Raw genomic sequence first — 112,636 nt, forward strand, 5'->3', positions numbered from 1 at the left:
CCTGGAACCCCCTTATTCACCCATCATATAATTATGATATATTTCATATAAAGCATGCCATGTAAGATATCAAATGAAAAGTCATGATCTGCTGAAACCCATTGTTCTGTCAATATATATATATATATATCATTAGTGTGTAGGAAGTTATGAGATTTTGTTGTATGGTTGTTACTGAAATATGTTGTAGTTTGAGAGTCTCCACTGCTAGTTCTCCAGTGACAACAAAGAAAGTAACCCACTCCCAGGAGGGTGTTAAATGATCATTAATCAGCAGGGGAATTGTAATCAAGGGATTTACAATGCTGTAAAAGAGTTGTGCAAGCATCACACAATGGAGGTTGCTCAACCCTGTGACTCAGCAGAACACACCTCCAGCGGAGGGCAACAAAAATGATTAGGGGCTGGAGCACATGACTTATGAGGAGAGGCTGAGGGAACTGGGATTGTTTAGTCTGCAGAAGAGAAGAATGAGGGGGGATTTGATAGCTGCTTTCAACTACCTGAAAGGGGGTTCCAAAGAGGATGGATCTAGACTGTTCTCAGTGGTAGCAGATGACAGAACAAGGAGTAATGGTCTCCAGTTGCAGTATGGGAGGTTTAGGTTGGCTATTAGGAAAAAAAATTTCACTAGGAGGGTGGTGAAGCACTGGAATGGGTTGCCTAGGGAGGTGGTGGAATCTCCTTCCTTAGAAGTTTTTAAGGTCAGGCTTGACAAAGCCCTGGCTGGGATGATTTAGTTGGGGATTGGTCCTTCTTTGAGCAGAGGGTTGGATTAGATGACATCCTGAGGTCCCTACCAACCCTAATATTCTATGATTCTATGTCTGGGCTAGTGTTTTCCAGGCACATGGACTGAGGATATAAAATAAGGGACAGCGGCATCAGGTTTTTACCTTTGTCCTCCCCCGCTACACTAGAAGGAGCAAGAACACTGGAAAACAGAGACTTGAACTGAGGAGACTGGTCCCAGGCTTAAAGGGGAAGCCCGTGTATTAGGAACTGTAACTACCTGAAACATCCAGTGGGGTGAGAAAAACTGCTTGGCCCAAATACTGCCTAGACTAATAAAGTTTAAGACTTAGACTGCACACTTACCTTTTTATTTTCTTTGGTAACTATCTCTGACCTTTTATGCCTACCACTTATAACCACTTAAAATCTATCTTTCTGTAGTTAATAAATCTGTTATATATTTAACCTAAAACAGTATGTTTTGGTTGAAGTGCTTGGGAAATCTCTGCTCAGTTTACAAAGACTAGCATGTGTCCTCTCCACATAGAGGGAGGGGCAGACTGGGTAATGAACTCACACTGGCTAGGCTTCTGGGGTACAGGGCTGGAGAGATTTACTGGTACCTTTCTCCATGTGATTCATGAGTGGCTCAGGGAGCATTCATGCAATTTAGCTGGGTGTGGGGCTCCACATGAGTGATAACAGCACCTGGAGGGGTTTGCTGTTTGTCACTAGCAAAAGACTGAAAGAAACAGCCCAGGGTGGAGAGTTAAGAGGGCAGAGCAGTACCCCAGTTCCAGGTTGTACCCCAGGGATCCCGTCACATCCCCTTGGCAGTCTCCCCCATCCTGGCTCCTCACCGTTCGTATTCCAGTCAAGCAGTCTCCTCCTTCTCCTCCCCACTGCCTGGGCACCAGCAGCAGAAGCAGTGAGAGCACAAGAGAGAGAATCTGCCTGCACACAGATCCTGTGCCCAGTGCCACAGCAGGGAAAATCCTGCTCAGCCCCCACAACCTTCAGAAGGAGCATCCTCAGTTTAGACAGAATCTTCAGAGAATTTAGCTGCCAAACTAGAAAGTTTCTTCCGAGCATGTGCAAATTGAGATTTTCAGAAGCTCATACCTTGACCACATTTCATCAGATTTTCATGGGGACAGCAGAAGGTCATCCCTAACATCAGAGCAATCTCCCTACCAAAGGTCATCTTCCCGTTCCAGTGTTTGGGGCATGCATAGATCTTCTCAATTAAAAGGATATAAGAATTTTTTTAACATGGGCAACAAGAATGTATTTTTCCCTAGCCTCATTCTGAGAAATGCCTAAATTGTTTTTGCAGAAGTTTTCTAGAAGTCAGCTGGAAACATACACCTAGCATGCCAAATTTAAGCCCCGATGGGTAAAGTTTGACAATATCAGAAGCAATTGAAAACAGGGTTTTATAATGGAAGTTGTTGGACATCCTTAACTATAAGTGTTGCTATAGGCACAATCTATAATGGCCCAATGCTGCAAGATATCGAGCACCTTCATAAGGTGCTGACCACCATGAGATTCAGCTGAAGTTAATGGGAATCAAGGCTGTTTATCACTTGAGAGGAGGAACTCAAGCAACAAGGCCGAAACATTTTAAAAATATATATTTTACAAATTCTTCGTGGAATACTTTATCTGCCCCGCTCAACCCTGTTTTTTTCCCCAAAGAAATTATCTTTCCTGATGTGTTTTCACATATAGGAGAGATACTCAGCCGGTGTAAATCACTAAAGCTCTGCTGATGTCAGTAGAGCTGGACTAATATGTCTGTTGCCCTTAGACCTCCCTTGAACAGTGCATTTAGAAATGTGGATTGTACAAGAAATACTATTGTTCTCATTTAGGAATATACACATGATCTCAACATGCAGGAAGCTACATATAATCCTTGTGTATCTAGAGGGAAATAGATCTCTTCATCTTATATTTGCATTTTACCTTTAAAAATATACCTAATTAATTGTACACTTGCCAAGCTTTTTCTGTACATGTACATTGAATGAGAAACAAACAATAAAATGTAGAAGATAGATGGTAGAATAGGCAATATTTATGTACAGAAAGGTTCAATTAATAGAAATGCATATCTCCAGATAGCCATTGTTGTTCTACTATCAGACTGTATTTGTATTTATTTAAGATGACCTAGAGGAGGAGGAGGAGGAGGATCCTGTGGTTAAAGCACAGTACTAGAAGCCTGGAGACCAGCATGCTATCCCTGGCTGAAGCTAGAGACTTCCTGTATGACCATGGGCAAGTCCCCTTCAGGGGAAATTTCAAAGTGCCTCCGTTGGAAGCTCTGCATTGTGTTTGCCAGCAAGTTGTGGGTACTCAGAAAGGGAATTGTCAAAGCAGATTGTGATGTGTTCTTACCAAATATGCTCTCAGAACTTAGTGTCCAAGATGTCTAGACACTCAGGTGCCAGCTGGAGACCGGATCACATTCAAAACCTCACTGCTATATGCTGCTATCCTGAAATCACTGCTGTTTTCCCCGTTTCTAAGGTCCTTTCTACACTAGAAAAGAATACCCATTAAGTCCGAGAAAAGGTTCTGATCAAAGAATGGGTGAAAGGTACTATTTATGGTATTTGATCATTAGAAACATAGATAGCTGGGTTTGCGATGACTGGTAGAACTGCATGGTGACTTACCTGCTTCGTGCAAAGGTTGCAGGTCTCTCAAGACATCTAGATAGACTTATGTGTGGTGCTTGGGAGCATCTGGTGGTTGTGGTACATGTATGTACCAGTGACATAGGGAAGGATAGGAGAGAGGTTCTGGAGGCAAAATGTAGGCTGCTAGGTAAGAGATTGAAGTCCAGGACCTCCATGGTAGCATTTTCTGAAATGCTTCCAGTTCCATGTGCAGGGCCAGTTAGACAGGCAGAACTGCAGCGTCTCAATGCATGGATGAGACAATGATGTAGGGAGGAGGGGGTTAGATTTAGTAGGAACTGGGGAAATTTTTGAGAAAGGGGGAGCCTATACAGCAGGGGTGGCCAACCTGTGGCTCTGGAGCCACATGTGGCTTTTCAGAAGTTAATATGCGGCTCCTTGTATTGGCACCAACTCTGGGGCTGGAGCTACAGGCACCAACTTTCCAATGTGCCGTGGGGTGCTCACTGCTCAACCCCTGGACCTGCCACAGGCCTTGCCCCCACTCCACCCCTTCCCCTCCCCTCTATGAGTTTGCCATGCCCTCAATTCCCCCCCCCCCCCCAAGTCTCCTGCACACCACGAAACAGCTGATCGGGAGGGAGAAGGAGGCGCTGACAGGGGGCTGCTGACATATAACTGTGGCTCTTTGGCAATGTACATTGATAAATTCTGGCCCCTTCTCAGGCTCAGGTTGGCCACCCCTGCTATACAGGAAGGATGGGCTCCACCTAAACTAAAATGGAACCAGATTGCTGGCACTTAAAATAAAAAGGGTCATAGAGCAGTTTTTAAACTAAGGGCTGGGGGAAAGCTGATAGGTTCGGAGGAGCACGGTGGTTTGGACAGAGGCATCCCTTAGGGGAGGATTTATTAATGGAGATTCTCTATGTCCTAGTAAAGAGGAGAGAATGGAAGATGATAAAATACAGGTAGGATCTGATGAGAAACAGTCAAATGAAAAATAATCCCATTCAATTACATCATGTAATGGCAGAATGCTAAAAAGTGACACATTTTTAAAGTGCTTGTATACAAATGCTAGAAGTCTAAATAATAAAATGGGTGAACTAGAGTGCCTCGTATTAAATGAGGATATTGAGGATATTGATATAATAGGCATCACAGAAACTAGGTGGAATCAATGGATAATCAATGGGATACAGTAATGCCAGGGTACAAAATATATCGGAAGGACAGAACAGGTCGTGCTGGTGGGGGAGTGGCACTATATGTGAAAGAAAGCTTAGAATCAAATGAAGTAAAAGTCTTAAATGAACCAAACTGTACCATAGAATCTCTATGGATAGTAATTCCATGATCTATAATAAGTATATAGCAGTAGGGATATATTACCGATCACCTAACCAGGATGGTTATAGTGACTGTGAAATGCTCAGGGAGACTAGAGAGGCTATAAAAATAAAAAACTCAATAATAATGGGGGATTTCAACTCTCCCCATATTGACTGGGTACATATCACCTCAAGACGGGATGCAGAAATAAAGTTTCTTGACACCTTAAATAACTGCTTCTTTGAGCAGCTAGTCCTGGAACCCACAAGAGGAGAGGCAATTCTTGATTTAGTCCTAAGTGTGGCACAGGATCTGGTCCAAGAGGTGAATAGAGCTGGACCGCTTGGTAATAGTGACCAAAATGTAATTAAATTTAACATCCCTGTGGCGGGGAAAATACCAGAGCAGCCCAAAACAGTAGCATTTAATTTCAGAAAGGGGGATTACACAAAAATGAGGAAGTTAGTTAAACAGAAATTGAAAGGTACGGTGCCAAAAGTGAAATCCCTGCAAGCTGCATGGAAACTTTTTAAAGATACCATAATAGAAGCTCAACTTAAATGTATACCCCAAATTTAAAAAAAATAGTTAGAGAACCAAAAAAGTGCCACTGTGCTAAACAACAAAATAAAAGAAGCAGTGAGAGGCAAAAAGGCATCCTTTAAAAAAGTGGATATTAAATCATATTGAGGAAAATAGAAAGGAGCATAAACTCTGGCAAATGAAGTGTAAAAATATAATTAGGAAGGCCAAAAAAAAAATTTGAAGAACAGTTGGCCAAAGACTCAAAAAGTAACAGCAAAATTTTTTTTAAGTATATCAGAAGCAGGAAACCTGCTCAATAACCACTGGGGCCACTGGACAATTGAGATGCTAAAGGAGCACTCAAGAATGATAAGGCCATTGCAGAGAAACTAAATTAATTCTTTGCATTGGTCTTCGCAGCTGAGGATGTGAGGGAAATTCCCAAACCTGAGCCATTCTTTTTAGGTGACAATCTGAGCAACTGTCATAGATTGAGGTTCGGTTTTGGAACAAATTGATAAACTAAACAGTAATAAGTCACCAGGACCAGATGGAATTCACCCAAGAGTACTGAAGGAACTCATATGTGAAATTGCAGAACTACTAACTGTAGTTTGTAACTTATCATTTAAATCAACTTCTGTACCAAATGACTGGAGGATAGCTAATGTGAGGCCAATTTTTAAAAAGGGCTCCAGAGGTGATCCTGGTAATTACAAGCCAGGAAGCCTGACTTCAGTACCGGGCAAACTGACTGAAACTATAGTAAAGAACAAAATTGTCAGACACATAAATAAACATTATTTGTTGGGGAAGAGTCAATATGGCACCTTGGAGACTAACAAATGTATTTGAGCATAAGCTTTCACAAATAAATTTGTTAGTCTTTAAGGTGCCACAAGTACTCCTGTTCTTTTTCAGATACAGACTAACACGGCTGCTACTCTGAAACCTGCCAACATGATATTTGTAAAGGGAAATCATGCCTCACCAATCTACTAGAATTATTTGAGGGGGTCAACAAGCATGTGGACAAGGGGATACAGTGTACTTTGATTTTCAGAAAGCCTTTGACAAAGTCCCTCACCAAAGGTTCTTAAGCAAAGTAAGCTATCCTGGGATAAGAGGGAAGGTCCTTTCATGGATTGGTAACTGGATAAAAGATAGGAAACAAAGGGTAGGAATAAATGGTCAGTTTTCAGAATGGAAAGCGGTAAATAGTGGTGTCCCCCGGGGGTCTGTACTGGGACCAGTCCTATTCAATATATTCATAAAGGATCTGGAAAAAGGGGTAAACAGTGAGGTGACAATTTGCAAATGATACAAAACTGCTCAAGATAATTAAGTCCCAGGCAGACTTTGAAGAGTTACAAAAGGATCTCACCAAATGAAATGAATAGGCAGGTTTAAAACAAACAAAAGGAAGTATTTTTTCACACAATGTACAGTCAACCTCTGGAACTCCTTGCAAGAGGATGTTGTGAAGGCCAAGACTATAGCAGGGTTCTTAAAGAACTAGATAAGTTAATGGAGGTTAGGTCCATCAATGGCTATTAGCCAGGGTGGGCAGGGAGGGTGTCCCTAACCTCTGTATGCTAGAAGCTGGGAATGTGTGACAGGGGATGGATCACTTGATGATTACCTGTTCTGTTCATTCCCTCTGGGGCACCTGGCATTGGCCACTGTTGGAAGACAGGATACCGGGCTACATGGACCTTTGGTCTGACCCAGTATGGCCATTCTTATATTCTTATATGCTTATTTGGATATCTTCATTTCCCCAAATTGATTTTGCTGTGCAAGAAACTGGTTAACTTCCCTTCCAGGAAATAAGAAAACAGAACCCAGCTGCAATTCTGTCAAGATCAGATGCTTATTTTAGTTATAAATAAAAAAGAGGTAGGTGGGACATTTGAAAAAAGGAATTATTTACTAAGGAAAGCTGCTAGGTTAATACTTTCCTAGCTTAATCATGCAGTTTTTACATATGTTTTTTTTCACCATCATATTAAATTTAATGGAGTATTTCTTAAAAGAGGATTCTGTCATACCATTTAGCAATAAGGCCATTATTTAGTTTTGTAATAAGGCAACAAATTGCTCAATGTGATTGGCTAAGAGACGTCTCAAGCCTTTCATATCATATTTTAAGTGAGAGCTCAGATCTACTTCAACCTATAAACATTTGGGTCATATTTTCAAAAACAGCCTCTACAGTGGCACCTGCTGTTTTATGCCTGCAATTTTAAGTGCAATCACTTACAAACACAAATAATAAAATGCAGACACCTGAATACCTGAATTGATCAGACTGTCAAGCATCTAGGTTCTATTACTTCTCCTGGAAGTCCACTATGGAATTTAGCATTGCTATTAATCACATGTGGAAGGTGCTCAGATACTACAGTAATGGGTGACAGTATAAAACAGATCAGTAGATTATTTTTTACATTCATAAAATTGTGAGGGAAATTCATTAGACTTGGATGAACACTTGTGAAAATTTGTCCATAAGCTGTAGAGCTTCATTTTTTTTAAAATTAAATCAGTATAATTAAGAAATTAAAAAAGAAAAAACCTAAGTTGAATAAACTGAGTGACAGAAAGATGAGTGGGCCCAATCCTCAGCTGATGTAAATTAGCATAGCTCCTTTGACTTCAAGTCCAATGACCTGGGCGTTACAATCTCGCCCACAAATTTTAATATCTTCAGTGAAAAAAAGTGTTCCACAACATCCTCAGATGTAAAATGAAACCACAAAAGAGTAGCAAAATAAAACCAGTTCAGCAATATAAAAATCCATAAAAACGGCCATTTTTAAAAAGAGTCCACTCTTCAAATGGCCAGGCTAAACTACACACAATGTTAACCTGGCCTTTCTCCTGAGATTCTCAAACACAAGACCTCCAAACTGAGCATGGAGGAAATTGCAACCCTAATTGTTTTGAATAATCTCACCATATACATAGTTAATTTAATAATATGGCTGTTTTTATATTTTTATGTGCCTACCACTTTATTCTCACTTTATTATGCCCCAGTTTCACCTGGTCAAACACTAGTTCCTAAACACAAAATGGAGTGAATTGTAGCTTTCTTTCTTTCTTTCTTCACAACCCCTTTATAAATCAATCCCATAACATGGGAATCTATTAAATTAACAAATAATAGCTCTGAAGTATCTGCATAGTTCCTGATGTATTCAGTGTTTGAGGTTTGAAATTTGATCTCAAAGTGAGAAGTTTGAATATACATATTGGATGTCAAATACATTTATTTGCAACTGAATACGAGCATTAGACATCAAATGCATGCATTCAGCTGAATCATCCAGACTAGTTTTGATGATATGAAGAGACTCAGTGAAATTAAATCTTTATAAATACATCAGAGCATAGGCGCCGACTCCGTGGGTGCTCCGGGGCTGGAGCACCCACAGGGAAAAATTAGCGGGTGCTCTGCACCCACAGGCAGCCAAGCTCCCTCCACCCCCTCCTCTTCCTGCTTCCTAACAGCTGTTTGGCAGCGTTTTGGACTTTCCAGGAGGGGGAGAGGAGTGGGGACGCAGCACGCTCAGGGGAGGAGGAGGAGGAGAAGAGACGGAGCAAGGGCGGGGACTTGGGGGCTGGGGGTGGAATGGGGGCAGGGACTTTGGGGAAGGGGTGGAATGGGAGCAGGATGAGGGTGGTGCAGGGGCGAAAGAGGCAGTGGAGGGGCGGGCCTGGGGCAGGGAGGGGTCGAGCACCCACCGGGAAAAGGGGAAGTTGGCGCCGATGCATCAGAGGGGGTGGGGGAGAGGACTTCTTTAAATTAAGGGCCAATGCTGGCATATGAACAAATTGATATAAAATGGCCATCAATAAGTTTAGGCTTGAAGTTAGATGAAGGTTTCTAACTATCAGGGGAGCGAAGTTCTGAAACAGCCTTCCAAGGGGAGTAGTGGAGGCAAAAAACCTCACTTGTTTCAAGACTGAGCTTGATAAAGTTTATGGAATGAATGGTATGATGAGGTTGCCTACAGTGGCATATGGCCCATCCATGACCGCTATTAGCAAATATGTCTGACAGCCAGAGATGGGGCACTAGAGGGCCCTGAGTTACTACAGAAAATTCTTTCCCAGGTCTCTGGCTGGTGGATCTTACTCAGGGTCTAACTGATCACCATGTTTGGAGGAAGGAATTTCCCCATAGGTCAGGCTGGCAGAGACCCTGGGGATTTTCACCATTATCTGCAGTATGGGACGCAGGTCACTTGCTGGTTTGAACTAGGGTAAATGGTGGAGTTTCTTTAACTTCAAGTCTTTAAATCAAGATTTCAGGACTTTAGTAACTCAGCCAGAATCATAGAGTATCGGGGTTGGACGGGACCTCAGGAGGTCATCTAGTCCAACCCCCTGCTCAAAGCAGGACCAATCCCCAGGCAGATTTTTGCTCCAGATCCCTAAATGGCCCCCTCAAAAATTGAATTCACAATCCTGAGTTTAGCAGGCTAATGCTCAAACCACTGAGCTATCCCTCCCTCCAAAGTTGAGGGCATACTCTAGGAGTGGTGGATGATGTTCTGTGGCCTGTGATATGCAGGAGGTCAGACTAGATGATCCCTTCTGGCCTTAAAATCTATGAAATATTCATGCTTTCTGTCCAACTATTTGATCAGCTGTATAGTTAGCAGATTATTTGAAACCATGTCCTATAAGAGAAAGCTGGTGCATCATCCTCCAATTGTACCATCTAGAACTGGGCAAATACTGACTGAACCAATTTTTTTAAAAATAAAATTGTTTTGGGTTGATTCAAAATGGAATTTTTTTTAGGTTTCTCAGCAAAACAAACATTTAGTTTCACTTTGGGATTTTTAGCCCCTTTTTAAAAGTCTTTTACAAAATTGGCAATTTTCAAAACAAAAACTTATTTTGGAATGAAAAGTCAAAATGCTTCATTCCAGAAATGCCAAAATGAAATGGTTAGACTTTTACATCGACTACTACATATTAAATTTCACTGAGAAGCACTAATTTATAAAACAATGTCCCATACCTGGGTGTTGCTTGATGTCAGTAACTCTGCATAAAATGATTTAGCTACCAGTACAACGTGCATTCTGAAAGTTTATCATTAAGCAGAAAGATTAAATAAAAAAGCCACATTTTCTGCTAGCATTAACACTGCTAAATCCACCAAGTTCAGGATTGGAAGCACAGAACTGCAGGTGCCTCAAATTATCTCATTGGTTTTGGTGCGAGTCAGCGCAGTAGCTTACCCATTGAGAGAAAATTTGCTTGTACAATTGAGATATCAAACTTCAGCTCATTCATCACAGTATAATATCAACAAAGTGATAATTTACAACAAAGGACATTTCCAGCAGGGAGGAAATGATGGCTGCAGGCAAAGTAAACACATTTTCCTAATGAAATCTGCATGTAACATTTAGGGCAGGGGTTCTCAAACTGGGGGTCAGGATCTCTCAGGAGGTCACGAGGTTATTACATGGGGGGTCATGAGCTGTCAGCCTCCACTCCAAACCCACCTTTGCCTCTGGTATTTATAATGGTGTTAAATATATAAAAAAGTGTTTTTAATGTAACGGGGAGGGGTCACACTCAGAGGCTTGCTGTGTGAAATGGGTCATCAGTACAAAATTTGAGAACTACTGATTTAGGGTAATAGGAACAAAAACTGCAATATCTTTGCCTTTCAGTAACATTGCAACACACTCTTAAACTTGCTGAGGCATAAGGGTGTATTTTTCAGAAAAACACAAGGAGTCTTATTTTTAAAATGCAAATGGTAGGCAGAAGTAATCATTTTATATATTCTGGGAATCTGAGTGGATTTTGTTGTATAAATATGGAAACTTTTATTTAAGTAAATGACATTTTAAATGAACAGAAATGTCACCTTTTCAGTAACTGACATACTTTTAGCATTTTATAAACTTGACCTGTTATTTAAATTTTTAGAAGCTGATGTATCTATAGTTTTCCATTGTAATGTACTCTACCTGTATAATACAAAACATGTATTAACTTCATATAAATGCACATATCATCCTTCTATAGAGTATTGTCATTGATTTTCCTCTCTGATAAACATTTTTATATACATTTGATATATGTAAGATGCTATGCAGAATAAACCAAATTGTTAAACAGGATTTTCAAAACAGAAGGCCGTTTTCTCAGACATAATGGGTGAAATCTGCAATAGCAACCACTAAATTTAAATGCACAAAATTATGGGTTCAAATTTATGGCCTTATCCAAAGATCACTGAAATCAATGTGAGTCTAACCATCAACTTCATTGGGTTCTGGATTAATTTCTTAAGGCAAAATCTTCCCAGCATTAATGCACGTGACTAACTTTGATTGCATAAGTACTAGTCCTGTGTATAATTACTCACATACTAGGTGTTGGCGGGGCTGGACTCTTAGAAGCTGGTCTTAGGCCACTTTGAAAATTTGGCTCAATAGGATTTTGTAAAAAAATTTCATTTGGATTACATTCAACCACCCAAAGACAGATGATCTTTATCTTAGTCCAGTAACAAGCAATGAAGTGGCATCACAGACAAAGTATGGTTTAAATGTCAAAATTTATTTTAAAAAGTCAGTAGTGTCTAATTTTGGTACATATCACAAACTAATCCTGAAAGAGAAGAGACCGCAGCTGAAGAATAGGCTGTAACCCAGGGATTCTCAAACTGAGGGTCACTACCCCTCAGGGGGTCCCGAGGTTATTACATGGGGGGGTTGCGAGCTGTGAGCCTCCACTTCAAACCGTGCTTTGCCTCCAGCATTTATAATGGTGTTAAATATATAAAAAACTGTTTTTAATTTATAAGGAGGGTCACACTCAGAGGCTTGTGTGTGAAAGGGGTCACCAGTACAAAAGTTTGAGAACCACTGCTGTAACCAAACAGTGCAGTCATGATGTAAACTGTACCCGGGAGCTCTTTCTCTTGCTTGGCAAGTTTGAGAACTGTAAATTTGGAGTACTAAATTCAGAGCTGTTTCCACTGGCAGCATTGCGGAAACTAAACAAAGCCAGAGAATGTAAAAGCACTTCTCTAGCTTTACATGTTTCTATAGTCTGTTCTTGGGAGATCTGAAGGTTTATCTGTTTTAGATTATTCATGATCAAACTGGAAGTCAGGAGGTTTGTTACAGAACCACACCTGGTCAGGTTCTCTTCAAAAAACTGTTTATAGAGCTCTTCCACCTTTGTATCCATGTAGTTATTCAGCACAGAATTCGAAAGAGGCTGCTTGTGGAGTGTCATACTCCTTTCTCCACCTTCATCACCATTCAAGGACTTTGTAGCTGTTTTTTCAAGAGGCTCATTTTGAGGGGAATGACCCAATAGAATATCTCCTGACAGTAAAACTGGGCCATCAACAAGTTCATCACTTATGTGGTCCATAATGCAACCTGAATCCCGCATATAGCCTCCTACATGGTCTCCTCCAATATGTAAGTCAGGATAGTTTTGATAAATACTGTGGCACGACCAGGATCTATACAAATCCACCTGGTTTTCATGATTTTGTTCTCTTCCTGGTATATGTAAAGCTGCAGATATTGTCCCTTTAACATGTGCATTATATTCTTTTGCAGGTAGCTCTTCTTTAGATTTCCATAGAAGCTCTTTATTATCTTCAATTTTGCTACCTTTTGCAATGATCTCATTCTGCTTCTCAGATTCTGAAGCAAAATCATTAATTGCTGGTGTATCTATAAGGTGATCTTTCCAGGTTTCCCGTTCATCTTTTCTGTGTATGTGACATTTGTGGGGTTTAACTATGTCCTGTTTTCTTTCTTTGTATATGATTCCAGTTAGGATGCCTTCTGCCAACATGTTGATCAGTGCTAGAGACTCACTAACCAGCAGCGTTCACGTTATTCCTGCAAATACAAAGAAGCCATGTAAGGCAATGCAAAATAAGCATAACAGTAAGGGCTATTTTATCCTTAATTGATAAAAAGATTTAAAAAAAATGTATGCTTCACGTAGACTGCAATGTGTGGGGCATTTTTTATTTTAACAAACAGTAACTTAATTGCTTTTTCACCAGTTTCATTTTTATAGCCAGATAAAGTCATCATATCAATAAAAATCATCCTGAAAAAGGAAAGAGTTAGGCCAATAATTTGATCCTTCATTTTCCATATCAGCTGAGTCTTGGACCTTTCTTCTGAATTGTGGCAATTGTGCTACATTATGCACATGACTTGTTCTCAGAAAGATTTAATCAATGAAGTCTTTTTCATTTGGTGACTGTGCCAGATCCTCAGCTGGTGCAAAATCGACATGGTGCTACTGAAAGAAACAGCGCAACAACTGATTTCACCAGCTGAAGTTCTGACTGATGATAATCCTCTACACACTTATTTTTTTAGTAAACTAAGGGGCTAATCATGCAAAGTGTTGAGCTCTCCTGTGAAATCCTGAGTAGCCGCAATTTCCACTGCCTTCAGTGTGAGCTGAGGATGTTCATCACTTCCCAAGAATGCTCAGCCCCTTGCAGGACCGAGCCCTAATTGCAGCAACATCTTGCTTATTTACATAAAAATGTTGGGTATATTGCCGAACTATTAGCCAAAATTTAAGCAGATACTGTAATGAGCTCTTGTATTGCTAAGAGTCCATAATTTTACTAAATTCATTAATTAGTACATTATGAAATAGTATCGTGAATAATTAAAAACCAAACTACACATCAATAGTTAGCTACTACATTTTGTGATTCCTTGGCTTTGCCTTTTAATTGTATTTGCTTACACAGGGCTTGATCCTGCACCCTTTGGAGTCAGTGGTAAAACTCCAATTGACTTAGACGGAGCAAGCCTTTAGGACTCAATCCATCTCCGATTGAAATAAATAAGAGTCTTTCCATTGACTTGAGTGGGAGTTGGCTCTGACTCACAGTCACTGAGGACCACATTGTGGCTGACCCTAATGTGGGAGAATGAAGCAGAACACCACCAGAAGTCTCCTCTTCACTTTGAATGCCTTTGCAATGATGTCCCAGCACAGGGGGACTGCTCCCTTTGTGCATCTCTGGAGCACTCAGGATATGTCTACACAGCCTCACAGCCCAGAATTGACAGACTTGGGCAAGCAGGGCTCACATCAGCACTTTAAAAACATTTAAATCCATTTAAATAAGGGGATAGTTGTTTAATATAAAGTGACACCTCTGTAGAGCAGGTGTGATATCAGAACCAACCCTTAAAATAACTCTTTCCAAAGGAGAATTGATTTTAAGTACTCCACATATTAATAAGCACACTCTAATTCAAATGTCATAAGAATGACACCAGTGTTCAGAAAAAGCTCAATACACAGATCCTCCAGCAGTTAAAATAATGTAACCATTTTTACTTTATTTTTAATACCTCTCACACAAGCAAAGATGCAGGATAAAAAATTTAAAAGTGCCTAAGTGCCATTTTCAAAAGAGACGCAGGCACTTATAAGCCTAAATCTCATTGAAAGTCAATGGGACTTAGGCAACTAGATGCCTGACTCACTTCTGAAAATGGGAGTTAAGCCCAGATGTGCAAAGGTATTTAGGTGCCTAACTCTTATTGAAATCAATCGGAGTTATGTGCCTAAATAGTTTTGAGGAGCTGAGCCTTAGTTACTTGTGAAAAGTTTGCCTCTAATGCTTGGTTCAAAGTGTTAGAGCAAGATGTCAAAAATATGGGACCCTTAGCAAGCATACTTTAAAAATAAATACATAAAGTTATTTTAAGCAAAATAAGTGGGACTCTAAATTCTGTAACAAAAGATAAGCTGAGACAAACTAAAGAAAACCAGACTTACCCTTTCAGAATCAGTATAAGATGCGGATAGTCACATAACCTAACATTCCACGACTACAACTGCAGCAACCTTAGAATAAATTCTCTTTATTCACTTCAGACAGTGTGAGCAATAACTGGAGCACACACAATTTTGTTCCTCTTTTTGTACAATTTTTAAAACAGAAGTGCCGTCACCAGTGGAAAACTGTGTGGTCTGTAAACAAGCAGTGACACCAAATCCAAAAGAGGATGTAAAAAATGAGTCTGGATGGGACTGATTCTGGGGTAATGTTCACAACTAGCATGACTGTTTTTTAATTTTGCAATATGTCAACTAAAAATAACTAAGATTACTAAAAGATTAGTGTGTCTAATAGATTTCCGTTCAATACCTTTGGCCATGCTCGTAGTACATTTCAAAATGCAAGGACCCAATCAAGCTTTCTATTGCTCATTTCCATCTACAAACAACTGAATTTAGTTATTAAATTAGATGTCTCTCTGATTTGCAGAGGCAAGTGTTTGTAGGTACAAGTTTCTTCATTTGCATAAACAGAACATGCATACGTGAGGATAAAAGTATAAAGATTGTTTTTTTTAAATGTAATGCTCAGAACAGAGACAGTAGATCATGCTGCTATGTCCCTCGTAGCCAGAGCGCATACAGCTGGCAGTTTGCAGTGTCGTAGTCCTATCAATTGTAATCTGGGCACCACTGACTACCTCAGTGTGACATGATCTGGGATCATCGCAATAATCAAACAACCCATGGTTACGGCTTCTCCAGACCCTAAAGGCCAACCATGGATGACTGGAAGCCAAGGCACTGTGGATAACATGCCATCTTTAGAAAAAAATCAGTGATAAGCTTTCAAAACTCATGATTGGTTTGCTTAGGTTTTCTTTGCAAGGAAAAAAGTTAGAAACTTATTTTGTTTTTAAATTAAAACTAACTCTTACCTTCTCATTTCTCTTTCCTCCAAGTCGGGGTGTGTGTGTGTAATTGTGAGCTTCATGGGCTAGCAACGACAGCTCAAATTAAAGGCTGAATTTCAAAACTAGCCTCCAAATTTTCAGACCAATTCTGTACTCCGATGAATTACCATGACATAGTATAGCATTTAGACATCTAAATATCTGATCTGTACTACAACCATATAGTTAAATGTTTAAATACTATCATTTCTGTGGGATGCCTTGCAGATTGGGTTGAAGGCTGTTTAAAAATGTGTCTTTGTCTATCAGACTTCAAGAGCCACACACCAACAAACTTACACCAATTTACACTAGCTGAGGATTCTGGTCCCAAAGAAATATCTCACAAAGGATAAGATTATTCATCCTTTTTTCTTTCACTATTGCTGATGTTTCTCTGAGGTGCACCCTTCCCTTTTTACTCATTACTTTGTACCACTTGGTAGAAGCTTTTTGTCACAGGATGTGTCCCTTTAAGAGGGAACAGGACCAATCCCCTGGGACTAGGTAGCTGCTTCTCAGTGTGGTGCTGATCCAACCCATTTGAGTACACCTGGACTAACTCAATTGGAGCTATTAGTCTCAGCTGGGAAAGGACTGAGGGTACGTCTACACTACAGGATTATTCCGAATTTACATAAACTGGTTTAGTAAAACAGATTGTATAAAATCGATGCGCGCCACACTACACACAAAACAATCGTGTGCGTCCCACGGTCCGAGGGAGGCTAGCCGGATTTTCTGCTTTGTGGGTGGCTGCTGGGTAGTAGTCCCATCCCCCCGCAGCCTCCCCCATTTCCGGGTTGATCCCAGTGCCTGATGGGGTGCCTGATGGGGCAAAATGGTGGTCGTTCTGGGTACCTCCTCACCCTCCTCTCCCTCCTCGACAAAGCCAACCGCTTTTTGCTTTTTTTTTTGTGCAGTGCAACAGCACAGCAAGCATGGCACAGCTCAATACCACCCTGCTGGATGTTTTAAATGTTTTAAACATCACGCGCTCACTCGCCTCGCCTGATATTGAACCCCTGAAAGGAGGGAACCGAGGCTAGAGGAGGCCAGCAGAGCGATAACATAACAGTGATGAGACGTGAGACACAGAACTCTCTCAAACCAAACGGCGCTTTGGGATCCTGATGGTAATGGGGGCGATTTCTATCCATTGAATGATTTTTTTTGGGTGCCAAACAAGCACTGACGCATGGTGTGTGTTGTGTGGCAGGTGTGGTGTGTGGCTGGTGGAAGGCTCGCATGTATGGGCACTTTCATGGAACTTTGTGACTTGCTTGCCCCTGCCTGCTGCACCCCCTGCCAATGCAAAGATGAGCAGCCCTCACAGAGCCAGCCAGTGGCGCAGTGTGGAAGCAGCCCTTGCCCAAGAGCGCTTGCGTGAGTCGAATCAATCAATTGGGTTGGATCTATCAATGTGGGGGGCTGCTGTGCTGCAATGCAAAAAAAGCAATCACTAAGCTGCTGCTACGTAAATTGTGACTCTGGGAAAACGTGCAGGCCATAGTGGATGGCTTTGCTGCACTTGGGGGATGCTGGGGTGGGGGATAGATGGAACCCATATCCTATCTTTATCGCACCACCACCATCCCACACCCAGCGGTACGGCACCAGGGGCTTTTTCAATGGTGTGCTGCACTGGATGATCACAAGGACGCTTCACCACAATCCACCACGATGCAGGGAGGAGGGTCTGGCACGCCACAGAGACTGGACTAAGTGTTTAACGGCTGCAGAAAGCAAGGATTCCTATAACCAGACCAGAAAATAAGGGGATGGGATGGAAAATGCCTGTCCTTCTCTGGGGACCAGCCCTACCCCTTGGATGCCATGGCTCATGACGCCATACACAGCAGCCTGGACGTGTGGTCAGGATCAATTCAATACAGGGCTGAAGTGCAGCAGAATGGTGGTGGTGCATTTTGTTAAAAAAAGCGCTGGCACACGCTGATTACTGACTCAAGACCTCACCAGCCAAACCAATGTCCCCTCTGTTGTGCTTGCTGCTGTAATCTCCACTCTGTGAGTAGGAGGCCTTTGAGATGGCGGGGTGGAGGCTGAGGCAAATCACCGGGGATTACGCGCGCAGCCAGATTACGCGGATTCAGAAGGAAGGGAGAACGGCACCAGGCAGCGACAAAAGAAAAGACATCAAGCGCTCAATGTGAGCAGATCACGCGTGTTTGTGTTTGTGTGTTGTTGTGTTTGATTGACTCATTCCCCTTGATTGACTCTCCATCCCTTCCAGCTCTCCCCTTATTATTTAACAGCTTACTTATGCAAAAAAAAAAAAAAATAAAAATTCATTATAAAATTAAATTCATTAAAAAATTGAGAGAGGAGGAGGGGTGGAGTGGGGGAGAAGAGAGGGAAGGAAAGAGAATTTAGGCAAAAAAAAAATTTGGAGGGGGCGACAGCCTTCTGGTTGGGAGGTGGTGGGAGGTGCCTGGCGCGGGCCCGGGGCCAGGGTGACACGGATGGGTGAGGAGGATTGAGGTGGTTACACAGTGAGAGGGTGGGTGCTGTGGATCAGGCTGCACTCCCTGAAGCTCACACCAGGTGCTCCTGCTCCCGTGTCTGAAGCTCCACCCAGAGCCAGCACCACCCAGCCCAGACAGTCATCGCGCCACCGCTGATCCGCTCTCGTCCCCCCTCTCCTTCTCTGTCCTCCTCCCTCCTGTCCTCAGTCCTCCTGTTCCTGTCCTCATTCCTCCTCACCTTCCCACACTCAGATGTTCTCTTTCATTCATCACGTCATCTCCATCCATCATATCTTTTCCTCCCTTCCTCTCTATTTCTTTTCTTCTTCTCATCGATCTTTCTCAATCCTTTTGGATTGAGGATGATGGTCTGATGCTGCATGAGGGAGAAAGAGAGATTATTAGAAAGATAATTTTTACATTTATTAGATAAATTTATATCAAGGGACAAACTATATCACTATTCACAGCTATATTCACTACAAGGCACTGATTTTCTTTTTATCTAGTGGAGTTAGCTTTCTAGTGAGTCATCTCAAGCACAGGTCACAGTACAGATTCAAGTTACATGATTGCAGTGTGCATGCCCAAGTATCAGACTGTCTTTATAGCTCCTGTAGTGTAGCCCTCTTCCTAACTACTGTACGCATCCCTAATAAACAACAACCTTCCACCCTAGCTCCTCACTGCGTGGCCAATAGCTGGGGAAGATCGCCTCGTCACAAAAAGAAAAAAGATCACAAAGATTTCACAAAATCCGGCACAAAATTATCCTCCAAGGTTTTTCGCTTGCAGTCCAGCCACCCATTTTTTAAATAATTTTCCTCTTACTAATTTGAATGATTTTTCACCTATTATCATTAAACTGATTTTTTAACCTGAGGATAACACAATAAGATACTTTGCTGAGGCTTCTGCAACATGATAAGACAACTTGATTGCTATGCCAATGCCGCAATGATACCATCTGCACTAGTGCCATTGCCACTGTGACCTAACTACCAGATACCTGATTACAGCGTACAAGCATGAAAAGGAAAAGTGTCCTACCATGGTTCTGCCTACAAGGTTGCCTTGCCCAGAAAAGGTACCATGACCTCGATATTTCTTCATCGGATTAAGAAACTGAGGACTTTCTCATCCCCCATTCATGCAAACACACCTTCAATCTAAGCAAAAGTACTCCTAAACGCATGCATCCCTTTATAAACACAATCATCAAAATCTTGCCACAAAAGCTTACTTCCTAACATAGTTGCAATTGAGGGCACTGAGCTCCCTGCTCTCAGCGTCATTGTCTGGGATGCTTCTGGTGGGGGAGCAGAGGGAGCTGCTGGGGTCAAAGATCCCTGGTGCTTGGCTCACTGCTGGCCTCCTCTCTGGCTGGGTGTGTCTCTCTGCTGCATAATCCTCAGACATGGGCATCACTCCTTCATGCATAATCCTGCCAGGTGCAGCATACAGGCAGACCCCTCAAACAGCCCCCAGCCATGGGTCAGAAGCCAAAGGTTTCTCCTGCCTTCCCTGTCCTTCATGTTTAACTAGCTCTGCAGTGCTTCTGTTTCCCACCCTTTTTCTCTTTGCTTCTCTTTGCCTGTTTTTCTTTTCACTACTTTTCTTTTTCTTGCTTTGCTTGCCTTGCTGTGAACTTTTTTCACTCCCTCTTTTGGACTTTAGCTTTTTTTTCAAATCATTTTCATAGATGCCTTTTGCATTCTTAGTTTACTGCACTGAGACCCATGGCTCAGGATCTCTCTTCACAGTCCTCGTGGTCACCTGTGCTGATGTGCTGGGATGGCTGGTTTCATTCTCTTGCTGCTGCTCTGTGCTGCGTTATGTCAATCGATTGTGCGGGGCCACGCCCCTGTGCTGATGAGCTGCGCTGGCTGGCAGAAATAATGCAGGGAAAACTCTCTGTGGCTTTGGCTGTCGACCTGGCCAGTGCACTGTCCAGTCAGAATGCTGTCCCACTAACCCACTGGTGCCCGGAGGTGCCACACCGATCATTATGTGGCCCGACAGAAATCCCAACCAATTAGAATAAGCATTAGTATGTGCCTACTCCTCGTTTACCGTCAAATAAAAAGTTTAACTAAATCGGTTTAAATCGAAGAGCCGTGCAAGGGATAAGAACACATTATATAAAGAGGAAGCTGCAACAAGAGAGGGTCTGTTTACAGGACCCATCTGGGGTTAAAAAGGCAGAGCTGACAGGAGCAGAGGCTCAGGCAGAGGGAGCTGCAGCTGAAAAGGGTTGCCAGAATCTCCTGGAGGAGACAAAAATTCAGGCAGGGTGGTTTATAATTGTTTGGGACTAGGGTTTAACCTCAGGATGGTAAGGACTGGGTAAGCCCTTCATTAGTCAGGGGACACTGGGAAGGGGGAGAATCTGGTGGTCTAGCACCAAGAATGAGAGTGGCATGAGGCTTAGGAAGAATCTGGACAGATGGTGATGAGAAGTCATGTGAGATTGATTTAAACTGAACCTGTAGGACTTTACGTTAAGACGTGCAGTGGGGACAGACTGGAATCTTCTAAGCCAATAACAGAGCCCCAATAAGGTATTCCCATTGAAAGAGGGTTTTTTTGGAGTGATTTGAGAGACCTTCAAGGGTGAATATTTGTTGCATGGGGGCAGCAGGAGGCATTGACCCCTTACATTGTTTCTTTGTTATTTTAATAATTGTACCTTCTTTAAGACAAATAAAAATTCTATGATAATAGAAGGCCTAAGCTGTGCATGTGGATTTATAATGAAGAGCAGTAAAGCTGAGAACTTTCAGAAGTTTGCCTGCACTTGCTGATGGCAAGAGCATATTGCTTCAAGGATGGATTTTCAGAGGTGCTGAGATCTTGCAGTTCCTAGTGACTTCAGTTCAAGCAGAGGTTATTCAGCATTACTGAAGGTCAGTCCCTCATGACTCTGTTCATATGCAAAGGATGAAAAGGTATCAGGCAGATCAAATGGATAATCAAATAATCATAATGGCTTGCATATTAAGTGGGTTAAAATATAATAACTAGAAGATTATATGCAGAATTAATGTTTAAAAAAAATCTGTGTTTTTTCTTTACATTCTAAAGCCTATAGTGACGTTCCAAGATCCTAATTATTAAACTCTCACCCCATCTCCTAAAGAATAAAATTAAGGACACAGTTAAATATATATGGATATTTGTCTGATCCCTTGACAGATCCACTATCACTAAAGATACATTGCATATGTTTTCTCTTTTTCACATAAGGACTTGGTGAACTAATTTCTTAAAATACAGGGTTCTTCTAAGGATATAAGGGCCTAAATAGGTTAGATGCTTTTGAAAATCCCACTAGGCACTTATCTGCATCTTCAAGCGCCTAAATAGCTTTGACAATCTTTTCCCAAGTCCCTACAATGTACTCAGACTACAAATTATTTTGGTTAAGAAAGTTTCTTTTTGCTCTGCATGTGCACAGGGCCTAGCAAAATGGAGTCTTGCTTCATGACTGGGGCGCCAATGTGCTACCATAATACAATTAATATATTCTAATAGTAAGAATGTCAATTTCTGAAACTCTTACCCAATGAATAGTCCGATTGGGACTATTTGTTGAGTTTAGTACTAAAATTGAATGCAAGTAAAGTTATCAGACTCTGGCCCACAGTAAAAACTCCCAGATACCTCTGAGATATCTGCCCCTCAGGATTATGTTGTAATATATTATACATAGACAAGGCAATCAGTATTGTTTTCTACCATTTTATATTGCTTGTGCAGTTAATTTTTTCAGTAAATAAAATGAAAATATAAAATCAGGGGATTAATTTACAATTCTCCATTAGGTTTGATTCAGCAGGGGCAGAGATTGTTATTTGCTGTATGAAACTGAATAGCCAAGTGTTAAATTGATAACTTCAAATTTTCTTGGAAATGCCATTCCTATTGTGGAAAATAGAAGGCTTCTTCTTCCTGCAGCATCTCCATTTGTAACTGGATTATTGGACATATGAAGCTAATTTATCATTTCAGACAAGTGCCCTATCATTGAATGGACTGTGTAGTATGTTGTGTATCTTAAAGTACACAAAAGATTCATTTGGCATAATCAGGATAGCAAACTCTCCAAAACTAAAATTTAATAAACTCATGGGTGCCTCAGTTCCTCACATTTTTTTCCATTGACATACATTACAGGGAGTCTCCAGATATAGAAAAATGAGACAGCAAATTGGGAAATGTCTATCCTTCACTATCTTAGCTACTTCCCTTTTCTTTAAATTAAAAAAAGTGCTGTTTTACAAGAACACAGTGGTACTTTCTTTAGTTGCAGAACTAAGATTATATTGTGAGATCTGTTTAATCAGGTGTAACGCTGACAGACACCGGTTGTCGGCAGATGGGATTGAACCAGGGACCTCTGGAGTTTAGTGCATGAGCCTCTACCGCATGAACTAAAAACCAACTGGCTGTTAGCAAACTCATGTTACTAAACTAAACTAACTCTTTCTCGCTCTCTCTCTCTCTCATTTGTTGGTGCCACTAGATGCGACAGAACACCATACCCAGAAGGTGTGTGGGTTACACAGGTCAGTGCAAAAAAAACTAACAAAAGATAATCCTTCCAATGAGATAGTACAGAACAAAATATAAAGTGCCACTAGTCCCAAGTCATAGAACAAACAAGAGCTCATGAACTGCAGAAGTCAAATGTAGTTTTGGTTTTCAAATCAGTCAGTGACCAGCTGATATGACTGACAAGTCATGTGGATTTCCAAGTGAGAAAGCAGTTTGTTAACATTGTACAATTCTCTCAAGCACTAGTTAATAGATACACAGGCACTGAAAGAGTTTTTGGTTGGTTCCCTTGTCAAGTTTCCTTCTCTTTGGCAGATAAGAATTTAATTGTCTTGCAAGTTCTAGAATACCAGAGTACTACCGATATGCTGATGGAGGGAAAATGTACAAATGAAACACACAAATGACATGGGTCATTGTGAATGTGATGCCCTCTTTTTACATTTCAGTAACAACCACCAATTTATTGATTCCTCAGTAGTAAAGTACTACCAACAATGTATCCTATGAATTAAAATAAACTAGAAGCAAGCTCCTAAACTCTTCTAGGAAAGGACCATGTCTTTTTGTGTATTTGATAAGGAAACTAGCACACTTTGAGGTGATACAAAATAATAATGCCCTTGTATGTAAACATTTATTTGAATGAAATTAGAGATAGCTAAACCAAACACATTCCAGCTCTCCTCTAGTGCAAAGTGAAGTTGGTTATGTGAGAAACTGGCCTATGCTGTGGATTTTTAACACAGATGGGATTATGCATTACAAATATTAAAATCCAAATTAATCCAGGCTCCAAAAATCAGAGCATGTAAACTATACGGCAACTACAATATCTCATAGGCCCTTATCATGAAAAAGTGCTTTGGGAGGAAATGATCTTCAAAACAGCACAGCTAAGGTAAAGAATTCTCCAACATATGTTCCAGAATCCCGGCATCCTTGTATCTGTCCACTACCAGCTACTGCTGGATATAGGGGGAGAAAAAGACACAGTCCAGTTTTGGCTATGTGAATCTGTACTTACATGACCCAAGTAATCAACTATGTTCCTTTGTCAGTGACTTGTCCATTTCCTCTTTCTAAATTCCTCTGAGGAGTTTCACTACCTGTCATGTGCACTGCTTGCATGTGGATTTGAAGGCGTTCTGTGTTGATCCTCCACCGCTTTGCCCCCAACTAGCAGAAATGCATACTTTCTGCTGTATTATTTATTCTCTTATACACCCATACTGTGTTCTGAGTGAATATAAGAAACAGATTTAATACAGAGCTGAGTCCAACTGAGCTCATAAAAATAATCTAATATTTAAAGGTTATTTGAAATAACTATTTCCTCCACTACATCATCGTGAGTGAAATTCTCTTTCTACACAACAGATTTAGTGCTGATAATAATTAACCATTTCTCCATCTTCATTAACATGCCTCAACCCTGACCTGGAGGAATCAACTTTGAGAGCAGATGGGGTAGTTCAAATTCCATACAACTCACTCCAGGGCTCCGCTACTGAGACTACTAAATTAGTGTCAATTGCACTACTGTTGTTTACAAATTAGAGCCATGCAATTCAGGGATAACACACAGACAACCAGATTAAGTAAAATAATAATTTGGAGGATAACAACAATTAAACTTTCTATTAAAGTGTGCCAAGGAGTCAGCAGCATGAAGAGGGAGGAAGAAGATCTTTCCACCGGAATGTGTCAGCCTCCCCAAAGACCCAATATTTAAACTAACAAAATGTAGTAAAGGAGACACATTTACTGAGGTGAATGCAGATTACAAGTGGAAGTGTAAACAGTGATAAAGTCACATAAATGTGTTAGTGTAGTTCTTTGAATTACAAGTTTAAAATGTTAAGCAGAATTTATAAGGAAAGAGATATCTGAAGATCTCTGACTATAGAAACTCAGGTAAGAAAAATGCAAACACAGAATGAAGGCTTCCGTCTGGTCCCATGCCAAGATGATGAACAGGTAAAAACAGGCATATTTTATGACCTTCCTCTGTTGAGACTCATTCTCCCATATCTGTCTTCACCCATTGTTTATTGTCATCTCCTGCAGTATTATGACTTTTTCAGATTGTAAGCTACTTGAGGCAGAGCCCTCTCATTATTATTTATTTGTAAAGTGCCATGCACACCTATGGTGTTGCCTTAAAAATAAATTATAATTAGTAGCAGCTCAGGGTGAGATTTAACATAATCTTTTCCAAAAATCAAAACATATCCCATATTTCAGCTAAGACTATATCTTTTATACACACACAAATATGAAATAGAAATTGATTACACTGATTGATTTTTCAAACTTAGCTGGTGCAGGTCTATCTGTCTCTTTAACCCACTCCAGCAACACTGCATTTTTTGCAACCCTAATCTTTTTCAACTCCTCAAATACATCTCAGTTCCTGAAGCAACTGCCTGCTCACCTGACCTATGTGTTCCAATTTCTCAGTGAGGCCTTTTCTGTTTACCTGTTTATTGTGAAAATATGTTATTAACAAACACACACATTTCTATAAAAATCACTAAGGGCCCGATCCTTTCCCTCACTGAAACAGGATTGAGCCCTAAATCATACCAGGCTTGTGGCTTGACATGCCCCTGCATGAAAGGCAGAAAGGTGCAAGAAGCCTTTCTTTTGTCAGGCTGGAACAATCAGAATCCTTGTGTTTATTATGGGCCCCCGAAAGGGAGTTCCCTCTGCATAGTCTTGGGTCCAGAGAGTGCTAGGGGGTAGGGTGGTGTCTCTCTCACACACCCCAGCTGCAATATCTTCTTGGTGCTGCTCATGCCTGTGGCTTCAGTTTCTTTGGCCCTTGGGCAGGCTCCGCACTGGAATTTCTTTATTTATTTCTCAAGCCCACCGGACTATGGGGAGGAGGCTACCATATGGGACATAGTGCCCCAATGTAGTGATATGTCAACACCCCAGTGCTCTTCACAGTGCTGGCCACATGCAGAACAGGAGCTTGTCCTACAGCCTGTTGAAGGACTGTGCTTTGGTGAAACTTCTACGCTCCTGGAGGCATCACGCCTAGCTGAGGCACAACTGTTCCAGGATTTCCACTGGAGGCTATATGCCTCTGCATTACCCTCCAATATGGAGCTGTGTTTTAAAAGAACAACTGAGTCCATTACTTCTACAAGGATAGCAATATGACTACTACAAACAACTATCACTTTCATAAAATAAATCTATGCAGATGCCCCCTTCTGCTCCAGTACTGTAAACATAACTACGCTTTCCTCATGAGATTTTTAGTTGTGCTACAGTCATGTCTCTCTTGCGCCAGCTACTGACTGTATTGTTTCAACTCCTACAATTGTTCATTACCTTTGGGGCCTTGTTGCATTTTTCATAGACAAAAATGACAAATTTCTTTAGTGCTTACTCTTATACTTCTTCAAAACCCACTTGTCTCTTCCCTTTTTATAAGCTGTAGCAAATCAGAAAGATATAGCAGGCACAAATTAATTTGTATTTCAACAGTAGTACCATTTTGAATTATAATAGCTCCCTTCCATTTGCATCTCAAAGCACATTACCAAATTAAGTTTCACAATACTCCTTGTGAGGCAGGCATTCTTACTCCATTTCACAGATGGGGGGAAAGTCACACAAATTGCCCAAAGTCAGAGATGAAGCAATTACAGCAACTGGCATTACATCAGCAGATATTTTGCTCTGAAGTCCACAGTGCGCAGCTGGGAAAGGAACCCAGATCTCTTTAGCACCTAACCTCTTTTGCTGGTGTGACATTCCCATGTCTTAAAAAACAAAAACAAAAACAAAACAAAAAACAAAGACACACAAATAGGGCCTCACAAATCATCAGGCTGGTTTTGCTGGGACACTAGGAGTTTGTGGGATGTCACAGATCTTCAGGCTCAATGGTGTATCTGTGAGACATGGGCTGCTGAAATCAGGGGCTGCTGAAATCTGAGCCCCACTCTGGCTTAGTAGCCCTGTGAATTGTAGGGTCACATCTGGGGCTGCCCTCTGCTTGCTTGGGAATGTGGACATGAGCAGTGGGGGGCTGAAGGGTTCAGCTCCTCCCTGGGGCCCTGGTGTGCACAGCAGGACTGGGGGGGGGCACACACCTGCTGGTGGGGCCCACAAATGCCAAGGCTAGAAATGGGGGCAGCCCTTTCCTTCCTTGAAGCTCGCAATTCTCAGGGGCGGGAGCCCAACAGCCATGGCGGCGTGGCTGGGTCGGGCAGGAAAGGCAGCTGCTGGGAGCCCAGAAGACACCGGGCAGGGCTGGAGGCCGCTTGCTCAGAGGTGGGCCCTCCCCAAACCAGGGCGCTGCAAGCGGAGGTGCGTTGCTGCCCGCTTTGCCCTTGCGGGCGGGCGGGCGGTAATAGCTGCTCCTCCCCCCTTCGGCCCAACCAGGCCTGGCAAAGCAGAGATCTCTCTTCTACGCGCGCCCGCCCGCCCAGAATTCCACCGCGATCCTACCCCCAGCCCGCAGACTTGAGCAGTAGGCCTGGAGATGGGGGCGGGGCTGACTTTCACTGACAGCCAGGCTTGGCCAATCAGAAGCAAGAAACGAGCCTGGCCCGTCCGAGCCGGTAGCCGTTCGTTGCCTTAGCAACGGCGTCTGGCGTCTGGCCTGTGAGTGAGGAGGGGCCGGGCGGGGAGGGAGCGGCTTGGCCCGCTCACCATGGGCACCATTAGGGTCTATTACACCAGCGTCACCGGATCCAGGCAGGTGAGCGGGGCAAGCTCCCCCTCCCCATCTTTCTCCAGCGCCACCCGCTCGGGGCTGCACCCCCCAGCACCCTGGGGCTCAGCGCCACCCTCATGGGTCTTCAGCGCCCTTCCCCAACACCCTGGGGCCCAGCGCCACCCCCTCGGGGCTGCGCCCCCCCCCCAGCAACACCCTGGGGTGCAGCCCCTCCCCCACAGGACTGCCCCCCCCAGTACCACGAGGGATCTGAGTTCCACCCACATGGGGCTACACCTCCACCACCAAGAAAGGTCCCAGTTCCACACACGAGGCCGCACCTCCACCCATCTACAGCACCAAGAGGTACTTTGCCACCCACCCACCAGCACCAAGAAGGGCCTCCTTCCACCTTCAGAGTCACTGCTAGCCTCAAGCATGGCTCCAGCACCCACATAGGGCAGCTCCACCCTAACCTCCCACCCCACTTGAACATGTCTTTCCCCCACCCCCACATGGTGAGCAGTGAAATAGGGTCCTCCCACCTACAAAGGCTGCACCCCCACCACCCACCTACCATGAAGAGATGGGATCTCTGACATCCATCAGGTTCCTAAATGATTCTTGAAACCTGAAAATATTCAACTAATTTTGTTAAAAATATTTGGATACAAATCTTTCGCAGGCTGAGAGCATGCGTGCCAAGGTCCAGTCTGAATAAAACAACTTAAAAGGGAAAAATCTGAGCAATATATACTGCACATGAGCTTTCCTAACTTATTTTTGTTTAGCTATTTAGGTAGAATATTTTAGTGTGAGGGGGTTATTTAAAAAAATAAATAAAACAATTAGGGCTGTTAACAGGAATAATAGACCGTTTTTAAAATTTGTCTTTTTCATCTAGGTGAAGCAGAAACAGGCAGAAGTTACTCGAATTTTGGACATTAACAAAACAAAGTACGAGTTAATAGATGTATCCATCAGTGAACATCTGCTTCAAGAGATGAGGGCGAAGGCTGGTAATCCTAATGCAGTACCTCCTCAGATATTCAATGGTGATGACTACTGTGGAGTAAGAAAAAAAATGTAGATTTTGTTTTTAAACAATAAGGTATTCAATAAGTATGTTTGTGGAGAATGTTGCATGCCTTGAATGAATTTTGCATGCTAACTCACTTCAGCTATCAGATCAATACAATAACAGTATTTTAAAAAGACAAACTTTTATGACCATCCATTTTAGGGATTGAATACTGCCTCCTCCAGCGAGCACAGTGAAGGGCAGCACAGATACTACCGAGAACACCTTGTTCACAAGGAGTTCTGCAGGAGTTGCTAGCCATGTCATTTTTCAGCAAACCAAATCCCTTAAGCCATAGTGCATGCCTGAGAATATTAATTGGGCTTCTTTCTGGCACCAGTTACATCACATACAAGGTTGCTTGTGCTAGCTTTGGGTCTGGTCTACAGTTGGATTAGGCACCAGTGTGGCTGCACTGATGCAAAACACTAGTGTAGATGATTTCTGCAAATACATTTTACCAAGTTATAAACAGGGTAAGTTTCCGCAGTGCAAATCTCACTAGAGGTTCGTATCAGTGAATCTATATCAATGACTAAATTCCAGTGTAGACAAGGCCTTCGTGGCTCTCTGCATGCTTTTTCCTTCTTGTACAATCAGAAACAAGATTAAGCCATAGAAGCTGAATTCTACCCTTATTTAGGTGGGTGAAACTCCAACTCTGTTCATCAGGAGTTACACAACTGTAACAGAGGAAAGACTTGGCCTGAAGTATTTAGCGATACAGCTATATGAAAGATGCTATACAAAACAAATTGTAGTATGTTTTTTCTGTGGCAGGCTTTTAACATGGACATGGCATGTTAATTGTTAACTGTTAATTGTCAGAACCAAAGTTCCATTCCCTTCAAGTTATCTTGTAATTTGTTGGGAATAAGGAGATGGCTAGTATTTTCTGACCATGGATTTGGCATTAGGTATTTGTGTGTGCATTAGATGCAGATGGTCACACTTTTTAAAATCTTTATGTCACAGTTATGAATTGGAGTATGTTAGAATGTTGTTTGTGCAAGACAAAAACAATGTTGCCAGAGGGTAGTGTGTGCAGGTGTTGCTGTTGGGGAAGTGCACATATATATCAGGTTTTATGACAACAGAATTGGGATTTAATGCCATTAGCACATAGGTTTGCATTTCTTTTAGGACTTTGAGATGTTATATGAAGCAACTGAAAATGAAGAAGTTTGGAAGTTTCTGAAGATGGCATCAATAGACAAGCCTGCAAGAGAGGAAATTGCTGTCTAATGGGTGTATCCAGATCTGAACTCCAACAATGCTTCAAGAACCAAATCTACTAAATATATTTATTTATTGTTTTGTTCATTATTCAGGGTAAATAAATCTTATGTATTTTTGTGTTTTAATATTAAAGTATAGCAGATTCAGGTCGTCTTTGATAGACTACACATTGTACCATTCAAAAGCAGTTTTTCAACCCAACTAGAAGATAGATGTCCTCAAGGCTTCTAAACCTCTTTTGTTCTGAAAGCCAACTTACGTTTTCCATGTTTCTCAGAGGTCTTTTATTAAACAAAGTAGTTCATACATATCTTCTTTAGACCTCTGGCATGAGGCGAGCTTTTTCTCTAATACATCATACCTAGAAAGATTATATTGTTAGATTCATTGAGCAGTTTTATTTATGTGGGACATTCAATAAAAGGCAACGAGTATAGTAATTATTAATCATTGTTGGTTTAACTGTAATTCTTTTCTATTGATAGTGGAAGAAAGATGATATGAGGTAGTACTATGGGACAATACTGCATCCTACTGTTACGACACATAGAATTACTTTCATATTCTATATATTCCCTTTCTTGGAAAACATTAGTCTCACTAGCTGAAGCTGTTCCACTGTGGATAGATGATGAGTGATTGGAGCAGGTGGACTGGAACTGGGGTCTCCTACCTCCCATTTATGTGCCCTAATCACTAGACCACAAAGTCATTCTCTCCTCCTACACTTGCTGTCTGGTCCAGTGACTATTTAAGCATATATCCACAGTGGAACAGTCATTGGACCACAGAGAGAGAGAGAGAATGACTCTGTAGTCCAGTGAGTTTAAGTGCCTGCTGGGTTTGTCAGGAGTTTCATGGATCACAGCAGAACCAAACCTGTGACTTTCTCAAATTTGAAAGGGGTATGGGCATGAGACCACAATGCAGAGCCAGCTGTAGTGGAACTAAGTTTAAGAGGCATGGTGTTGAATCCTTACAAAGAGCCTTTCCATTAAGTGTTTTAGTTAAAGAGGTGTTAAACGGGCTTTAAATAAAAATCACTTCCCCTCTCAATTAATCAGATTTAATTTCCTTGGTATTTATGTCAAACCATAGTTGTCCATTCATCCACAGAGTGTCAGGGTACTAATGCTGAAACAAACAAAAATAAACTTCTCTCTCTCTCTCTATATATATATATATTTATCTTAAGCCAAAAAAGGGTGAAACCTACTTTTCCCTCTCTTTGCAGGTCTCCCTTAAATTAGGGAACGGCATGATGAATTATAAGGAAAAGCTAGCATAAGCAAATCATGCCAAACCAACCTAATTTCCTTCTTTGTCAGAGGTATTATCCCACTGGATGGGGGTGGGGGGAAAGCTTTTGACGCAATCCCACATGACATTCTCAAACAAACTAGGGAAATGTGGTCTAGATTAAATTACTATAAGGTAGGTGCACAGCTGGTTGAAAGACCATATTCAAAGAGTAGTTATCAGTGGTTTGCTGTCAAACTAGGAGGACCTATCTACTGTGACCCCATGTGGGTCAGTCCTAGGTCCAGTACAGTTCAATATTTTCATTCATGTCTTGGATAGTAAAGTGGAAAGTATACTTATAAAATTTGTGGATGACACCAAGCAGGGAGAGGTTGCAAGCACTTTGGATGCGAGAACTAATCCAAAATGTCCTTGACAAATTGGAAAATTGATCTGAAATCAAGAAGATGGAAATCAATAAAGACAAGTGAAGCACTGTGCACTTAGGAAGGAAAAATCAAATGCATAACTACAAAACTGAGAATAATTGACTAGGTGATAGTACTGCTGAAAAGAATCTGGGAGCTATAGTGGATCACCCATTGAGTCAATATGATGCAGTTGCAGAAAAGGCTAACATGAGGTGTATCCACAAAAACAACAGGGAGTTCAGTGGCACCTTAAAGACTAACATTTATTTGGGCATAAGCTTTCGTGGGTAAAAAACCCACTTCCTCAGATGCATGGAGTGAAAATTACAGAAGCAGGCAGCATTATATTGTATAATAATAGTGTGGATACAGGCTGCTTCCACTGGAGTGCTACTAGTCCTGCAATGCTTTCCCACAAATGACAAGTTCTCCCACATTTCACTGGGAAAGCATTCATAGACCAGCTCAGTTTACTGAAAGATTCTGGGATATTCCCCCAGAAGTCTTAGTGCCACCCCGAGGGACTGCAGTACCAGTGTGGACACAGCAGCTCAACTGTTATTTTGCAGTGACCACTTTCACTCAAAGTAGACTAACTTGAGAGAAGTAACTTGAGAATAGATAACTCAACTTACCTCTGCAGTGAAACAATAGCCACAAAATTTATAACCCTTAATAAATTGCTAGCGAGGACTCCTCTACATCCAAGTTAAACATGGATTAAATTAGCAGTACATACAGCAGAGGCATTCCAGTTCCCAATATATTTCCAAATAACTTGAGTAATGAGTACATGACACTGAAATGCTTCAACAATATACAGGATAAGAATATGGAAAAAAAAATGAACAAAACTGTGTATAGTAAAAATTTATTATTACAGTGCACACCACTGTAACATGAAACAGCAAGTTAAGTAAACATTAAATGCAGACATGCAGTTTTTATTGCAGATTTTTGGAATTCATTTTTTATTGAAGAGCTTTGCATTTCTGAGTAACAATATTCTTTTCTTTTAAGACTAAATTTTTAAAACAGTAAACAAAACATGAAATGAATCTGTGTTATACAAGTGAAACATATAAAGCAAAAGCAAATGGGATTCCTTGTGATGAGAGACCACAAAAGCCACTGTTCCTAAATGACATTATGGACCACTTATTAAAATACCAAATAATGTCAAGTGAGAGTGGAAGATGCAACAGAACTAAGACACTATTCAAAGACAAGACAGTAACTGTGATAACTGCTCTCAGTTCTGCTTTATTCTGTTTTAGAAACAAGAAAAAAGTTCATCCTACAAATAGGTAAGTAAATATGCCCTTTCCTCATTCAGAAACATTCTTTAAAAACCTAAACACACACATACAAATAATAGTTCAACTGAAAACACATGAATATAGTTTGGAATTCTGGTGACAATGTACAGTACAATTTATGGTTGGGAATTCAGTTTAGTGCTTCTATAGCATCTAGTAGAAAGATTGCTAGCTGGTTTAATCACTAAACACGCAAAGCACATAGACCCTCTGAGAGCTATCATTTGGCTACTGAATCAACCAGCCAGATCAGATATTAGAACTGCAGTGAGTTAGGACTCAATCCTGGAAATCCTCACTCCTATTGGCACTCTTTTATTAGTCAGGGTTACTCACATAAGTAAGGATTGCAGGACCAGGCCCTTAATATGTTGTTTCCTAATCTGCTGATGGAGGATTATTTTACCAGGGAACTTCATTCTGAAGCTGCATCTATATAGCCTGATCTTGTCAGATTCAAACTCAAAACTGCCATTGAACTCAACATGACTTTCACATGTATGAAGACAGCAGGACTGGGCCCCAAGACAAATAATTTTTTTATCTTACAGAGCTGATATAAATACAGAACCTCTAAATAAAGGTGAATGTTAGATTTCTGTCCCACCTACTTAGTATCACTGCAGCAATCGCCACATTACAAAAATGAACTGTGTTTTAGTTTAATGTAATATCAAACATGTGACCCACTGTCCTTCCTGCAACCAGTATGAACATGTCCCACTCTATTATAGACAGGTTCAACCAAGTTCAATATCCACTGTGGCAAAGCAGGCTAGGTTGTCTAACAAGCTTTACTACAAAAGGTGCTGAAGCTGGTTGACCTATCCAGCACACTCTAGATCAGTGGTGCTCAACCTTTCCAGGCTACTGTCCCCCTTTCAGGAGTCTGATTTGTCTTGCGTACCCCCCAAGTTTCATCTCACTTAAAAACTACTTGCTTACAAAATCAGACATTAAAATACAAAAGTGTAACAGCACACTATTACTGAAACATTGCTGACTCTCTCATTTTTACCATATAATTAATAAATCAATTGGCATATAAATATGGTGCTTATATTTCAATATACAGGGCAGTATAAACAAGTCATTGTATGAAATTTTAGTTTGTACTGACTTTGCTAGTGCTTTTTATATAGCCTGTTGTAAAACTTGGCAAATATCTAGATGAGCTGATGTACCCCCTGGAAAATCTGTGTGCCTCGGGGGGTACATGTACCCCTAGTTGAGAACCATTGATCTAGATCAATTAGGTTCAACATTAGTTTGGGGAGGGAGTGTAGATGTGGGGTAGGAACTGTATTTGACACACATTTTCTAACACAGATCATTTAAGTGGTGTGGATACATCGATGAGACTAATAATCTTAATTCCAGCAACAGGGCATGAAACTATTGATATGAATTAATAGTAATGGGGGGGGCGGGGAGGGGAATGTACTCACATTAATTTTGTGGCTGCTACAGATACTGAAATTTTAAAGCAACTCTTTTGGTTGAATATCCTCAGATTTGCTTTGCAAGCTAAACGAAGAGGATCCTTTCCAACACTGAAAATACCAAGCCAAAAACGCCCAACAAAAATCAAACTAATATGAGAAAAAACATTCTAAAACAATTTTATTGGAATGATACATCAATAATTAGTAAGAAAGAAAGTCTGATGCCTCGTCACCTTACCTTCTATATAGGAAAAAAAAGGGGCAGGAAGAAATGTACAAGTTCGTCTTAAGATGCAACATCCATAACTGACATAAAAACATAGTAATGTGAACCACAGAACCAATGTGTTGAGACCACCACACAGGTATATTCTCACCTCGGTCACTCCTAAACACATGCATGAAATCTACATTAATACTAATGAGAGTTCTACACGCAGGCCAAAACAAGAACAGACCACTTAGATATTTTTCAGTTTGTGTTCATGCTTTGTGCCCCAGACACCAGAAGAAATAAGCCAGTTCTTGTCCTCACACTGCTTCCTCAGGAATGCAGATGCAATTTACGTGTTACCACCTGGCAAAGAAGAGGGACTGGAAGGGGGAACTGACATTGCTTTCTTAAAACTTGGCAACTTTCTCAAAGATCAGAAATAGAGATGACCTTGTTTCAGAATGTTTTGTGTCACTGAGCTGACAAAATTCGGCAATAATTTTCAGTTATAGCTTCTTCAAATAATGGATGCAATTCGCAAAACGTAATGCCACATTTTGTTTACACAGGAAACACAGCAAATCATCAGGAGTATAGCAACCTGTGTGTCAAATTCCATTTTCTTCACAAAACTCCTTTCGATATTCTTATTCATTTCCTCAAACTCGTCTACTGATAGAAGAGATACTTTCTTATATATAAAGACTAAATCATGCTGAATCATGAAAGGCAGATACTTGATTTAAAACAACAAAAATAAAACCCCCAACAATAGTCTCCTCCCCTCCCCAGCAATTAATAGTAAGCCTTCAAGAGAGAAAGCACAAAATATGCTATGGGTTCCATCCTGAAGATTAGGCAACATTTAACTGTCCTACTTTCATATACACAGGGACAAGGGTCAGGCATCTGCAAGCAGAAACTACAAAATATCTATTCCCAGGCTCAAAATTAGAAAAACATGGACTAAATGCTAATGTAACTAGCCAGGTTCCAAACAGCATTACAGGCCGAGTCCTGCTCATGCTGAAATCTATGGGAATTTTGCCATTGACTTGTGTGGGAGCCAGACTGCTCTCACAACTGTGCAAGGAAAAACATTTCTCTGCTACTTATTTAGGTGTTGAAAACTACACTTCTTGCACCTGGGGAAATGCAGAGCCCAAAAGAAATATGTTGGCAATAGGAAAATATTTAATTATTCTGTTGTAGAGTATAATTAAGTCTTTACTTCTATCCTGTCACTAATTTTGGATCTTAGAATTATAAATGTCTCAGGAAGCATTTTAAAGCACTGCATAACTTTTATTGCATCAATATAAGTAACTGCATGGCCATGATATGCTACAGTTTGCAAGCGGCATAAAACCTTTATAAGTCTTTTGCTGATCTATACCACGTGATTCTATGTTGTTATAAAGCAGATGAAAATAAAATTTGTGTGCTGTGCTTGTAGAATGCCCCTGCAACTACAGTAAAGGCTACATATATCATTGTTTTATGGTGTCGATGCATTCTGGAAGGAAGAGTGGTTTATACTGTGCAAGATATTTAAAAATCACACATGTACATTTTAAAACTACTCCTTACCACTTCAGGTGCACCTATAATTAGGATTTTAAATCAGTCTTCATGATTTTCCAGTGGATGGCCATAATATGCAGGCTATGTGAATTCCCCTTTGCCAAATATATGATGTATACCTAAGGCATGGAATGGGTGAATATTGCACTTGGTGAATTCACGGATACAGAATGCTGTTCTTTAATTGGATTCACTAATTCCATGGCAATACAAATCAACTTTTAAAACTTGAAAGAAACCCCCCACACTCAATTACAATACTTCTTACAACTCAAACATTTACTTTTAGTTCCCCATATGAAAAACTACTATATGCAACTAGTAACGACTAGAACGTGCAACCAAATGCCTAAAACTATAAACAATGTGACCCTGTAGAATATTACATTAAAGGCTTTAGCTCTTACACATGTAAGGAAATGCCATTTCTGGCCATTTTGGCTTATTTGTGATACTGCCTAGGAATTAGTCCATATTGTATTTCACTGAAGTGCACTAAATCTAGCACAGACACGTAATCAAGTCATGGTTAGAGAGCTATGTGGTGAACGTGCCAATGGAAATGTTATCCACTGCTCAATCTCTTTTTTTGTGGAAAAGGCCCACATTGGTCGCTTAAATGAGAAATACATGGCAATGTTTGTTTTTGTTTTTTTAGAGCTGTACAATGTGTTACAATACAATTTTAAATCTTCATTCTACAAAAGAGCAAATGTCATAATTTCCATAAGCGATTGCAATGGTTACTACACTACACAACACTTAGAATTTCATTTTAAGCCACAATTTAAAAAGACATTGAGAAATTACTGTCTTTTTGTATTGTTCAATAACATTTGAGGCAATTCAGGCACTAGAGTTATTTGATAAGGTTTTATGTTGTTGATTGTTTTCTCCTATGTTTAAATAGCTGGATATTTAGGTGTAAGTTTATCTGCAGAATTAGTACTAAAATAGGTTTTCTTTAAGTTTACAAAAAATGGACGCAATTGCCCAGACATAGTTTAAACCACTTTAAATCAATCATTTCTAATTGATTCAGTTATCTATGCTTCTAACTTTGCAATAGTGTCTTCCATGCTCTCTACCCTAATGTTCCCATATTCACCGTGTTCAAATTTATATTCATGTACCGTGGATGCTGCAAGCACCAATCAAAATGTTAGAAATTAAATCTATTTTTCTTGAAGCAGAGACAATTTTCTATTTTATAAAAAGCTGTGGAAGTTCTCTTTACAGAACATTTAAGGCAGTTGAGATTCATGCTTGCTGCTTCGCCAGTGCTTCAGCTTCCTGAAATAATAAAATAAGGATTAATAAGTACTTTATCAAAGGTAGCAATCTGTACATATTTGTTACGAGTGGACATCTGTACTACATGATAAAAAAATCACAGTGATATATAGCCAAAAAAGCAAGTCGCCCTGAGCCTTCAAGTCAAATGAAGATCTCCCATTTACTTCTCTGGGGCAAGGTCCTGCCATACATTGATAAGGGCCCACTCCCCTAAAGTGCTAAGTATCCTCAGCTTCCACTGAATTCAAATGGGAGTTGCAGGTGTAATCAAAGAATGCATGTTCTCTCCACTAGCTACTAGGTTTTCCAGACCATGATAGGTCATGTTTGCTATCCAAATGGTGTGTTAAAAGTAAAAGATCAGATTTAATATTTTCTTTCATTATTCATGTTATGCTACAAAAAAATGATTAAAACATTGTTAAAGCCTAGAGGATGACAGACTTTTTGAAGCATGACTGCTAGGTAAGATGGGGGAGGGGGGAACTTTGTATAAAAAAGCATGAAGCAATTTCAGTATGGAAATATAAAACAGGTTCTTGGAGAGATTTAATTTACCATCTAAATTAATACTATGATGCAGTGAGAAGTGGCTAATTAACTTTGTCGTAACAGAAACAATGTAACAGACGTCAACTAAGCTCTAGAATTGCTTAGTAATGAGAATTTTCAGAAGAAACGGTAAAAAAAATACCCCACACCGTCTGGTCTTCAGTTTTCAGAAGGAAAGGGAATAGATTGACAAAATGGAAGGAACGCAAAAGGAGACTTACTTTTCTCAAAATCACTTTTGCTATTGTCCTTATTTCTTAATAAAAATTAAGATTAAATTTAATTAGATTTTAATGCCAATTAGATCCACTATAAGTTTCTTCACACTAAGGGCCAGATTTCCAAGACCTCAGCACTCAGGATCTTCCACTGTGGTACTTATGGCCAGATTTTCAAAAAGAGACCATCACACAATGTGCTGAGCTTTTTTGAAAATCTGGCCATTTATTTTGGTGCTTAAATGGGAGCAGAGCTCTTTTGAAACTCTGGCACTACACATCATGAGCGTGAACAGTTCTGTCTGGTTTACAAATATGCAATAGAAGTAAATCAATACTCAGAAAAGAGAAATCTATGCAAAATTTTTACAAAATTCCTCACATGAAGGAGAAGAGAAGAGGCACAGTGATTGACTTCAGCCAAAGGGGAGTACGTGCCCTGCATATTTCCATAATCTTAGAATTGGTGGGTGATTCTAGGTTTTTGGGGTTTTTTTGGCCATTTGCCTGTGTATCATATCTTACTCCCTTTAAATTCAAGAGCGTGGGAACAGCGTGTAGCTCTGCACCACTGATTCAGGTCTCCTATACTCCCTGTAATCTGTACTCTGCTCTGATGGCAGAGCATCAATCACCTGGTGGTATGGGAGGCATCCACACAATGTTTATTCATTGGGGAGGTGGCACAGAAGGAGGGTGGGAAAGGAGCAGAGAGGAACGAGGGGCAATAGGACAGGGGAGGAAAAAGATGCCCCATGTTTTCCAGAGAGTAGCAGTATCTCACAGGGCAGCATGGAACAGATGAAAGGTGTTGTGCTTCTTGTCAGTTTCTAGCAGCTCCCTCTGGCCAGAGGCCAGCCCGCTATGCCAGAGAGAAAGGCACCACAGTCCAGCCCTTTGGGAGCAGGGAGCTCAGAACACCCCTCCCATCACAAAGTGCACTCCATAGAAAACACATGGCCCTATTTCTCTCAAAGGTCAATCAACTTCCCTTCTTTCTCAGACCCAAACCTGCAAGATATTTAGGAGGGGCTCAGCTCTTCAGAGGATCGGGCCCCTTGCTACTCTCCCCTTTCAAAACCTTCCTTAAAGCTAGTTTCACCCATGATGCCTTTCACTGAGCACACTGTCAGCCCTTAACAAACAATGAGTCATAAGCTTTAACTCCTCAAGTCATGCATGCATGCAAGAGACCAGCATCCCTTGAAGCCTGGAACATTAATGTATCAAGCTGTCTGTATTTACTTTATTCCAGTGTTATCTATAGGATCATGTATTTCCCCCCCTAAGTGTGCAGAGCATTGAACAAACCACTGATGCTCAATAAGTAGCTATTTGTTTCTCTAATAATGTTGTATTGTAATGTCCTAATGCTCTTCACTTTACATAACACCTTTGTACAGCTGTCAAACAAATTCTCTGAATCTCTCACGGAACACAGAGGGCGTGCTGTCAAAACTCATCTCTCCCAGATGTGTGGTATGCAGCTGCTCTGATACCTCCTTCCATTTTACATAACACTGTTCAAAGGGATTATGTAGATAGCTATTATATAATGTAGCCAAGCATGGTTCCTCCAGCTGCAAGGATGTTTTCCTTAACTGCCATACACTGATATCCAAACATTTTAAGGTAAATTTCTCATTTTAACTAACAGCCAATCAGTCTGATCTGCTAGCATTTAGTGGGAGCACACTTGCCAGAAGTTTGGCTGATAGCAAAAGTAATAGCAACTCTGTGGGTACAAGTCACATAGTATAGGGTTATCTCCCATTTACTAAATGGTCCCCTAAAAATTTAAGGCAATATAGGGATTAAATAAATAATACTACTGCACCTGTTTCTCTCTTTTTTACAATGATCTTTTCCTTCCAATCACCCTTAATCAGGCTGACAAATGGCCGCACCCACCAGGAGTGTGCGTTTTCCTTCACTGCAGTTAAGTGTCGGTCAAAGAATTAATCAAGTTGGTTATGTCATCTGTGATGTTTCTACATGGGACATCAGCGATAGCACCCTACAGGATCCAGCCCTCTAAGTGCCCACCAGTCCCACTGAACCTCATTGACTTCAGTGGGAGGGGAGCATGCTCAGCACCTTCCAGAACCAGGTTCAGTTTGAGCAATCTGCTTCTATTGATAGATACACAGTTCACTGACTTCAGTGGGGCTGCATGGCTGGAACAGAACAGAATCTGGCCCAGCGTGTTTTTGTCTTTCAGTCTGACTGAACTCCTTGGGGGCACATCGAGTGCGGAGCCCAAGTAGGCAGGCTGTGTGCGCAGAGATTTCTGAGCACATGGTGTGTATGTGGGTGTGTAGGAATTCTCTTGTCACAGCTGTGGGACTGCTCCACAGCTCCTACTGCAGCAGCTCCTGCTCTGGCAGGTCTGGCCTGCTCCCAAAAGCTCTGAGAATGACATCGCTCACAGAGCCAAAGTCTTCGCTGTAGAAATCGGGCCCTCCTACGTGGTAGAAATGCACTGGTTCCACTGCACGCAGGGACCTCAATGCCTGGAGGGCTGGGGCTAGGATTTGCCCCCAGAGAGTTTTTTTGCATGAGCAAAAAGTGATTGCAGGTACGAGTGACTGGGGCTAGTTTTTGTGCATTTGTCCAATCTGCACAGATTCTGTTCAATATTCTGCAGATGCTCCCAAAACCTGACATGGGTGCATTTAAAATATCCCTAAGGAATTTAAATAAGTATTGCATTGTGCGCAATTGGCTTTTTGACCCCACTAAACATTAATATGGGCATGTACCACTGTCTTTTGTTACTCTGGGACTTTGTAGATCTGAGACACAGAAAGAATGGGCCATATTCATCGCTAGTGTAACTCCACTGATATCAATGGAGCTACCTCAGGAGATCAATCTTGAGCCTCAACCTGACTGCAACTGCACCTGTTAATACTAACTGCTCACAGACTATCTTAGCTCAGGCGTCTGGATGAAATGTATGCAGAATGGAGCATTTCAAGTCACCTCCTAATTCTTAAATAAATAAAGTTTATCTATGTGAACAAAAGGGCTGGTACTAAAAACCTTAACAGTGACTCAGGAATCCTAATGTCCTCCAGTAAAATGCATAAAGCATTCATGTCCTATCACATCAAAATCAAGGGAGGAATTCAGTTTGGTGGATCTGTATTTCAGCAACCCACTTTATAAATGGTAAAGAAAAGACACAGCTTCAGGTAATGGAGGGTGTGGAAGAAAAGAACATTCTAAGATTGATCTATCTATGGCAAATCGCTTGCAAAAAACCTGAGCAGCATATTCAAAACATGTTCTGTTGACATTCAAATAAACAAGCCACTAAGATTTTGCTTTTTAAAATTTTTTTTTTTTGCCTCTCTTTCAATTTCTTTTTCCCAGGATTCTAGTGAAATTTACTAGACTGGAAGTTCCTCTGAGCAGGGATTGTGTACAGAAGACACTGTCCAAAGTCAACAGACATCAAATACTAATGCAGGGCCTGATCTAGCTCCTATTTCAGTCAACAGGGGCTTTGTCATTAACTTAAATGGAATCAGGATTGGGGCCACTGTGAAGTTACAAAACTAATGTCAACTATTACAGTAACAAGTCTGCACAATGAATCATCCTGGTCTAAAGGTTTTGTGTGAGTGTGAGAGAGAGAGAGAAGACAAGCCTCTTGGTAAATCCTCCAAATACATGGAGCAGTAACGCCCATGCTCAAAGCAAAAGTCTTTAGAAAGTGAATGTCAGATCCACTGGAATACAAACACACAGCAACCACAACACATTAACAGACAAAACATGACATTACCTATTGTGATTGGACAAGGACAAAAGAGCTATGAACAGGCTTGCTGCTTCGCAAGCAACCCCTTGTGACCTGCAGGTCGCTACACAGGTAGTCTACCTCAGTTTCCCCTCAATGACTCACAAAAGAAGTCTCTGTTCAGAAATACTCCTCCTTGGGGTCTGGTTTCATGGGCATGACATTCAACATAAACACACACAAAAAGTCTAACCATAGCCTTAAACTGAGTACAGCGCCTCCTCTCTTAGGTACTGTCTCAAAACTCCCCAAGTGTCTCAGGAACTTTCCTGCTTTGGCAAGCCACTCCCAGTCCTTCATTGCTGGGGCAACTCCTCATACTTCTCTGGAGTCTGCTCTCCCTAGCCCTCTGACTTCCAGGCCAAAACTTTTCCCCACTAGCAAAGGGTCTCCTGCAAGAGCTTCTAGCTCATTGCATTTCCTCTGCCATAGCTTCCTTCAGTTCTGCCTCCTCAAACACTCCCCACTCGCTGCAGGTTCCTGCTGCACTTTACAAGGGAATCATCTCATCCCCTCTGAAGTGTGCCTATTTAGTAACTAGTGGGGCTATCAAGTGATTAAAAAAATTAATGGTGATTAATTGTGCAAATAAAAAAATCTCAATTAATTGTGCGACTAATCACGCTGTTAAATAATAATAGAATACCATTTAAATATTTTTTGATGTTTTCTACATTTTCAAATATACTGATTTCAATTACAACACAGAATACAAAATGCACAGTGCTTACTTTATATTAATTTTTATTACAAATATTTGCAAACTAAAAAAACAAAAATAGTATTTTTCAATTCCCCCACTACAAGTACTGTAGTCAAATCTCTTTATCATGAAAGTTGAATTTAATGTAGAATTATGTACAAAAAAATACATTAAAAAATAAAACAATGTAAAATGTAAAGCCTACAAGTCCACTCAGTCCTACTTCTTGTTCAGCCAATCGCTCAAACAAACAAGTTTGTTCACATTTAAGGAGATACTCCTGCGCCCTTCTTGTTTACAATGTCACCTGAAAGTGAGAACAGACGTTCGCATAGCACTGTCATAGCCGGCGTCACAAGGTATTTACATGCCAGATGCGCTAAAGATTCAGACGTCCCTTCATGCTTCAACCACCATTCCAGAGGACACGCATCCATGCTATAACAGGTTCTGCTCGATAACGATTCAAAACAATGCGGACCAATGCATGTTCATTTTCATCATCTGAGTCAGATGCCACCAGCAGAAGATTGGTTTTCTTTTTTGGTGGTTCAGGTTCTGTGGTTTCCTCATCGGAATGTTGCTCTTTTAAGACATCTAAAAGCATGCTCCACACCTCGTCCCTCTCAGATTTTGGAAGGCACTTCAGATTCTTAAACCTTGGGTCGAGTGCTGTATCTATCATTAGAAGTCTCACATTGGTACCTTCTTTGCGTTTTGTCAAATCTGCAGTGGAAGTGTTCTTAAAACAAACATGTTTTGTTTGTCATCAACCGAGACTGCTATAACATGAAATATATGGCAGAATGAGGGTAAAACAGAGCAGGGGTGTAGTGGGGTGGTCATCCCGCTCATACCCTGTAGGGGTTAAAGCAGCCCTGGAGAGGGCTGTGGCAGAAAAGCTAGGCTGATTGGGAAAACAGCCACAGCGGTAGCCAGTGCAATCAGGGTCCAGCTGGCCCTTATAAGAGGGCAGTGGGCCAGAAAAAGACACATTCTCTCTAGCTTCAGAGAGAGAAGGACCTGGCTGCCTGGGAAGCTGAGAAGGGTATCTAGAGCGGAGTAGTGATGGGGAAGGGCAAAGGGAGCTGGGGAGCTCCAGCCTAGCAAAAGCCCCAGGCTGCAGGCCGCGTTAAGGGCCCATAAAGGTACTGGGGCTGCAGAGGGGCAGCCCGGATTTAGGCAGAGGCAGCTGGTCCAATCCCCCTTCCCGATGATGAGTGGTTTATAGACTGGAGTCTGCCCCAGGGAGTGGGGGCTAGATGATGACTGGCCACTGAGGCAAGATGGGGGTAGGAGGTTGGGGGTTCCCCGGGATGGGGAGACACAAATTGAGGGTTACTGCGGGGGGCAGGACCCTGACCTAGAGGGGCACCAGGGTCCTGGAGGGCCATGGGGCCAGCGGCAGGCGGGACACCGGTCTGCAGAGGGCACTCTGGGCTGGGAAGAGCTAATTCCCTAGACGACCAGCAGGAGGCGCCGCACCGGTGAGTTGTCACCCCGCCACAAGGGGACATAGAACTCTCCCCCAAGGAGTTCAGTCACAAATGTAATTAACACATTTTTTTTAAAACGAGCATCATCAGCATGGAAGCATGTCCTCTGGAATGGTGGCTAAAGCATGAATGGGCATATGAATGTTTAGCATATCTGGCACGTAAATGCCTTGCAATGCTAGCTACAAAAGTCCCATGCAAATGCCTGTTCTCACTTATTGGTGACACTGTAAATAAGAAGAGGGAAGCATTATCTTCTGTAAATGTAAACAAACTTGTTTGTCTTGGCCGTTGGCTGAACAAGAAGTAGGACTGAGTGGACTTGTAGGATCTAAAAGTTTTAGATTGTTTTGTTTTTGAATGCAGTTATCTAACAAAAAGGAATCTACCTTTGTAAGTTGCACTTTCACGATAAAAGAGATTGCACTACAGTACTTGTATGAGGTGAATTGAAAAATACTATTTCTTTTGTTTATCATGTTACAGTGCAAATATTTGTAATAAAAATATAAAGTGAGCACTGTACATTTTGTATTCTGTATTGTAACTGAAGTCAATATATTTGAAAACGTAAAAAAATCCCAAAATATTTAATAAATTTCAATTGTGATTCTATTGTTTAACAGTGCGATTAAACTGTGATTAATCACGATTAATTTTTTTAATTGCGATTCATTTCTTTGAGTTAATCGCATGAGTTAACTGCGATTAATCGATAGCCCTAGTAACTACGATTTGCTGTCCCTCCCACCCTCCCCCCCCAGGGCCTCTAGCCTATAAACAGGGTCAGCCACCCTGTTACAAGAGTGTAAATAAAAGTTGTATACATTAGTCTGAAACAATACAGAATACCACCTACCTTTGAACCAGGAGGAGCAGTCAAGCCTAAAAAAGCATACACTGCATTATTCTCTCTAGCTTCGAAGAAAGCTTCATAATCCTTCATGGAAGAGAGGGGGAGAGGGAGAGAGAGAGAGAGAGAGAAAGATTATGAGCCATCCAAAAATAAAGGATTAGTTCGCTATAGTTTACCCAAGTCCACACTGAGCAAACAAACACTTCAGGACTTGTGTGGCCTAAAGCACAATTCAGACGGTCAATTCATATTTCTAGCACTAATTCTGGTATCCGTAAATTTAAAATTTAGTACTTGAGAAAGATGCCAGGATGGCAACAGGTAAACCACAAGCAGTGAGAGCTTCACCAGTATGCCTTGACCTTGACTGGAAAGCACCACATTCATGGCAATTCAGTCCTTGGTCTCTGCTGTTACTGCTGATAATTGTGCCAGATGAAGGCAGCAAATGCTATGGCATGGACGCCTCTCCACAAGGACAGAGCTGAGCCCCCTAGCTCCCCTTGTTTCATCAGGGGAGATGTCAACGTGTTGCTACTAATCTGAGACAGCTTCAAACCTATTATCTGAAAATGAAAAGCTACACTTCTTCGTGTTACTAATCCTCAAGTCACAGCCTTGCCATTACACTGGCATTGTTTTCAATGCTTTTGTGTATGTGAATGCACAAAAGCAAGTGGTTCTCCTCACTCTAAAGGCAAACATCTGCCTTTACACACTGCTTTGAGGTAAGCTCGGTTAATGCACTAACCCAGTAAACACTAGATTGTCTCTGCCTCATAATGTTTGGTGCTCAATTAAAGTTACTGAACTGCAGCACTAACATACACAGCCCCTTCTCGGGAGGCAAGGGGAGCTGGAGAATGAGGGAGAAACCACCACCACCACACACACCCTGCTTTCTGTGTATTTTCTAACACACAGAATGCAAGTCTGCCTTGAGCACAGAGACTCTATCCACACTTATCAGACCCATGAGCAAAGAGCTACACAATGAAACTGGTTTTGACAAACACAGTTGTGAAACACTGGCTAATCACGCTTAGGAGGCTTGCATAAGCCACCCGTCACTTCGATTACCACACACATCTCTAGCTCTGATTTCCAAAGTCACATTACAGACCTAATGCAGGATTTTTTTCCTACCCTTTCTCCCCCTTTTCACTGAAGCTGTAACACTGATTCTCTCTGCGTCTGATGGGGATGCTTTTGATGCAAGAATCCTGGCAAGCCATCTAGCTGTGGAATGCCAGTAATATGGAGAATGCTGAGTTGTGGGTTGAAGTTAGTGAGGGAGCTGCCATTGAGGGCAGGCTGCTTCACATGCCCTTCCATGAACAGGCGGAAGCATGAGAAATGAGCTGAATCAAAATGCTGTAGACTAGAATCTGCAGGGGAATGCTGTGGGCAGGAGCAATATCCCATGAGGCACTGTGGCAGTTGGGAAGAGAGGGCGAAACAAGGAACTACCAGTTTGTGTGAATTGGAGATCGCAGACGTCCGACTGTTAAATTTGAACGTGTAACTTTCAGGTTTTAGTTTTTTAAATAACGTGTACAGATTTGTTAAATCCTCCCTGAAGCCCTTAGGCTGATACATGCTGGAGTCGTTTGATAACAAGTGTTTTGATTGTCCTGCTTCTGCGTGGTCCAGCAACCTGATTCCTAGCACAACTACTAGGAAAGCAACCTGTTCAGCTACAGAAGAGGGTGACCCTTGCATGGCAAGTTATTGATGCATAGAGTTTATAATTGCAGTTTATAAGTGTGAGCAACAAGGCTGATGTCAAGGTGGGAGTCTGCTATACACCACCAGACCCGGGGGTAGGGTAGATGAGGCTTTCTTCCAGCAACTAACAGAAGTTACTAGATCACAGGCCCTGGTTCTCATGGGAGACTTCAATCACCCTGATATCTGCTGGGAGAGCAATACAGCAGTGCACAGACAATCCAGGAAGTTTTTGGAAAGTGTAGGAGACAATTTCCTGGTGCAAGTGCTGGAGGAACCAACTAGGGGCAGAGCTCTTCTTGACCTGCTGCTTACAAACCGGGAAGAATTAGTAGGGGAAACAAAAGTGGATGGGAATCTGGGAGGCGGTGACCATGAGATGATCGAGTTCAGAATCCTGACTCAAGGAAGAAAGGAGAGCAGCAGAATACGGACCCTGGACTTCAGAAAAGCAGACTTTGACTCCCTCAGGGAACTGATGGGCAGGATCCCCTGGGAAAATAACATGAGGGGGAAAGGAGTCCAGGAGAGCTGGCTGTATTTTAAAGAATCCTTATTGAGGTTGCAGGAACAAACCATCCTGATCTGTTGTAAGAATAGTAAATATGGCAGATGACCAGCTTGGCTAAATAGTGAAATCCTTGCTGATCTTAAACACAAAAAAGAAGCTTACAAGAAGTGGAAGACTGGACAAATGACAGGGAGGAGTATAAAAGTATTGCTCAGGCATGCAGGAGTGAAATCAGGAAGGCCAAATCACACTTGGAGTTGCAGCTAGCAAGGGATGTTAAGAGTAACAAGAAGGGTTTCTTCAGGTTATGTTAGCAACAAGAAGAAAGTCAAGGAAAGTATGGGCCCCTTACTGAATGAGGGAGGCAACCTAGTGACAGAGGATGTGGAAAAAGCTAATTTTTTTATGCTTTTTTTTTTTGCCTCCGTCTTCACGAACAAGATCAGCTCCCAGACTACTGCACTGAGCAGCACAGCATGGGGAGGAGGTGACCAGCCCCCTCTGGAGAAAAATGTGGTTCAGGACTATTTAGAAAAGCTGGAGGAGCACAAGTCCATGCGGCCGGATGCACTGCATCCGAGGGTGCTAAAGGAGTTGGCGGATGTGATTGCAGAGCCATTGGCCATTATCTTTGAAAACTCATGGCGATCCGGGGAGGTCCCAGGTGACTGGAAAAAGGCTAACATAGTGCCCATCTTTTAAAAAGGGAAGGAGAAGAATCCGGGGAACTACAGGCCAGTCAGCCTCACCTCAGTCCCTGGAAAAATCATGGAGCAGGTCCTCAAGGAATCAATTCTGAAGCACTTAGAGGAGAGGAAAGTGATCAGGAACAGTCAGCATAGATTCACCAAGAGCAAGTCATGCCTGACTAACCTAACTGCCTTCTATGATGAGATAACGGCTCTGTGGATGAGGGAAAGCAGTGGATGTGTTATTCCTTGACTTTAGCAAAGCTTTTGATACGGTCTCCCACAGTATTTTTGCCAGCAAGTTAAAGAAGCATGGGCTGGATGGAAATCTGGCTAGATCGTCGGGCTCAACAGGTAGTGATCAATGGCTCCATGTCTAGCTGGCAGCCGGTATCAAGCGCAGTGCCCCAAAGGTTGGTCCTGGGGCTGGTTTTGTCCAATATCTTCATTAATGATCTGGAGGATCTCGTGGACTGCACCCTCAGCCAGTTTGCAAATGACAAATGGTAGATACGCTGGAGGGTAGAGATATCATACAGAGGGACCTAGACAAATTAGATGATTGAGCCAAAAGAAATCTGATTAGGTTCAACAAGGACAAGTGCAGAGTCCTGCACTTAAGATGGAAGAATCCCATGCACTGCTACAGACTAGGGACTGAATGGCTAGGCAGCAGTTCTGAAGAAAAGGACCTAGGGGTTACAGTGGACGAGAAGCTGGATATAAGTTGATAGTGTGCCCTTGTTGCCAAGAAGGCTAACAGCATTTTGGGCTGTATAAGTAGGAGCATTGCCAGCAGATTGAGGGACGTGATCATTCCCCTCTATTCGACATTGGTGAGTCCTCATCTGGAGCACTGTGTCCAGTTTTGGGCCCCACACTACAAGGAGGATGTGGAAAAATTGGAAAGAGTCCAGCGGAGGGCAACAAAAATGATTAGGGGGCTGGAGCACATGACTTATGAGGAGAGGCTGAGGGAACTGGGATTGTTTAGTCTGCAGAAGAGAAGAATGAGGGGGGATTTGATAGCTGCTTTCAACTACTTAAAAGGGGGTTCCAAAGAGGATGGATCTAGACTGTTCTCAGTGGTACCAGATGACAGAACAAAGAGTAATGGTCTCAAGTTGCAGTGTGGGAGGTTTAGGTTGGGTATTAGGAAAAACTTTTTCACTAGGAGGGTGGTGAAGCACTGGAATGGGTTACCTAGGGAGGTGGTGGAATCTCCTTCCTTAGAGGTTTTAAAGGTCAGGCTTGACAAAGCCCTGGCTGGGATGATTTAGTTGGGGATTGGTCCTGCTTTGAGCAGGGGGTTGGATTAGATGACCTCCTGAGGTCCCTTCCAACCCTGATAGTCTATGATTCTCTCTGCTGTGCATGTTGCACATATACACACAGAACATGCATCCCCAGGTAAAACAAGCAGGCACCAATTCATGTTTACAGTGGAACTGATAAAAATAGAAAGGTGGGGGTCCATGTATAATTTAAGTTCCTGCAAGCTGAATTCCTGTGATTTGGATCCAGCTTTCAAGTAACTGCCAAGTAGAATCATCACTCATGAGAATTTTTGCAGCAACAGAGTGCTGCTCTCTTGGCATTCCTCCTCCAGCTGATGATCCTTTACACATAAAAAGAAACGACATCTATCTTAGCCTATTAGGATCTGAGCAAGTAGCTTAATCTCCCATTAACATCAATGGAAACAGGGGATCTCATCGTCTGGTAGGATCAGAACCTATGGGAACCATACTCTAGACCAGTGGTTCCCAAACCGTGTTCGGCACGATGTGAAGAGGTGTTCCATGAAAGAATTGTAATTAAAAAATAGGGTCTTTAAATTTTATTTTATTTTAAATTTGGCATATTTGAAGCGTACTGTACAACTCTTTTTGAATGACTATAATTTAAACATAAAACTCTTTTTACGGTTATTGATAGATCTTGTACTGAATATCATGGCGTAAAGAGAACGTGGCAGGCAAGCATATTGACGTCTACCCCTTTCGGGCACATTTCAGTTAGTGACGTTGTACCCCTTCCACGCGAGGCTGTGCAAACTGCAGTGGTACGCACACACCATTCTCTTTACACAATGGTGAACATAACATTCACTCAACATGTTGAAACCTGTGGGTCTTTACCGTGTGTGCGATAAGCACAACTGAACTAGCTTCGCCGAAACAATATAAATATTTGTGACAAAGAAAATTCGACAAAAATCAGTATTTCTAAATATTGTTACTAAACCTAATCACCATGGATTTGTGGCTAAAACAAGGAACTTTGAAACAAAAAGCAAGTTCTTCTGGTAGTCCAACTGTGGCCAAAATAAATGAGCAGAATATTGTGACACTTCAAAGTGCGGATGAACAATCACAGTCTTTTGTTACCAAAATATCTGTTAGTACTAGTGAGTTATCCAAGGTGAAAGAATTTCCACCGAAGTATATCAAAAAACAAGAAGCAGCCGGTGTTAAAAGACCGAAACGAAAATATGATGAAAGTTATTTGTCTTTCGGTTTTACATGTGTTGGAAATAAAGATGTTCCTGATACACAGTGCGTCATGTGCAACAAAATACTAGCAAACAGTTCGTTGGCTCCTGCTAAACTTCGTAGGCATTTGGAAACCAAGCATGCTGAATACTAAGACAAAGATGTAAGTTTTTTCAAGAGGCAGTGTGACTCACTTGGAAAATGTAAACTTTCGATGATTAAAATTGCTAAAACAGACAACGAAAGTGCAACAGAGGCATCTTATCGAGTAATTTACCGTATAGCACTTCCTGGAGAAGCTCATGCTATTGGAGAAATGCTTATCAAGCCTTGCGCGAAAGATATTGTAACATGCATGTTGAGCGAGCAGTCTGGTAAAAAAAATGTATGCTGTACAGTTGTCAAATACTGTTGCACGCCGTATTAAAGATCTTGCCGATGACATAGAAAAAGAGCTAGTTTGCCGACTGAAAATTTGCCATGAATATTCATTGCAGCTAGATGAGTCCACTGACGTTTCAGGACTTGCTGTGCTACTAGTATTTGTCCAATACAGATTTAATAATATTATTGAAGAGGGCCTGCTCTTATGTGAATCTCTACAAAGCAACACAATTGAAGAAGAAATATTCAACTGCATCAACAATTTTATCAGAAAGCATGAAATTAGTTGGGGAAAATGTATTGATGTATGTACTGACGGTGCTTGGGCAATGATCGGGAAGTTGAAGGGAGCTGTAACGCGAATCATAAGTGTGGCACCAGAAAGCACTAAGAGCCATTGTGTTCTACACAGACAAGCATCTGCAGTTAAAAAAAATACCAGCATATCTGAAAATTGTGCTTGATGAAGCAGTACAAATTATCAATGTCAAATCTCGACCACTTCAATCCAGGTATTTAAAATTTTCTGCGAGGAAATGGGTAGTCAGCACAAAGTGCTTCTTTTATATACGGAAGTGAGGTGGCTATCCAGAGGAAAAGTGCTTGCGAGGCTTTTTGAGCTTCGTCATGAACTACTGGTATTCTTCCCTTCAGATAATTCAGGATGAAAATTTAATGGCTGTCTGACAAATTCCTCGCAGCTAATGAGACTTGTGTATCTTGCAGATATTTTTGCAAAATTAAATGAAATTAATCTGTTGCTGCAAGGAAAGAATGTGACTATTTTTACTACAATGGATAAAATTTCGCCATTAAAAAAGAAACTGGAATTCTGGGCATCTTCTGTAGAACAGAATAACTTCGACTGCTTCCCTACACTACATGAATTTCTGACTGAAATAAATTCTACAGTCCATGAAGAAGTTTCCAGCACCATTTTACAGCACTTACCTGACTTGCAGGCCTCTTTATTAGAATATTTTCCTACAACTACTGATAATGCTTGGGTTCGAAATCCATTTGTAATTACAGCCAAACCAGTTGGCTTTACTGCGCACGATTATGGAAGCCTAATAGACTTAATTTCTGACTCTGATTTGAAACAAAAGTTTAAGGATCTTCTGCTGAATAATTTTTGGAGCAGCCTATAGAAGAGTACCCTAATGTGGCTAAATGTGCAGTTCGAGTGCTCCTTCCTCTTGCTACAACTTATTTGTGTGAGATGGGATTTTCGTATTATACTGCAACAAAAACCAAACATAGGAATACACTTGATGCTGCGCCTGACATGAAGATTCAACTTTCCAGCATTATTCCTAATATTAAGCGAATTTGTGATAGAAAAATGCAGAAATACCAATCCCATTAAATCCAAATTTGTATTTCTGTTTATAAAAATAGATTTTTCTAGTAAAAATCTAATTTGTTTGGTGTTAGTGTATATTATAAACACACAGGTTTTTTTTTAAGTAGAACACTGTTTAATTTTGACTCTCGCACTTGATTTTTGTACTACTTTATACACTCTTTCCAGTTAGAAATTGTTAGTTCTAGTTATTTTAAATTTGTATTTTTGCTTTGTTTTATAATAAAATATATTTGAGCCTAAATAACGCAATTTTTTATTTGAAAACCAAACGACTACAAAATATTATAAGTGTTCCGTAATAGGCTAAAAAGTGTTCCGTAGCCGAAAAAGTTTGGGAAATGCTGCTCTAGACCAATAGATTAGAGTACCAAAAATCTCCTGTATGATGGGTAGTAAAATCTGCCTCTCTGCCACTTGATCCATTAAATCATTTAGATAAGAGAAATGCAGCAGATCTCATTTATTTGGACTTCAGTAAAGCATTTAATATGGGAAATCATTAGTGAAGCTGGGGATTAGTACAAGAATTGTAAATTAAGTGATTGGGTAAATGGGAAACAAAAATGGGTTGTGTTGAAGAGAGAACTATCAGGCTGGAGGAAGTACTACTGGGGTTCCTCAAGGATTAGTCTTGAGACTGATCTTATTTAATATTTTCAGGAATGATCATGGCACAAAAAGTAAGAGTGTGCTAATGAAATCTGCAGATGACAAAAAGTTGGGAAGTGTCGTCAACACAGAGGAGGATCGGAATATTATACAGAAAGACCTGGAGGACTTTGAGCGCAGGAGTAACAGAAATAGGATGAAATTTAATAATACAAAGTACAAGGAAATGCACTTAGGGACTAATACAAACTTCTGATATAAGCTGGGTGCTCATCAGTTGGAAATGACAGAGTAGGAGAAAGACCTGGGTATATTAGTTGATCACAGGATGACTATGAACAACCAATGTGATGCAATCCTAGGATGTACCAGGCAAGCTATTTTCAGTAATGGTAGGCCATTGCACAGATCACTGGTAAGCCCTCATCTGGAAAACTATCTATCTACAATTCTGGTCACCCATGTTCAAGAAAGATGAATTCAGAGTAGAACAGGTGCAAAGAAAGCTACTAGGACGATCGGGGAAATGGAGAGCTTGACTTGTTTGACCTAGCAAAATGAAGGCTGAGAGAGAATACAACGGCTCTCTATAAATACATCAGGGGGGTAAATACTAGGGAAGAAGAAGAGCTTATTTAAGCTAAAGGACAACATTGGCATGAGAACAAATGAGTATAAACTGACCATGAATAAATTTAGGCGGGACTTTAGAAAAGGGTTTCTAACCATCAGAGGAGTGAGGTTCTGGAACAGCCTCCCAAAGAGAATAGTGGGGCTAAAGAACCAACCTAGTTTTAAGATGGAGCTTGATACATTTATGAAGGTATTTATATATGACTGTTTGCCTGCGATAGGAGCGGGACAGGAAGTGATGATCCATGTGGTCCTTTCTAGTCCTATGTCCCTAAATATAGGGCTGATTGAAGAATGCAGCAATGCCAGAGCCTCTCTGGATAACATACCACTTTCTTCTTGATCTACTGCATTCACATATACTGAAAGCTACATCAGCAGGTGCCTCTAAAATCTAACTAGTAATGACCTAAGGAGGAGGACACATATACATAACTGCTTTGCACGGCTGTGCTACAAAGCTTTAAAAATCTCCTTGTCAGGAGGAGCAGTCTCTGGGATCTTCAGCTTAGTCCTATACTCAATGATATATGAAACCATTTTTCCTGGAGCACATAGGGGCCTATACTGTAAGGTGCCAAGTGAACTCATCTCGCTCACTGGGAGTTGAGTGCACTCAACAGTTCCAGGAGAGCTCAGCACCTTGAAGGAGCAGGTCCATAGTTCCCAGACTTCCCATTGCATTATGAAACTTGAGAGCCTCAAGTGTCCGGGTGCCCTTCCATGTATCAAACACTGTACAACTTCAGTGCAGCACACACCCCTGTCGGTTTGGGCGCTCCTAGCCAGAGAGTCCCTCTAATGTAGTATTTCCATTGCCTGCCACAGAAGTGATGAAAGAGGAAAAACTCATGTTGTGATATCCCTGAGGTTTTAGGATCCAGGCCACCAGTTATTCAGGAGGACTAGCAATTAAAGGTTAAGGAAGAGAGATGGCTGAGGGCTTTAATTTCATTCTAGCCTGGAGGGGAATCTCCTCCTATTCTCTTGGAGATGGGGTTTTGTTTTTTACTTCATGTTTTTCTAGAGCAATCCATGTAGTTGCCAGTAACGCCTTCTCCCTTGTTGTTTCAGGCTCACTCTTGCTCTCTTCAAGCTACATATATCACACTTTTCTTCAGTCCTTCTCTCCAAGGTTCTCACAGCTAAAGACCAAACTGGACTCAGCACGGCTGTGCTCCTGTGGAAAATCCAAAGCTCAACTATGGGCAACTTACCAGAAGAGAGAAAACAGAACGCTCAGCTGGTCATTTGCAGAGGACACTGATAGACTCAGTGTCCTGAAAAAACCTCTGCTCAGTACCCAACGGTGACATTGCACCCCATAAGGCTTTATGGAACTATGCTTATGAATGTATATATGACACAATGGGAATATGTTTTATGCTACATATGCCATGTCACATATCTATGTAAAGGTTATGATCTACTGAATCTATTCATCCTACACTGGCCTGCTAAACCCAGGGTTGAGAGTTCAATCCTTGAGGGGGCCATTTAGGGATCTGGGGTAAAAATCTGTCTGGGGATTGGTTCTGCTTTGAGCAGGGGATTGGACTAGATGGCCTCCTGAGGTCCCTTCCAACCCTGATATTCTATGATTCTATTTGTATGCATGTCATTTTTGGTTCAAAGTTATGAATATTGGCTGTGTACCTGCTTGATTTCTAAGTAGCCTTAGTAAAGCATTTGGTCAGCTTCTTAAGAAAGGAATGTGCAAGTTAAGTGCCCAATCAAGAAGCATTTAATTGACAATGGATCTTGGCAGGCTCCAATCCACATAAGAAGTCTACTTGATGAAGTTCAAGGCAGCATGTGAACCATGGCTGCTACCTGTAAGTTCTGAGTCATGCATGGACATGTGACTTACCCATGTGACTCCCAACTCCATCTTGGAGCTGGACTTTGCATAGGAGAGAGGAGGGGGTATCCACCCACAGGAGAAAGTCTATTTAAACCCCTGGGAGACCCCTCCATTTTGTCTTCAGCTGGCTCAAGAGAGAGCCTCTCCACCCCCAAGGATACCTTAAAGAAACTAGAACAAAGGACAGTAACTACAGGGGATGTGAGTGATTGCTGGACCCAGACTAGAAGGAGACTAGTCTGTAAAAGGAAGCTTACTGGAACACCACTGAGGGTGAGGTTTTATCTGTATTCAGTTTTCTTACTGTATTAGGCTCAGACTTGTGTGTTTTATTTTATCTTGCTTGGTAATTCACTTTATTCTGTCTGTTACTACTTGGAACCACTTAAGTCCTACTTTCTGTATTTAATAAAATCATTTTTTACTTATTAATTAACCCAGATTATGTATTAATACCTGGGGGGAGGGGGGGTGGCAAACAGCTCTGCATTAATACCTGGGGGGGAGAAACAGCTGTTATAGGGGGCGAACAATTTATGAGTTTACCCTGTAAAAGCTTTATACAGGGTAAAACGGATTTATTTGGGGTTTGGACCCCACTGGGAGTTGGGCATCTGAGTGTTAAAGACAGGAACAATTCTTAACCTGCTTTCAATTAAGCCTACAGCTGTTAGGGGAGGTGGTTCAGACCTGCAGCAGGCTAGCGGGTCTGGCTCAAACCAGGCAGGGCTCTGGAGTCTCAAGCTGGGAGGGCAGGAAAGCAGGGGCACAAGTAGTCTTCACACATCAGTTGGCAGCCCCAAGGGGGTTTCTGTGATCCAACCACCAACAAAGTACAACAAAATACAATATAAGCAAATGCCACCAAACCAGGGAGAAGCAAAGGACAGTCTATTAACTACTGTATAATGCTGTACCAATCCTTATTGCTGTATATGGAACTCTGATTCTATGATGATGGGTGCCCTACAAAAATGTATGATAGAGAGGCATCCCCTGTCATTACAGTAGCACAGTTTTCTTCATTCCCTGTGCTAAACCACTGTGTAACATTGTCATGCTTCATTTGACAGCTACAGCTCTGCAATGTAAAGGTGGCTGCATTCAATTGGTAAAGGACATCTGTGAAGTAACCGTGCAGCTATACACATGGGCTCTGGAGTGCTGTAGGAAAGAAGGTGACACTGCATATAACTGAATGCTGTTATAAACGTTATAGGAGAACTCTACAAAAAATATTTCAGAGGGGTAGCCGTGTTAGTCTGTATCAGCAAAAACGAGGAATCCTTGTGGCACTTTAGAGACTAACTAATTTATTTGGGCATTTGCTCCAATCCCTCAGACAGAGACAAACACCTACAGGATCTCTATCAAGCGTTCTTAAAACTAAAATACCTACCTGGGGAAGTGAAGAAACAGAAGGGTACTCAGAGGCCCAACAAAGAAAGTAAAAGAACGCCACTAGCCATCACCTACAGTCCCCAACTAAAACCTCTCCAGTGCATTATCAAGGATCTACAACCTATCTTGGAGGATGATCCCTCACTGTCACAGACCCTAGGAGACAGGCCAGTCCTCGCTTATAGACATCCCCCCAACCTGAAGCAAATACTCACCAGCAACCACACACCACACAACAAAAACACCAACCCAGGAACCAAACCCTGCAACAAACCCAGTTGCCAACTCTGTCTGCATATCTATTCAAGGGACACCATCATAGGACCTAGCCACATCAGCCACACCATCAGGGGCTCATTCATCTGCACATCTACCAATGTGATATATGCCATCATGTGCCAGCAATGCCCCTCTGCCATAAACATCGGCCAAACTGGACAGTCTCTATGCAAAAGAATAAATGGACACATATCAGACATCAAGAATTGTAACATTCAAAAACCAGTAGGAGAGCACTTCAATCTCCCTGGACACTCAATAACAGACTTAAAAGTGGCCATTCTTCAACAAAAAAAAACTTCAAAACCAGACTTCAACGAGAAACTGCAGAACTGGAACCAATTTGCAAACTTGACACCATCAAATTAGGCCTGAATAAAGACGGAGTGGCTGGGTCACTACAGAAAGTAATTTTCCCTCTGTTGATACTCTCACCTTCTTGTCAACTGTTGGGGATAGGCCACATCCACCCTGATTGAACTGGCCTTATTAGCACTGACCCCACACTTGGTAAGGCAACTCCCATCTTTTCATGTGCTGTATATTTATACCTGCCTATTTATTTTTCACTCCATGCACCTGATGAAGTGGGTTACAGCCCACAAAAGCTTATGCCCAAATACATTTGTTAGTCTCTAAGGGTATGTCTACACTATGAAATTAGGTCATTTTTATAGAAGTAGATTTTTAGGAATCAATTTTATACAATCAATTGCATATGTCCACACTAAGCACATTAAGTTGGCGGAGTGAGTCCTCACTACCATGGCTAGCATCGACTTACGGAGCAGAGCACTGTGGGTAGCTATCCCACAGTTCCCGTAGTCTCCGCCACCCATTGGAATTCTGGGTTAAGCTCCCAATGCCTGATGGGGCAAAAACATTATTGCAGGGGGTTTTTGGGTACATGTCATCAGTCGCCCCTCCCTCTGTGAAAGCAACAGCAGAATCGTTTCGCGCCTTTTTTCCTGGGTTACTCGATCAGACGCCATAACACAGCAAGCATGAGCAAGTGCAGAATGGTGGTAGAATGTGCCTTTGGACGTTTAAAAGCTCGCTGGTGCTGTTGGTCAGACCTCAGCGCAACCAACATTCCCATTTTTATTGCTGCTTGCTGTGTGCTCCATAATATCTGAGAGAGTAAGGGGGAGACATTTATGGAGGGGTGGGAGGTTGTGGCAAATCGCCTGGTGTCCGATTTTGAGCAGCATGACACCAGGGCGATTAGAAGAACACAGCAAGGTGTGCTGCGCATCCGAGAGGCTTTGAAAACCAGTTTCATGACTGGCCAGGCTTTGGTGTGACAGTTGTGTGTGTTTCTCCTTGATGCAAACCCACCCCCTTTGTTGATTTTAATTCCCTGTAAGCCAACGACCCCCCCGCTTCGAAATAAAGTCACTATTGTTTTGAAACCATGCAATCTTTCTTTATTAATTAAAAAAAAATGAAATAACGGACAAGGTGGGGTGGGGGTGGAGGGAAGGACAAGGCCACATTGCTTATTGTAGCCACACTAAAAATCAAACTGTTTGAATGACAGCCTTCTGTTGCTTGGGCCATCCTCTGGAGTGGAGCGGCTGGGTGCCTGGAACCTCCCACCACCACGTTTTTGGACATCTGGGTGAGGAGGCTATGGAACATGGGGAGGAGAGTAGGCAGTTATACAGTGGGGTCTGTGCTCTTGTTGGCTTTCCTGCAGCTCCAACAGATGCTTCATCATGTTCGTTTGCTCCCCCATTAGCCTCAGCATCGCGTCCTGCCTCTGCTCTTCGTGCTCATTTCATCCTTTCCTGGCCTCTGCCACTGAATGCCTCCATGCATTAAGCTGTGCCCTATCAGTGCAGGAGGACTGCATGAACTCTGAAAACCATGTCATCACGAGTGCGTTTTTTTCGCCTTCTAATTTGCGATAACCTCAGGGGACGGAGATGATATGAGGAGCATAGAAACATTCTACAATCTACAATTCTGGGGGGACTGCATGGTCACCTGTGCTGCTGAGTTCGCCATGCTGACCAAACAGGAAATGAAATTCAAAAGTTCCCAGGGATTTTCTTGTGTACTGGCTAGTGCATCGGAGTTCAAAGTGCTGTCCAGAGCGGTCAAAATGGAACACTCTGGGATAGCTCCCGGAGGCCAATACCGTCGATTTGTGTCTGCACCACCCCAAATTCGTCCCAGCAAGGTTGATTTTAGCACTACTACCCTCGCCGGGGAGGAGTACAGAGGTTAGTTTTAAGAGCCCTTTAGGTCAACGGAACAGGGTTGCTTGTGTAGACGCATTCATTATAAAATCGACCTAACGCAGCTAAATTTGACCTAACCCTGTAGTGTAGACCAGGGCTTACGTGCCACAAGGACTTGTTGTTTCTACAAAAGAGTTATCCATATATATATGTCAATAGTTAGTTACTAGATACATACACCTATTCATTACTAGCTCTTTCTCAACCATCAGTCCCTCAGTTATTAATCATTTCATGCAGCACAGTGCAGAAAGATTTTCATGTTCTTGAGGGCCACATGGCACATAGTTTAATATGCAAGCCTAGTTAGTATACTGAAGATTTAGATTCAAATTTTGACTCAGTTACAAGGAAATTCCCCTTCTCTTCATAGACAAAAAGCCACCTCCCACAGTCACCACACAATTGATAGCCTATGCCTTTTCTGTTGCATCTGGCATATGCCATCGTCAGAACAATATTGTAGTTGGCAGAAGGGTAAAGTCTGGGAAAGTCAGAAAGAGGAGGCCCAGGAGAAGCTTAAAATGGTTTCTTACCCCAAGATATCGGCTATCATTGAAGATTCGAGGGGGCAATGGGTTTCCACTCGTTGGTCGGCTCTCTTCTGGGACATTCTCTCGCATCCATTTCCGGTTCTCTTCATTGGCTGCAATATCTTTTTCTTCAAATTCAATCTTGTTGGCTTCCAAGAAGCCTAACACATCTTGCTGCTGTTTTTTGATCTACAATAAAAGACGTGCGAAGGGAGAGAAGGAAATAAACCAGTCAGTGATCAAATAGAAGCTCAAAGGCGGAGCAATCTGTGCAAGTCCAAGGGTGCAGATCACTCAGCACTGTCTCTCGCTAGGCCTGGTTACTGCCTTTAAGAGAAATAGTCCATTGTACATCTCTCACTCCCCCTTAATATTCTTTTTGGTATACATTAGTACAAAGTGCCACAATGACAACCCAGGAGAACTCAAACATTCCCTAGTGCCCAGCACGGTGCTGCAAGCCCTGTAGCAGAGGGACTACTTCTAGTGGGGGCAGAGCAGTTTAGTCTCTATGCCCACTGAATCTGCAACTCCTCTGATGAGGCTGCCTATTAGTGTTCCAAATGTGATGGTAACTTGTGTACTGTGGACACCTGCCCTCTGGGAAATATGCGGTGACTTCTCTCTTCTCACCAAACCATTTCACAAACAGCAGTGAATGGCCACCAGACACCCCCTGCCCCCGCTGAGCCCCAATCACCTTCACTTGGATCCCCCGCAGAGTCCTATTGCCCCTGAACCCGGAACCCCACAACGAACTCCTGTGCATTCAAATCTACCACTGAGCCACCCGCACCCAGACTGCCCCACACAGAAACCTCTCACCCCACACTAAGTCCCTCCACACTTGGATCCTGCTGAGCTCAGCCTGCCCGCCCACACCTGGTGCAGAGGGGCAGGGCCCCCATGTGTTTCTGCGGTAGGCCCAACCCTTGCACTGTGTCAGGGTTGGATGCAGCCTTCCTGCCGAGTTCCTGTACCAGGGATGTGGGGGAGTTAAGGTGATCTCCCACCTCAATGCAGCCAGTGGCCTGTGCTCCCCACTCCCATGCTGGAGCCACATTTATTGATAAATAAAATTAGAATAATTTTAAAATATTGTGTGCATAATTTTTATTTTTTTGGCACAGAATTCCCTCAGGAGTAAATGGTGCATGTGTGCAGCCCACTGCTATATCTGTAGGCACAGGTATGTCACACCCATCCTTCAAAAGCAGGCATCATTTGAATTTCCCCTTAATTCCCTTGAAAATAAATGGAGCCCTAAAAAATTGTAACTTATTGTTTCTAACACTCCACGGATTACAGACAGGAATCAGAACAGTCCCTCAGAGAAATCAAATATTGTCCAAAGAAGAGCTGAATCCAAATGCTAGATATCTGTATTGTATTCAACACCCGTGTGTTTGAGTCAACATGGAGGATTACTGGAAGTAAATCAAACAAGGCTCTCAAAGGGCCACAAGCTCAGAAAATTCAAAACCCATTTTTCTTCTGTACTTCAAAAGTTGGAGACTCAAGGTATAGGCCACACCATCGCATAATGCAGAGTGATTTAACAATCATTGCGTATAGTGAAGAGTTGCTTCCCAGCAAACCTGATTAAGCCCCTTGCCTGTTACACCAAGAGTTGAGTCTCTTTCAAAGAAATTACTCAGTTTGGCTTCCCATATGATTTACAAGACATACTTTAAAAGGCATTGTACATGTACACGTGAGTATTCTAAACGCAAACAGACAACCATAATATTCCCTCTGGCTCTTGAGCTAGAAGAGATTCTTACTGTAAAAGATGTATGCACCAATATACCAGGGCATATTTTTAAATTAGGAGGTTACACTGAGAATGATTTTTTTATTTCACATTTTAGTCAATTATGTCTGTTCAAAGACAAAGGGAGGTCAGTGGTCTTGCAGAGGCCATACCTATATGTCTAACGATTATCCAGGTAGCTGTAATTTATTAACTACAGTTAAGTTTGCTGGAGGAGGTAGTTCATGGTGTAAACCTTTGACTTAAAATACACAGACCCATGGGAATCACAGGTTCAAGTTCCAGAAGGATTGACTCAGTCTTTCATCCTTCTGAAACAGACAAATTGAGGGCCATACAGCTTACTATGTGTGGATCTTTCAGCTAAGACCCTACAGCACAGAGGTCCTGTTTGCTCAGCGGTTACACTGAAGATCTCTTGGCAATTTCCATAAGATGTGAGGCTTGTTCAATTGTTTTTGGCCTAAAACCTCTCCTCCCACCACTTCTGTGCAGTGTGATGACTGGCTGTCGTCTCTCCACTCCGGAGTTGGCCAAGTTTCAGCAGTGCTATACAGGTGTCACTTGGGAAGGGCTTTGTGACACACATTAGAATGAGCTGTGCTACACATCAGATACTCGGTGAAATCCTGGCCTTAGGGAAATCAGTGGAAGTTTTCCATGGAATTCAGCAAAGCCAGGATTTTACCCACCATGTTCATCATTGTTCAAGTATTCTACAATAGTCATTATTCCCAGGAAATATACTTCTGATATTACATCCACACAAGCAATGGGAGCACGTCCATGTTTGTAGTGGGGGAGGAAGGTTACAAACTTCCACTACTTTTCACAATTATTTTTTCCGTCTGTCTGTTGTGATTTACTCAAGAGCTGGGCTTTTCATCCCCGCCTTCATTTCAAGGGAAAACCTTAAAGGAAGTGTTTGGAGCGAATGAGATCCATTCACATCCAATCCAGTGCCTCCTCTATGCTTCCACATGACAGCAAGTGGAAACAGGGATCTCTACTGCAAAAGATTTTGATGGCTTCACATGAAAGTTGGCTTTGATTGTCGTCATTCATGAAATATTAGTTTCCTGATCGAGAGACGTCTTCTGTTTACACTCTGGTTTGCTTCTTTATGACTATACCAGGATGAAGGAGATTGTTTGCAAGGACAGGTATGGTTTACAATGAAAAAGCAGGATTTAACAGTAAATTTGCTTTCTTCATACTGCCTCCTTCCCAGGGAAAGCAGCTGAAGTCCTGACTTTAGCCTAATTAGTGCATCCTGACAAAAACTGAACGCCATATAGATGTTGAATTACTTCTAATTCAGGTCAGATACCAGACTCCCCAAGCAGCCTTTCCATATATGGACAAGTAAAAACACACAAACCCTCAAACAAGCAGATATGAGGTCAGTGGACAGGCATATGAGCTCCAAATATGGTAGCTGAGCTCCCCGGCTTGCAATAGGACGTTTTAAAGGAAAGCAACAGCCACAAACCCTAGCTGACTGTAAGAGCTCAGATCAGAACATAATGCCTATGAGACCATTTACTTTAGAGCAGGGTTTGTATATTTTATAGTTTGCTTTGGGGAGTAAAAGTTTGACCCTTTAAGCACACAGGGTTGAGTTTCTGAGGTATTTAAAGGGAAAATAGCTACCACTGAAATATACAGAAGCCATCAGAATACAACACCTCAAAAGATGCCATTGAACTCTATTGTGTAAATTCATATCTAGACAATTCTAAAGCATCTATTGACTCAGATTTTAGTGGTTCCTTTGTAGCCATTAAAATTCGTAGTAGGTCAGTCCATAATATGGTGCAGTCAGTGGTGAGCTTGAGCCGGTTCGCGCGATCCAGTTGTTAAATTTAGCAGCCATTTTAGAACCGGTCGTTCCAGGACAACCAATTCTATAAGGGCTGCTAAATTTAACAAAAGCTCCAAGCTCTCCTGCTCCGCCCCCTTTCTCCTCCCCCTGCCCTGCTTCCCGCGAATCAGATGTTCGCGGGAAGCCTGAACAAGCAGCAGGCAGGCAGACAGGCAGGCAAGCTGAGGAGGGGAAGTGCGGCTCCGCGGCACGGCCTGGCTCGGCTCCTGCCCCGGGGTCCGGGCTCCGCGGCGGGGGCTCCTGCCGCCCCGGGGTCCGGGCTCCAGGAGGCGCGGTGCGGCGGGGCAGGGCCTCCTGCCGCCGCGGGGTCCGGGCGGCGCGGCGCGCGGCGGGGCCTCCTGCCGGTCCGGGGTCCGGGCGGCGTGCGCTGGGGCGGGGCCTCCTGCCGGTCCAGGCGGCGTGGCGGGGCGCGGCGGGGGCTCCTGCCGGTCCGGGGTCCGGGCGGGGCGGCGGGGCGGAGCGGGGGCTCAGCTCCTGCCCCGGCGTCCGGGCCCCAGCCCAGCTGGGCCCCCATCTCCAGGCAGCAAGGTAAGGGGAGCAGGGAGGGCGTCTTGGATAGAGCCTGGATGGGGTAGGGGTCCTGGGGGGCCATCGAGAATGAGAGGAGTGGTTGGGTGGGGCGGCAAGGGGCAGTCAGGGGACAGGGAAGGGGGGGATGTGTCAGGGGTCCTGGGGGGTGTGTATCAAGGAACATGAGGGGTTGGATGGGGCACGACCCCCCCCGGGGGGGGGCGCAGGGAACCGGTTGTTAATATTTTGGCAGCTCATCACTGGGTGCAGTTCTATGTTTAGCTAGGCATCACTTAAAAATCCCAACAGTTTATTTATAACATCACTTTAAAATCATCAAAGGGCTTAGTGTTAGGGCACCCACTGCTGTAGTCGTGAAGGCAATAATGTTCCCCTGACTTCATCAGGAGAGCAGCTTGCCTGGAGACTGCAAGATCCAAAGCAGTAATTCTGGCTCAGAATATTGAGTCAGTGGAGTAGTTCACAGACACGTTTAAAATCCGGATGCAAAGACTAAATATGAGAACATTGCTGTGCATTAGCTGAAAAATCACTGCTAAAAAATAAATAAAATGGACAGGTTAATACCACCTGGCGGAAGTAGTTCACATTATAGGCTAAGAACAAAAGCATATTTCAACAGGCTCGCATCTGCTTCTAGAAGATAATGGAAGGGGGAAAAGGGAGGCAGAAAAGAGGTTCTTCTCAGCCAAGTTATAAAGGCCTAAAAGTGATGCACTTTCCCCATAAATGTTCTAAAGCAAGGGTGAGCAAGGGCCACATCTGGGTATGGAAATTGTATGGCGGGCCATGAATGCTCACAAAATTAGGGGTTGGGGTGTAGGAAGGGGCGAGGGGTGCGGGCTCTGGCGTGGAGCTGGGGATGAGGGGTTGGGGGAGCAGGAGTGTGCTCCGGGCTGGGACCGAGAGGGTTCAGAGGGCGGGAGGGGAATCAAGGCTAGGGCAGGGGGTTGGGGCGCAGGAGGGGGTCACGGGTGCAGGCTCCCGGCAGCGCCTACCTCAAGCAGCTCCCAGAAGCAGAGGCAATGTCCTCCCTCCGGCCCCTACACAGAGGCGTGGCCAGGCAGCTCTGCGTGCTGCCTCATCCGCAGGCGCCACCTCTGCAGCTCCCATTGGCCGTGTTTCCCGGCCAATGGGAGCTGCAGGGCTGGAGCTTGGGGTAGGAGCAGCATGCAGAGCCCCCTGGGTGCTCTACAGTAGGAGCCAGAGGGGGGATATGCCGCTGCTTCCAGGAGCCATGTGGAGTAGGGCAAGCCCCCAAACCTGCTCCCAGCTGGAGCACCAGAGCGGGGCAAGCAATCCTACAATTGTTGCTCATGTTCCTAAAACAGTGTTGAAAGGAATAATTTAACTACATTAATTTACTTCCCTGTTTGACTTTATCTTTCATTCTAATGAAGGAAATACCCTTACATTAGGTCTTATGCTAAGCAAACTACTGTTGTTATGAAATTGGAACCTTCGGAACGCAAAATCTGCATTAAAAACATTACAAGCAAGGGTCCCACCAATTCTTCATTCCTAGTCCATTCAGCCACTCACTCAAGTTAATGAGAGTTTTGGGAGCACAAGGACCCTTTGTTACTGTGTTCCAAGATGATGTTTAAAATAGCCTGTTCTCTAATTCATTTTAAAAAAAAATTAAAAAAAAAAAAGACTTTATACTTCTCCCAGAGCATTTTTTATGATTTGGTAATCTACTATCATCTCATTCCTGTGATGAACGAACGAACGAACACACACAAATTAAAATGATATACATATTAAAAACTGGTTAAGAGATCTTAAGCTTTTAACATAACACATGCATAGACAAACATTATGTTTGAGAGCTATTCACTATGAAAATACCAGCCCCTCATTTGATTATTAGCAAGACCCTAAACTAATGATTCTGAGTTTTACTCTGCAACAGCTGATTTCACTGAAGCAAGAAAAACCCAGATTTCAGCAGGCAAAAAGCCTGACAAGACCATCTTGTAAATGGATTTATTCGCAATGTAAGTCTACACCTATATTTCATCAGTCATTTATCAAGTGAAGCAAGTATTGCAGTTCATTGAAGAGAAGCACCTCTGTTTGAAAGAGCCGGGCGAAGCAGCAGACTTGAAAGAGTTGGAACAAAGCACTGTCGTGCTGCTTCCACAAAAAAAAAGTTCCCTTAGCCTGTGATAAATCCATGTATTAGGGGTACATATGCTAGTAGAGAGGAGAGATGAGGACATTGGGGGATAGCTACAATCTGACACTGTTTAGGACTGCTCAGTTCTGGTCACCTTTACACCACTGCAGATGCTGTCAAAGCCACAGGAAAAGCATAACTAGGAAGGAGCACAGGCCCAGAATAGCAAAGGAATGACTGCAGAATATTTCTATTTAGCAAATGGGAAAATGATGGATTACAATTCCACAACCAGTTTTGTTCCCTGGAAGGAACAGGGGGGCATTCCTAACAGTATTTTGCTGCAAGAAAAGGTTTATTTTCTATTTGTTAATTATTCATTTATTGAAGTGAGCTTGAGAGAGATTCCTGTTATATCTAGTAGGACTTTGACACATCCAGGGAGTACGATGAAAAAACAAACAAACAGTCTATTTTGTACCTTTGTATAAGGATTCCATTTTTTCTAGTCTTCCTATTTCTCTGTTTATAAACCAATTCACAGCACACACTGTAAATCAATTCATGAAGCACTGGAACCTTGAGTAATTTTATGGATTGAGTGGTGCCACTGAACTCATGTTTGGATAACTCAACGAGACTGCTTATGTCCATAAAGTTCCTCTCATGCATAAGTATCTGCAGGATTGGAGCCCTGGTTATACCAAGTATCGGAGGTAGCTGTGTTAGTCTGCATCCACAAAAACAACAGGGAGTCCGGTGGCACCTGAAACTTTCAGGTGCCACCGGTCTCCCAGTTGTTTTTGGTTATATAAGGTGCAGTTAGCATACAGTATTCTATTCCATTAGTTAAGGGTGATGAATCCCGATCTCTATGAATGGAAGTGACCCAAGGCGATATTTGTTACTATTGATAAAATTAGCTCACCGTGTATGAGGATTTAAAATAATTTGATTAGAAAAAGGTTACATACATATAAAATTAACACTCAAAATTAACCTTCACTTCTGTGCCACTCTGGCACTTTGTCAATTTACACCAGATGAGGATCTGTAGAGCCCTGCATTGATACAAAATTTGTATCCACATCCATGATCCACAAAAATGATCCACGGATTTGCAGGGCTTTAGATATAAAATTTGGACCCACATCCATCCACGAGCCGCAAAAATGGTCCACAAATATACAGCAGATAGCCGTGGATTTGCAGGGCTCTAAGAATCTGGCCTAGAATGTCTCGTGATTAACTCCATTTTCTTCTACCCAATACATTTGACAGCATCCTACATTTTATTACTTTTCTGCCAGCATCATGAAAGGATATAGAACTGGATACACTGCTCTGAATTCACACAATTCCCCAGCTGATTTCAGGACCACAGGGACTTGAATAGGCTTCTAAAATTGCAGATTCCCATGCACTCCAAAACCTTAAAAAGGTTCATCCATAACTACATGCAAGACCGTCTAATATAATACATTTGATTGTAATTTCATCATCACTGATAACTTGGAACATGTCACTGAAAAAGCTGAATGAGTGTCATATTTTTAATGAATGATGCCTCCTGTAGTATTTGATAATATTTTAGAACTTTTTTTTGATAAAAAGGTTTTAAATAGGATGAGATCTGATTTATATAGGAAGTCAAAAAAAAAAGTCCTCAGATGAAGTTAACATTTATACAAAGTTCAATAGCTCCCAACAACTGTTGATCCTTTAAATTTTTATATAAGGGGTGTCAAGCAATTAATTGCACTGTTAAACGATAATAAAATACCATTTATTTAAATATTTTTTGATTTTTCTATGTTTTCAAATATATTGATTTCAATGACAACTGAATACAAAGTGTCCAGTGCTCACTATTTTTATTACAAATATTTGCACTGTAAAAAACAAAAGAAATAGTATTTCAATTCACCTAATACAAGTACTATAGTGCAATCTCTTTATCATGAAATTGAACTTACAAATGTAGAATTATGTACAAAAAAACTGCATTCAAAAATAAAACAATGTAAAATTTTAGAGCCTGCAAGTCCACTCAGTCCTACTTCTTGTTCAGCCAATCGCTCAGACAAACAAGTTTGTTTACATTTGCAGGAGATAATGCTGCCTGCTTCTCGTTTACAGTGCCACCTGAAAGTGAGAACAGGCATTCTGTTGTGGCTGGCATTGCAAGATATTTACCTGCCTGATGTACTAAAGATTCATATGTCTCTTCATGCTTCAGCCACCATTCCAGGGTACATGCATCCATGCAGATGACGAGTGCTGCTCGATAACAATCCAAAGCAGTGCGGACAACATGAACATGTGCTGGGTCATCATCGGAGACTACTATAACATGAAATATATGGCAGAATGTGGGCAAAACAGAGCAGGGGACATACAATTCTCCTCCAAGGAGTTCAGTCACAAATGTAATTAACACTTTTTTTAACGAGCATCATCAGCATGGAAGCATGTCTTCTGGAATGGTGGCCGAAGCATGAAGGGGCATATGAATGTTTAGCATATCTGGAATGTAAATACCTTGCAATGCTCACTACAAAAGGCCCATGCAAATGCCTGTTCTCACTTTCTGGTGACACTGTAAATAAGAAGAGGGCAGCATTATCTCCTGTAAATGTAAACAACCTTGTTTGTCTTAGTAATTGACTGAACAAGAAGCAGGACTGAGTGGACTTGTAGACTCGGAAGTTTTAAATTGTTTTGCTTTTGAGTGTAGTTATGTAACAAAAAAAATGTACATTTGTAAGTTACACTTTCATGACAAAGACCGCACTACAGTATTTGTATGAGGTGAATTGAAAACTATTTTGTTTATCATTTTTACTGTGCAAATATTTGTGATAAATATACACTGATTTCAATCACAAAACAGAATACAATATCTATGAAAATGTAAAAAAAAATCCAAAATATTTAATACATTTCAATCCGTATTCTATTGTTTAACAGTGCTATTAAAACTGCAATTACTCACAATTAAAAAAATTAGAGTTAATCGCAAAAGTTAACTGCGATTAATCGACAGCTCTAATAAATATATAAAATAAGTGATCCCTTTTATTTCAACATATAAGAATGGAAAATTACAGCAAGAAAAGATCTTCAAGTAAATCCTCAGTACCACAGTACTGCCCTTTCAATCACTGCAATTGAGGTGATAATACTGAAAAACCCTGTTCCCTGAAAAGGAAAATTATGACACAAAGAATACTGTACCAGTGCCAAGACAAATTAATCTGCCACACGGAATCCTGCCAGACTGAGGTTTTAACTGTGTGTTGTGCATTAGACTAACATTCCAAAGAACACTACAAATGTACTTACAGATCCAAGTCAATAATACACACTACAAACTGTCCAGCTGAGAACAACTGCTGTGCTTCAGTCTTACTTCAATGGTTAAACAAGGGCAGCACTATGTAGTCCAAGAAGTTAGGCAGCATGACAATAACCAATAAAGCCAAATATTCTTATTTTAAAAGTTCATACTGATTTTCTAGTGTCACTGGCGATAATTTGTCAGATTTAGCTGCCCATGTTGCACAGTGAATGCTGCTCTAACTAGCTAACAACATGACTGTTCAAACCCATATTTTGAGAGGGGAAAAAAATCTGCTTTTTGTGCTTTGCATCCTGTTTCTGATACATTAGTGTCCTCCTGTTCCCATCATGTAGGTTGCTAAAGCAGAAGCTAATACTTGCAAATCAGTTGCTGAAAAGGTAGATAGAAGTTTATAATTGTGTCTCCAAGTACAACACAAGTGTGAGAGTTCAGAAGCATGGCAACTGAGTTAAGCAATTAAAGGTCATGGATTCCTAGAGGCCCCCCTCAAGTCTGTCCTCCACCTGTGATAACATAACTCCGAGACTCCCTTCTGAGAAGGAATATTTGTAAGCAGAATCCATTCCTTGGCTGCATTAGAATTTTCTCCAATTTATTGCTATAATATTCAAGGAAAAGACAGTTACCTGTTTCTGTAACTGGTGTTCTTCGAGATATGTTGCTCATATCCATTCAACTTAGGTGTGTGTGCTAGCCACATGCACCAGTGCCAGAAGTTTTTCCCTCAGCAGTATCTGTAGGGAATCGGCTCTGGCGCCCCCTGGAGTGGCGTGCATATGCCGCGGCATATAGGGCGCCGCCAGCCCCCCGCATCCTCAGTTCCTTCTTGTCGGAAACTCTGAGAGTGGGAAGGAGGGTGGGTCGTTGAATGGACATGAGCAACACATCTTGAAGAACAACAGTTACGGAAACAGGTAACTGTCTTTTCTCCTTCCCATCATGTAGGGCAAAGCTACCCTGGCTGGGGCTACAGGGAAGAGAACATCACTCCCCTGCGAGCAAGACGGGGTTGAGTGGTGGCTCTGTTCCGATCAGTACCCGTCGCTCCTCCTGGAGTTGGATCTGGATGACCTCGACATGCGCCTGGATCAAGGTCTCGGCGACCAACAGCACTCGGCAGCTCCGCGACGGCCCCAGGCTGGCAATCTATGCCTCATGCTTGACAGGCAGTACCGGGATGTGGAGCGGGACTGGGAACCAGAGTAGGCTTGATGTTGTGAAGATGCACCCACATGTGGTGATGCCGTCCTGGGAGATCGGCAATGGTCCAGAGAACGGTACCATCGGTTCGTTGACCTGTCCCTGGAGTGGTACTAGGGCCACAGAAATTCCAGGCGCTGACTCCGAAACTCCTGCTGCGGGGCGCATGCCTCCAGAGGTGTGTGCCCAGTCACGAGCGAGCCACGCCTCAGGCCTCTCTGCCCTTGTCCAAGGTCCAGAGACCAGATGGGGCTGTGAAGCTTCTGCCTATCCTGGTCAGAAGCACGTCGGCTGCAAGAGGGTGATCGTTGGTGGGACTTCCCCCGCGACCAGGAGTATTGCCGTAGAGGTGGAGACTGTGGTGGTCCAAACACAGGTTTACCCCATAACTGGGACCCCTCAGGGCAGCACTGGGAGGGACATCATCTCTTGCGCCGCTTGCAGGGCCTTCGGCATGGACGGTACCTGGAGCTGACGAGGACCTCTGATGCTATCCAGGGTAGCCAATGGGGAGCAGGATGGGCTATACTGCTTGACCTGAGCTTGGGCCCGAGATCCCGAAAGGGGTGAAAAGGTGCCCGAGACAGGGCCTTGGTCCACCCCAGACTTGTCCTTCCCCTTGTGGGAAGCTGGAAACCTTCCTCACCCCATCTTCCTGGGCTTCTTGGCTGGAGCCTTGGAAGGGGACTGGTGCCAGCTCGCAGATGGTACCAGCAGGACACTGCGCACCGAGGTCAAGGTGCTCGGCACCAAATCGGAGGGCTGCTCCGGCATCGGGGTAAGGCCAGACACCATAAGGAGCGCTTTCAAGTGAATGTCACACTCCATCTTGGGCTTGAAGGACTTGCAAATTCTGCACTTATCAGTAAAGTGACCTTTGCCCAGGCATGGTAAACAACTGTTATGTGGATCGCTAATGGGCCTTTTACAGCGATCACAGGGCTTAAAGCCTGGGGACTGGGGCATGCCCCATCCCGAGGCAAAGTCCCGTTTGGGACCTACTAAGTCTCTAAATAACAGATAGGGAAACTAAAACTAGAGGGACACTATATACCAGGGGTAGGCAACCTATGGCACGTGTGCCGAAGGTGGCACGCGAACTGATTTTCAATGGCACTCACACTGCCCGGGTCCTGGCCACCGGTCCAGGGGGCTCTGCATTTTAATTTAATTTTAAATGAAGCTTCTTAAACATTTTAAAAACCTTATTCACTTTACATACAACAATAGGTTAGTTATATATTATAGACTTATAGAAAGAGACCTTCTAAAAACATTAAAATGTATTACTGGCACGCGAAACCTTAAATCTGAGTGAATAAATAAAGACTCAGCACCGCTTCTGAAAGGTTGCCGACCCCTGCTATATACAATAATATACAAGAGGTAAATGAGTTTGAACGAACAAGAAACAGCGCTAGCTGAAGCAGCAACAGTTCCATGCACCGTTATTGGCAGCAAGAAGGTACTGAGGATGGGAGGGGTGGGCGCCACACGGGAGGGCCCTATATGCCGTGGCATGTACAAGCCACTCTAAGGGGTGCTAGAGCCAGTCCCCTATGGGTACTGCTGAGGAAAAAAACTTCCAGCACGGTGCATGTGGCGAGCACACACACCTAAGTTAAATGGACATGAGCAATTACTCGAAGAATCAGCTTTTATATACATCTATGCCAGATACCATGAAATATTTACAATGTAGTTCTCAAACATAAGGACCACAATTTTGCAGATGCTGTCCACCCATAACTTCCATGAATGAAAGCAGTGCAGCAGGCCCTCATTAGCCCCCAAGGAGGAGCTCAGAACTTTGCAGGACTGGCCCCAGCAGGTCTATCCCATTATTCTATAAATCTCAGTATTCTATTTCACTGTCTGATAGAACACACTGCTATTTTTAGAACTGGACAATTATCATTACAGAACTTTAACTACTTCTTTGGGGTGGCTATTTTAAGACAACTATTACACATACCAGTACTACCCTTATCTCCTCTAATGTTTGATTTCACTGCCATAAGGTACAACCTTCTGGGCAACCACAGCCATGTCAACACGAAAGAAAGCATGTGAACTAAACCAAGTGTTGAGGATTTGAAAAAGGTCATCTCAGCAGAGCTGCAGAAGGCGCATACATTTGTTCTTATTTCTGCATGATAGTCAGTGTTCAGATGGATACCATATGCACCCATTTTCTCCCTCCATGGCTCTTCTGGAAGTCTATGGCACATTGAGAAATATCCTGCATACATGCTACAGTAATGAAATCTCGTTGAAGTCGTCCTCTGCTAGCAAAGAAGCTGCTTTTAAATGCTTTTTTCCCCCTGGATCATGTATTTTCAATGTTGATCGTGCCACCGTGATCCGGGCAATCGTCATCGCGTGCTGCATTTACTGCCACATGCTTTGTCTGGGATTTAAAGTGGAAGCAAAAAAGATGCTCCAGCCTATGACTGTGCAGCAAACCAGCTCCTTACTGGGATGCAACACTGAAAACACATCACACCATTGGCTCTCCTAGCACCAATTCAATAACTTGGACATAATCTAAAAGGCTTCCAATGGGTCAAGATCCATCTGTATCTAGTTTAGTCTACTTATCCCTGAAAGCTTTCATGTTTCCCTCTGTCCCCTGCCCCTAGCATTTTCCTGTCCAATTCATTTCTGATTATGTTCAGCTGTATTTACTGTTGCTTCCTTTGACAGTCCATTAATTAATACGCAGAATCTCACTGTCTAGCCTCTTTTAGCTGCAATTTGTGCCCATTACCTCCTTAAAGCTAAGGAAACAGGCTCTCTCGGAGACATTCACAGATAATGCACATACCACATATTTTAAAAAGTTATCGCCGCTGTTACAGTTTCAAAACTCAAAATTTTAAATATGTAATTTGATCAGTATTTACAGTGCTCCTAAAGTACAAAAGCAGAACTTTAATTGTGGAATTGTGGCAACACCTGCATAATTAAGGTTGAGCTCATTTTTAATGTATTTTAAATCTACTGAATATGAAGGCACCTTCCTTCAGGTTCTGTACACAACTAAAGCTTGGGCCAAATTCTGTCCTTAAACACATGCACAAAACCCACCCTAAGTCAATGGGAGATGTAGCAGTCCAACTGAGAGAAGAATTTGTCCTTTGATATTAGTCTTTCAAAAGGCTATTGCAGAGGTTCGGGGCTTTTAACATACAGAGAGGCATTTTTTCAATAAACAGAGCTTCAGATAGTTCAACAGAGCTGTTTACTAAATTCCTGGTGTTGCTCTGCTATACAACATGACAATAATGCATCATCCCAACACAGCAGCAAGTTCTTTCTCAATTCAAGCCAGTTTGGGAAGACTTTTGTTTGTCTGTATTTTGTTTACTCCCTCTCTTGCAGCCCTGCTCCCAGCTGCAGAAAAAAAAGAGATTGCCCCTTTCTAATCTGCTGAAGTTCCTGTTTACTCCTTTTCCCATCCCTTTGCCTGCCCCTCTCATGTGAGCACTGAGGCAACTCCCACACACTCCACTCGCTCAATATTCCCTAGGCTGCCAATTCACAAGAACAGTGTTCTGTCTGCTTTGCACAACACTCAGATTCACTGAGCAGTGTGCCAGTCAGGTGCACAAAACCCATGAAAGCAACACATATGGCCATCCAGACTAGATGCAGTCTGCATGCTGTAAGTTGTGCATGACAACTCTCTTCAGTGAGAATTTCTTCATGTACGCTCCTGTTTCTTTGCTGAAAAAAATATGCAGACTAAAGAATTAACAAGTGCCTGCCAAAAACTGAGAAGGAAACAGAAGCCAAGGGTGTAGAACCAGAATTCTACAGCATGCGCTTCTAATGTAACATTCTGGATGGATTTGTTTCTCCTCCTATGCTTTACACAGCAAAGCAGTAGTAATATTTATTCATTGCATTTTCTAATTACTAAATGCTCCTCTCTGTAGCAGCTCGAAGTGCCATAACATTAATTAAAAGATCACAAACATAAAAATAATATTTATTTTTTTTCAGTGTTTTATTACCAAAACCAGCAAAAGCTCGCTATCATTACACACACATTTTTCCAAGAGCCCAGGGTACAAAAAAAATGGCTTCCCTGCATTCAGGCTGGGGGTCCATAAGTTATATGGTCAGACTACTTTGTAGGAAAGAACTGAATTGCTTAACAGCCTGAGGCCCAACAAAGAGATTAATTTGGGTGGTAGTCTGGATAAACACTCAAGAGGCTCAACTCTCTATTCATTATATTCAAGTTATTCTTGGCTCCATGCTTTTAAACACTGTGTCCAACATTAATAAACTAAAAACAATGAGCCCTTCACAATAAGATTGTTAATTATAATGGACAAATTGTTTAACATTCAAATATGATTTATTTCTAGAGCCAAGGGGGGCAGAAAAAGTAGCTGCCCCGTTTAATCCATCAGTCACAGACCAAAATACCACATCTTTTCTGATGACCAAATGAAAGGTAAAATAAGAAGAGGTAGTTAGTTTTCTTAAGGGAGGCAAAGATGTCAGCTGAGACTCCCAGCTGACAAGTTTCAAGCTTCATGCACATTCAACACACAGAATCAAGTCCCCAAGGTTAGCTGAGAGTCAAACAGCTTTAGAAGCTGAAACAGACACTGCAGAAAGATTTATGATAGGTGTATGTGGCATGGACAAGGGAGTCCTGCCTCAAAAAAATGAAATGAAATGAAATTAAACTGGAGAGGAATGGCATCAGCAATGAAGATCCCTGTGGGGCTTCTGAGGTATACTTTCAGGATTGTTAATTAAGGGCTCAATCCTGCAACGAGCTGAGCACCATTGCAGACTGTGGGAGTTGAGGATGCTTCACACTTCACAAAACTGCTCAAAACCTTTCAGGGTCAAATCCTTATTGACAGAAAGCCTGCATTGGGATCCAATGCTAATCTGATTTTTAAATGGAATTCAATCTACAGGCTCTAGGTTGGCAAACATCAGATATTAATCACTAAAATGCAACAACAAATAATCTCAGAACTGCCATATGTTTGAAGAACAAATATTCCCAGAGGTGTGGTTTAGACAGTGAATGCATTGACAGTAAATAATCTGGATTTTTAAACACTGATGTTCCTGATACATCAATATTCCAGTACGCTTTATTACAGTGGTTGATGTACAGTGCACATGTGGCTCTTAAGTCACAGCTCTAACATATTCCTTCCATGTATCAAGAGAGAAACTTTTTGTCATGCAGATAAAGACATCAGTGCCTGATGGGACTGTTATAGTTTAGGGTCCAGACATCAAAAAATTATTTTCAGGGATCTAAATGCAGAACTTTAAATAAATATATATTTTGGGTTAATGATACAGAAATTTGGTCTCAGGATGGTAGCTCACCCAGTTGTGCTATGTATTTTACGACATACAATACACATCAGGTCCCTCAGTGATCTCATACCCATGCAATAGTGAGAAGTTAAAACCCTACCAGAAGCCATAACAAAAAGACTTAAACTCACAAAAGTAAGGTATGTTAACATTAGAATTACTGCTACAGATAACAGTAAATATCATTACACACACACACACACACACACACTTTTTATAGCCAATGTAGCAGTCTAAACATGTTTGAGGGCAAAAACAAGAAATGCAACAAAACATTTAAAATCACATACATATTGGGCCTTCCGTCCTGATGGATCTGTGCATGTCAGATATTTTATTATACACCTTTCACACTAGCTCAGGAGTGGGCAAAGTACGGACCGGTGCCACATCCGGCCCTCCAAATATTTTCATCCAGCCCTCGAGCTCCCACTGGGGAGCGGGGTGGGGGGCTTGCCCCACTCCGTGTGGCTCACAGAACCAGTGGCATGTCCCTCCTCCGGCTCCTACATGTTCCGCATGCTGCCCCCGCCCCAAGCGCCGGCACCGCAGCTCCCATTGGCCGGGAATTGTGACCAATGGGAGCTACAGGAGCAGCGCATGTTAACAGGGCAGCACACAGAGCTGCCACGCCTCTACGTAGGAGCCAAAGGGGGGACATGCCGCTGCTTCTGGGAGCCACTTGAGGTAAGTGCCGCCTGGAACCTGCACCCCTGACCCCCCTCCTGCACCCCAATCCCCTGACCCATCCCTGATCCTCCTCCCACCCTCCAAACCCCTCGGTCCCAGCCCAGAGCACTCTCCTGCACCCTGAACTCCTCATTTCTGGTCCCATTCCAGAGCCCATACCTCCAGCCGGAGCCCTCACCCCCTCTCACATCCCAACCCTCAATTTTGTGAGCATTCATGGCCCACTATACCATTTCCATACCCAGATGCGGCCCTTGGGCCAAAAAGTTTGCCTGCCCCTGCACTAGCAGCATAATTTAAGCATATGTGACCTTTTAAAGGTTGAATTGCCAGTGGGGTAGGAGGAAGGGATACCACATGGTCATGCATGTTACTAAGACTGTTATAAATTTCAGTCCCCAGTATTCTCCTTAAAAGTCTAATGATATCTTCTTCGGCTCATATCACATTACCAAGGACTGAGGTGACTTTACACTTATTTTGTGGGAGGGGAGGCTGAAGGTCAGTCAGAAAGGTGTCAGGGCAATGTAAAACAATTCATGAAAGTTTTATAGACATTAACAAGCAAAAATTGGAGTAAAGTACAAAAAACAGCTTCCAGACTATCTGTATCTTCCCCTTGGGGTTACATAGCCAACTCTTTCTAAACATGCAACTTCTCCTTTTCCTAGCCAGAGAGAATGATTTAAGAACTAATTCATGTAGAGAAAACAAATGTGTCGCTTGCGCTCATTAAGTAGGTTATAACTTCATGGGCTTCAAGTATCATCTTGTGAAATGAGATTGGAAGCATTAGACCTTCTTTCAACACCTCCCATTTTGTGACTCCTGCAAACAACCTAAGGAAAACCATTGTTTGATTAGTCTGAACTTTATACTTTAATAGAGCCTATTGCCTCTTAGTACCAATCACATGATTATTTGAGAAGCTAGGGTGTTTCCAAACTGCAAATATCAACATGAAGTAATGAAATATAAGTATTCCTGTGATAAGAGTGCAAGAGGGCCAACCCCAGCTTTAGTTTCCTCTCCCCTTGCACAGGTGACCAAAAGAAAGATTACAAACTAAGGGTATGTCTACACTACGAAATTAGGTCCACTTTATAGAAGTCAGTTTTTTAGAATTCGATTTTATACAGTCTATTGCACGTGTCCACACTAAGCGCATTAAGTCGGCGGAGTGCATCCTCACTACTGCGGCTAGCATTGACTTACAGAGCAGTGCACTGCGGGTAGCTATCCCACAGTTCCCGCAGTCTCCGTTGCCCACTGGAATTCTGGGTTAAGCTCCCAATGCCTGATGGGGCAAAAACTTTGTCGCGGGCGGTTTTGGGTACATGTCGTCAGGCCCCCCTCTCTACCTCCCTCCTTCCATGAAAGCAATAGCAAACAATCATTTCATGCCTTTTTTTCCAGGGTCCCGTCCGCCGGACCCACTCAGCCTGCTGCCTGCCTGGCTGATCTCAAAGCACCGAACGGGAGTGACTCCAGGTCATTCTCTTCTTTAAGTTTCATCTCAAGAAAATTCAGTCCTACCTGGAATATCATGCGAGCTGGAGGCTTCTGCCTCAGGCTGCTCTCCCAGCCGGCAGCACCACACGGTCGCACCTACCCCAGCCTGCCCTTTGCTCCCATGGCTCATGAAGCCTGGACAGTAGTAAGGAGCAGTTCAACCTGTGGAATGACAAATCCAGAACGAAGGATTGCACTCTATGGGCCACGTTAAGATTATTTCAGAGTCCTAGATAGCATTTAGTCACTATAAAAAGCTTCATGAAAAATTTCCCCCGCCCCTAACAAAAATGTTAATATATCAGACCAGCTGAAAGGGTAAGGAACCCGGGACTATAACTTATAGAGAGTTTCCATATTATGTAACTCATAATTGATCTAATTCAAAGTAAAACTTCACAACGCGGTCTGTTCTAAGACTAAAAATGCAGGAGGGGAGTCAGAAAAAGGAACAGTGACCTGTTTCGAACCGGGGACGTTTCGCGTGTTGGGTGAACGTGATAACCACTACGCCACGGGGCTTCTCTTCCCCTCCCCCCCCCCCCCCCCCCCAGACATTGCCAAATGCACAGGAATGTTTTCTCTAGCTACAGAAGCTACCTAATGCCTTCCTGCTCACAAAGCGGTCATGCCCCCGCCCTAGGGTGACATAGCACAGAGTGCATGTGACACAGCGACCTGGCTTGGACAGAATCACTAGCGAAGCATACTTTTGCCGTTAAGCAAACACGGCAATTCTTTCCTAGCCTCTGCCACTGAATGCTTCCATGCATTACACTGTGTCCTATCAGTGCGGGAGGACTGCATGAGCTCAGAAAACATGTCATCGCAAGTGTGGGGTTTTTTGCCTTCTAATCTGTGATAACCTCAGGGACGGTGATGATAGGAGGAGCATAGAAACATTCTTGGAAGACTGCATGGTCACCTGTGCTGCTGAGTTCGCCACACTGGCGAAACAGCAAATGAAATTCAAAAGTTCCTGGGGCTTTTCCTGTGTACCTGGCTAGTGCATCCGAGTTCAAAGTGCTGTCCAGAGGGGTCACAATAGAGCACTCTGGGATAGCTCCTGGAGGCCAATACCATCGAATTGCGTCCACACTACCCCAGATTCAACCCAGCAATGTCAATTTCAGCGCTAATCCCCTCGTCGGGGAGGAGTATGGAAATCAATTTTAAGAGCCCTTTAAGTCAACAAAAATGACTGTCATGTGGATGGGGGCAGGGTTAAATCGATCTAACGCTGCTAAATTCGACCTAAACTCGTAGTGTAGACCAGGGCCAAATGTTTGGCAGACAGAGAGAAGAAAGACTGCCTGTGAAATGGTCCACAGGCTTTGAGCGCGTTGTCTGCAACTGGGTTTTTGTTTTGCTTGTGTTCAAGGGATAGTGTTCACCTTAAAAACAACGCACACTCCAGTCTGAATATATTTATCTTCTATTACAAGTAACCCCTAAAACTGCTAAAACTGACAGATTAAAGTTACTTTCTCCTTCCACTGTTTATTTGGTGCATTTGACAGCACTTTGTACAGAGTCAGTGTCACTCTTCCTCCGCTACATGTAGTCACCTCTCCCATTTGTGTTCTTTTCCTCACACAGCCTGTGGCTGAGCTCTGTGGGGGGGGAAGGGAACACTGAAATGAGCCCTTTGTATTTCAATTACTGAAAAGGGTTCTATTCCTATTAGTTTTTATAAAAACATACATACATTTTACTAACCAAACTTCCAGGCCTAGAACTCTGACAATGTCGGTTAAGACCAGAGCACAAACAAATACTGTCAGATTGCCAAACCATGCCTTCCGGCGTCTCTGTTCTGCCTTTTGACAGAACAGAGCAACACCCAAACTTATCATGGTCAAACACAAATTATTTCCTTACAGTTTGAAAGAGCCTGTCCCCTTTCACAAATCAGCCGAGTGGCATTTGACTTTTACAAGCCTCAAAACTGCCTTTGTCTGGTCCAAAACTAACACAGAGGAAACCTCCCCATTGTCAGACTGTTGACTCTTATCGTCGTTATCCATTAACACACACAGCCAATAGAAGAATATGAACCCAATCACATCCACACTTACAGCTGTTCTTGTGTCACACACACATAGACCTACTTCCATTTTGGCTAGGTACATTTTATTTTGCTTATTTTTAAAGCACTTCTTGTCATAGCATCTAAGTACTAGATCACATTAAATTAAGAACAAATCATGCCAGCTCCCCCGCAAGTAGCGCAAAACTACCTTAACTGCTGAGAGTCAGAATATATGAAGCCAGCAAAATGCCAGGAACACCACATACATTTAACCAAATATATACACACTACATTATGCTTTGAGGACTGCCATGTTCCCAAGGCTGCCAGACCATGGCAGACTGCCAAGGAGAACAAGCTGGCAAGTCAGGGGCCCACGGCAGAAATAGCTTTGCCGCAAGCCAGGAGAGCTCAATTCCAGGTACTGACTGCAAACACCCTAGCCAGTCTTACCTGCCAGTACAGGATGTAAGGCAAGCAAGAAAGGCACGGGTTCCAGGAGTAGCCCCTTAATTGAATTCACGGGAGCCCTTTAGCCAGATGTATAGGAAACCTGGTGCAACAACCTCCTTTGAATTTTCACTCTTCATCATCTGGTTCTTAGATTTTGTTGTCTGTTGCTCTAGCTTAAAACCTGGATCAGTGAATTGCATCACACTTTTCAACTCTAAGCCTTTGTAGTGCATTTCAGATTTTATCATGGTCAAATTTTTCTGATTATTATTCTGTGGGAGGTCCATGGCCGGGCGGAATAAATGCTGATGGTCAGGAAGTTCAGAGTTCTAAGACTGGTTCTCATCTAGTGACTCAGTATCTGGCGCAGGTAAAAGACCCCCTTTCATGCCTCAGTTTCTCCTCCTCTCATCTTCTGAAATAAGCATAATAATTAACTACCTCACAGGGGGGATTGCAAGGCTTAAGTAGTGAATGTTTGTTATATGGGAGAGGCAACGCAGTCTAATGGAGTGAACACAGGGCAAGCAGCTCCTGAGCTCCCAACCCACCTCTATTACCCACAGGTTTCCTGTGATTTAGAACAAGTCACTTAGGACTAGATTCACAGAGACTCTTCGGTGCAGCAATGGTGAGTATTGCTGTGCCTAGTTTTTAGGCACCCAGCAGCCTAGTAAATTTATAACCCTGAATTAGGCACCCAGGCTCCCTATGCAGTGCCTGAGGAGAGTCAGGCGCCTAAGAATGGGGTTCACAAAAGCCAGCACATTAGGCGAGGGGCCGCTTAAGCTAGCCAATAGCAGATGCTGAGCAGATCCTAAGGCTCTCCCCCGCCCTCCGGGACTTAGGCATCTAAATCCAGACTGGAGGGAGGTGCATCTCTCTGCTGCGGACTCACAGCTGGCAACCCTCTCCTGTAGCCAGGTGCCTAAGTTGTTTCTTGCAAGAATGACAGTGGCCCATGCCTAACTAAAAGGTCGAGGGGGAAGGAATTTGTGTAGAGTTAGGCATGCTCTGAGAAGAGCAAACTGGATTGGGCCCTGCAGATGAGACAGGTGGGCCCATGCCTAGTTTCACCTGGTATGACAATCACTCTGGGGATTATCAGGTGTGAGATAGGTGCCCAGGCACCTAGACCAAGGTAGCAATGCTCATGCTCAGGGGCAGATGCTTAGGTGCTGTGGGATTTTAGCCACCTCCCGGAGCCAAGATTCTTTTGGGACATAACAAAAATTAAGGTTTAGATATTCAAAAGTGCTCAGCACCCAGCAGCTCCTACTGAGAGCAATGGGAGTGACTTAGGTGCTGTGCACTAGTGAAAAAACAGCCACTTTAGTTACATGCCTAAGTGGGAACTGAGCTTCTGAAAATCTGGACCAAATTGTGGCTGTCGAGCACTTTTCAAAATCATGTTTTCAGTGAGTCTAATTCTGAAAGCCAAGATTCTCTCTTTCTTTCCATACATTTACATTCTGCAAGGGTTTCCAAGAAGGCTCTTAGATTGAATCTGAGCCTATGAAAAATTGGTAGCAGCTGAAATCTGGGAGAGGGTTAATTGCCATAATGTTGGATCCATAGTAAAAACATAGGCGTAGGTCAAATTCACTCCACTCTGAAATTTCAGTTACCCCAGACTGCACAGCAATGGCTATCGCTTCCTTGAGAAGCGGCTGCAGCAGTCAACCTTAAATCAGGAGTCTCCATAAACAGATGGACAGTAGAAGGCTAAAGTTTAGATTTATTTATTGGAAACAGCTGCAAAGAATGTGGTATTTGCCAGGATTTGTGACTTTGCAGTGGTGATGAGGAGCTTTGTGTTCAGGGGGACAGAGCAGAAAGAAAGGGACTGGGATTTTGGGGGGGGGGGACGTGAGGAAAGAATAACTTTGCTATGGTTAACAATGGAGTTAAAAAAAATGTGTCCAAGTTTCTTACAAACCACAAGTGCTAAAAAAGAAAAAGGATATTTTTAGAGCAAGTAAACAGAGAATGAATGTTCCAGTAAGACTGAAAGATCTGCAGTTTACAATACTATTTTTTGCCTTACCGAACATATTTGTATTTAACTCATCTTCAAAATTAAATCTCTTTTAAGGAAAAGTGTAACATAAAACTTATAGGAACCTAATGTAAATCAAACTGTTGCTGTTCTGTTACTTTCCATCTTTAACACATTCATATTTTATAGGACTTAAAACGTCTTCAGTATTGAAAAGTCACCAATGTGAGCCTGTATTAGCCATTTTTCTCTATATCTAGAAAAGAAAGTTACTTTTTTTTTTTTAAATGGAGATACAGGACTAGCTCAATGTAAAGAGTAAATGGTTTGAAAAGATAACCAAGAAAATAATACAAAAGTCATTCTGGACAAAATCAATATTGTTGAAACTTCAAGGATTTTTGAAAGCTTAGGGTTTGCTGTACTGGACTTGATTTTTTTTTTTTTTTAATTTTCTTGTGCGCTCTGGATTTTTAATCTATAGGATAGCTTCAGCTCTTTTCTTTATAACCATGAGGGCTAGAAAAACTTATTTTAAAAATGAAAAAAATAAGATTCTTATGACATAGCATGAATTGAGGCGCTGGGGCTTTAAGAAAAACACCAACTAGCATTAAGACTTGTGAGAGCGGGCAACACTGCACGTTTTAGAATAACTATTTTCTATAGCCATAGTCATGTGGCCAAATCCTGCTTATCCTGGTCACACAGGGCCAAAACCTCTGAGGTTCTTATTCCCTTTGAAGTACTTGGCCCACAAACCGTTCCACTATTTGCATGACTAAGGGAAGCAGCATTTGGCCTGTACAGCAGAGTTGTCCTCACCAACAATGCAAGAGCAGTGGTCTCTCATCCATTGCCATCATTTCCTCTCTGCCTCTATTCATGCCAACTTTAGCATAACAGCTAACTTCTACCCTGTCCCGAATAGCACGCCGTTACCGGTGTCCCACGATGACTCAAACTGCTGACAAGATCAAGGACAATGCTGCAATCTGAGGGTCACTTCTGAAGCTCCCATTTCTTCCGTATTTTTAGACCATGCTCTTCACCATTTGAATACTTGATTTTATTTTATTACTTATGTTTTTCTCCCACTCCCCCACAGTTTAAAAATGATTATGTACTTCATGCACTTCATTAGCTAATCCACGTAAGTGAGTTCTGCATTTTGCTCTTAAAGAACTATGGCCCACAGCCACTCTTATTCATTGTAGAAGTGAGTTCTACAGTCGTGAGCCAGCAGCCAAGAAAGCCCAGTCCCCCATGCTCACAAGTCTCACCCTGCTGGTTTGACTATACTAGGAGCATCAAGTATTGGCTGTTCTAGTTTCCTTGCTACTAATTATGGCCCCAAAACATCGTTTTCTTTGACACATATTTGGGCATCCTGTGTTCAATACAATCCCTTCTCCATTTACTTGCTAGAAGAAACATACACCGCAATGGCTTTATGGAGTTTGTTTGATCTTCACTCAGCACGCACGCACACAAACCTCAGTCCTGTGTGTGTAATACATGGGCATCTGCCTGCTAACTCCTGAGCAACCTACCAAGATGAAAGGAAGCAGAGATATAAGAAAAAACTAATCAAGTACAAAGGTTGTATATGAATTTATGCCCCCAGACTACTTGCATATCTGCCATATAGGGCAGAAAGGTGATTCCAGAATATAATCAGGACTTTCAATACACATTAACAAGAAGCGATTCACCAACACTCTCAGAGTAGCATGTTCACCATATTTATTTCTAGTCACTTACGCTGCCTCTATTTCCTATCTGGAAAAATCTGTGTCATTCTTTCTGAAGGAACAAGTTAACATGAGCTTTGCTGCCATTCAAGCCAGATGTGAAAGTATGGATTTTCCCCTTACACTTACTCTGTTCCTCTAAATACATTTGCAGCTGTGATCACACTGTCAGATGCTCTGGCCTACAATAGGTATGTAGCAATGATAAAGTATAGATCAATGGCATGACGAAGTCCTGCATACCGCTATGAAATTTCAGCCTCATGGAGTCAATTGCAAAATTCCCATTGAATTCAGTGGGGCTGGGAGCTCATCCCAGGAATTTAATGCAGCCTGAAAACCATTCAACGCATAAAAATGTGCTATTAGGTGAAAACTACTGTTATTTTTCCCTTGAGGCTGCTTTTTTGTGTTTCTATGAGGCTTCTGCCAATTTATTTTGACTTATGTTTAAAGCAATGGATGTTTTCAATAAACCTACTACAGTGTCTAGGTCTGATGTCTGAATGTGATATACACACATATCCCTCCACCTCATTGCCATCCAAGATCAAAGCAGACACAAGTTTGAACTTTCAGTTTTGTAGGTAGACAGCTAGATCCCAGTAATCTAGCAGCACTATCCCCAATGTTAGACATGGAGGATGCAATCCTTGGGTCTAGATCAGCTGTACTCTGTGCAGGACCCAAGTGCTGGAGCAAAGGTAAAAGTATGCCTCCTTTGCACAGTCCCAATCCTGGAGTCAGCCTGGAACCAATTTATAACCTGGTTCAACGTGGAGACGCCTGAGGTTTCTACGAGTCTTACCAGCTAGTAACAGCCACCAAGAGGCCATTACATCAGGGAATGGCAAATTGCAGCAGTGCTCCAGTATTTTCCCTTTTCCCCCAGCAAAACTGTGTATGCTGGATGTTGTGAGAAGGATAGCATAGGGCAGGGGTGGCAAACTTTTTGGCCCGAGGGCCACATCTGGATGGGGAAATTGGATGCAGGGCCATGAATGTAGGTCTGGGGTAGGGGGTTGGTGTGCAGGGTGTGTGGGGGGGTGCGGTGTGCAGGAAGGGGCTCAGGGCAGGGAGTTGGGGTGCAGGGAGGAGGCTCAGGGCAGGAGGGGTGCAGAAGGGGTTTGGGGTGCAGGCTCCGGCACTATTTACCTAGAGCAGCTCTGTGGCGGCAGCAACATGCAGCGGGGCTAAGGCAGGCTCCTTGCCTGCCTTGGCCCTGTGCCATTCCCGGAAGCGGCCTGCACCGTGTCTCTGCAGGGGGTGGGGATGGGGGCAGAGAGCTCCACGCACTGCCCTAGCCTGCGGGTACCTCCCCCGAAGCACCCAGTGGCCACGGCTCCCTGTTCCCGACCAATGGGAGCTGTGGGGGGTGGTGCCTGCAGGCGAGGGCAGTGCGCAGAGCCCTCTGCTTCCCCTCCCCCAGAGGCCGCAGGGACATGGTGCCGGACGCTTCTGGGAGTGGCACGGGGCCCGCGGTGCCACGGGGGTAGCAGTCCCGGATCCTGATGGGCCAAATCCAGCCCGCAGGCCTTAGTTTGCCCACCCCTGGCATAGGGCCTGCTAATTCTATGCCACCTAGGGATCGCACCATATTGCAGAAACCCTCAGCTGGACAGCTAGACCTGCTGTCTTGCCCCTTAGGGCCATAACTGAAGCCAGGATCCTGGGCCCTAAGGGTTAGTACTACACTATAACTGTAGAACAAAAGCTCTAAAGATCAATCTGCTTTTGGATTAGGTAGATCAAAACAATTTCTTCTGAGATTTAAGATCTTATCTGCCACCAAAAGTTCTGAGGGTCTATTTGGGGGGTCTATCAGTTCCTATTATAGAAGTAACTTCCATGTATTAGTGAAAAAATTGATCCATCACCCCTTAGTTTTGCTCTCAGCTCCAGAACGAAGCTGCTGTTGTTGGGATGGAAACCACGAGGAGAGATTATTATTAACTTTGATATTTTCTATTGCTGATTCCTAAAATACAGTAAGTACAGTCAATGGCTCCTCCCACTCCCCACCTCCACCCCATTTTCCTCCTCTGCTGCTTCTCAAAGCAATGGGTGGGGTTTGCAAAAGAAAAGAAAGTAAGATCTGCAACATTACAGCAGCACTAGTGAATCTGGGGGACAAAAAGCAAAGAGACTATGTTTGATTGATTACCGGAAAATTTAATCTGCTGAAAATAGGATAAAAAGCAAAAAAGCATTTTTGACTCCATATGTTCTACAAAATCTAACTTCCAGCTAGAATTCTCCCAGAAAAGTCAGCTCCACACAGATGATTAGAATTTCAGACAAGTTTAATAGGTGTCAAGAAAATGTTTAATGTTATACACGTTATAAATATTCTGGGGAACTAGTGTCTTTCCTGGTTCTTCTCAGGCCAGTATGTTAGTTATGAACCATTTTAACTTGGATCACCATCACAATTTTATTAGTGCGACTAGCTACTTCACGTTAAGTAAAAGAAGTCAATTTAAACCAAATACTTCTGATGGCCTTTTAAAAGCACCATCATACCCATTTCTTACAGAGTAGAGTGTTTCTTGTAGAATGACCTCTGAATTATGATATCAAGAGTAATCAATTCCAGCTCTATTTTCTGCATTCCTAATTTTTCTCACTATGGGAGAGCATGCTCAAACAACTTGCCGGAAAACTTAGCTGCTGTGAACATTTCTACTGTGATTCTAAGCACAGCAATGAGCCACATTCAAAGTATCCCTGGTAGAAAACTGCTGTGTTTAAGTTTCATGTTTAAGTATTGCCTAAAAATACTCTTGTGGAAGTAAAACACGACTTTTCCTCCATTAAGTTTTCTAGTGGTTTAAACCCATCATTCCTTCTACCTGTAATTTATTTATTACATATGAAAATAGAAGCTGTTTAAGTTCTCCAGGTTGTCAAGTAAACTGTATAAATTTTGCTGCCAAGCCATTTTTTTAAAACATTCCTAAACCAAGAAGTATCCACCAAGTTTCAGCCTTAGTTAATTTTTACAATCACATAAAGCCATGATGAAAAACTGTGTTTCTAATGGTAATGCTGACAGACCTTTAAATGTTTCAGCACTCGAGACACAATTCAAACACACACCCCTATTCAGGACAGCACTTAAGCATGCACTGAAGTCCCACTTAAGTCCATGAGACCAAGCATGATCTGAAGTGGAGGTCCTGAACAGGGATGGAGTTAAGCACGTACTTAAGATCTTTCCTGAATCAGGGCTAAGGTGCATTCGGTGTATCCAAGACTTCTTGATATAACCACAACTCCTTTTTGTTTTACTCTTCATTGTTAGTATTCTTTGCTTTCTCTTTGAAGGCTATGAACAATACAACTGCCAGCAATTATGAGGTAATTATATACACGTATTCTTAAGGTGAAAGAAAGCATTACAGAGAAAACATATTACAAACAATAAAAGAACCTACACACACTAATAAGTTTACAAGAGATACCCCCTAACTCCAGCAGTCAGTCTTTCAAACTCCACAAAGAGGTTTTTCTGTGGTTACAAGTTCCTAACAGCCTTAGCCCTTCAAAACAAGCAAATCCATGCACAGTCTAGTCTTTCTTTTATACTGCTTGGGCCTTTGATCTTCAGACTCCTGGAACAGGTAATCAGAAGGCAATGGTCCCCTCCTCAGGACATAGTTTCAAAAGGCTGGATTTTTCCATAACCAGGGGGCAGGGAGAAATTTACATTCACCTTCCTCTAGAGAGCCCCCCAGCCAATCGCTTGCGTCCACACTAGGAGCATTTTGCCAGTTGGCTAAACCTTCCAAGAGTTGATCAGGCCTAAGTATGTTGATCATTTTTATGAAGTCCATTATGATCTGGACTGAGACAGACTATCTTTAAAAGAGACAATCAAAACAGTGTCAGGTGTCCATATCTTTTAGTCACTACCAGCTTCAGGAAGAATTGAACCAATAACTACCCATCCCTAAGCAAAAAAGTTGTGTGTATTTGTTTTTAAACTTTGTTGTTTGCGATTGATCATAGAACAAGTTTCAGTGTGTAGGATTCAAAATTCAGTGTTTCCATAGTAGTACAGTAATAAACTCAAACCACTACAGCAGCCAGACATATTTCCAGCATCATCATTAATCACTTGGCATAGCAGAAATAAAGTAACTGAAACAGAACAGTGATAGGATCGACTGTCTCTAGCTTTAGGAATAAACATTGTGGTTTGCCTGAACATTCCAGCAGCTGGAGGCTGCTTGTGAAAATGTGCTATTCCACTGAAATTCTTTAAGAAGAGTATTTGGGAGTGAGTGGTGGAAAGTCAGATTAAAAGTCATGTAGCAAACTCCTAAATCACAAAGGAAATAATGCTTTATTGTCAGTGACCAGCAACAGTAAACACAGGACACCTTCAAGCACAGGCTGCTCCTCCCATTTAGAACAAGACCTGGGGTGGGGGTGGTCTGAAAATGTTTCCTTAATTATTAATCAAGCATTCCATACTCCAGAGTTGTGAGTGAGGTGACTCCTGCTTAGAAGGGGACCTGCCTGCAGGCATAGTTTACCCACTTATAAATAACTGGGCTTGTCCTAAGGGATAAGCCTGGAATGTGGCAGAAAAGGGGAAAGGAGTATTCCATTTCATGGCCAGAATAAAAACACAATCCAACTGTCTGATCCCTCTCTCTCTCCTCAAGTCTCATACAGAGTTTATTATAATGCTTAAAAGGACTTAGAAGCTCCACTATGATTACATTACAGGAATTTCAACAATGCAAAACTGCTGCTGGACTAAGCAGCAGATATTTGTATTTCCTAGGGAGGTTGAGAGAAGAAAAGGGCGAAATATTGCTAAATGTGTATAATTTTATCTCTTTGAGGGACAAGTAAAAAATCCACTAACCTTTTAGATTCTCTCTCCAGACACAAAACAAAAAATACATATCTTTTAGATGCAAAGAATTTAGTTTTAGGAAGTAACAGCACTTTCAGAAAACAAAGGTATCAACCGTCACCCATGACCTTTTTTCAGGTATAAAGCAGGAGATGTGCTGCCACTGGCCTGGGGCTTGTGAGGAAAGGTCCAGTGAGGAAGCAAACACAGATGGATGACTGGGAGTGTAGAGAGAGAAACTGGGAAGTAGATATTTACCCATATAAGACCTCAACTTTCCCAACTCTGCCTCTCAGGGAAGGTAACATACATTTGCACATTTATCATAGCCACCATTCAGGTTTCACCCTCTTTATCATGTTTCCAGATGAGCAGCTTTAAGTAGCTGTTACAGGGTGATCAGCTGTCCCAATTTTATAGGGACAGTCCTGATTTTGGGGTATTTTTCTTATATAGGCTCCTATTACCCCCCACCCTCATCCCCATTTTTCACACTTGCTGTCTGGTCACCCTAAGCTGTTAGTATGTATTAAAATATCCAGAGCACTTTCAGCCACAGCTTCATCTCTCTCTCTCTTACACACACACACACACAAACACGGAAGCCACTTGTGCAACCATGTTTCCTCTTTCACTGACGCATTTGGACTGCAAGTATTCGGATCTCTCTAGAAGAGGAAAAACCCCAGAGCAAGCAACCAGAGAGATAAGAACTCAGGCATCACAGAGATACAGGGCCACCTCTGCAGCAGAAGTTGGGCACACACATGCTGTGGGCTTCTCATGATTTGGCCCCCAGTCTCAAAATAGAACCCTCTCCTCCTCCACCCAGCCAGATGTGTAACTCTCTCCTCCCTCCGCAGACCGCAGACACACGTAATCCTCTCCTCTCCACTTCCCCCAGCCAGATGTGTAACCCTCTCCTCTTCCCCCCAGCCTGCATAGGTGATGGGGGTGCTGCCGCCGCCCCCCCGCTTGAAGTTGTTTCCATCACATACAGGCTTTACAGTTTGGTTCAATGGCTATCGCCCCCCCTACACACACACACTTTTCCAACACCCCTGTACAGATGTGTAATAGCCCCCCCATCCCCAGCCAGATGTGTAACCCTCTCCTCGCCTCCCCGCGCCTGCAGACAGATGTACAATCCGGGCTCAACCCACAGGCACTAACACCACCAGCTGAAAACGTCCCCAAACTGCCCGCAGTGCCCCAACTCGCCGCCCCTGCAGAGGGGAGCGAAGAGGGATTTTGCTGGAGGGACATTTGCAACTTCGCCCCGGCTCCTCCGCCTCCGGGGACAGCGAGGGGCACCGGACACGGCTCCCCGCGAGGGGCGGAGGCGAGGCGCGGGCTGCTCCTTACCGCCGTGGAGCCGGAGGAGGAGGCGATGTAGACGCGGATGACCATCCTGAGCGGAGCGGCTGGGACGCGGGCGCCTTGTGCTGGGTGTGCGCTGGCGGAGCAGCCGGAGCTGGGGCAGTGAGCGCAGGCAGCCCGGCCCCCGGGCAGCGCGAGGGGGTGGGGCCGCTCAGCCACGCCCACCCGGCTAGCGTCGGAAACTCAGCCCCGTCCGAATGTGCCGCCTAGGGTGTACTGCGCATGCTCACACACTGGGCATGCTCAGTAAGATCTGCTGAAGCCGCTGCCCTCACTCTGCCCTCCCTTGGAATCAGATTCTGCTGCTGTAGAGGGGTTCAAAGGTGGCAAATCGGAGGGGGGGATGGGCAGGGTCTGAGCAGGGGGCGGAAATGTACTGTCCGGGGGGGTCAAGCCGCTGAAGGCAGAGGCAGCTGAGGGGCAAAATCAGGGATGGGGGGTAGGAGCTGGGGTAAGCCCAGGGGGACAGGGAGGGGGTAACAGTTACCCCCGTGCTGAGATGAGCCACCCGCCGTGTTTGCAAAAAAAGGGGTGGGGGGCAGAGGAGCTTTTTTATTTCCCCTCTCACAGGACACTACCTCTCAGCATGGGCTTCCCAGGACTGGGTTCTTAAAGGCATCCCACTGCCTAGGCATGGCAGCTCCTCTCTATCTGTTATAACGTGCTGAGGGGCTATAGGAGACTTGAGCCAGCGAAATATTTTACATATTCCCCCTCAAGAACTATGTGTCACACATTCTGGGTATTTAAAAGAATCCCTTATGAGATTATACATCTACACAAAGTCTCATAACAGTTCACAAATTTGCTTTATCAGCTGCTGTGAGTCCCTGAGATGCATTCCCTTCTTTAAATGTAATCCATTTACACACTGTTTTGCTCCTTTTAAAATGTTACTTTTATTACTCTTTCCGCTTCATCATTTGCCTTTGTTATCGTTGTGCAGATGCATGTCATTGTGCCATTTAATTTTATTTTAATAACAAACACTCATCAAATATTTATAAGTAAATAGTTGCTAGTACTTTTAGCAATGACATTGTGTTTCTAGTATAGCACTTGCTATGTTTTTTACTGTGATTTTTAATTTGGAATTTTTAATTCTAACTTTTTCTTCTTAGTTTTATGCTACAAGTTTATTCTGTTGGCTCATGTGACTTCCAGTCTGACTGATTTCCTAGCCTGGTGTCAAAACTTCGTTTGCATTTGATCCACCAATGGGGATTGCCTTTTACAACTGTTATTTTGCCTCTCAATCCAGCCCTTAGTGCTTTTTCACATGTCATTGATTGTGCGTAGAACTTGATTCTCAAATATTCAATAAGGGCAGTGTACTATCTCATATTACATCCTTCTCAAGGGCAAAAATCTTCTGATCCATCTAGCCCAGTATCCCATCTTCCGACACTGGCCAGTGCCAGGTGCTTCAGAGGGAATGAACAGAACAATATTAAAGTGATCCATCCCCTGTTGTCCACTCCCAGCATCTGGCAGTCAGAGGTTTAGGAACATCCAGAACAATGGTTGCATCCCTGATCATCTTGGCTAATAGCAACTGATGGACCTATCCTCCATGAACATATCTAATTCTTTTTTGAACTCAGTTATTGTTTTGGCCTTCACAACATAATGAACACACATCTACAATCTCAAGATTGACAACCACAAGAATTCCAAAATCATGAGTTATACACCCTCAAGTCATGAAATTAAAAAAAAAAAAAGAAATAAATGATATTGGGCTCTTCTTATGTGCCTCTTTGTTCCTGAGCCTTTAGAGTGCAGTAGGCCTGGTTCCACAAAAGCAGGAGCCTAAACACCTGTATGAATCTTGGCCTATTCTCATACTTTTCCTGTTACCATTCCGACACATTTCATATACCTAAGGCCATATCTACACTTCAAACTTATGTTAATTAAAGTTATGTCATCATAGAATCAACACAGTTAGTATGTCATGTGCACATGCCTACTAGACTCCTTGTGTCGGTGCTGAGCGTACTCGCCAGAAATGCTTGTATCGATCCAGAGTGTGGTGCACCATGGAGAGGTATCCCATTGTGCAACTCGCCACCGTCCACCATACTGTATTATTGTTGGGGTTAAAATGGGTCGCACAGGGATCAACTTCACATAGTGCAGTGTTCACTCTCCCCTAATTTTATACGTATCCCATATGTAAAATTATACATAATTTTTGCACCTTTTTTCCTAAATCTCACAAAACCGTGTGGTCCTTCTCACTGTCTGCCATCTCTGACAGAAGCATGGAGTCTGCATGGCTCTGCACTACTGTCATGATTAGCATTGCAAGCCCAGGGTACACAATCCTGCTGTATTTGCAGAGCTGCAAGAATAGAAGTGGGGGCATGACAGAGGTGAAAATAAGCTGGCAAAAACCGGTACGGCATACCAGACCATCTTCCCCAGGCAGCAATTTAAAGGGCCTGGGGCTATCAGCAGCGGCTGGAACCTCAGGCCCTTTCAATTGCCGCCAGAGCCCCGCTGCCGGAGCCCCCGGGTAGCAGAGGTGGCCAGGACCCCTGGGGTTCCGGAGGTGATTTAAAGAGCCCAGGGCCCCACTGTGGTAGTGGCGGCTGGGAGCCCCGAGCTGTTTAAATCACCGCCCGAGCCCCATTGCTGGAGCCCTGGGGTAGTGGCGGCAACCGGGACCCCCGGGGCTCCTTCGGCAATGTAAAGGGCCCGGGGTTCTGCTGTGGTAGCAGTGGCTGGGAGCCCCTGGCCCTTTAAATCACCGCTGGAGCCCCCAACCTCCCCTGCTACCCTGGGGCTCTGGCAGCAGGACTCAGGCGGCGATTTAAAGGGCCAGGGGCTCCCAGCCACTGCTATCACAGCGGAACCCCGGGCCCCTTAAATGGCCCCCGAGTCCCCAGGCTCCCAGCCACCTCTGCTGCTGGTAGCTCTGGCAGTGATTTAAAGGGCCCAGGGCTCCCAGCTGCCACTACTGCAGTCAGAGCCTGGGGCCTTTTAAATCAAGGGCCCTTTAAATCTCAATTTAAAGGGCCCAGGGCTCTAAAGGCCCCAACCCTTCTGGTGAGGACACGCCCCTTCCAGTTGAGGCCACGCCCCCTGATCCGGCTCCAGCGTACGGGTAAGTCCTTTAAGTTACTTTCACCCCTGGGGCATGATGATTCCGTGCAGAACAGACTGCTTTGGGACATAGCGACAACCAATTCAAAATTGTTGGTGGCATTCACGGAGCAGCAGCAGATGGTGCAGTACCAGTTCGGGGCCCGAGAAACAACCTCTGACTGGTGGACTTTATTTTTGCATCGTAATACAGGTTTTATAGCAAAATGTATTACATCGTAATACAGGTTTTATAGCAAAATGTGTCAGTAGTGGGCTTTTAACACTATACCAATCAGCTCGCTGGCTCTCACTGGCCAGGCAGTGTGGCACTCAGTGCTCCAGAGCCTGGAAGAGACAAGGAGATTTTCAGAGTGTGTAAATGATGAAAAGGTGCAGAGAATTCTCGACTAGCACTACGAGATATGTGGAGAGATGGGTGGCTGAGGTGTGCCTCTTCCCTGCCCTCTGCACCTTTCAGCACAGAATCGTACAGGAAACAATCCTCCAAGCCCATTAAGGGTTTCCCATTCAAATGCCGCACCTAAGTAACAAATAAGGAAAAGAAAAGCCATGGTGGTATGTTTTCCTGCAGCTTGTCTCATGCAGGGCCAGCTCCAGCGTTTTTGCCACCCCAAGCGACAAAAAAAAAAAAAAAAAAAAAAAGCGATTGGCAGCACTTCGACAGCAGCTCTACCCCCACCGCTAATTTGACGGCAGATCCTTCCCTCCAAGAGGGACTGAGGGACCCGCCGCCGAATTGCCGCCAAAGAGCCAGACGTGCTGCCCCTTTCCGTTGACCACCCCATGCACCTGTTTGCTGCGCTGGTGCCTGGAGCTGGCCCTGGTCTCATGGAAGGGTGATATCTAGTTGCTAGTAGGATCAATGATGTACCTAGGAGGATACCTGAAGCCCTCTCCATTCTGTAAACAGAAACTGGTGTAAAAATCAGTCCTGGGTTTGCTAACACCTCCTGGATACTTAGACCTGAGAGCACATTCCAGAAACTGTGGAAAGGAACTGACATGCCATGCCATGCCTTAGTGTATCAGGCAACAGCACTAATTCTAGGCAATCAGCCCTGCCAACTAGCAGTAATAACCAGGCACATTTTGCATGCAGAGACCATGTTTTAAAAAAAAATCAAAAGCCTTTGTTGCAGACACAAATTACCCCCACTAATTAACAATGCAGCAGCCACAAAATAGGACAAATCCCTAGTGCCTGAGCCCTACTTGTAAACAAAAATAAAAAAAGAACAAAAGCCACAGACACATTTTCTAAATCGAGACCACATCCTTTTTTAAAATATGGCATGAATCTTGAAACCTAACCACTACAATTCCTAGCTTTGGATGCACAGGAGCAGATTTTTTAAAATGCACCATGATGCACGGGTGAGTAACAGAAATGAAAACCGAACCCCAAGTGGATTCATTTTTAAGTATATATGCTTGTCTAAATAGGTCTTTCTTCTTTACAGCCACTCCTACTTCATCATCCTTAAGTAAAGTCAGGACTTCTTACATTGTAATCATTTCACAGTGCCCAGTAATACAGCACAATCAACATTGAATTATAAATTAATTACAGTGTTCAGCTGAAAGAAGAGCTGTGAGAGGAAGAATCCTAAAACCCGATTTTGCAAGACACTAGTTCTTCTTGGGAAGGGCTGAGTACCCTCAGCTCCAAATTGAAGCCAATAGGAGTTAGGAGGCTGGCCCCCCTCTCCCCCTCCCCCCTTTGATGCTCAGCACCTTGCAGGAATGGTCTCTTACTCAGGCACATATATCTTCAACAACAAGAAGAGGGAGAGTGTGTATTGCTTTTGTATATGGTCATTGCATTACACTGCTTTTGTATACAGTTGTTGCATTGCATTACATCAATTTTGCAGTCAGTAATTTTCTGTTTCCCCTTTGCTGTTGTTGAAGATATTTGCTAACACAGTGCTATTCAAAGGGGGCTCCCGGCTCCAAACAATTTACAATAAAGCACAGGTGTAAAGAGAGGAAAATAAAATACAGAACAGATGCACAGCAGGGCTCATCTCTGTATCAGGAATGTTTCATGAACAGATGGGTCTCCAGAACTTTTTAAGAAAGGAGACTGGGAAAGGTGAACGAGGTGGCTCTTTCAACCCTAAGACATGGCATAAAAGAAGGCACAAATTCAGGAATGGGTGAGGGAGATAAAGGGCCTTCTACTCCTATTTCCATTTCAGTTAATGGTAAAAACTCCCATTGATTTCTATGGAGCAGGATCAGACCCCAAAAGACTCAAAGAGAGCATAAGGAGTGGGCTGGGGTGTCCAGTAACAGACGGGAACAGAGATGTAGTGGTGCAGATCCTACAAGCTGGTATACAGAGAAGGCTTATCTGATACTGACTGAGAGTATCCCAGAGCAGAGATTTGAGGAATGGCAATGGGGAATGAGAAATGAAGGAAGGTCGGTAGGGCAGAAAGATTGAAAGCTGCTCTTGGCAGTAGCATTGAGATTAGAATGGAGGGGAAAGAACTGGGGAGTCCAGGCAGGAAGAAGTTACAGGAGTTTCGAGGAGAGAGAACCAAAGAACGGATGAGGATTTCAGCAGGAGGGATGAAAAAGCAAGTGGGGATTTTACAGATGTTGCAAATGAAGAAGCAACAGGATTTACACCTTGGAAGTGCCTTCTTTTAAAATGTACTCCAGTGTGACAGTTTCTTTTTAAATTTACAGATGTTGCTCCTGGTCAAAAATATACTTGCTACTCACATATTTCATAAAGAGTTAAAAGGCCCCCATCCTTAGGCTATTCTCTGTTATATGAATGTAGTTTATACACAATTAAATATCAATGGAACACATATCAGTGCCACTAACAATCACCCTCTACAAAAATTCATCAAGCCAATTAAAGTTCTTTATAAACAGTTTTAAAACAATAGAATATCAATCTAAACAATTGCACTGCAAAGGAATTCATTCTCTTTCTGCATAGCTGTTCCTAGGGCCTCCACCCAACAGCTGCTGTGTACAGAGTTAATGGCAATCACTTAATCCCAGTGTTCAAGGAAACACATATCACAGGTTCTCTACCTGTTCTTTCACATTGTTTCTTAGGGCTGTATGCTTATTAATTATTATTGTTGTTGTTATTAATAACCAGTAGTTATTACATATTATCTGTTCCCATGTCATTCATCTAAAATCCATGCTATTTTTGTTTTCACTACTAATCAGTTGTTGAAGTGCTTAATTATCCTTCTCTCGGAAGACCAAAACCGCAGCCAAAACAAGGGAATCAGTATTTTCATTCTGGGGGGGAAGTAAATGTTTTATGCTGCCACCAAAGCAACACCTATTTTATTTGTATAAAGCGCTCAGAGCTAAGAGTTATCTCTGTGCTGCTAATATAATATATATACATATGGGGTCTTCATGTTAGGCTATTCCCCTCCCTTCATCATTTACTGTGCATTTCACAACAAACTGAAGATACAAAATAAAGGAAAATTAAAATAGTTGCATTCAGTTTTAGTTTATGTTATATATATGTAGGTCTATAATCATAAACCAAGGACTTGATCTTACTCCCATTAAGATCAATGGCAACACTCCCACTGCCTTCTGTGGGAGCAGGAGTGGTTTTAAGTGTGCCCTGGATCTTGACATAAATCTTTTGCTCTTCCTATATGGTTTGCTGGTTGCCTGTGAATCTAAAGGCCAGATTCACACAGCAACTTAGGTGCTTAACTCTCATTGATTTGAAAGGGAGTTAGGTGCTAAAGTAGGTTTGTGAATCTAGGCAGGCCACAGAGAAGAATTTTGCATCTAGTGAGAGGGAAAAAAAATCTTCCCTTTTCTGAAGCTAGAGAGTGGTGATGGTCTCTGAGCACAGACCAGTTAAGCTGCATCTCTATCTAAAAAACAGATGTATTGAGATCTGGGGACTAAATATTTGTCTGAACACCAGTGGACTTCATCTTGTACAAAAGGTTAGCCTCTCCCCCCGCACTGCTGTCTGCATTTCATGTAGCTGGAGCAAAGAAATAAGGAAGTTCTTTATATCCCTTTATTCCCATGTGTGGCTGTGTAAGACAGCTCACAGCCTGTCCCTATATGAGGTTGGGAACCATACAGAACAGAGAGCTGCTTCATTTTGTGTTTCCTTGCCTCTGATTATTTGTTTTACAATCATAGGACAAAAGGAGTTAGCCCTGCTTACAGTGGGTCTGAATTTGACTCTTCGGAATATAAAGCTGGATTTAGATATGACATAAAACCAACAAAAGTACCATAAATAATATTGTGTTACAACCTGAGCTAGTATGAATTTATATAACAAGTTTACTGTGCCAAATTAGTCTCTAATGCCACTCCACTGAAGGCCATGATATTTGCCCAAAGAGTTTTAAGGTGGAGACCAATATCAGACACCTTTGCAAAGCTTGGTCACACGCTAAAGAGAAGGAAGTGCTCTCTTTGGGAATGAAGCAGAGCATATGAGAAAAAATCTTGGAGAAATAGCTTTTTGTGGCTTTTGTGACAATTCCTTTTTCCTCCCAAAATAAGTTAATTCCAAATACTCTTGAAAACTGCAGTGACCCAGTATGAATACATTAGATAATTAAACATTTATTACATAAAAATAAATATATGTTCAAATTAATATTCAAATCAGTTTTGAGATATCCCTGTCATTGTTTCAGACCTCTACAAATATGCATGATCTCTCAGCAGAAGCTGTCACTTCTGTGCCTTCTGAGAAAGAGGCCCAATCTCATGATGTAGAGCAGAACGCAGGGAATTCAGAACACATTGGCATAAAGGAGAATTTTTAAGCTGTTGTAAAGTATGTTCAAATTTTATTAAACAGTGGTTTAACCGGAGTCACTGGTGCAAGCAGCTAATATAGAAAGCTGACCAGAAATCCTGATGTACACTAGAGTAGTTCCTTTGAAGTTGATGACCCAGTACTAATTTACGTTTCTCTCCCCTTACTGTAATAAAGAAGCAGAAAGGATCACTGAACTGTCACTCTTGGCTGACAGGTTGATAGTTGAGAAATGCAGAATGAAGTTCTGCCTCTATTCTAAATCTTTTAAAGGGACTAGAGAGAAAGGTTAATGGCCTGTCACAGCCCAAGGAGTGAATCAGGCTGCAATATCTAGTTTGGAGTGAAATAAAATTCTGAATAGTTGAAGTCAGAAATTTGTGGATTTGATCATTACAGTAGAGGAAAAACTTTACAACTAAACAGAGACACCTACTGGAGCAGATAGAGACCTTCAAAAACTTCTAGGCAAGGGAAACAGTTTAATTGCACTTTAATTCAAAATATAAAAGCTAGGTAATAGACTCTTAAAAACTCATGAGTCTTCATTGCAACTAGTATCAAGCCATCATTTTGCTAGCCAGGGTCTACTTCAGCCTATCTTGAGTTCCTACAAATTATTATGGGAATATTTTTGACTTGCTGCACAGAGTTTCAGCCAGACAGCAGACGCTGAAGGTGAACTGCAAAGGTTTTACAAAGAAAAAGAGAAAAAAAAACCCAACACAGCTAATAGAATGGACATGCCAAGGTAAAAATCACAAGGACATTTAAAATATATTTAAAAAGCACTTCCTCCTTCACTTACCTGCCAAGACTTGAGTTCATCCTTGGTGCAATCACATTGAAGGTAATTTGGCCTGTATTTGGTTATGGGCCAATCCTATCCCTTCCCTGCCGACAGGTGGGCACGATTTACCCTTGGATGACCAGAGATGCAAAGCAGTTTTTAGCTGTTCCAATGTTAATGGAAGTCAAATGACTGCATAGCTGAACACTGTGGTGAAATTTCATACTTTTCAGTGATTATTAATGGGAGCTCATGATTTTCAGACATGCTGATAATGTTATTTTGCAGTGCGGCCACTTTCACTCTAGGTAGACTAACTCAAGAGAAGGATAGGATTGGCCCATAATCCATACAGGCCAAATTACTTCCCAGTGTAATTGCACCCAGGCTGAATTTTGGCCCTATAGGTGCTGAATTATGACTATATGATTACACTTTTTAAAAAGAAAAAAATCAATTTCTGTGTTACTTGCCTGACAAGATATGAGTTCAAGATTTTGTCTGTATCCTTCAAACAATCATGGCATCTGAACCTCCTCTGCAGTATTCCCTGTACTGTTTTTTGTAGTTGTGATATTATCAATAGTTGTACATTGAAAGACTTCTTTTAACTCTAATTTTATTTATAATGTGTAATATACTAGAGCTAGGTGAATACTTGTTGTATCAACCAGGCAAGGTACTAACAAACTTCAACAGGACTTTATTTTTAAAGTGGAAATGTCTTTACCAAGCTGCTGCTGCACCTCTGTAACTCTCACTCTGCCTCCTCAACTCCTCTCCCCTCCTTCCTGTTTCCTGTCCTTTCAGACTCCCAACAGCCAGTGCTCCCAGTCCTAATAATCACAAGCAACATCTAAACATCATAATACTGCAAATAAATTATGAAAATATTTGTTCTAAGGGTACGTCCATACTACCCGCCCGGATCGATGGGTAGCGATCGACTTCTCGGAGTTCGATATATCGCGTCTCATCTAGACGTGATATATCGAACTCCGAACGCGCTCTCGTCGACTCCGGAACTCCACCACCGCGAACGGCGGTGGCAGAGTTGACGGGGGAGCCGCGGACGTCGATCCCGCGCCATGAGGACGGGTAAGTACTTCGAACTAAGGTACTTCGAGTTCAGCTACGCTATTCGCGTAGCTGAACTTGCGTACCTTAGTTCGACCTCCCCCCCCCCAGTGTAGACCAGGCCTAATATTTACACAAATTTACTCCAGATGTGTTCATTCCCCTTTTGGGTTTGATGTCCACAAATATCCTTGAAGATTAGTTTACTAACAGGAATTGTAGAGTGATTATGGAGTTCCTGGTCAACTACAGTTACCAAAGAGCAGTGACGAATTAACAAATTTGGCACCCCTAGGCCCTCAAAATATTGCCGCCCCCCCTCCCCGCCAGCTCACCTCTCCTCCCCCGCGGTAAGCCTGGGAGGGAGGGGGGAGAAGGGGAGTTGTGGCGTGTTCAGGGGATGGCAGTGGTGGAGTGGAGGTGAGCTGGGGCATGGAGCGGTTCCCTGCCACCCATGCCCCCAAGAGTCACTCCCCGCACCCCCCAGCCCCAGCTCACCTTTGCTCTGCCTCCTCCGATCACGCCGCTACTTGCTTCTCCCTTCCTCCCTCCCAGTGCTTTTGCGCAGCGAGCGTGGGAGGGAGTGGGGAGAAGGGGAGTTGCAGCGCGCTTGGGGGATGGCGGCGGTGGAGCGGAGGTGAGCTGGGGCGGGGAGCAATTCCCGGCCCCCTCCCCAGGTTACTTCCCACACCCGCAGGCCCCAGCTCACCTCTGCTCCGCCTCCTCCGAGTGCTGCTACTCGCTTCTCCCTCCCAGCGCTTTCGCATGGCAAGCCTGGGAGGGAGATGGAAGGAGGGAAGCACGGTGTGCCTGGGGGAGGAGGCGGGCCGGGGATTTGAGGAAGGGGTGGAGTTGGGGAGGGGGCACCAGCAAATTTGCTGCCGTAGGCCTAGGCCTTGTTGGCCTAGGAGATAATAAGCCGCTGCCAAAGAGTGTTGCAGTGGGGAGCTTAATCAACGAAGGAACTTCCTGGTTAGGGAGCGCTCAGGTTGCTGCTTAAAGCATGGCTCTTCTTTGTGTTTATATCCTCACACTACAGGGATGATCATGGAAACAATTAATTTTAAGCCAATATCAGAAAATGTTCACCAACAGTGAATCTTGAATTCATAAACGCAAGGATCCTTCCTGATTCTCAGAGTTAAATTAATCCAGTCTGGGAACAGGAACAAACCATGTGACTATGTCCAACTAATAACTAATCAAAACAGCTGAAATTTTGAATACTGTACTCATAATGAACTGCTCACACACAATCTGTGGACCACAAGAATTATTTGTAGGAATTATTGAGCAAAAGATCAAATGCAAAATACATTTTAGAAAACTATAAGATTATGGAATATCCAAGATAAGGAAAAGAGTTACAATTATGTAAATAAATAATTCACAATACTTATTTGTTCAGCTCTACAGATGACAGAGTAATTTTATTTACATATATGATATATTTATGCAATTATGCTGAATGTATGAAACAATAATTATGAATACAATATCTGTGGGATATACTTAACTAGTTATTTTTTATAATTTTACAATATTTTAAGACTAGTTCAGGTTACTGAATGAGTGGAAAGAGGTTATCAATGTTAATTGACTTGTAAAGAGGCTGGGGCAGGCTTGTCACTTCACCATCTAATTTCCTTGACTCATCACAGAGTCCTTTTCAAACTACTCTCCTTGTGAAAGCGTTAGTACTTCATAAAGCAATGACAGAGTCTCTGCTCCAATTATCCTCTTTATCCTTCACCACTACAATCTTCTGAGTAGACCATCTTGCTTGGACTACCCACCATTTTGTGACTTTCGATAGACATGCTTATCACAGGTGCAACATTTCACTTTTCAGTGCTTTGAGATATACCTTTGCATCTTCTAGCCATGAATTTGTTATTGTCACTGAATTTTTAAAAAATTAAAATACCAACAGAACTTAATTTTTTTGGTATTTTAATTTATTATTACACTCTGTGCTCATTACCTTTTGATAGTCATCATATTACATTGGCTGTTTTTCTTAAGAATTTATGTGTTAGCCTATATTCAGGAATAACTGTCAAAGTACATTAAAAATGTCAGAAAGTTTTATCATTTTAGAAGAATTGCAAGATTTTAACTTTCTTTTTGCACAAAGGTGATTTACAGATTTTAATCTGCATATTTATAACATCATTGTTCAATTAATTTGCTTGATTACCCACTAAACTGATTGGCACACTTGAGCATATTAGCCAAGACCTGGATGTTGCTATATTGTGTGTGAAGCATCACCTTAACCATGCATTTCCTGTTTTTGTAACACTAAAATTCCTTTCGGGGATATATGGGGAGACCTTAACTGGGCACTTTCTGGTGTGCAATAATAGATTATTGGTACATACCTTGAATGCATTGTGAGGCATGAGGCTTATGTTACTACTAATCTGGAGCTTGGTCATTTACATTTTTAAAAAAACCACGATAACTTGAGGCCAGTTGTGCCATGCTGGCCTGGTGCATTCCCTTCTTCCTAGTTCAAAATAACATAATTCTTTTAAACACAACAGGTGGAGGGATTCTCTTCTTGTGGGGGAGGTGCCAACTGAGCACCATTCAGTGCTGGTACAGGTATGAGTTGGATTAAACTGCTTTGAAACCTGCATGTGTGAGAGAGACAGAAAAAGAAAGAGAGACAGAGAAACCCCAAACTAGAAAGGAAGCAGTTAAATAGTTACTTTGGACCCTGGCCACATCCTGCCACACCTGCAAAGCATGTATGGGAGAAAGAAGGAGCTTAAAAGGAAAGCGGAACAGTTGAGTAGCTGACAGACAGTGTACACGTACTGAGCTACACTCTGAGCTCTGGGAAGGAGCACTACAGGAGCTCCTGCTGCTTGAGACCTGGCTATAGTGACTTCGCCAAACCCACAGAGAAGAGACTGGTGACGCTTGGAAGGACTGACTGTTTATCTTTGATTTCAGTTATTTAAAGGCTTAACTTTATCTATTGTGAAAAGAGGGGACTGGTAGGAAATGATCCAGGGAGGCAGCAGGATAGCACTCTGGAGTGCAAAACTTGGCTGCTTACCACTCTGCCCTAGATTGGAACCCAGTGGAGAGGGTGAGCCCTGGTCCCCCTATGTACTCCTAGGGTTGCTAAAGGCATAAGTCAACCCATGATATGGGGAATGTAGATGAGAGAAAGCCCTAAAAACAGAAGGGTCAAGATCCCAAGACCCCTGACCATAGGGAGGCTCAGAGCCCCTCACCTATCCCAGAGGGCTACCCCATTACTGGCCTCCTTGTATAATGTGAAAGGAGTGCACATCAATGTGTGGCCTGGTTGTAGGGCTGAATCATGGAAAGGGCAGACTACTGCAGGGCCGGAATGACTGTCAATTGGGGGCACCAGGAAAGAATGGAGACTGCTATGCCCTATCTGACCACTTCACAGCGTGTAACCACCACACTTCATTTAAGAGAGTTGTAAGATGCCATTAAGCTCCTTTGTGGAACCAGGTGGTGAGACAATAGCATCCTCCAGCCCAAACACAGGCATGTCACTGCCAAAAACAAAGCCCCATCTCAGGAGGGATTTCGCTAGCTATTGTTTTGTGAAGGTTCATGTGTCTGTGAGAGAGACAGTAGAAAGACCAGAGATGCTGAGAGGCAAGGCAGCAAGGAAGGTGGTCAGATACTATGGTGATGAGTGCAGTATAAGAACTGAGAATAGGATAGAAGGACCAGACGCAGCCTGAACAAGCACAGGTAACATGGCCCTGAGGAAAGCCTAGAGACAGAGCTTATTGGGCCATGTGTTGGCTGAAGGGGGCTAGAAGTTGCAAGCTAAGAAACTATCTCCTGTCTTTGATTCCTCCTGTATTCAGAGAAACAGGAGTTTGTACATTATTTGTACATAAACAAGTACTATGCCTCATGATAGTGAAAACAGTAGCTCAAGTGAGAAACCAGCTTGTCAGTTTTTCTATGAACATTGTTCTGGCTGTTCATAACTGGTATGGGGCACTACCAGAGATGGAACTAATCCTTGTTTCCTTGAGATTTGTTGAGGTGTCTTGGACAGAATTGGAGCTATGTTTTTGCCCCATTTGCCTGGTACATTAAGCAATTGTCAAATAGTTAAACTCCAATGTATATAGTACAGATAGTATTCTGACTGAAACAACTAATTTCCAGGTTCTCATTAGATACAACATCCTTCTTCTTTCGTATGGAAGTAGTGACATTTACAAGTTCATAGAAAGGTTTGAAATCCATTTGTGGGCTTCAGGAGGATGCAGCAGTCAGCTTTGCTATGCTCATGAAAATGAAAAGATGGGGTACTTGTTCATAAGATGTTCAATAGTTTGGAGGTCTCCATATTCACACTGTGGTGAATCCTTGATTCTCCATTTGTGCATTAGATGCATGAATCTTCCATGTAATATCCTAATACAGTTATGGTCATCTGCTGTCTTTGGCAGAGCAAGAAACCAGGCAGCTGATGGTGGGATAATCTATAAGGCATCCAGTAAGTGTTTTCTGGGTTGAAGTTGGGTGACAGAACACCCTGTCCAGCTGCCCAGAAAGGTCAGTGGAACGTAAGGTGAGTATAAGGCAGATTAACAAGTTTCTCTTGGCGTGGGAGGTTTTGGTTAGCAAGGATGTTGGAGGAAGGATGTTTGCAAGGACTGGAAGCCAAGACAGTGGACTTCAGGGTACCAGTCACAAGTCTCAAAGCTGCAATTAATTAAATATCAAGGGACAGTGTACAAACTTCTTCCCCAGATAGGTGTGCTGTACTCAGCCATGGAATAAACTAAAGCCAGCGTTGCCATTTGTAGCCTTTGAGCCCAGCTAGAGCCTGCTAGCTTTTGGATGATATTGATGCAACTCTTTATTTTATGGCTCACCTGCTTCAGATGTTGTTTATGCAATCAAGGATGACTCCTAGGTAGCAGAGGTTAGGATCATGGGTGATTGCCTTGCTACAAAAGTTTACATTCTGCATCTTCTTAGCTTCAGAACTGCTCAGATGGAAAGCTGACAAAATTGCAAAGGGAATTAAAACCAATAGTACAAGGTTCGATAGCCATATAAATAAGAAGAAAACAAAGAAAGAAGTGGGACCGCTAAACACTGAGGATGGAGTAGAGGTTAAGGATAATCTAGGCATGGCCCAATATCTAAACAAATACTTTGCCTCAGTCTTTAATGAGGCTAATGAGGGCCTTAGGGATAATGGTAGGATGACAAATAGGAATGAGGATATGGAGGTAGAAGGTAGAAGCCAAACTTGAACAGCTTAATGGGATGAAATCAGGGGACCCGGATAATCTCCATCCAAGAATATTAAAGGAACTGGCACATGAAATTGCAAGCACATTAGCAAGAATTTTAAATGAATCTGTAAACTCGGGGGTTGTACCATATGACTGGAGAATTGCTAACATAGTTCCTATCTTTAAAGGGGAAAAAAGTGATCCGGGCAACTACAGGCCTGTCAGTTTGACATCTGTAGTATGCAAGGTCTTGGAAAAAATTTTGAAGGAAAAAGTGGTCAAGGACATTGAGGTCAATATTAATTGGGACAAAATACAACATGGTTTTACAAAAGGTAGATCGTGCCAAACCAACCTGATCTTCTTTGAGAAGGTAACAGATTTTTTAGACAAAGGAAATGCAGTGGATCTAATTTACCTCGATTTCAGTAAGGCATTTGATACGGTTCCACGTGGGGAATTATTAGCTACATTGGAAAAGATGGGGATCAATATGAAAATTGAAAGGTGAATAAGGAACTGGTTAAAGGGGAGACTACAACAGGTCATACTGAAAGGTGAATTGTCAGGCTGGAGGGAGGTTACTAGTGGAGTTCCTCAGGGATCGGTTTTAGGACCAATCTTATTTAATCTTTTTATTACTGACCTTGGCACAAAAAGTGGGGATGTGCTAATAAAGTTTGAGGATGACACAAAGCTGGGAGGTATTGCCAATACAGAGAAGGACCGGGATATCATACAGGAAGATCTGGATGACCTTATAAACTGGAATAATAGTAATAGGATGAAATTTAATAGTGAAAAGTGCAAGGTCATACATTTAGGGATTAATAACAAGAACTATTGTTATAAGCTGGGGAAGCATCAGTTGGAAGTAATAGAGGAGGAGAAGGACCTGGGAGTACTGGTTGATTACAGGATGACTATGAGCTGCCAAAGTGATATGGCTGTGAAAAAAGCTAAAGCTTTTTTGGGATGCATCAGGCAAGGTATTTCCAGTAGAGATAAGGAGGTGTTAGTACCGTTATACAAGGTACTGCTGAGACCTCATCTGGAATACTGTGTGCAGTTCTGGTCTCCCATGTTTAAGAAGGATGAATTCAAACTGGAACAGGTACAAAGAAGGGCTACTAGGATGATCCGAGGAATGGAAAACCTGTCATATGACAGGAGACTCAAAGAGCTTAGCTTGTTTAGCCTAACCAAAAGAAGGCTGAGGGGAGATATGATTGCTCTTTATAGATATATCAGAGGAATAAATACCAGGGAGGGAGAGGAATTATTTAAGCTCAGTACTAGTGTGGACACAAGAACAAATGGATATAAACTGGCTATCAGGAAGTTTAGACTTGAAATTAGATGAAGGTTTCTGACCATCAGAGGAGTGAAGTTCTGGAACAGCCTTCCAAGTGGAGTAGTGGGGGCAAAAGACATATTTGGCTTCAAGACTAAGCTTGATAAATTTATGGAGGGGATGGTATAATGGGATAGCCTAATTTTGACAATTAATTAGTCTTTGACTACTAGCGGTAAATATGCGCAATGGCTTGTGATGGGATGTGGGATGGGGTGGGATCTGAGTTACTACAGAGAATTCTTTCCTGGATGTCTGGCTGATGAGTCTTGCCCACATGCTCAGGGTTTAGCTGTTCACCATATTTGGGGTCGGGAAGAAATTTTCCTCCAGGGCAGATTGGCTGAAGCCCTGGGAGGGTTTCGCCTTCCTCTGCAGCATGGGGCATGGGTCACTTGCTGGAAGGTTCTCTGCACCTTGAAGTCTTTAAACCATGATTTGAGGACTTCAGTGGCTCAGACACAGGTTTGATACAGGAGTGGGTGGGTGAGATTCTGTGGCCTGCATTGTGCAGGAGGTCAGACTAGATGATCATAATGGTCCCTTCTGACCTTAAAATCTATGCTGCTATGATTCTATGTGTTTGATGGATTGGGTTTGAGTCATCACTACAGAAAGTAGTTTTCCATCCTCTTCAGATCAACATTTAGGGTGTCTTCTACTTCCATGAGTGTTGTAGCCTGTGTCGTTCATGCCAGGTCGTCAGCGTAGATGAACTTGTGGCATGTCATTTCAGGTACATGACTTATGTATAAATTAAAAAGAGATGTTACTAGTACTGATCCCTGTGGGAGGCCATTGTGCAGACTCTGCTTTTTGCTAACCTGACTTTCTAGATGGACACAGAACATTCTGTTCAAAAGCATTGACCTAATGACACAAAATGGCAGGTCACACTGAAGCAGGTTGGGTAGCTTCGGCAGTAGGCCCTTGTGCTGGATGGTGTCATAGGCTGATGACGTTGATAAAAGCTACAGCTATTTTAAGCTGCCCTCATCCTGGAGATCGCAACCCCCCTGGAACAGGTAGGATTCAGGGAATGGTGAAGCTGCTGTGACCAAGTGTTTGCACTGATACAATATTAAAATTTGGTATAATAATCACAATTCTCATTCATTATGGGCTGCTGACAATAGGGAAAAATGCCCTATTTGAACTTTGATATTTGGCCTTTCCATCAGAGGTCACAAAAAGGGCACCAATTTGTCTTATTGATTTCAACTGTAACACTGTATACATTTGATACATCTCAGGCATGGCTTAACCAGCAAGATAGCAGACAACAGGATGGCCTCTATTAAAAGGGAGGAATGGTGTTTGGGAAGCTGACTTCAGAAAGTTCTATTGTGGACAATGGTAGGGAGTTGAGTGCAGAGCAGTTGAGGGAGAACCCGGTGTACAAAAGTGCAGGAGGTCACCAACTCTGTTTCATAGATTTTACCCAAGAAAATGATCAAAGGCTAGTGAGTATCATCGGTGCCAGCACTGAGAGCCAGGACCACCTGAAAGCTAGACTGCTGTCAACTAATAAATATATAGGGTGGGATTTTCCATTGCTCTCACTGAAGACAAAGGGAGTTTTACCATTGACTTTGGTGGTAGCAAAATTAGGCGAACTCTCAGCACTTTTGAAAATCCCACCAGAACTATGTAACGTCACTAAGCACAAGCATTATTTTTGTTAGACATGTCAATACAATTTGAACATAAATATTGCCTTGGAAGTTTCAATATTTGAATGATTTTGCTCTAACTCTACAGAGGCTCCCATTTCCCTGCTAATAGGAAAGAAGTGACATCTACTCAGCCAGGGAGAAACTAATTCTTTCAAAGAGAAAGTATGGAAAGTTTCCATACTGTTTTTAGTTAATTTCAATATGTACTGAATTGGTAAAGGTTTGTTTATTTAGAATTGACTGTATTTGTTTGCTTTACAGAATATAGATAATCTGTGCTTCCTTTGCCCTGCATCCTGTGAATTCCTTGTCCTTTTCCTGTATGCCTCAGCACCGTCCTAGGCTATCCCTTTTATTGATGATTGTGTTGCCTATGTTTCAAGGAAACATTTAAAACTTGATTCACTACTTTAAAAAAAATCTCCATAATTCAAATTGCCAATTTTTTTTATCCATGTTAGTATTTATCCCACATTTAGTTACAATATCATGCTAGTTGCATTTTGAAATAAAATATATAGCTACCACAATGTAGGACTATATGTTTCTCAAACCCTTTGCAATTCACCTTTAAATGTCCTTTTTCATTTAGCAAAGATAAGATATCTATAATTTTGTTTTAATTTTATCAATGAGAATGATACAAGGAAGGAATGGCCCACTTTAATTTCTAAAAATTATATACAAGTTCCTAACTCAAAAAGTACTGGATCCAACACAAGGGAATTCTCTATTAGATCTCATCTAGACAGCTAATAAGGAACAAATCACGGGACTAAAAGCTAGTGGTAGTTAGGGCTTGACTAAACTGGGATTTTAAACCACATCAAATCAAGTTAATACAGTTTGAAAACATTTGTGTACACACAATGCATCCCATCACTGTGCGATAACTAAGGCTACAATTTAGTCAGGGGTATTTTTAGTAAAAGCCATGGACAAGTCACGGGTAATAAACAAAAAATTCAGGGTCCGTGATCTGTCCAGAACTTATACTATAAATACCCCTGACTAAATTTTGTGGGGCGGGGCAATGCTGGGGGAGGGCCGCTGCTGGGGGCGGGGGGCCGAGGCCAGTGGTACCAGCTGCCAGGGGCCGTGAGGGGGCTGCCGGGGGTCATCGGGCAATGGCTGCCCCAGAACTGCTTCCGGCTATCCTATGGTGCTTTGCAGTTGGACTATTACCGAACTGTCCATTTACCTGTGTGCCCTCCACATACTCCCAGGATGACACCCTCGCCCCTTTAAAAGCTGACACAGAGCCAGATTTTCCCATTTGCTTTTGGATCCCAGTTCATCGTTCTTGCAATACAACCACAATTGCATCCCAAAAGCCACTCAACATGCCTCATGCATCCGCCTGGAGCAGTGATGAGACCCTGGATCTTATCACCATCTGGGGAGAAGCATCGGTTCATGAAACTCTTGGGTCCAGCCACCAGAATCAAGGTCTTTTTGTGGACATTGCAAAGTGGATGTCCATGAGGGGTCATGACCAGGATGTCGAGTAGAGCTGGAGAAAGAGCAAGCAGCTCAGGAGAAAATGCATTGAAACATGGGACAAAAGGACATAATCCGTAAGCTGTCCATTGTTTATTCAAACAATGGTTTGTTGATAAATTGTATAGTCAGATGCTTGACCACATTTTGGTTTGTTATGAAATATATTCAAGAGACCAAATAATCAATGTCAGTCAGGTTTAATAATATAGTGCAGGAAAAAAGTTCAATGTGATACCGGTCTCTGGGAAGCCGTCTCACACAGCGATGTTACATTCACCTTACATAGAAGGTGGGCTCTCAAAGTTACACACTTCAGATGGTATCATTTATGAGATGAAACAAATTACACATCTCTTTACACATCATTAAAATCCAGCCCATCAGTTTGTCCCAGTTCCCTAATCTTCCTTATCTTTGTTTGGGATACTAGCATTACAGGTACTGGTCCATGAAGATACTTACTTCATTTGTGTTAAGTCATAGAATGAACATACCTTGATTTTTGACAAGTTTCCTATCTGTATATGCCAAATGTTTACTTCAAAAAATGCAAGGTGTTACGGGATACATAGCATCAGTGAACATGATTTATGTCAAAGGTCTGTGTAATGGTATAGGCCAGTTTAGGCTATATTACTGTTACAATATTTGTGCTTAATGTTATTGGTGCTTAATACATACTAATATAATATTTTATATATATATATATATATATATATATATATATATATATATATATATGAGTGTGTGAATAATACATATTAATATGATATTATGCTAACCAGCATGTATTAGTCAACAGAGAATTTGGTTAATGTTCCTAGTGCACATGAGATACAATAATAATGATGTGATTACATTTGTTGTGTGCACACAGAATAAAGTGCAAAACAGTAGTATATATACTTGGTGCTTTAAAACAGTCAGTTTCTCAAAGGTGAAAAGAATTACGAGCCAAATGAGCTGGGAGAAAGAATTTTAAACAGAAGAATGTGAATGATAATAGTAACTGTTTAGGAACATTTTAGTAGATGCCCAAAAGCCAAAATCCCACACTGATTTAAAAAAACCCAACCTGGCTTAGATGGGAGGTGAAAACAGCTATAAATATATATAACAAATGTAAGAAAGGGAAAGCTGATAGTAATAAATATAAAATCAAAAGCTAAGGATTGTAGAAAATTGATAAGGGAAGTAAAAGGACACAAGAAGAAATCAGTGGCCAGTAAAGTTAAGGATAATAATGAATTTAAATATATTAGGAATTCTAACACTGGTATTGGTCCATTAATAGATTGAAATGGTACAATTCTCAATCAAAATGCACAAAAGACAGATGTATTCAAAAATATTTCTGTTCTGTATTTGGGATAAACCCAGGTGATGCAGCCATATCATGTTGATTATGTTATGATGAAATACTTTCCATTCCAACAAAACCTAAAGATGTTAAACAGCAGTGACTAAAAAAGACATTTTAAAATCAGCAGGTCCAGATAACTTTCATCCAAGTGTTTTCCAAGAGCTGGCTGAGGAGCTTTCTGGACTGTTAATGTTGATTTCATTGAGTCTTGGAACACTGGGGAAGTTCCAGAGTACTGGAAGAAATCTAATTTTGTGCCAATATTTAAAAAGGGTAAATGGGACAATCTGGGTAATTATGGGCCTGTCACAAGTCTCCATTAGTCCCTCTCCTGCTACTGGATGCTCTATTCAAATGGATTGAGGTAGGGCTGGTTGTGACACAGAGATCCAAATTCCAGGAGCTGTGGGTTTATCTTAGTAATTTTGGACTATGCCACTTGATACCTGGAAGTTGTGCCCTTGCACTTGGCAATGCCACAGGCCATAGCTAATGAGGTATTTAAAGTATTTTCCAGAACAGAGATCCTGTATATGATATTAATTGATATGGGGAATGCATTCATGTCCCAGCTAATCCAGGAGGTATGTTCCCCCCTTAATATATGATTAGTAAGAACCTCTGTTTACCAACCACAGACAGACAGGCTAGTAGAATGCTTTAGCAGGGAACTTAAGGGAACGCTATGAACATTTGTGACTACTGAATCCTGAAATTGGGATAAGATGCTATTGTACCTATTGTTTGTAGTCTGAGAAGTCCCACAGTCTTCTGTGGGGTTCTCAACATTC

At 42.6% G+C, this 112,636-nt stretch overlaps 3 protein-coding genes and 1 long non-coding RNA gene across 5 annotated transcripts; 1 reads left to right on the forward strand and 3 right to left on the reverse strand.

Annotated features, from left to right (window-relative positions):
* Positions 1-11,186: 11,186 nt before the first annotated feature.
* LOC120371471 (TLR adapter interacting with SLC15A4 on the lysosome-like) lies at positions 11,187-15,212 on the reverse strand. The gene is made up of 2 exons (XM_039487243.1): positions 15,078-15,212; positions 11,187-13,153 (listed from the first exon to the last, which is right to left on the reverse strand). Exon 2 carries the CDS (start codon positions 13,104-13,106, stop codon positions 12,177-12,179), a length of 930 nt encoding a protein of 309 aa, XP_039343177.1. The 5' UTR covers positions 13,107-13,153; positions 15,078-15,212; the 3' UTR covers positions 11,187-12,176.
* A 12,434-nt stretch (positions 15,213-27,646) lies between these two features.
* Positions 27,647-30,524, forward strand: LOC120371934 (SH3 domain-binding glutamic acid-rich-like protein 3). 2 transcript variants are annotated; one of them, XM_039488419.1, is made up of 3 exons: positions 27,647-27,799; positions 28,659-28,840; positions 29,979-30,524. In XM_039488419.1, the coding sequence occupies exons 1-3, from the start codon at positions 27,752-27,754 to the stop codon at positions 30,031-30,033; spliced, it is 285 nt and encodes a 94-aa protein (XP_039344353.1). In that variant the 5' UTR covers positions 27,647-27,751; the 3' UTR covers positions 30,034-30,524. The 2 variants fall into 2 exon arrangements, with proteins under 2 accessions (XP_039344353.1, XP_039344352.1); XM_039488418.1 differs by having other exon boundaries at positions 28,659-28,826; positions 29,979-30,521.
* Positions 30,525-32,601: 2,077 nt separating this feature from the next.
* Positions 32,602-91,121, reverse strand: SH3BGRL (SH3 domain binding glutamate rich protein like). Its single transcript, XM_039488417.1, has 4 exons — positions 90,895-91,121; positions 59,983-60,168; positions 45,242-45,322; positions 32,602-37,602 (listed from the first exon to the last, which is right to left on the reverse strand). Exons 1-4 carry the CDS (start codon positions 90,937-90,939, stop codon positions 37,570-37,572), a joined length of 345 nt encoding a protein of 114 aa, XP_039344351.1. The 5' UTR covers positions 90,940-91,121; the 3' UTR covers positions 32,602-37,569.
* Positions 77,441-78,488, reverse strand: LOC120371936. Its single transcript, XR_005584657.1, has 2 exons — positions 78,446-78,488; positions 77,441-77,748 (listed from the first exon to the last, which is right to left on the reverse strand). It is a non-coding gene; the product is annotated as an uncharacterized LOC120371936 (long non-coding RNA).
* Positions 91,122-112,636: the final 21,515 nt, after the last annotated feature.

Source organism: Mauremys reevesii, linkage group 9, assembly GCF_016161935.1.
Source record: "Mauremys reevesii isolate NIE-2019 linkage group 9, ASM1616193v1, whole genome shotgun sequence".
Classification (NCBI taxonomy): domain Eukaryota; kingdom Metazoa; phylum Chordata; order Testudines; family Geoemydidae; genus Mauremys; species Mauremys reevesii.

Coding starts and splice junctions, on each gene's coding strand:
- LOC120371471 (XM_039487243.1), bottom strand. CDS start 13,106: ATGTTGGCAGAAGGCATCCTAACTGGAATCATATACAAAGAAAGAAAA.
- LOC120371934 (XM_039488418.1), top strand. CDS start 27,752: ATGGGCACCATTAGGGTCTATTACACCAGCGTCACCGGATCCAGGCAG. Junction 27,800..28,658: donor GCGTCACCGGATCCAGGCAG/GTGAGCGGGGCA, acceptor TTTTTCATCTAG/GTGAAGCAGAAACAGGCAGA. Junction 28,827..29,978: donor ATGGTGATGACTACTGTGGA/GTAAGAAAAAAA, acceptor CATTTCTTTTAG/GACTTTGAGATGTTATATGA.
- SH3BGRL (XM_039488417.1), bottom strand. CDS start 90,939: ATGGTCATCCGCGTCTACATCGCCTCCTCCTCCGGCTCCACGGCG. Junction 60,169..90,894: donor CCTCCTCCGGCTCCACGGCG/GTAAGGAGCAGC, acceptor CTTTTATTGTAG/ATCAAAAAACAGCAGCAAGA. Junction 45,323..59,982: donor ATGATAGCCGATATCTTGGG/GTAAGAAACCAT, acceptor TCTTCCATGAAG/GATTATGAAGCTTTCTTCGA.